Source organism: Equus caballus, chromosome 13 (assembly GCF_041296265.1).
Source record: "Equus caballus isolate H_3958 breed thoroughbred chromosome 13, TB-T2T, whole genome shotgun sequence".
Lineage (NCBI taxonomy): Eukaryota > Metazoa > Chordata > Mammalia > Perissodactyla > Equidae > Equus > Equus caballus.
The window spans coordinates 39345766-39489347 of NC_091696.1; the positions used below are offsets into that span (position 1 = coordinate 39345766).

Consider the following 143582-nt stretch of genomic DNA (forward strand, 5'->3'; position numbering starts at 1 on the left):
TCACCAATCTTCCTCTTATTGTATGTGAGCCTCTGCCACAGCATGGCCACTGACACATGAATGGTATAAGCCTGCATCCAGGAACTGAACTTAACCACTAGGGCACTGGGGCTGGCCCTCCTCATAAAGTTAAGAGGAGTCAAGTGCAACAATATAAACATTTATTGAGTGCCTACTCCAGTCAGGCTCTATGCTAGATGTACGGGAATGAGCAAGGCAGACGAGGATGAAAGCAAATCATGCTTGTGAGGCGTAGAGCACAGCGCCTGCAGAATTATAAGCGCTCAACCTGCACTACATGCCACGTGCTACCAATGAAATATTCTCTCTTACTCAAAACCGTATACCTAGGCTAGATTTTTACACGGAATATATACAAGTATGTACATTACATCTTTCGCTAATGACTTCCACATTCATGTCCTTATTTATTCCCACAAAACAGCCCTGGAGGATAGGCAGGGCAGAGATTTTATGCCAGTTTCACTGACGAAAGGACAGAGGCGCTGGGAGGTTCAAAGGTCGATAAACTGGAGTCTGGCAACAGGAGATGGCTGGGCATTTTAAGAGGAGAACCAGCGGAGGCCAAGGTTCCACGTCAAACCCGTCCCTGGAGAGCCAGCCCCAGCTCTGCAGCCTTGGGGCGGTGAACTGGCACGCGGAGGCCTCCAGGCCCAGGGCGCCCCAGCCACGCAGCCACGCAGGCAGGCGGGCGGACCCGCCCGGGGGCGCACGCTCGCTGGCGCGGAGCTCCGAGCTGGCAGTGGCGCGCACGGCGCCGGCGCGACGCTGGGTGGCGCTGCTGGGCCGCCCCATGCCAGACCTGTTGAGCCCAGGGCGCAACTCGGGCAGGTTTAGGGGGACACGGCGCTCCGCTCTCCCCGCGCGCCCCTGCATCCCGGCTGCAGCGCCTCCCTCGGGGCGCCCCACGCCCCACCGTAACTTAAGGCTCCCATGCCTTTGGCCTCTGCGTTCCGCGCCGCAACAGTTCTAGGCGCGTCCGGTGGGGCGGGAGTAAAGTTTTTCCAAGCTGGTCTGGGAGAGGGCTGGATGGGGAGGACCCTCCCAGCTCCAGACTCCATGGCGGGCTGGACTGTGTCCCCTCGGCGTCAGGGCCGCCCAGGGGGCTCTTCTCTCGGTAGGTGCCAGCCCCGGGGCCGACCGGATGGGCTGACCCGTGCACCGCCCCCTCCCACCCGCTTCCCCATCCCCATCCCCCTCCCCCGCCTCTGGCGCGCACCGGCCCCGGCGTCTCCGGCCCCGCCTGCGCCGGGGTCGCTGCAGTCCCCGCGGCTGCCCCAGGCTCCCTCCCCAGGCGCCCCGGCTTGATTCCAGCCCGGGGAGCGCCTCGGGGGCAGCGCGGGACAGCGAGGGAGGCCGAGGCGGGGGCCCTGGGCGCCCCAGCTCTCCCACCCTGGGAGGCGGCCCCGACTCCGGGAGCCGGAACGCAGGGAAAGGCAAGGACGGGGCGGCCGGCGGAGGGGCGGGCGCCGCTCATCAGCCACGCCAGTCACGTCTGGGGCCACCCGGCTGCCTTCTTCGTTTCCCCCTTTGCTTTCTCCCCTCTCTCTTGTTGGCGAGGGCAAAGTGGCCGTGGCGGCGCCATGCCCGGGCCGGAGTGAGTGCGCGCGGGCGAAAATGGCGTACATCCAGGTAGGGCTGAGGCTGGGGGGCAAGGTCCGCGGGGTGGGTGGGGGTGCGCGGCCCCTCGGACTGGGAGCGCCCCCAAGGGAGGGCACCCGGTTAGGCTCCCACAAACTTGCCTCGAGAAAAAGGATGCCCGAGCGCAGGCAACCTGTGCAGCGGCGAGGCAGCGCCCCAGGAGAAGAGGCTGGGGACCCCCACACCCCGGGATGAAGGACCCCGTGTGGACTCTGCCCGCGCACCCTCGCTTCCTGGGGAGGGAATGGGGGGTGGGGCGGACTTTTCTCCCCACTCCCCCCTCCCTCTCCCTCTTGCACCCCACCCCAGGGGAGGGGCCGCGGGGAGGGCGGCCCGGGGCGCGCCGGCCGCCCGGCCCGCCAGCTGGCGTTGCCGTGGTGACGGCTCCGGCTAATTGGCCGGCTGAGCGAGCCCGAGGCAGCTGTTCCGGCCAGGAGGGACAAGGACATCCTCTCTCCCGGGCACTGGGTGCTGACGGGTGGGGGACGCACCAGAGGCGTGCTGGTCGGCGGTGGCCGCTGATTACTTTAGGCCATTGGATTGGGGTCTGGGAGTTCTGGACCCCTATTACCTTGGGGAAACTCCCCCAAGAATCCTTGGGCTGACATTAGTAACAAGCATCTTTTTGGGAGCGTGGGGGCTGCTTGACTAAGAGAGCTTTCTCCTCAATACGAGGGGGCAAGTGCCTACAGGTCAGTGTCAAGGTCACGCAGTCACACCCGTTGAGCGGCTTGCTTCTGGGGCTGGCTTCTCTGAGCCCGACAGAGAAGCCTACAGGCTCCTACATTCGGGGTGCATCTGGCCTCACTTCTCCTTGGCCACAGCCCGGGGGCTGCTGGTCCCCTGGTTCCCCTCTGGCTCACACATCCCTCATCTTGTCCTTTTCTGGCTGCCAGGAACTCTGTGCTCCGTCGCCTGGTGTAGATTCACTCCATTGGCTTCCTTTCATGAAGTCCCTAGGTCTTCTTTTCAAGTTCAATGAACGTCATAGTTACTGTACACCTACTGTGTGCTGGATGTTGTCAGGGGGACTATTCAGTAGTCACTCGACAAACACTTGGGTGACCACCTACTATATGTGGGCACTGGGGATACAACTGTGAAAACAGTATGGTCCCTGCCCCTCAGAAGACACAATCTAGTGAGAAATGAACAATATTAGAACAGGCTTCTGTGGTTCTTAATGACCACTTTCAGCACAGAGAAATTAAGTATCTTGCCCAAGGTCACACAGCTGCTTAGGGGTCATGGTGAGATCTAAGAGGGAGGGTGGTGGGGAATTTGTTAAACATCTAGTATGAGGATGGCCCAGTGATGTTTGTTGACTTTCCTTCTAGAACAAGGTGTTAAACTTTTTCTGTAAAGGGCCAGATAGTAAATATTCTCTTCTGACATTTGAATTGCATATATTTTATATGAGTCAAGAAGTATTCTTCTTTTGACGTTTTCCCAACCATTTGACAGTGTACTAACCATTCTTAGCTGGAGGGCTGCACAAAAACAGGCTGCCAGCTGGATTTGGCCTGCGTGTCATGGTTTGCCAACCCCTCTTCTAGAATGTCTGGGTTCTCCTTCTTTCTCTTTCTCTTTGGCTTGAATCAATTCTCCATCGGGCCAAACACACAAACCCAGTGGACCCGATGTGAGGAAAGACGACGTGCTTGGGAGCATCAGAGCGTCTTCTCTTTCCTCTTCATCTTCCTTGGCTTCTCTTTGCCTCCTGACACTCATCTTGTACTGGGCCTTGAGAAAGCTGGATGGTTGGTCCTCAGTGGAGGTCCGCAGGTGGTCTTGTCTCTGCTCATCGTGGTCTTATAAATGGTTCTCCAAATCACCAAGTACTCGGGAAATGCCTCCCCAGATGAAAAGAATGGGCATGGATTGTGAATTAGCGTCCCTTTATCCTTGTCCTTTCTCTTAGCACTTGCTCATGGAAGCCCCACGAGGGCATGGCTGTTTGCTGCTCTCTTCACTCCTGTATCAGCCAGGACAGTCCCTGGTGCCTGGTAGGTTCCAACTGGACTTGACAGCCTCCTTGTTCTCATAAGCCACAGAAAGGGTGCAGATATTTTGCAGCTGGTCAGCACACCAGCATTTTCATAGTCAGTGTCCTAGCTTAGCCCTTCCACTAAAGAAAAGAGGTAACCGAGGCTCAGAGTGGCCCCCTGACTTGCTCAAGTTGCACGATTGGCTGCTGGGGAGGCCGGAACTAGCGCCTGCCCGCTCAGCTCTTTGCATGGCCCCCCACACTTTCTTGCTCTGTGTATGGTTTGAGTTTCCGTTTGGAAGAGTTTTGAGATTTCGCTTCCCAAGCTGCAGTCACTCCCTTACGGCTTCAAGGACTTTGACTTTTTCACGAGCTTTGTACCACCTGTACTGTTACTTACTTAATATTTTTTCTGTAAATGGAGTCACTTTTTTTTAACTTTAAGAAATCATATGAAAAGGAAAACTTTATGTCACTACCGTAATAGAAAATTAGGATCACTTGATATAAACAGAAGGCAATTGGAAAAATAAACACAATGAGAATAAATGCCACTTTATTAGATTTTAGCTGGATGGAGCTATCTCCATGGCTCCGAGGGGGGGTCTGCTCTCTGTTTAAAAAGGAAGGAAGGGTAGAGAGATTTGCAAGTGGTAGAAAGATGTTAAATGCAATGGTACCAAATGAAGACTTTCTCCTCCTTGCAAGAGAATCGAAAAAGACCCTAACTTGCTCCCTCTTGATTCAAAGTTCTGAGTTTGAACCCCACCTCCGTTCCTCTCTGGGACATGTCCCAGGCTGGGATGTGGGACCCCCTCCTAACCCACCTGGTTTACTGGGCCCACTTGGAAAGCCTTCGAGACCCTGGCCTGGAAGAGAAGGAGGGAGCCTGTGCCTTGGGATCCTGCGAAAAGACGATGGGGTGGGGGGTGGGGCCGAAGAAGGGAGGAAGCCCCTCCCTCCTCCCCCAGGACCAGTTAAGGCTTCCTTTTCGGCTCCCTCTATTTGTGGGTGATCATATGAAGCTCCCTACCGTCACCATTGGAGCAGAATTGGAAGGTAGGGCCTCCAAGAGGGTGGGGGTGCCGAGTCACATCCCCTCTGTGCCTGCCTGTGTGTTGCTGAGCGTGTCCCTCTGGGTGGGCTTCCTGGCTGTTTCTGTAGAGGAAGGTTTGTCTTCTGAAGTGTGGCTGCGTTGGATAGCTTGACTGTCTATCCACCCGGGCTGATTCATAACAGCATACAGTGCAAAGCAGATCGAAATGCTCAAGTTTCCCATTTATTCGGTGTTGGTTAGCCAGGAGCCTACCAGCAGCCCTGGGAATAGCAACACCTTGCTAGGAAGTCAGCTCCCTTCCCACGATGGTAAGTGGAAAGAGGAGGGCTTTTTTGTCCCTTTTCTTTCTGTTTTCTTTTTTGAGTTGCTGGAATATTGCTAAACTGGTCTTGTCTCTCTCTTTTTTGTGATCCCCCCACCCCCTGCGCCCCTGGCTTCATCGTGGATCTCTAAAAGGGCAGTTGGAACCGTTAAACAAGGTGGGTGAATTCAGTGGTCCGTTTGGTCTGGTTTCAAACCAAGAAATGCTTGCCTTTCGTTTTGGAGTCTTCTGTGGGGCTGTGGGGAGGTGGAATTTTAAACAATCACCAGATGTTGATAACAGCACCGTTGCGAGGTCTTTCTGTGGAAGGGAGATCCCCGTGAAGAGATGCTGGTCCCAGAGATGGGTTTCCTCCCCAGCCCTACTTATTCTGCTTGATTATGTCTGTTTACATTCGTATCCCAGAGATGATGGTTTTAAAAGATTTTTGCTTGGCTTTCAAGAAGACAGAGTCATATCCATTGTGTTTTGAGAACATATTGTCTGGCCCTCACGGTGTTGTAGACAACCCACCCACATGTCAAGAAAGACGTTCCCAGAAACTACAGGAGAAAATACCTGTAAATGTTTTGCTCTCTGTTAGTGGCTCCCACGAGTTGGTGTTTGCCATCCTCATGCCAGCAGTTGGTAAACAGAAATAGAAAACATTTTGCTCTGTGTTCACGGTGGAGACAGAGCCCCTGGATGGCGGGGGGCGTCGGCTCATTATAATTTTGGGTGTTTTTTTCCTCCTCCTCCTCTCTGCCCTCCTTTACCCCCCCACCCCTCTCCCCTGCCCACCTCCCGCCTTGGCCTCAGGGTTTTCTTTCTAGAATCTCCGACGTGCTGCTATGCAGGTGGACTTGCCACCGCTGCTGTCAGAAGTGCTGTGAATCCAGCTGCTGCCAGTCGAGCGAGGATGAAGTGGAAATTTTGGGACCTTTTCCTGCCCAGACGCCTCCGTGGCTGTAAGTAAAACCGCTCTGAACTTTCTGGAAGGCGATCCCAAGACCTTTCTGTGCTCGGTTGCTGGGAGGGGGTCCGGGCCTGTGGGAGGGAGGATTTCGGGTGGGAAAGAGGGAAAGGCCGAGTTTCTGTTGACCCCTCCGCTGCAGGCGGGGCCGTGCTCTGTGCCTCTCATTTTGTTTGGCAGGCTGGCGAGACCAGCTGGCGGCGGGGCTGTAGTTCAGCTATTTCACGTCGGGCCTCCTGAGATGGGAGCTGGGTGATGCTGAGCGTGTGGGCACTTGTGATCACATTGAGTGTCTTTCCAAATGGAAAAAGAGCTCTGTGAGCATCTATATTCTTCAAGGGATGTCCAGCTTCTAAAGGTGTCCGTCCAAGTCCGTGTGACAGATTGTCCTGGCACCTGGTCCAGCGCCTGGTCCTTAGGAGATGCTCGAAAAGTATTTGTTGCATGGATGGGTGGATGGAAAGAACAGACAAGAGCCTCTTTGCTGGTCTGAGCAAGAACCTCAGGAACAGGGAAGCAGAGAAGCACCTCCAGGCTCCATCCTGTCCTCCAACGCTGTTTATGTTCTCTCTGGCATCTTTCATTTTATTTCCAAGTCATTCTCCTCCCGCGCCTGCATGCAACATCTCCATCTGCCAGTCGCTCGGATATTTTGGGAATGCAGTTTTGAAGCTTCTCAGGCACGTGTCTGGTCCACCTCTCTGTGGCTGGGAGGGGAGCGTGGCCAGAGAGTCTGCGTGGAGTCCAGAGGCCGGGGCCTGGGAGTCACCCAGCGTAACTTCCCACGATACGCAGAGGGAAGCCCAGAGAGGGAGGGGACAGTGCAGGGGCTCACAGCTACAGCCTCGGCGGGGACCCCGCACTGTCTCAGCTAAATCCTTGCACTGAGAGTCCATGGGCCTCTGGCACCCCTTCTTTCCCTCCTAGTCGGGGGTCACGCCGCGATCCTTTTCTTAGAAGCAAGTATCAAATATTTCCGTAGCAGAATGGCTCTGGGTCAGGCTACGTGAGCTCACATCTTATTTCTCCTCCTTTTTTCTAGTTCTATGACCTTGGTCAAGTTGCTTGGTCTCTCTGTGCCTTAACTTCCCATCTGTTAACATGGGGACTATAAAAAGAACAGTATTTATCATCGGGTCCTTGTGGTGATTGCAGGAATTCGGATATGGGAAAGCCCTTAGGAATGCTTGACACTTTGTTGGCAGTCATAAATGTAAGGAATTCTTCTTAGGCTGTTTGGTCTCAGTTTTCGCATCTGTAAAGTGGGAACAGTGATAGAACTTATTGTATAGGGTCGTTATTAACGATAATGGGATATGTACATAACATGCTTAGCGCAGTAGTAAATATCCATTTTTATCAATATCAGGTATTGATCGCAATTCATTCAACTGATATAAAGGCAACCCGAAGCAACTCTTCCATCATTCATAGATGGTAGCCTGCATCCCACAGGTGTGCATAGAGTTGAGAGGTTTGGTGAAACCAACTCATTAATCCAGGGGTCATTCCCATTTTTCGGAGCCCGACTTGGGGAGGTTGGCTCAGCCCGTCTGGTATCTTTCAAGCCATGCTCAGAAGGATGCCAGCTCTGTGAGGGCAAGGTTTTATCTGTCTTGTTCACTTTGAAAAATAGTTGTTGGCTGACTGACTGAGCTACAGGCAGAAATTGAATCCTGCAAGCACCAATCGTCTGGCTGGAAAGTTAATCTCAGTTTCTTTAGTCATGTCTCTAGTACACCCTGTGTGCCTGGCACTGTGGGATGCACAAAGCTAGATAGAGTCCCATTACCATGCTCAGGGGATTTTAAATCCAGTATAGAAGGTAGATATGTAAGTCCAGTCACCACCTAGAGTTGTGCATGCATCCCCTTCACACTCATATGACAGTCCTGCATTGAGTCTTGTTACAGAAGAATCCAGGGATGATGGTTTCAGGCATAGCTGGATCCAGGAACTCAAATGATGTCACAGGCATGCATGCTCTCTCTCTCTCTCTCTTTCTCTTTCTTCTGTATTGGCCTCATTCTTAGGCTTGCTTTCTTCTTTGCCTCGCTCTTAACAGCAGCAAAGACACCAGGAAAGGCTCTCATTGCCCTGGCTTGCGTCATGTGCCGGTCATGTGAGCCAGTCACTTTTGCTTGGAGAAAGTGATGCTCGAATGGTGCCTGGGTTGCCTGACCACTCTGGAACCAGGGGAAGGGTCACTCCCCCATAAAACACATGGGCTAAGCTAGGAGACCCGGGGTTGGCAAACTTTCTCTGTAGAGGGCCAGACAGTAAATATTTTAGCCTCGTGAGGCTCTTCTCTGTTGCAACGACTCTCTTCTGTCATCGTGAGAAAGCAGCCATAGACGAGACACAATGAACGGGGGTGGCTGTGCTCCAGGAACACTTCAGTTACAGGGCCAGGAGCGGGGTCGGCCTGTCGTTGGCTGACGTTTGTAAAAGACAGTTTGGGTTCTGTGAGCAGAGAGGGGGGAGTGGACCCAGGCCGGGCAGGCACCACAAATGGACACCACATCTAAGAGGAGTTGGGGGAATGATGGAAAATGGGCCTGCCAGCTTAGGTCCTGTGGGGTCCTCAGTGCCAGGTTAGGGAATATGGGTTTTTTCCTGAACCAGTGGACACCCCCGGATGGACCCTGAAGATCAGTCAGGTCCGTGTTTTCCCCTGGATTCCCAGATGTGGAGTGTTACAGACGCGTGGCCTAGATCCTCACACTGGATTGGAGGACAATTGCACCCTTTGTGCAAACAGCAGACTCTTTCTGGGGACAAGGGGTTGAGACCCAATGGGAAACCACTTCTTTTGGTTTTATCACAAGCAGAGAAATGGGCTGGAACCTTCCCAGCAGGGCCAACACACTGCACAACTCCAGGAGGTGCCATTCCCACAGCCATGATAAATGGTACCACCCAGAGATGTGCAGTCTACAGCCTGAACGGCTGTACATGACCTTTATGCTTCCCAAGATGAACCACGTCTCCCTTAAATCCCGGGCAGTACTTGGCACATTTTTGGCACTCAACATAATGCAAAATGTTACAAGAAATCTGTAAAGGGGTGGCAGATTTAAATCATTCAAAAAGCAAATTTACAGCTTGTGCTTTCCCCAGATTTATTTACCAAGTGGGCAGTTGTATGTTATCAAACAGGCAGGGAGGAGAAATGTCAAGTGTACAGGCTTTGCAGTACTATTCCTACCGTGACATTTGAGCCAAGAACCACAGGGCACACCTCTCTGCAGGGCGGCATGTGGCAGCTGAGCTGGCCCTTTGTGTGTGTGATTTTGGGGGACACGCCATTACTTGTCACACCATGAATTGTCCTTCCTGTGGGTCCCCCGCTTTCCTTGGCTGGGCTGGGCTGGTGAAGGTCAGGAATGCTGTGCAATCCGACTGGCTCCTTTTGTAGCAATGCCGGAAAGACCCTCAGTGAAGAGTGAGTTAAAGTCAGATTATTGGTTTGTTCAGTAAGCACGTGTTGAGTACCTACTGTGTGCAGAGCTCCTACTGGCCTCGCAGGGGATGCCCAGCTCAGTAGGGTGGACCATGCGATCTGGAGTCTGGAATTGCTGGATCCAGTTGGGGTTCTCCCGTTTAACAGTGGTGCAAAGTAATTCCTCATCCTCCCCTCCCCCTGCCCCGGAGCTTCCATTTCCCCATCTGCGAAGCGGGCGGGGCGGTTAATGACAAGTAATTCCTGGATTGTTTTCAGGATGGAATGAGATGTTTCCTACGGAGCATTTAGCGCAGTGCCTGGCACATCGTAGCTGCCTGGCATCTGGTACCTTCAATAATAATAAGTACAGACCCCACCATGATGAAGTGTGCCCTGCTGGGGGTGGGGGGGTGGTGCGGACAAAATGCGCGCTCGGATCCTCGTGACACAAGGCGCATCAGATGTGCACCACAGGAAGGCTTTGTTCATTCACTCATTGGGAACATCAATGTGGAGCACCCCAAACGTGTGAGTGGCCGAGCTGGGGCAAGGTCGGCGGTCGTGAAGGAGACAGACACTGCCCTGCCTGCACGCAGCCCGGCTTAGTGTCGGATGCAGAAGATGAGCAGTGAGACACGACCAAAGATGCGTTGAGTGCAGTGTTGAAAAGGAAATAAGGAGGGTGCAGGGATAAGGGCTGACGGGCTGGGAGATGAAGCCGAGACCTGAATGATGAGAAGGGACCAGACCCGTGAAGGGGACAGAAGAACACGCTGGTCAGAGGGAACAGCGTGCCTCGGCTTGTCGCAAGAGGGGCAGGGCGGTGCGGGGCCTGCAGAGGAGGCCGGGGCGGCTCGGGCATACGTGGTACTGGGCCTGAGAGGACTCAGCCAAGGCTTCCGGAGGCGGTGGCCTTTGAGCTGATGCCCGAAGACCGATGGGGCTTCAGAGGTGGAGGCGGCTGCCGCAGTGAGGTGTGGCAGCCGGGAAACACACAGGTGGACATGGTGCCCCAGTGGCCAGAGCGTTCTGGCCCTGCCTCCCTTGGGAGATGCTGCTGCTTGCATGTAAGGGAGAGAGAGGAATGATTGATACAGTCTGACCCCGTTTCTGTGCCCCCTGCTCCTCCCCCCATCTGCCACATTCACCTCTTTCAGAGCAGGAGCAGGAGCTAAGCCAGGCCTGGGCATGGCCCCCCTGTCTCACATGCTGGGGCTTGTCCTGGCTGTGACCCTGACATCGCTTTGCAAGAACATTAGATCAGTCTCATTTCATGCACGGGATGCATCTGAAGACCTCGTGGGATTCGAAACTTGCGTTTTTCAGGACTAGTTTCCTCGCGGGCTTGAATGTTAAGTTGGGGGATGCAGTCACGCAAGGTATCAGTCTACAGCTGTGACAGCTGACGGGGCCGTGGGCAGCAGCCTCCCTCATGGCCACATCGCCGGCGTCTGTTCCCCCACCCTTCCCCTCCCCCTGGCATCCCTACCTAGCTTTATGAGCATCGGGGCGTCTGGAAGCCACCGTTGTAGTAACAGCATCAGCTAAAATGCATCGTGCGCCTACCTAGACAGAGCAGGCCCTGTTGCGAGCATCTTCTCTGTGTTAACCCATTCAGTGTTCTCAGCAGGCATATAAGGTAGGTACTGTTATTCCCATTTTACAGTCAGCGAGACAGAGGCACAGAGAGAGGAAGGGACTCGCCCAAGGTCACACAGCCAGGGATCAAACCCAGACACCGTGCTCTTAATTACTACCCCACCCCACCCCCACGGTGCTTTCCATGTTGTCAGCGTTTCTCATCCTCACTGGGGGCCACATTGAACCACGGCTGCTGCTAGTTCATAGCTCTTTCTTCACATCGAACTATTGTTCTTAAATCATTGCTTCTCAGGGCGTTTTTGTAGCCATTGCCCTGCCATTCAAAGAACGCTTGAATGACATTGCCGTAGGGTATTTTTTAAAAGATGTAAGTTATAGACACAGCGGCTGTTGAAACAGCAGGACAATTCGCACCAAAAGCCACTTGCAGAAGTCGGGTGCATATAAACAGCCACGTGGTTCCTTCCAGACTCGGCGTTGACAGGTCTCCTCTGTCTTCACCAAGGTGGCGCCCCCGTGTGGCAATATCCTAAATAGGTTTACAGAGTCCTCCCCATGGCCCCAGCTTTGCCCTTAGGCAAATTATTGACAGATTGTTCTGTCTGGGGGAATCTTCATTCATATCCATTCATGTCATTTCATATTTTGTGCAAAATGCAAGCGTTACTGAGAGTTTCAGGCTACCACACTATTTCAGATTTGCGTTGTTTGAATCCAAGTTGTGTAAACTGGGTCTGTCCCCCAAGGGCAGAGATGCCAGTCCCTGGGGATTCTTTGACAATCCTTGAGACATTCTTCCTCCTCTAGGATGGCTAGCCGGAGCAGTGACAAGGACGGGGACTCCGTCCACACAGCCAGCGAAGTCCCTCTGACTCCACGGACCAGCTCCCCCGATCGGAGATGCTCATCCTCGGACACATCTAAGTCCACGCACAGCCTGACCCGGAGGATTTCAAGTGAGTGTCTCTGCCGTGACTGTCTGGGCTGTCCCGGGTCGTTAAAGCTTGGAGGCTTAGCCGCCATTCAGAGTCCGTGGATTAAATCCCATTAGCTGGGTCCCCAGGACAAGGGAAGAGAGCTGGCTTTCCCAGACAGTCAGCGGTGTCCCCAAAGAAAGATGTGAAGGACAGGGCCGTCTCTGGGGAGGAGTCGAAGTGGGGCGACAGTCCAGGAGACAAGAGAACAGAGAGATAATGACAATGTGACAGGAGTGCATCGCACCTGATTGCTGAGTTCACTCAGAAGCAGTCATTTTTGATAGATTTTTGTTTTTACTGATCACACGTTTCCTTGAATTGGCTCAGTTGATTGACATCGGCAGCATGTATCATTTCAGACCCCGAAAGGCGAGTGTCACCACGTTATACAGCAGGGCTTGCAGATTCAAGTGACTTCAGGGGCCAGGTGGATTGTGTCGGTGACTGAGTGCAGAGTGCTGGATAGAGATAAATGTCGCCCTAATGCAGTAATAAATGGCAGCTGACTCTCAGCCTTGAGAGGGTACTAGGGCAGGGTGGGGACTGTGGCCAATTGCAAAGCTAATACCCTGTTAGAAGGGGGCCGCTGCCACTCAGCTCTAGCCATGTGGGATTGTGGGCCCAGTGTTGCCTCATCTTTCTAAAAAGAAACTGGCAATCTGGGCTTTTATAGGAAACTTCCTTACTTTAAACCCAAATAAAATGTATCTATGGGTCGAATTTGGCCCTAGGCCCCCTAGTTTGTCCCCTCTGATGTATAGCGTATGTGTTTGACCCAATGATGTGATTTGGTGGGGAGGAGAAAGTAAAAAGCCTGAAGACTCCCACCCTCCTCTCACTCCCCTAGAGTTTCTTTGCTCCCTCATTCAGCTGATGTCTGAAATTTGCTTAACAGAGGGAAAAAGCTTAAAATTCATGAAACAAATCCACCCAGGTGGAAATTCGGTGTCTGATCTTTCCTGGCAGTAGATGGGGAAGAAAAAGGAAGTAGAGAAAAGCTCAGGGGCTTAAGATAGTGAAACAGAGGGGATGTCGGCCTTCTCCAGGCCCCAGCCTTTCCATTTGTAAGATGAGAGGGCTGGTCTTGACCTGTGCTGCCCGCTACAGCGGCCACCAGCCGCATGTGGCGGCCGAGCATTTACATGGGGCTGGGCCGAATGGAGATGTGCTGTATGTGTCACATACACACTGGATTTTGAAGCCAGTGTGAAAAAAAGATGATTTAAAGTGTCTCACTGAAGTGTTTTTCTATGGATTACATGTTGGAATGAGAATATTTTGGATATATTAGGTTAAAGAAAATATTAAAATTAATTTCACCTGTCATCTTTGCACTCTTAAAAAGTTGTCGCCACTGGAAAATGTCAAGTGACCTCTGTGGCTTGTATTTCTGGCTCGCGTTTTATTTCAGTTGGATAGCGCTGGTCTAGATGGTTCCTGAGTCTCGTGCCCAGTTCTGTACGCAGGTGATTTCTATTTAGCACACAGTGATCAGAGTGGTTACCGTGCACCAGGCGAAGCTCTCATGATTTTAGTCAAGTTATTTGGGCAATTCACAAGAATACCAAGAAGGAATAAATACTACACATCCCACTAATATGAGGAATCTGATAGTCAGACTCATAGGGGCAGAATGTGGTTCCCAGCGGGCAGTAGGAACGGGGTGGGGGGGTGTCGGTTTCAGATATGTGAGATGAATACATTCTAGAGGTCTACTCTGCAGCATCGCGCATAAAGTTAACAATACTGTCTTGTATTCTTAAAAATTTGCGAAGAGTAGATCTTGTGTTCTTATCACACACAAAAAGTTAATTAAATAAAAAAGGCAGGAGGAAACTTTCGAAGGCGTTGGGTAGGTCTATGCAGACTGTGGTGGTGGTTTCATGGGGGCACACTTACCTCCAGCCTCATCAAGTTGTATGTATTAAATATGTACAGCTTTTTGCATATCAATCGTGCTTCAATTAAGTGGTTTAAAAAAAAAAAGAATGCCAAGGGCTCGTTTCTAGAATAGAGGGATGAGCAAAGATTAGAATGATGGGAGCAGTGAGCTCTGCTGGTTGATGGAGGAGAGAGGAACCCCCTAAGTGATGAGGTCTTCATATGATCCTTGAAGAAGTACGAGAGTTCCCATCTAGCGGGTTCTTACCACGTGCGCGCTCTGTGCCGACCCCTCTCCGTGCGTTTGCTCAGTCAATCTTCACCACGGTCTTTGAGGTGGGTGCTCTTATGGACTCCCTTTTACAGATGGGGAAACCGAGTCCCAGAGAGTCTAAAGAATGTGCCCAGAGTCACATGGCTCACCTGTAAGGAGCCGAGATGCAGTTTGACCCAGGCACTCTGGGCCCTGAGTCCACACTCTGAAAGTGGAGGCAATACAGGGTAATGGTTAGAGCCAGGCTCTGGGGCCGGACAGGCTGGGCTCGACTCCTGGCTCCTCCTCTTACTAGTTGTCTGACCTTTAGTGAGTTGCTTACTTAAACTGTCTGTTTCCTCATCTGTAAAATGGGGATACAGTTATTCTCTAACATCTGGTGAAGATTAGATGACTTGATGTACGCCGTGCATTTACAACAGCGCCTGGCGCTTAGCTGCCGTGCTGATGCGGATGGAGCCGAGAATGCCACCCTGCTGCCTCTCAGGATAACTGAGAGGATTTCAGAGTGTGGAGACCAGGTGGTGAAGAGCATTAGGAAGCAGAGTGAACGATGTGAGAATCTGGGAAATGGGGCCTATCTCACAAAGCGGCCCAGGTCTGGTCCCATACGCGGCGGTGTTAATTTCTTATTTCTGGTGGCCGTTTAGGTCTCGAGTCCAGACGACCCAGCTCCCCGCTCATTGATATTAAACCCATCGAGTTTGGCGTTCTCAGCGCCAAGAAGGAGCCCATCCAGCCCTCGGTGCTCAGACGGACCTATACCCCGGACGATTATTTCAGAAAGTTCGAGCCCCGGCTGTACTCCCTTGACTCCAACAGCGACGACGTGGACTTCCTGACCGATGAGGAGATCTTGTCCAAGTACCAGCTGGGCATGCTGCATTTCAGCACCCAGTACGACCTGCTGCACAACCACCTGACGGTGCGGGTCATCGAGGCCAGGGACCTGCCGCCCCCCATCTCCCACGACGGCTCGCGCCAGGACATGGCGCACTCCAACCCCTACGTCAAGATCTGCCTCCTGCCGGACCAGAAGAACTCGAAGCAGACGGGGGTCAAACGCAAGACCCAGAAGCCCGTGTTCGAGGAGCGCTACACCTTCGAGATCCCCTTCCTCGAGGCGCAGCGGCGGACGCTGCTTCTAACCGTGGTAGATTTTGATAAATTCTCACGCCACTGCGTCATCGGGAAGGTGTCTGTGCCTCTGTGCGAGGTGGACCTGGTCAAGGGCGGCCACTGGTGGAAGGCGCTGATCCCTAGTTCTCAGGTAAGGGGTGGGTGGGTGGTGTCTCTGAAGCTTTTGAAAGAAATGATTTTTATTTACTGTTTAAAATTTTTTGCATTTTGAAAACTTTTTTATTTTGAAATAATTTTTGACGCATGAGTTGCAAAAACAGTACGGAGAGTTCCTGTGTATTCTGTATCCATCAACCCCAGTGATGAATCTTACAGGACCAGAGTACATTAGTGGGACCAGGAAATTGACGCTGGCAGCTAGACTACATACTCTTTTCAGTTTTCACTGGTTTTTACATGCACCGCTGTATGTGGGTGTGCACGTGCACTCGTGTGTGTAGTTCTATGAAATTTTATCACATGTATAGATTCATGTACCCACCTCCAACCTGGGAGCTTTTTTGTCATTGATGCCGGGTTATTTAATAAGGACAGTGATTGTCCGGGGTACGAAGCTATCAGTCATTTTGACTTTGGGAAATTGATTTGGGAAAAATAAAATGAGGGCTGAAGAACAGGATGATAGAGGGATGTTTTTCAGGCAAATTGTGAGATTGGCTTCCCTCCCATTTCCAGCCCGGGGACATGCAATTGGCTGCGTGGGAAGCCACCCACGGACGGGCTCTCTCTCCAGTGGGCCGTCCCTCCGTTGGGGATCAGTGGGCTGGAAGATGACAGTGCACCCACTGTGGATGCAAGGATGTGGTGGGAGCCCCAGGGAAGGGAAAGACCCAGCCAGTTGGAGGCTGGTCTAGCCCAACCATGCTGGGGACCACAGTCCTGTGTAATGCAGGTGGGATAATTTTGCATCAAACACACCTAGGTGCTTCTCAGAGCTGAGTTCTACTGGCCTAGGATTTGATGATCCAGTGTCACGTTTGGAAGTTAGGTTTTTAACATGAGGTCTGGAGGGGCTGCTCCACTGTCAGAGAGTGTGTGTGTGTGTGTGTGTATGTCTCTATGTCTATACACACCATCAAAGATAGGAGATTTATCCCTCTCTTAGTTTGGATTCCCCAAGAAGAAGACCCCAAGGCAAGGGAAGGCGTTTATTAGGAAGATGACTTAGAAGAAACACCAGGCCGGAATGCGAAAGTCATGTAAAGGATGGCTTATCAGGCCGGCTACCGCTATGGGTGACTGGAGCTGAAACGTGCTGGGGAAACAGGGAGCCAGCGTCAGACACACGCCTGAGAGTCTTTCCACCCCAAGAGTGAGGGAGCTGGGGCGTTTATACACCAGCTCCTATCAGCCATTGAATGAGCGCAGTTGGGAGATGGGGAGCTTCATCCCCTGGCTTTTCTGGCCTGTTACACTGGCCGATAAAGAGACCTTGGACCTCCACAGATGCAATAAAGTGCATTTGCCGGCATCGGGATGTGGGCCTGTGTGCACTGAAGTGGTCATGGCCAGGAGGTGGTGGGAGAGGTGTTGGCAGCGTCTGCTATAGTTCCCAATCCTGCCTCCCATCACGTGATCGGGTTCTGTTGGATGGTGTCCATGTATCTTCTTTGATATTTGATATCACTGGGTTTTCAACTGTCAAGAAACTTAGAGTCGAAAGAGGGAGACCCACTCGACCAAATAGATTCTCTATGGCCAAGCTCCATTCTTCACGTTGGTGCAAGGCCCTGGACAGACAGACACTCTGGACATCCCCATCCCTGACCTCCTTTAGGTCTTGGTGGAAATGTCACCAGCAAAGCCCTCCTGGCATGTGTGCCGTAGTTTGGTTCTCCTGAAATCTGAGGCTGACGCAAGGACCTGGGTGCAGGTAGTTGATTTAGGGGGTGACCCCAGGAATGAGGCATGAGGGGGTGAGGAGGAGACAGGGAATGAGGGAAGTTCAGCAGTCAACAGTGTTTCTTAAGGTCGCCGTTCCGGCAGTGGGGGAGGGCAGACTGTCATTCTGCTGGAGCGTGGCCTCCACCCTTGCACGCGGGCCAGGTGGGCTCCCACAACCCCACAGAAGGGCTCGGGCAGAAGAAAGAGGCCAGGTGTGCTGCTGCCTGCCTGCGCTGAGACCATGCCGGAGCGGGACCGTGGGAGCATCCGTAGCTGACCCCGGAAGCAGTATCTGCAGCATCATTCTGCTTACATGGCAGCCCCCCCGCTCTGGGCCCCCCATGTCCCCTTCTCCTGCTTTATTGTTCTCCATGGCACTTATCATCATCCCGTAGGCCGTACATTTGACTGTCTGTCTCCCCTGCTAGTATGTAAACCCCATGAGGGCAGAGGTTTTTGTCTATTTTATTTACTTCTGTCTTCCCAGCATCTAGAACAGCACCTGGCGTGTGGTCGTGCTCAGTACTGTTTGTTGAATGAATGAAGGATGGAAGGAAGGAAGGATTCCCCAAAGTGAATTTCCTTCTTCCTTCCCTCCCTTCTTCCTTTCCTTCCTTCCTTCTCACACAAAGAAAGGCTTGTGGAAATTGAGTGAGGGAAGAGTGGCCTCCTGTCTCCCATCTCAGGCTTGCCCTGGAGTTGATGCTCTCGCAGTGGGAAGGCCAGGTGTCTGTGGATGGCTTCCCTGAAGCAGAGCCTGATGCAGGGATTGGGTGTGGGTTAGTTGCCTAAGGCTGTGTGACAGCACCACGCACTGGGTGGCTTGTAACTACAGAAGTGCCTTGTCTCACAGTCTGGAGGTTAGAAGCCAAGATCAGGGTGGGCAAGGCCCCGCTCCCCCTGAAACCCGGAGGGGCTCCTTCTTTCTGGCCTCGCCGGCTTCCAGAGGTTGCCGCCATCCTCGGTGCTCCCTGGCTCGTAGCTGCGTCACTCTGGTCTCTGCCTCTGTCATCACACGGCCTTCTCCATGTGTGTCTGTGTCTTTTCTCTTCTTCTAGGGCACCAGTCATATTGCGTTAGGGGCCCATCCTGCTCCAGTATGACCTCATCTTAAATACTCGCGTCTGCAACAGCCCTATTTCCAAATCAGGTCACGTTCGGAAGTACTGGGGGTTAGGATGTCAGCATATCTTTTTGGGGGGCACAGTTCAACCCTAAAGAGGAGAAAATCCTGAGGGGAGGGAGGGAAGCAGTCTAGATGAGGGGTGACCGCCCGGCGAGGGCGTGGTCCCAATGAGACCTGGCCTCACCTGACCTGTGGTGGGGAGGGGACTCTGGGCCCTGGATCGCCCTGCACCGTGGGATGGTGCAGTGGACAAGGGAGCCCGCTGTGTGTACTCCCACGTCGGTGGGTCGTTGGCTGGGACCAGGCTGGGAAATCTGATTCTCGGCTGGGCGGCCAGGGGCCTTCCTGAAGCTCCTAGACTCTGGAACAATGGTTCTGAACCACAGGCGGTTTTGCCCGCAGGACATTGGGCAGTGCCGGGGGGACGTTTTGGGTTTGGCGGGTGGGAGCTGCTACTGGGATCTAGTGAGTGGAGACCAGGGATGTCGCTAAACATCCTGCAGTGCCCAGGACAGCCCCCACCACAAAGAATGAGCCGGCCCCGAATGTCAGTAGTGCTGAGGGTGAGAAGGCCAGTGTGGAGGAAGGAGAGAGAGGAGGTGGGCGGATGGCGGCAGGGTCTGCCATGCCAGGCGAGACGAGAGCTGGGCTTTCTGTACGGTGAGAAGGTGTTTCAGAGAGAGACAGTCATTGGGGTGGGCAGAGAGCCAAGGATGGAGGCTGAGAGGAACATGGCCAGGGAACTGCTCTGCTGTTCATTCCGTGTGTGGAAAAGGAGCTATTGGTTCCGAACAAAGATCCACATCAAGCAAATTAGGCCTGCACTGGAAACAGAAGAAAAAACCCTCACACGTTGCGCTGAGGCCATTAGAATGGATGTCACTGCTGGTTTGCGTTGGAGGCCCCCGTCTGCCTTCACCAAAGCACCTGGCTGGTCAGTGGAATGGGAGGGGAGCTGCAGCTGTGTCCTGGGGCGGAAGCCAGAGCTCTGCCATTCCTCATTTGCAGCCTGGCTTCATGAAGTCAGAGGAACTCTGAGGGTCTGGTTCTCCGTTCTCTGCCTTGGAGAAGCCACGCGAGCAGGCGGCTGGGAGGGCCAGCATGGGGGCACCCTCTGGCTCGTGGCAGAACGTCCCAGCTGTTTTGTGCCTTTGAACATTGTGCCTTTGATCTTGGCGTTCAGGAGATTAGCGGCTAATGGAGCTACTGTGAATTTTTTGGTCTCATTGATAAGGTTTGGCTAGAAGATACTGGAAATGAGAATGGAGAAATAGGAGGGGTGGGGGAGTGACTGAGTAGGCTTGAAGTTACACCGGCTGCTAAGAGAACTTCTGCTCGTCCCAGTGGGCTGAAGCGAGTTGACGCGTTGGCCATTTAGAGGTGAAATCCATGTCGGCTCAGCTCTTTTTGAAAAAAATTATTAGTAATTGTGACAAAACACACATAACAAAATTTACCATCTGATCTGTTTTTAAGTGTACATTTCAGTGGTCTTAGATACTTTCATATTCTTACCCAACCATCACTGCCATCCATATCCCGAAGTCTTTTCATCTTGCAAAATGAAACTCCATGCCCCTTGAACGATGGCTCCCCATCCCTTGCTGCCCCCAGGCCCTGGCAGTCACCATTCTCTGTGTCTCTGTGAATTTGACTGCTCCGGGTACCTCGTATAAGTGGAATCATATAGTATTGTCTTGTCATGACTGGCTTATTTCACTCAGCGTGATATCCTCAAGGTTCATCCATGTTGTCGCCTGTGTCAGAATTTCCTTCCTTTCTCAGGCTGAGTAATATTCCGTTGTGTGCATGGACCACGTTTTGTCTGTCCATTCATCCATCAATCGATGGACGCTTCCGGTTGCTTCTACCTTTTGGTTATGTGAGTGATGCTGCCGTGAACCTGGGGGCACAGGTACTTCTTCAGTCCCTTTTTGAGCCAGAAAAGTATCCAGGATGAAGGCGGTGCGTGTCCTCTTAGATCGTGTGGCTTTGGGAGGGAAGGGCAGGCGAGGTGGAGAGATTAGCTGCCCGGTGGACATGCCGGAACCTCACGGAGCATTAGGAAGGACCAGAGTGCTGGTTCCAGCCCTTTCTCCAGGTCGGCTGTGACTAGAGTCACGTCACCACGTGGGTCCTGGTTTGCTCATGTGGAACGCAGACACGGTACCCACCGCCTTCCCGCCCCCGCAGCGCAGCTGTACGGGTGTAAACCCATCTCAGGAGAAAGTAGCTTCTGGACGTGAAAGTCCCTCGACTTGAGGAAAATTATGATATATTATACACAGTAAAGAGACAATACAAATATTGTACATACGCGAACTATTCATTTAGTCAGTCAATGAATATTTATTAGCTGCTTACCATGGTCCAGGGCTGCGGCTGCTGCCTTAGCTCTGAGTGAGTGAGTGTCTGTGGCAGCCGAGCCGAGTTCTGAATAATCTCCCTGTGCTAACTTCTTTATCCTCTCAAGGCCCGTTTTACAAAGCGGGGAACTGGGCTGAGAGAAGTTGAGTAACTTGTTCGTGCTTCTAACTGGTAAAACTGAGGCTCTTTGGCTTAAAAAACGGTGTGCCATAACTGAGATGTTGGACTGGGTCTCTCCAGCTCGCAAAACAAAGTCCCCGCCCTCAGGGAGCTGGCATTCTATGAGAGAGAGATGCAGCAGACAGGCGAGTTCACAGATCATGCCGTGTTGGCACTGTCTATGCCAAGAGGAAAAATAACTCAGGAGAGGGGCTGGAGAGGGATGGCTGGGTGGTGAGAGTGGGGACGCTATTTAGATGGGTGAGGAGATGACATTTAAGTAGGGGGCTGGACGGAGTGAGAGCATAAGCCTGGAGGATGTCTGGGGAAGAGCATTCTGAAGAGTGAGTGTGGGATGTGCAAAGGCCCTGGGGCAGGAGCTGGCTTGGCACGTTGATGGCTAGAGTAGAGTGAGTGAGGGCAAGGCCAGCAGGAGGTGTGATCAAATTTATATAAGAGGCCGCATCACATCAGTCTTGTAGGCTGAGGTGAAGACTTGGCTTTTATTCCTAAGTGGGTCGGGCAGCCCTGGAGAGTTTTGAGAAGGATGGGTGACCAGGTCAGACTGCCCTGGAGAGAAGTCACTGGGGGACACTGCCAAGGAACTTATATGCAAAATATATAAGAACTCCAACGACTCGAAAGGAAAAGATTTACTTATTTAACTAAATTTAAATAACGGGCAATTTAAAAATGGGCACCAGTTTTGAGCAGATGCTGGACCAAAGAAGACACATATCAACGGTCCCTAAGCCCGTGGACGCGTGCTCAGCGTCATCAGCCATCAGGGAAATGCAGATGAAAACCACAGTTAGAGGCCAGCACACATCCCCCCACCATGTCCAAAGTGACAAAGACTCACCCACCAAATGTTGGTGAGGATGGGGAGCAACTGGAACTCCCAAGGCTGTGGGGTATATCGTGGCATAGCCACTTAGGAAGAAGTTCTAGCATTTTCTTATAAAATGAAACCTGTGTCTACGCTGTGATCCAGCAGTGCCACTCCTAAGAGAAGTGAAAATGTTAGGTCCACAGAAAAACTTGTACCTGAATATTTACAGCAGCTTTTCGCATAATAGCACCAACTGGAAACAGCCAGGTGTCCGTCAAGAGGAGAGAAGATAGAATAAAAAAAAAAAAAAAAAAAAAGAGGAGAGAAGATAGCAAACTGTGGTATGTTCATATAATGGACCATTATTCAGCGATGAGAAGGATCAAAGTGTGGATTTACACAGCATGGGGGAATGTCACAAACATTATGCTCACACCATTATGCTAAATAGAAGCCGGACCCAAGAGAGCACATCATATATATGATTGCGTTTGTATGAAGTTCGAGAACCGACATAACTAATCTACGGTGAAAAATCGAAACACTGGTTGCAACTGGGGTAGTGAGGATGGGGATTGACTGGAATGGGGCAAGAGGGGAATTTCTGGGCTGCTAATGATGTTCTGCCTCTTGATAGAGCATTGGGATACACGCTGTATGTCTTTGTCAAACTCATTAAGTACTTAAGGTTTGCACATTTCATTGTCTATAAATTTATCCGGAAAAAAAAAAGAGCCATAAACAGATTGAATTCTGGTTGATAATATGCCTGCTGAAGTGTTTCGGGGGAAGTGTTCTGATGTCTGCAGCTTACTTTAAAATGCATCCCCCAAAAAATCGACAGGGTCGGTCTGGTGGCTCAGTGGTTAAGTTTGCATGTTCCACTTCAGTGGCCCGGGGTTTGCCAATTCGGATCCCGGGTGCGGACATGGCACTGCTTGACAAGCCATGCTGTGACAGGCATCCCACATATAACGTAGAGGAAGATGGGCATGGATATTAGCTCAGGGCTAATCTTCCTAAGGAAAAAAAAAATCGATATGCGATAAAGCAAATACAGCATATTTAAAATATATTAATTGTAAATTATTAATATTAATAACTTCATTGTAGAATCTAGGTGATGAATATAAAGGAGTTCGCTGTGCGATTCTTTTCAGTTGTTCTGTATTTGAAGATGTTTGTAATCAAATGTTAGGGAGCAAGAGAGAGACGAGAACAGCTTCCCGTTCGGAGCAGTTTGCAGTGGCCTCCGAGGCGGGAGGTGGTGATGGCCGGGCTCCTGGTGTAAGGGGGCGGTGGACGAGTGGCCCACTCGGGAGGCAGTTTAGAGGCAGTCTCTGATGCCCAGGATCGGTCCTTGGACATTAAACTCCAGCTTCAGGAGCCCTGTACGCAAGGGCCATGAAACAGCCTGGGGGCTGCGATTCCCTTACTTTCACAAGCATGGAATACACCGGGAGCTGTCACGGGGGTGTTCCCAGACCTCAGCCTTGCTCGTTCCAACTCCCTGAGTCTCGGGTGAATCTGCGCTTTAGCGGCTGTGCTGGGACATTCGAATGCAGGTGAACTTGGACCTCGTTCTGGGAAGCGCGGGGTGGATGGTGGAAGGTGCACGGGGCTCGGCTGTTTGAGCTGCACAGATGGGTCGGGGGTGTGGCCCTGCTACTCGCTGGGCCACGGCTGCGACGGTTTGATGATGGCGCGGCTGCCTGACTGCCGGATGGAGGCTGCCTTTAGGAGTATATTTTCTGGAGCCTTCGGGAAGGAGCAGGCTCAGGTTAGAGTGCTCCTCGATGTTCCTGGGAGATAATTCTGAGTCGTGGAGGGTGTCGACTCTTTTATTGCAAAGCCAGATTGCCTGCTGAGGAGGAGTGTTTGATGGGGGCCCAGAAGAAGAAAACCTGTTTAATCAAGGTGATATTTGCACACCTGAATGCTGGGTACCTATGTTTCTGAAAATTGCGTTAACCTGAGATTTGCTCCGTCCAAAGCAACGTGGCCCTGGAGGTGAAGTCTGTGCGGGTTGCCTTCACCAAGTGAGGTTCAGCGATGGTAGCAATAAATGTGTACTGGGTACTCGCCCCGTGCCAGACCCTGGGCTGGGGGCAGTACTTAACGTTACCCTACTAGATGGGTAGTACCGGCTCCCCTGCATCTTCCTGAGGCTCAGAGAGGTTAAGGAACTTGCCCAAGTTTGCACAGCTGGAATGGGGACTTGAACCTGAGACTGACTCCCAGCCCACACTGCTATGAAATAATCACCTCAGGAGAAAGTCCTGGCCAAGGACTGGGTGGATGCACCTGCAGGATGTCACCTGAGCATGATAAGACAGTCTCTCTCCTAAGAATACCCACATCTTGGTATCAGTGCATCTTGCTTCCTTCCACCTTTGGAGCCGTGCCCTCGGAAGGAATTCTGCATCTGCTCTGAACCTGTCTTTTAGGAATGTCTTCAGAGTCTGAGGGTGCTCGTGGCTTTCCTCAAGATCCCCACAGTGATTGCATTTTCTGGAAATGGCCAAAGGGCGTCTGAATTGGTAACCAAGATAGGTGTCGGCGGTGGGAACGGCTGTGTTGTTTGAGCAATAGAAAGAAAAATTGTGTGACTCTGACGTCGAGACTTCCTTTTGTGGGTGGCCCTGTAAATCTCTTTTTCTTGGGAATCTGGGTTCAGAGTGACAGAACCCGTCTCAAACTCACTTTGGCCCAAGAGGCAAGTCTGGGGTCGTGTGGGCTCCTGGCAGCAGTGGGCCTGGGGTCGGGGGAGGTGCCCTGGGAATCTTTCTCAGCCAGAATGTTCCTCAGCTCCGCCTTCCTCCATCGCTTCTCTTCTCAGGAAGCAGAAGTGGCCACAAGTTGCCTCAGCCTTGCCTCCTGTCAGCTGGGCACGCCAGTGGAAAGAGAGGTCCTCGCTTCCGAAAGTTCTGGAAGTCCCAGGGAGGACTCTCAGGGGCCTGGCCTGGTCGTGGGCCGGCACAGCTCTGTCCTCACTCTGGTGGAGGGCTGCCCATCACCACCCCTGGTGGGCTTTAAGCGGGAGGCAGTGTGGATTAAGAGAAGGAAGAGTGAACGCCTTCTTGCATCGCGGCCACACCTCAGTTCTCTCTGTTGTCGTTGTTGTGTCTCTGGCTGACATCCCCACTGAGGAAACTGGCATGTGTTCAAGAGCTGGTCCTGGGGCAGGCGTGTGTCCACTGTTTGGAAGGTTCTGGCAGTGGGCGGGGGCCGTCCTGGCCCTGGGAGTGCATCCCATGGCCTCTTCCTCTTGGGGTCCCTTCACCAGGGAGCAGCCCTGGGGGACGGGCCCCAGTCAGATGGCGCCAACCCAGCCCCCTTCTCTGGGGCTCGCTCCCCCATGGGAAAGTCACCTGTTCTGCATTGGGCTCCCCTAGAAACAGACCCTGAGACCGAAATTTGAGTGCGAGTGTTTCATTTGGGGGGGATGGCAAGGAAAACCAGAAGGGAAGGAGCGAAAGGAGACCAATGAAGGACGTGCTCTCGGGCAAGTTAACACTGTGGCCCTGGATTGTGATCCTTGTGGGCGCTCGGTGGAGCCCGCCGAGGGCTCACGGTGCCACGGTGCTTGTTCACTGGCTGCCGGCAGGCAGGGGTTGAGGGAGCTTCCAGGGGAGCTTGTGCACACGGGGAGAGAGGATGGGTGGAGAGATGCCGGGCTGGCGGGAGGAGCTCAGGGGTCCTGAGGGATGTGGTCAGGGCTGGGCCGCCCCTCCAGCATCCCCACACTTCCTCCGGCCACCTCGAGGGCTCTGAGCACAGGGCCTTCCATGCTGCCCCTTTGTGCTGCTCGCCACCTCCGTCCGTTCTCCTTGCCTCTGGTCAGGAAGGTGCAAGGCAGATGAGCAAGACCCTTGGCTGAGCAGATGGCCGCGGAGAGGAAGGTGCCTGTCTCCTTGAGGAGTCGGCTGGGCTTCGCGAGCGGCTCTCTTGGCAGCCATCTCTGTCGGCTTTTGGGTGGATGAGCGTGGACAGTCCCCAGCCCTCCCAGCTTGGCCAGTGCCTACCCTTCTGCTTATAGAGGTGGGAGATGGGGACAGCGTGAATACCACAGGACCCGGTCTCTGCCCCTAAAAACCTCACAGCGGGGTGCTGGGCCCCAGTTGTTGCTGGCTCTCGGTGCGTCTCCCTTGTCCCCAGCTTCGGGACAGTTCTGGGGTCAACAGGAGAAGTCCCCCCTCCACATCCTGTCAATGCTCAGCTAAAGGCTCGGCCACACCCTGGGGTGGGGTCACCACTCCATGGACATCAGCTTTGGTGGTTATTTATTCTCGGTGTCTTTGGCACTTAGAAGCTCAGGGGATGCTCTTTGAATGGAATGAATATCATCGTCTAAAGAGCATCAGCTCTTGAGTTAGACTGAGCTGGTTGGGGTCCCAGCTTTGCCTGCACCTCTCACTTGGGGGTAATAATGCTTACTGCCTGGGGAGTTGCAGGGGCATTGTGAAGATAACGTAATGATGCTGACTCTGACACAGTACCAGGCCTGAGTCTAAGCACTTCTGTTCTACTAACTATTATCATCATCCCATTCTATAGATGGGGAAACTGAGGCACGTGTTAAATAACACGCCCAAGATCACGCAGCTGGGATTTGAACCCAGCCTGTCCAGCTCCGGAGGCTGTGCTCTTGGCCACTCTGCTCCACTGCATTGCCTCTTGAAAACCCAAGGTCAGCAGGCTAAGCCCCAGGCGTGATATACACTGAATAAGTGGTGTCTGGGTGCTCAGGCCCCGGGAAGGAGGAGAGAGGACGCCAGAAAGAGGAAGGACAGGTTGGAGAGCAGCTGAGATTGAGGCCATGAAGAATTGGCCTTAGAATCTAGTTTGTGTTTCAATATACGGTCGTGGTTGCTTAATGACGGGGATACGTTCTGAGAAATGTGTCAGGCGATTTCGTCATTCTGCAAACATCGTAGAGTGTACTTACACACACCTACGTGGTACAGCCCACCACACACCTAGGCTCTTTGGTACTAATCTTATGGGACCATCTTGTTATGTGTGGTCTGAGGTTGACCAAAACGTTGTTATGCATCACATGACTGTGTGCATAACACACACTTGGATCTTAACCATGCCCCAGGCAGAGAAAAATAGAAGGAACTTAACACCTTTTTTTTTTTTGCTGAGGAAGATTTGCCCTGAGCTAACATCATGCCAGCCTTCCTCTGTTTTGTATGTGGATCACCGCCACAGCATGGCTGCCAACAAGTGGTGTAGGTCTGTGCCGAGCATCTGAACCTGAGCCGCTGAAGCACAGTGCACCAAACTTAAACACTAGGCCATGGGGCAGCCCTTCTTTTTTTTTTTTTTTTTCTTGCTGAGGAAGACTGTCCCTGAGCTAACATCTGTGCCAATCTTCCTCTATTTTATATGTGGGATGCTGCCACAACATGGCTGACGAGTGGTGTAGGTCCATGCCTGGGATCCAAACCTGCAAATCCAGGCTGCCGAAGTGGAATGAACCAAACTTAATCACTATGCAATAGTTGATGATTCAAGGCACTCAGAGTTAAGTGCTGATTGGGCCAAGTGCCTGGGAACTGCCTGGACTGGTACCCAGCCTCTCCTGACTGCCTGCTGTATTTCGAGGTCACTCAGCACCTAATGCTATAACAGGAAGGCCCTTGACCAGGCAGATGTTGGTTTCTGACATGCCCCGAGCTGCTGTCAGCCTTGACCCTCTCAGCAGAATCCTGACCTCTGTGTGTGTTAAAGGCATTTCCTGCCCCGGTCTGGTGAACAGCAGTGTTTTGGCGATACTATGCAACCACGGCTGGGCCCAGGCCAGAGCCTTACAAGGCAGTATTAACTAGAAGTTTCTTTTCATGTGGTCCTTCTGGTTTTCCTCCCCTGACATAGAAATGGAGTTTACATTTCAGAACTCAACACAAGCTTTTGATTCCCAGTTATAATATGAACCAGAAGGGGAACCAGAGATGACTTGGCGCAACTCTGTTTTATAGGTGAGAAAACTGCAGCCCAGAGAGATTGAGTGACTTGTCCGAGGTCACACAGCTTTCAGTGACAGGAATGAAACTAGAGTTAGGTTGCTTGACTTCCAGGCGGGAGGTCTTGCCACTGTGCCACACTGCTGTACCTTACAAGAGAAGGGAGCACAGGCTCTGGAGTCATCCAGACCTGGATTCAAGTCCCAGCTTTGCCACCCTCTTAGAGGTGTGGGCCGGCGAGAGTAACTTACCTCCTCTAAGCCTCAGTTTCTTCATCTGTAAAATGGAGATTGCGTGGTGTGCTGGCTAGCAGTCAGAGGGCTAGTTCATGTGGGACTCAAAGCACAGACCCTGACCTGTGTGCACAGTGGTGCTGTCTGGAGGTCAAGGGCAGGGTTCTGCGGCCCCATAATCCTCAGGCCAGGGTCAGCCCAACCACTTCCAGCTGTGTGACCTTGGGCACCTGCTCCACGTGGCTGATCATAATGGTAATTGCTGACTCTTCCAGACCAGGCACTGTTCTACGGCTTTCCATGTAAGTTTAAAAACACCCAAAGACTATCATTATCCTCATTTTGCAGTTAGAGAAACTGAGGCACAGAAAGTTGGAGTATCTTGCCCACAGCCATGAAGCTAGTGGTGGAGGAGGCTGCCTTCAGATCCCAGCATCTGCTCTTGGTCTGCACCCTGCCTCGCGGAGGCTCAGCTTCCTTCTTTGGAAAATGGCAGGAATAGCCACTCCGACCTCAAGGGTTGTGGTTAGGGTGGCATCTGATAATGCCTGTGGTGTCCACGTGGGCCCCGCACGTAGCAAGGCCTCAGTCAGTGTGCACCAGCTGCTGGTCAGCACTCGGTAAATGTCGCTTTTGGTCATTGCTGTGATGATTGTGTTGAGCTCTTCCTAGCCAAGGGCCGGGGATTCAGTTTGACCAAGGAGATTAAAGCAACATTTGCCAGCCAAGCACTTCATCCACTCCTTCTGGGTCGAGAAGATGAAGCCCCAGCTCGGAGTGGCTGGAGGGTTGGGTGGCCCGTGCATCTGGCTTCAGAATGCTGGGGCTCTGTTCACAGAGGGAGAGGTCCAGAGTTTCCACGGGTCGTCACCATTGATTGAACACATGCGGACGGCAGGATCTGGGCCCACAAACCCGAGAAAGATCCAGTCCTTCCCCTTGAGAGTCTCATCATAACACAACAAATGGCGAGCACTTGTCGACGTTTGCTGTTTCCCAACACCGTGGGAAGCATTCTCCCCGCGTGAGCCTGCTGAATTCTCATACAAGCCTGTGAGGAGCGAGGATCAACCCATTTTACACACAAGGAAACTGAGGCTGGTGCGGGACTTGCCTTGTCAAAATGCTGGTGGAACCAGGACTTGGACATAAGTGACTCGGGAGCTCAGGACTTCCTCATCACCTGGAGTTACGTCTGAAACCATCAGTAACTATGACATGAGGTAGAAATTAGTGGGGCCGTAAGACAAGGGTCTTTCCATTTCAAGCAGCAGGAAAACTGAGTCTGGCCAGCTTAAGGGAAAGGATAAATAAAATGATAATAGGTCCACTCACTAAATGCTGGGCTCTAAGCCCTTCCCATCCGTGACCCCGCTTAACTCCTTCAACAGCTGTGTCTGGTAGGCATTCTTACCATCGCCATTGTACAGATAAGAGAACGGAGGCCAGGGCTCAGGGAACCCGTCCAGGATCACACGGTAAATGGCAGAGGCGGAATTCCTACCAGGCTCTTGGAGAAAAAGAAGGTGGTATGGAAAGGGTAGGGGAGTAGATCATAGAAGCAAAGGAAAACGTGAACCCAGGACGCTCTGGGACCCTCTTGAGCGGATGTCCAGGGACCTGACTGTCCAGCAGAAATGGAACGTGAGCCCGTGGATGTAATTTTAAATTTCCCAGTAGCCACGTTAAAAAACTAAAACAGGCGAAATTTATTCGAGCGTATTTTATTTAATCTAACGTGTCTAAACTGTTAGCATTTTCACATGTAATCAATTTATAAAAAATTATTAGTGTGAAGTGTTACATTCTTCTTTTCATACTAAATCGTGGGATCCGTTGTCTATTTTATGCTTACACTGTGGCTCGATTTGGGGCCGCCTTTCTCTCTTTCTCTCTCCCTCAGATTGACTCTTTCTGTTCTTAGAAGAAACAGCCACCAGCCAGTTCACAGCCTGGCACCCGGCGTTAGTTTTCTTTTGCTGTGTAACAACCACAAAGGTAGCAGCTTAAAACAAGACCCTTTCATTGCCTCCCCCTCTCCAGGGATGGCGGAGCTGGGTCCTCTGCTCAGAATCTCCCCTGGTTAAAATCCAGGTGTTGGCTGGGGCTTTGATCTCATCTGGGGCTCGGGGGTCCTCTTTCCAGCCCACTGTTTATCGGCAGACTTCAGTTTTGTGGGGTTGTAGGACAGAGCCCACAGCTCTTGGAGGCCTCCCGCGGTTCCTGCCCCGTGGCTCTCTCCACACGTGGCAGCTTACTTCCTTGGGGCCAACTGGAACCTGAACTGGAGCGTGTCTGCTGCCGCTCTCTCTCTGACTTCTAAATCTTCTTTGAAAGGGCTTGCCTGATAAGGTCAGGCCCACCCAAGATAATCTCCCTTTTGATGAATTCAGAGTTGGGGGACCTTAATTACCTCTACAAAATCCTCTTACCTCTGTCATATAATTAGTCTAATTGTGAGAATGATGTCCAATCATATTCAGGGGTCCCACCCACACTCAAGGGGAGGGGATTGTACAGGGCGTATATGTACACCAGGGGGCCCAGCCTGGGGGGCCATCTTAGAATTGGACCTCCCACACCCCCACATGGGTGAGGACTCTGATTGGCTGGTTTGGTCACACAGCCATCTCTGAACCAGTCTCCTGGCCAGGGAGAGAAGGGTACTCTAGCCAGGCGGGGACAAATGCCCAGGGTTAGCCCCACCCGGACCCAGCCAAAGAGGTTCTGATACTGGAATAAGGGGGAGGGATGCTGAATAGAGAGACACCTCCTGTAGGGCCTCCCCAAACCCCAGACTGAGAGAAAGTGCAGTTTCTCATAATCCTGACTTGACCACTTACTCCTTCATCCATTCGATAAATATTTACTGAGCATTTAGGCAGGGCACTGGTGTTGTCACAGGGGACTCTCACTGTGTGACCTTGGGAAAGTTACTTGACTTCTCTGAGCCTCACATTTCAGTGGGGATAAAAGCCAAAGAGCATAGTTGTCAAGAGTGCACAATCTGGAGTCAGCTTCCTTAGATACTTACCCTGTAAACTGTTCTGACTCGTAACATTGATGACACCAAATTTATGGGGATTTTTCTCCACACCCACAAGTTCTCCATTTCTCCAGACACCCACTGGGTGTCCTACAGTGCTGTCCAATTCTGACGCTAACTGCCTGGAGTTAGCTGACCCCACAGGTTAACGACTTAGTCCCATGAGACTGCCCCCACTTCACATGCCATCGCAAGCCCCAGGTTGTCACCAGTACTTCTGACCGACCCAGCTATAAATGAGGGGTCCTTGTGACATCCTCCTCAGGTTCCGTAATTTGCTAAAATGGCTCACAGAACTTGGGGAGGCACCTTACTTACTATTATTGGCTTATTATAAAGAATACAACTCAGGAACAGCCAAATCGGGGAGAGGCATAGGGCAGGGTATTCGGGGAGGGGTGTGGAGCTTCCATCCCCTCTCCGGTGCACCACCCTCCCAGCACCTCGATGGGCTGGCTAACTCAGAAGCTCTCCAGACTGTGTTATTTAGGAGTTTTTATAGAAGTTTCATTCCGTAAGCACGATTGGTTAAATCATTGGCCATTGGCAACTGAACTCAGCCCCCAGCCCCTCTCCCATCCCCAGAGGATGGGGATTCGGGCTGAGTGTCTGAACCTTCTAATCGTGCCTTGGTCTTTCTGGCGACCAGCCTCCATCCTGAAGCTTTCTAGGGACCCCCAACCACCAGTCCTCTCATTACCATACAGAAGACACTCATCACTCTGGAGATTGCAAGGGTTTTAGGAGCTATATGCCAGGAACTGGGGACAAAGACCAAATAGATATTTATTGTATTGCACTCTGGCTCTGCTGTCTGGTTGCTGTGTGATGTTAGGCACGTGCCTTAACCCTCCAGGGTCTCAGTTTACTCATTTGTACAATGAGGATAATAATAGTCCCTCTCCCAGAGGGTTGTAGTGAAGATTAAATGGGAAAATAAAGGAAAGCACTTAGAACTCTGTGCCTGGCACATGGTGTGCTCTCAGTAAAGTTGGGTATCATCCTCGTCATCCTCATCAACACCATCAACATCATCATCATCATCATCAACACCATCATCATCATCAACATCAACATCATCATCATCATCATCATCAACACCATCATCATCATCAACATCATCAACATCATCATCATCATCATCAACACCATCATCATCATCAACATCATCATCATCATCATCATCATCATCAACACCATCATCATCATCAACATCATCAACATCATCATCATCATCATCAACACCATCATCATCATCAACATCATCATCATCATCATCATCATCATCAACACCATCATCATCATCAACATCATCAACATCATCATCATCATCATCAACACCATCATCATCATCAACATCATCATCATCATCATCATCATCATCAACACCATCATCATCATCAACATCATCAACATCATCATCATCATCATCAACACCATCATCATCATCAACATCAACATCATCATCAACGTCATCGTCATCGTCATCATCATCATCCTTATCAAAGGGTTCTTTTCAGAATTGAATGAGATAATAGATGCCGCATGCTCAGCCCCATGTGTGGTGCAGAAGTACTCGGTCGATGTTTTCTGCTGTGGTTATTCATTTATTTAGTGAACAGGTTAGGAGGGTTTCCCATGTCTAAGCTCTGGTGTGGGCTCATGATCTAGACAGAAGGTGACAGTTAGAACCCGGAGTCCTAAGTTGTGCCCTATGCTGACACCTCCCTGGGATGGGCTTCCCGGGGAACTCATTCACCGCTCTGTGCCCGTGCTGTGCCACTCCCTGGCTCAGAGTAGAGCTTCTGCTTGTGGGATGCATGACCTGTTGGGAGCACTTCCTCTTAGAGGTAAGTCTGGGACCTGTGAGAACACCTGGAGGGGCACCTGTGCCCACTTGTAGGTGGGGTGGGAGCAGGAGGGAGTTTGGGCAGTCTGGAATGTTCTGTTTGCCTGGCACATAATTTGACCCTATGAAGAATGGTGCAACATAAGATTGAGGGAAACTGAAATTGGGGGATGAAGAACCTCATAGACAGCATTTCTCCCGAGGTGGGCAGGAGCCATTAAAAGATAAAAAACAGGGGGGAACCTGGTCAGGTTTGCATTTTAGCTGCTCCTTCTGGACGCCAGTTCGATTTAGATCAGATGAGTTAGATCTCAGCCTCAGCACTCTTGACATCTTGGGCTGATCATTCTCTTTGGGGAGAGGCTGTCCTGTGCGCTGGAGGATGTTTAGCAGCATCTCTGGGCTCTACCCACTGGATACCGGTAGCAGCCTGTCCCCCAGTTGTGACAACCAAAAATGTCTGCAGACATGGCCAGATGTCCCCAGGGGCACGATCGCCCGGTTTAAAACCACTGGCTGAGAGATGAGTGAGAACAGAGGTGGGTGACCTTTGACTGTGGTGGGCGAGGCCACCGGGTGTGACTGAGGGCAGGGCTGGGCTCGGAGTCAAGGTGGTGTCGTCGTTGGAAGTGACATGAAGGCAGAGGGTGCGGGAGGCATCCAGGATCCTGCTCAGTTGGCTGCGTTGAGGGGCTTGCTGGTTGGCGGTGCTGGATGGTGAGGTGGGAGGGGCGGTGAGCAGGGGGGCGCGGGGTGATGAGGATGACCATGGAGCATCCACGTGGAGACTTGCCCTGCACTCAGCTAAAGCTCTCTGAGTGATCTCTGATCCCTTCGCTGGAAACACCTGTTACCGCTATTTCTGGGGCACTTGTTGAAAGCACGAATTCCCGGTCTCCTCCTCTGAAGAATGTGAGCAATTAGGTTCAGGGCGGGCCCAGTGCTCTGTTTCATGAGCAGCCCCGGGTGGTGCTTCTGCTGAGGGCAGCTTGGGAAACACTGAACTTGACCAGCCTGGGCCTGACCCCTGCCTGGATGGACCCCTCGCTCATAGCACGTTCAAGACTGAACTCTTGATTTCTCTCCAAATTGCTCCTCCACGCCTGCTCCCTGTATCCATTAGTGGTACCACCATTTACCCCCAAACTGAGGAGTCTTATCCTACACCCATCAGCAAATCGCGTCAGCCCTACCAGCCTCTCTCAGTCCCTGCCACTCCCACCACCTGCTCCATGCCACCATCATGTCCCACCTGGATTCTTTTAACTCTCTGTACAGGTCTCCCTGCTGCATCCTTTTGCCCCACTTAATGTATTCTGAACACAGCAGCTAGGGGAATGCAGTAGAATGAGTATCAGCTCCTGTCTGATGTGGTTTCCCATCTCATTCGACAGAAATTCTAAACAGGCCCCAGACCCTGCTTCTTCCTCCAACCTTTTCCCACCTGTTCATGGTCTCCCTCATTCTGTTCCAAACCAGCTTTGCTGGGTTTCTCAAGCATACCAAGCATGGTCCTGCCTCGGGACCTTTGCACTTGCTGTCTCTGCTTGGAATGCTCTCCCTCCAGACAATTTCATGGCTCCCTCCTTCCTCATTCAGGTCTGGCCTCAATATCACCATCTCAGAGAGGCCTTCCCTGGCTGCTTTCTTTAAGAGCAGCCCCATCACTTTCTATCTCCTTAAGCGGCTTGATTTTTTTTCATAGCACTTACTTCTCGCAGACATTACAAACTGATTTCTTTATTATCTGTTTCCTCCACTGCAATGTGAGCTTCAAGAGGATGGGATTGTTTCTGTCTTGCTCACCACTGGCCCCCCAGTGCCTGGTCCATCACAGATGTTCAATAGAGATGTTTCTGGAAGGGAAGAAAGGAAAGGAGAAAGAGAAAACCTATCAGGCTTAGGCAGGACTAGAACTCAAAAGAAATCAGCCTGTTTGGCCCACACAGTAAATGTGATACTTACAACCCTGGGCATCAACCAAATTACTAAGGGACACTGTATAATGTAAAAGAAAGGTGGCCAGGAGTTGAATTCTGGGGAGAACTACATTTAAGGGCAGGGGAGCAGGAATAAGAGCTCTGCAGAAGACCCAGAAACAGAAGGTGGAAGGTTAGCAGAAAACTAGGAGAGACCGCTGTCCAGTGGACCACGAGAAGAACTTCAAGAAGAGCCATTCTCCACTAGAACTTTGTGGGGTGTAATGTCCCCTGTTTTCCCCAGGAGGAAAGAAAATGAGGCTCAGAGTGGTTCAGCCACATGTGCAGGGTCACACAGCCAGTACCTGGTAGAGCTGGCATTGGAATTAAGTCTGTGGCTCAGCCTTTTGGCTTCATCCGCCTCTGTATCAGTTTCCCGGGGCTGCAGAAACAAATGACCACAGGCCAGGTGGCTTTAAAAACAGGAATTTATTCTGTCACAGTTCTGGAGGCTGGAAGTCCAAAATCAAGGTGTTGGCAGGGTCCGTTCCTTCCGGAGGCCCTGAGGGGGATTCTGTTCCAGGCCCGTCTCCCAGCTTCTGGAGGTGGGCCCATCCTTGGCGTTCCTTGGCTTGTAGACGGATCACCTGATCTCTGCCTCTGTCGCCACGTGGCGTCCTCTGCCCTTCTCTGTCCGTGTCTCTCCTCTTCCTCTGAGGACAGCAGTCATATTGGATCCAGGGCCCACTCTCCTCTGCTATGACCTTGTCTCGACTTGATTATACTGCAAAATCCTGATTTCCCAATAAGGTCATGTTCATAGGTACTAGGGGCTTAGCACTTCAACATGTCTTTTTAGGGGACGATGTTTAACCCACACCAACATGCCACCTCCAGTTACTGGGGGAGGAAAGAGAGGTGGGTGAGAACATAAAAGATGTGGTCCCTCCCTGCAGAAATTATACCACGTGAAAAGTAAAAGAGGCTCCTAAAAGAGTTTGTTCCGAGAGGTGCAGGGAAGTGAATGATTATAACACGCGTCAAAGAGGGAGTCAGAAGGAGAGATGGCCAGAACCGTCGGAAGAGGAGGAAGTGTAGCCGGAGAGATCATTTAAAAATGCACGTCTAATTAGGTGACTGTCTGCCTAAAGCCTTCTGTGGCTCCCTATTCCTCAGGATAAGTCGAAACTCCTTACCTGGCAGGAAAGCATGAGCTGACGTATCTTTTTCCCCAGTCTCAGCTCTGCCCCCCTGCCCCGCAGCCGCCCCTCTGCCCCCCTTCTCTTGTCTGTATTGGTCTTTTCAGTTGCCCTGTGTGCCTGCTCCAGGGCCCTCTAACTCCTGTTCCTACTTCTGCAGAGGAGTCTTAGGGAGGTCAGCTCCCACAGCACTCTGTTATTCATCGTAGCACACATCACAGTGCTAGAAAATCATCTCATAATTCATGTTATGCATAATCATGAATTAAGTAATGTTTACTGTCAGGAAGTGCACTTCAGGGACCTTGACCGTCTTGCTCACTGCTGTGCGCTTTGTGACTAGCACAGTCGCCCAGTCATCGGATAACTATTGAGCTCCTATTGTATGCTAGCCCTGTGCCCGACATGTGGTAGATACTCTGTCAATATCTGTTGACTGGATGGTTGAGCTGGATCCGAGGTTGGGTAGGGACAGAGAAGCAGAGGGGGCCTTTCTATGCGGAAATGGAGTGAGCAGCCAGAAGGATCTGGGGGCTGGACCCTGCTGGCTCATCCTGGCTCCTCTCCCTCGCATAATTCTCTCCACTGTTGGTCCTTCGTTCTGCACACGGGGTGGCTGGGGACAAGGCTCCTTGCCTGTCGTTTCAGGTTTGGGTTGATAGCGTTGCGTGTTCCGGAGCAATCTGTGCCAGAACAGCCGTCTCTATTACAAGACGCTCACTGGGAGCCCACTTTAGGATAAAGTTAATACCTCACTCTTTCGAGATGCTTGAGTGGGTCTGAAGTGGGTTGATCTAATTTGGATGGCCATTGAGTCCTAGACATAAACTCTCAGACATCAGGAGATGGAGCGTCTCTCCCATCTTCCCTGGGAGGTTTAGCTTCATACGCAGGATATAAACAAACGTTTCTCTTGGCCAGCATCCACCAAGGGTCTGTTCTGTACCTGGGGACATGGATGGAAGTAATGTAAGATCCCTGTCCTCAGTGAACTCACGGCCTCGTGGGGCAGAAAGACAGGAGAAAAGATGGTCACTACCTCAAAAGAGAAAACGGAGCCTTACCTCCCACCACAGACTGAAACCAAGTCCAGACGGCCCAAGGACTTACATTTGAAAGGCCAAACTTTAAGTTTTAGGAGGAAGAAAAGGAGAATATCTCTTCAACCTTAGCGTAGCAAAGCATTTCTAAAAAAGTCGTAAAGTGTGAACCACAGAGGAAGAAGATGGGTACGTTCTACTGCTCTTAAAATTATGCATTCTGCTCATCAGAAAATATGGTAAAAAAAAAAAATCAAAGAGCAAGCCATAAACTGGGAAGTTTGTTTGCTATATACATGTATTGGTCTGCTAGGAGTGTCGTAACAAAGAACCACAAACAGAGTGGCTTAAACAGCAGAAATTTACTGTCTCATAGTTCTGGAGGCTGGCAGACCCAGATCCGGATGTCGGCAGGCCACGCTCCCTCTGAGGTTCTAGAAGGGATCTGTTCCAGCCTCTCTCTTGGCTTCTGGTAGTTTCTTGGCTTGTGGCAGCGTCACTCCGGTTTTCATGTGACATTCTCCCTGTGGGCACGTCTGTGTCCTAATTTCCCCCTTTTATAAGGACACCCGTTAGATTGGAGTAAAGGCCCACCCTCTTCCAGGATGACCTTGTCTGAACTAATTATATCTGCAATGACCCTGTTTTCAAATAAGGTCACATTCTGAGATACTGAGGATTGGGGCTGGAGCCTATGAATTTTGGGGGGACACAGTTCACACCATAGCAAGATATAACTGGTGAATAATTTAGTATCTATCATATTTACAGACTTTTTTTATAAATGAATCAGAGAAAGACGAATATCCAATAGAAAAAATGAAATGAACAGGGTTTTCAGAGAAGAGAAAGTATAATTGGCTGATGAACATGAAAAGATGCTCAACGTTTTTAGCAGCCGGGGAAATACAAACTAAATCCACAGGAAGATATTCAGTGGATGGGAATAATTAGAAAGCCTGATAGTAACAGATAAATACAATCCAGCACAAAATGCGCATTGTCAGCTAGGCTGTAGGCATATACATAGAGGGAGGGCATTGAACTCACAAAGACAGAAAGGCAGTGTTTCCTTGAAAAAGGGGAAATGCAGTTAAATTGATATATGACTAGATATTCAACCAAAGAAATGCAAACAAAAAATATTTGAGCAACCACGCTGATCCCATGCCCATTTGTCAAAATGTTAATACCCAGTGCTGGTGACGTGGTAGGGACACTCCTGTCCTCACTTGCTGCTGGTGGCTGTGAAGTTAGTTCAGCCCTTTTGGCAAACAGTCTGGCAGTTCATACTGAGCGGCTGAAAAACATCTGGATATTTTTGCTAGATCTTGATATAGTCTCTGAGCCAGTGAGCCCACTCCTGGGTTTTATTAGAAGGGTGTAATCTAAAAGAAGAAAAATGCCAAAGCGCTGGATTTTAGGTCATTAAAAATAACCTGAGTACTTAGCAATAGAAAAATGGTTAAAATAAGTTACAGTATTTCAGTCTAATGGAAGATGCTAGGTAGACATTAAAAATGTTACTTAGGATGTCTAGGCAGTAACATGGAAAATGTGTGTCCATTTATTTCGTTGTCCGGGGTGGGGGGGGGGGGGGAGAAAAGAAAGCAAGTGATGAAACGTGCAAAGTGCTGAGATTGTGGTTGGATTTTGCTTTTGAAAAACTCCATTCCTCTTTTACCATTGTTTGTGCAGTAAATTAAGAGACAGAAGGTTTCTCCCAGCCCCTGAGAACAAAGGCGGGCGCGGAGCAGCTGTGTTTGGGCATTGTTGGAAGTGGTGTACAGGCGTCTGAAGCCCTCTGCTGGGTGAGGGAGAGTGGGAGTCTGTTTAGAAGCACTTCAAAGCATGGCAGGAGGAGCGCCCGGCTGTTGTTTTCCCCAGAAAGTGTCTTTTGTCCCAAACGGTTTTCTTTGATTTCCTTTTTATTGATTCGAACTTCACTGCGTTCACAGGCTGTGGGGATTTTTGTCTGGGTGGAGAGCAAAGCAGCGTTTGCCCAAGCCGGCTGCTGGGAGCTTGCAGGCTGGCTTCTGAATTCATTTGAGTAATTCACGGATGGTCTATTTCAGTTCTCCCAAGCCCACCCCACGTGGTTCAACCAAATTCAGTTCATCAGGCTCTAAAAAAAGGAAAGGAGGCCTGTTTCTTTGTGGCATTGCCTTTTCACAGGAAAGGGTAGCCGTGGCGCCAGTCGCCCAGTGCCTTCTCCCACGTCAGCTTCAGTCTCTTGAGGCTGGATAGGGCAGGTGGCAGCGTTGACTGGATGACCCCTCTCGGACCACGATGGGGCAGCGTCAGCCTCTGTGCTGGGGGCTGCATGGCTTGTTCTCATGGTCGTCTGGATTGAAGTTGTTCCAGGTGCTATGAATGTCGTAGGGGCGAGATGGACACTGTTCTTGCCTTTATGGGGAACAAGAAAATATCAGATAAGGACAAAGTGCCCTGAAAGAAAGAAAACAAGGGGATGGGATTGAAAGCGATGGAGGCAGGGGACAGGTTTCAACTGGGTGGTTGTGGAAAGCTTAGAGGAGGAGGTGACATTTGAGTTGAGAGTCCCAGGTTGAGGGAACAGCTGGTGCCAGCCCTGGGGCAGGAATGGTCTTGAGGTTTCAAGGAAATGGAAAGAAGGCAGATGTGGCTGGTGGATGAGGTCTGAAATGTAGGCAGGGATCAAATGATTTAGATCCGGGCAGACCAGTTGTTCTCAACTGGGTGATTTTGTCCTCAGATGACATTTGACAACGTCTAGAGACATTTTGGGTTGTCACAATTGGGGGAAAAATGCTCCTAGTATCTAGTAGGTAGAGACCAGAGATGCTGTTAAACGTCCTACAATGCACAGGAGAGCCCCCTTGACACAGAATGATCCAGCCCAAAATGACAGTGGGCCAAGGTTGACAAATCCTGTCGTAGACTAGGCAGAGCGCTTTGGATTTCTTTCTAGGAGTGATGGAGGGCGTTCAGCTGAGAAGTGAGAGAATGGCCTGCTTCAGTTTTCTTTTATGAACCTAGAGTATTGGACCAAATTATTCCAGCTCTGACATGCCAGCCTCATCTGATTAAATTTGGGTAGGAGAACGGAGACTTTATCAGTTGTAGATCCTTCCAGAATAAGCAATCCATTCTGCTTGGGTCAGCTGAGCCCCCTTCCTGGGAGTGTTGTATGTGGTGGTTGGGTTTCTGCTTGCAGCGAAGAAGAGAGGCCTGAGGAGGAAGCGGAAGGATGGAAATCGTCGCTCGATCTTTGGTTTGTAGCTGGAGCTTTGGGCTCTGCCGATCTGGAGGAGACCCGAGACTAGCTCAGCTGAGGGTGTGAACGGACCTCCCTCAGATCTACTGGAGAAAAATTGGAAGTCTTCAGTTGCTGTTAACGTTCATTCAGGGTGGAATCGTGTATAAGAGAGAAGGATCTGAACCAGCGCAAAGTTCATAGGTTTCGTCGAGATTTCTCACCATCAGCACTGTTGACATTTTGGGCCGGGTTGTTGTGTGTTGGGTGGGGGGGGGGGGGGGGGTCCTGTACGTTGTAGGCTCTTTAGCAGCATCCCTGGCCTCCACCCACTGGATGTCAGTAGCAACCCCCTTCCCAGTTGGGACAACCAAGAAAGGTCTCCAGACATTGTCAAATGTCCCTGGAGGGGGAGGGGGAGGGCACCATTCCCCAGGTTGATGTAAGGTTAATGTGCCGATAGGTCATGGGTGTCCACAAAGATTGTCATAAATTCTATGATCCTGCAGGGGAGGGACAGGTGGGGGAGCCACTGAGCTAGATGGTCCTGCTTTTTCTGTTCTCATATTCTAAGTTCCTTCCTAGCTGGCTGCTGCTCAGCTTTTCTTTCTTTTTTTTTTTTTTTTTGAGGAAGATTAGCCCTGAGCTAACATCTGCTGCCAATTCTCCTCTTTTTTGCTGAGGAAGACTGGCTCTGAGCTAACCTCCGTGCCCATCTTCCTCTACTTTATATGGGGGACGCCTACCACAACGTGGTTTGCCAAGCGGTGCCATGTCCACACCTGGGATCCGAACTGGTGAACCCCGGGCCGGAACGTGTGCACTTAACTGCTGTGCCACCGGGCCGGCCCACACTGCTCAGCTTTTCAATTTCGCATCACATACCTCTTCTAGGGAAAAGGGCCTAAGAAGACACTGGCTTCAGCAAACCTCCAGGACCATTTTTGCCCTCAGGTCGTTTGGAGCTGCAGCTTTTGATGTCTGTGTGGACCCTCCGCTTTCTCCAGGGCTGGGTTAAGATCCAACCTTGAGGTGCCAAGCCCTGAAAATTAGGGAGCCTTTCCTTATATGTCGCTCAAGATAATAATTCTCAACTATAAGTCCCAGCAGCATTCTAATTTTTCCACAAGGATGACATCACTAGTATTTCTGAAATATCAAATTCTTGCCAAAATATATATTTCTCTCTCTTTTATTTTAAGTGGAGTTTTAGGGGCATCCCCTGCTTCTAGGGGGCCCAGAACACACACCTGTTCCACCTAAGGGGGAAGCCAGCAGTGTCTTTCCCACTTAAAAAACAACCAACCAACCAAGAATACACATGAATGAGGCCAATGTTACTTGAATGGAGAATCCTCACTAATTTATTTTAGAAATCCAAGTTATTAACCATCTTTGGCTACTTTGTTATGAATAGCAAATTACTTGGGACTTTGTGTTATGAAAGCAAGAACTTCAGGACCAGAGCAACAGAGGATAAGGGGGCTGCATCCAAGGGTTCCCTGATTCTGTTCCATCTGCGTGGAATGCTGTTCCCTGCAATGTTTGCTGGACAAAATCCTACTTATCTTTTTTCTAGATTTATTGAGATATAATTGACGTACAACACTGTGTAAGTTAAGACGTACAGTGATTTGATACATGTATATATTTTGAAGTGATTACCATGATAAGGTTAGTTAACGCATCCTACTTATCTTTCAAGGCTTAACTCAAATGCCTCCTCCATGAAGCCTTCCCTGACCACACCACTCCCAAGAATGTGTTATACTTCATTCAGTCTGTCTTACACTAGGTCTGGTTCACATGGCTCATTAACACTTAGGACCTATAACTTGTTACTTGAGGTGAAATTCACATAACATCCATTTAACCTTTTTTTTTTTTTTTTTTGGTGACGAAGACTGGCCCTGAGCTAACATCCATGCCCATCTTCCTCTACTTTATATGTGGGACGCCTGCCACAGCATGGTGTGCCAAGCGGTGTCATGTTGTGATGAGCTGTTGTGAAGAGAGCTGCTGTGAACATCCGTGTGCCAGTTTTTCTGTTCTCTTGGGTGTACACCCAGCAGTGGGATGGCTGTGTCGTATGGTACCTCTCTGTTTAACCTTTTGAGGAACGGCCAGACTGTTTAGGTTGTTTTGTGTATAGCCATCGTAGTGAGTGTGAGGCCCCTGGAATTTTGGTGTGTTTTTATATCTTCCTGCTCTCCCCTGGTAGAGCGAATTGTTGATGCTGGGGATGCTTCCATTTCCAGCACCACGGTGTAAGAGTTAACGCCTGCATCCTGTCCCCATTTAGGATCTTGAGTACCTGTCACTCGCTCCTCTGAGCCTGACTTCTTTCATCTGTCAAATGAGAACCTCTGGGGTGGTTGAGGGGAAGAAGTGAGATCCCGCCTCAGTGTGCAGGCGTCAGTGCCTGGCCCAGGGTGACTTCTCAATAAAGCTTTTCTGTAATTGGCACAATCACGACGTCCCCGATGCCTGGGTCACAGTAACTGTTGAATAAATGTTTGATAAATAAGCAAACCCTTCGATATTGCTCAATTAGCCCTCTTTTTATTTCTACCAACTGTTGCTGGAATTCCAGACAACTGGCTGGCAAATTGATCCTTCCCAAGACGAGGAGGAGAGAGAGAGAGTGGCTAGGTCAATGGCAGCCTTCCCTGGAAAATGCAACATGAAAACCTTGATATGACTGTGTTGGGGGTGGGGTGGACCTGGGGAGGACAGCGAGCTTGTGTCCTCCGAAGGGAAGGAGGGATAAATAAGCTTTGCTTTTCTTGAGATGATAAACATTGTTCTTAGAGAGGGAGTGGCACCAGGAAGCTGCCTGGTTGAAGGTCCATCAGTGGTCCTGGGGGAGGGAAAGAGCAGCTGTCTCCTTTCTAGAAAGGGCTTCAGGGCCCTTAGACCATGAGGGCCCAGGAGCTGCCTTGCGGTCTTCCTTTCCCTTCTTTTGTTGTTGTTTTTTGTTTTGTTTTTGAGGAAGATTAGCCCTGAGCTAACATCCGCCGCCAATCCCCCTCTTTTTGCTGAGGAAGACTGGCTCTGAGCTAACATCCGTGCCCATCTTCCTCTATTTTCTATGTGGGACGCCTGCCACAGCATGGGTTGATAAGTGATGGGTAAGTCTGTGCCTGAGATCCGAACTAGCAAACCCCGGGCCGCCAAAGCAGAGCATGTGAACTTAACCGCTGTACCACCAGGCCGACCCCTCCTTTCAGTTCTTGTAAGGGCCTCAGAGGGTGGGCAGATGCCCTCTAGGTCAGCCACTGAGCGGCTTTCTCTAGCTCCCATGGACCTTTCCAGAATCCACGTCTTACCACATTCTAGCCGCACTGGCCTTCCCTCTGTTCTTTTTTTTTTTTCTCCCCAAATCTCTGCCAGTACATTGTTGTATATTTTAGTTGTGGGTCTTTCCAGCTGTAGCGTGTAGGATGCCGCCTCAGCATGGCCTGATGAGCGGGGTGCCATGTCCGTGCCCAGGATCCGAACCAGCGAAACCCTGGGCCGCTGAAGCAGAGCGCGCAAACTTAACCGTTCAGCTATGGGGCCGGCCCCTTCCCTCTGTTCTTGAACACAGCAGGTTGTTCCTCTCTGCACTTGCTGTTCCCTCTGCCTGGTGCACCCCGCTCTCCACTTCACCCCTTCACTTCCCTCCAGCCTTCTTCCACCCCCACCTCACAGAGAGGCCTAGCCTGACCTCCCTGGCTGACACAGCAGCTCCCACATGTGCCCATCAGTCACCATTCTCTTACCCTTCCTGATTTTTCTTGCTTCCCATTTTAATATGTATTTTACGTTTTTAAATAAAATATTTCTAACCTAAGGGGCCAGCCCAGTGGTGCAGCGGTTAAGTTCGCACGTTCCACTGCTGCGGCCTGGGGTTTGCCAGTTCGGGTCCCAGGTGCAGACATGACACCGCTTGGCAAGCCATGCTGTGGCAGGCGTTCCACATATAAAGTAGAGGAAGATGGGCACGGATGTTAGCTCAGGGCCAGTCTTCCTCAGCAAAAAGAGAAGGATTGGCAGCAGATGTTAGCTCAGGGCTAATCTTCCTAAAAAAATATATATATATATATGTATATTTCTAACATAAAATAATAAAACAAACACCCCTGTACCCCTCTCCCAGATTTGACAAGTATTAGTGTTCTGCCCTATTGCTTACTTCAGATCCCCCCTTTTAATCAACTTTGTTGAGGTAGAATTTACATACAATAAATACATACATTTTTAATATGTAGTTTGTTGATTTTTGGCAAAGGCACCATGTAACCACCACCACAATCAAGATACAGACGATTTCCATCAGCCCGGAGAGGCCCCTCACCTCCCTTACCCTGCCGGATTTTTCTTCCTAGTACTTAGCATTATCTGAAATCGCCTGTTTGTGCCTTTTTTAGTCTGTTTATTGTCTGTCTCTCCCAGTGGAGTGTAAGTCCCACAAAGGCAGGGACTGTATCTTGCTCTCCAGTCCTGGCGCATAGTAGGCCCGCAGTCAGTCCATCAGAGTCCTGATATTGTATTTATTATCCTTATGCGCACATCTTGACACACGTGTGTGAGGACATCTGTGGGGTAAGTTCCTGCAATTATTGGGTCAAAGGACATTTACTTTTTTTGTTCTCATAAAAGAGACATCTACGCCCCCTTCTCTCGTCTATCCAGAGTTCCTCCACCTCAGCATTATTGCCATTTTGGGCTAGGTCATTCTTTGCTTGGGGGTCGGGGGCTGTCCTGCGCATTGCAGGACGTCGAACAGCATCCCTGCCCTCTACCGATGAGATGCCAGTGGCATCCTCCACCCCAGCTGTGACAACCCCAAATGTCTCCAGACATTGGTAAATGTCCCCTGGGGGGCCAAATTGTCCCCAGTTGAGAACCACTGGTCTATATATGTAGGCTCCTTTCTCGCCATACTAGATTGTTCCTCAGCTGGGCCCATCTCTAAATAAACGACCCTCGATGATGCTAGATTTGTAGAATCGGTTGTTTACCCTGTTTATGCGGCTCAGCGGACTGAATTACAAGTCCTGACCCCTGTCTGCATCAGGAGATGAGAAGCTGATTAGCTTTAGAAGCAGGACAGGCATCTCTCTGATTTGTCACCTGGGAGGATCAGAATCCACAAGGAGGGAACGGCTTTTCCCCGGCCTGGGGCTGGGCGCAGCAGAATTCTCAGCATTCCCTGCCTGAGGATAGATAGGTCTGCAGGGTCATGCCCTGAGGATGCTGCCTTTTCCAGGCCTTCGAGAACAAGGAGGAAACCCCTAGCAACCGGGTAAAGGGTTCTGAACTTCTTTGATTACTCAGAACACTGAGTTGGCCGTTCCTGTCAAAAAATCTGGAAGCTTGATGCCCGGGGCAGCACAGCAGGAATGTAAAGGGGTGAAGGAGGACCTGTGGGGACCTAGTGAAATACAGGGGGCAGGTCCCACCATGGGGAGCACTGCACTGTGGCTGGATGAGAGCCCAGCCTTGCCAAACCTTCCCATTTTTTTCAAAAAGGCAAGAAATTCAGATTTTAAAAAAATGTGGAATATCTTGATTCTTGAATTTTGTCATAATTATCCAGTAATTTATCTGTTTAAACATAATCTGGGCCAAACAGAGCGCGTCTACAGGCTGCCAGTTTGCAACCTCTTGAGTTAATGTGCAAGGTTGTTTCTTGTTTGGGGACTAACTCTCTTGGTACAGAAATCTTTTGGTTTGACTGTTTATCCAGTCAACAGATGTTTATTGAGTATCTACTATGTGCCAGGCATTGTTCTAGAGATGCCACGTGGCATTAAGGTGCTGAAATGACTGACACCAAAAGGAATGGAGATTATGGGTGGATGGCTGGAGAATGGATAGGTGATGGATGGAGGAGGGATAGATGATGGATGGATGGATGGAGGAGGGATAGATGATGGATGGATGGATGGAGGAGGGATAGATGATGGATGGATGGATGGATGGAGGAGAGATAGATGATGGATGGATGGATGGAGGAGAGATAGATGATGGATGGAGGAGGGATAGATGATGGGTAGATGGATGGAGGAGGGATAGATGATGGATGGATGGATGGATGGAGGAGAGATAGATGATGGATGGAGGAGGGATAGATGATGGATGGATGGATGGAGGAGGGATAGATGATGGATGGATGGATGGAGGAGAGGTAGATGATGGATGGAGGAGGGATAGATGGATGGATGGATGGAGGAGGGATAGATGATGGATGGATGGATGGAGGAGGGATAGATGATGGATGGATGGATGGAGGAGAGATAGATGATGGATGGATGGATGGAGGAGAGATAGATGATGGATGGAGGAGGGATAGATGATGGGTAGATGGATGGAGGAGGGATAGATGATGGATGGATGGATGGAGGAGAGATAGATGATGGATGGATGGATGGAGGAGGGATAGATGATGGATGGATGGATGGAGGAGAGACAGATGATGGATGGATGGATGGAGGAGAGATAGATGATGGATGGAGGAGGGATAGATGATGGGTAGATGGATGGAGGAGGGATAGATGATGGATGGATGGATGGAGGAGAGGTAGATGATGGATGGAGGAGGGATAGATGATGGGTAGATGGATGGAGGAGGGATAGATGATGGATGGATGGATGGAGGAGGGATAGATGATGGATGGAGGAGGGATAGATGATGGGTAGATGGATGGAGGAGGGATAGATGATGGATGGATGGATGGAGTATGGATAGATGATGGATGGAGGAGGGATAGATGATGGATGGATGGATGGAGGAGAGATAGATGATGGATGGAGGAGGGATAGATGATGGGTAGATGGATGGAGGAGGGATAGATGATGGATGGATGGATGGAGGAGAGATAGATGATGGATGGAGGAGGGATAGATGATGGGTAGATGGATGGAGGAGGGATAGATGATGGATGGATGGATGGAGTATGGATAGATGATGGATGGAGGAGGGATAGATGATGGATGGATGGATGGAGGAGGGATAGATGATGGATGGAGGAGGGATAGATGATGGATGGATGGATGGAGGAGGGATAGATGATGGATGGATGGATGGATGGAGGAGGGATAGATGATGGATGGAGGAGGGATAGATGATGGATGGATGGATGGAGGAGGGATAGATGATGGATGGATGGATGGAGGAGGGATAGATGATGGGTAGATGGATGGAGGAGGGATAGATGATGGATGGATGGATGGATGGAGGATGGATAGATGATGGGTAGATGGATGGAGGAGGGATAGATGATGGGTAGATGGATGGAGGAGGGATAGATGATGGATGGATGGTTGGAGGAGGGATAGATGTTGGATGGATGGATGGTAAATGGATGGATGGGTGGATACATAGACAGATAGATCAAGCTGGTCTTTTAGAGATACATACTAAAATATTACAGATAAAATAATATGATATCTGGGCATTACTTCAGAATAATATGGGGACTTGAATAAGACTATAGGAAAATCAAGAATGGCCATGAGATGATAATTGTTGAAGCTGAATGATGGTGGATTTGGGGAGGTTCCTTCTACTCTTCTGCCTTTTGAATACGATTGGAAATTTCCTGTACTAAAAATGTTTGTTTCAATTTCGTTATCAGTTAGAGATGCCCTCTGAAGGATATCCAGGTAAAATGACATCATGTCTGGGACTTGGTTTAAAATATTCAGCTAAAATTTTTTTACAAGCCAGGGTGTAGATGTGCTCTGGTCTGAATGTTTGTGTGTGTGTGTCTGGTGTCCTGCCACCAAACTCACTTGTTGGAATCTTAACGCCCAATGTGATGGTGTTCTATAGAAGGTGGGGCCTTGGGGAGGTGATCAGGTCATGAAGGAGGGGTCCTCATGAGTGGGATTAGTGCCCTTATAAAAGAGGCCCACAGAGTTCCCTAGCACCTTCCACAAGGAGGACATAAGGGGAAGTCTGTGACCCAGAAGGGGCCCCCCACCCGACCCTGCTGGCACCCTGATCTCGGCCTCCAGAACTGTGAGGAATAAATTTCTGCTGTTTCTTAGCCACCCAGGCTGCAGTATTTTGTTATAGCAGCCGGTCCGGACGAAGACCAGATGAAACATCCTTCAGCAAAATGTTGATAAGTTGTTATGACTGGGCGATAGAGATTCATTGTACTGGTCTGTTTCATTTGTATATGGTTGGAATTTTCTACAATAAAAGAAAGTTTTTAAAAAGGGACAGAGAAGGCGGGGGCTCCTATTTTCTCGGTACTTTTGGAAGTATGGAGTCATGCACTGGGGGCTTAGGTGAATTTCCAACAAGTGTGCCAGTGTTGACGTTAAGGGAATGGGTCCCCTTTAACAAGGGATGTCACAGGCCGAGCATTGCCATGGTGAGGCCGGAAGCGTGGGCTCTGTTGTGGACTGCGGGTGGAGAACACATTTCTCACCCAGAGAGTTGCCCTGCAGGGTAGTCTGCCTCCCAGGGGTCCTGCTGGGAGGCGGACTAGCATGGTGGGCAGAATATCTGGAATCAGCTTCCTTGAGTACACATACCAGCACTACTGATTTCCAGCTGTGTGGCCTTGGACATGCTCCTTAACCCCTCTGAGCCTCAATTTCCTCGTCTATTAAATGAGAGTAATATTAATGTCTCACAGACTCATTCTGAAGGTTGAACTGGTGATTACATGTAAAGTGCTTAACACAGTACTTGACAGGTAGCATTTATTTATTATCGTTACTGATGCTTTTGTTGTTACTGTGTCGTCGCTGCTGTTGAGTGTGCTAAGAGCAGAAAGAACTTTCTGAGATAGATGGAAGAAAATAATTGGGGGCAGAGGCTAAAGGAAGTCCAAGAGAGTGGCACCCACTGTCAACCGATCCACCCACGGAAGCCCGTTCGTGAGCTGCTGGAATCAATTTCCTGCGTGCTGGTTGCAAAAGGGGATATAAGAGGAAAGCAGCTTCCTGACCGCTTCCTTTTTCTGCAGAATGAAGTAGAGCTGGGGGAGCTGCTTCTGTCACTGAATTATCTCCCGAGTGCCGGGAGACTCAATGTTGATGTCATTCGAGCCAAGCAACTTCTTCAGACAGATGTGAGCCAAGGGTCAGGTACAGTGCGTTCCCCTCCTTCCTCTCTTTCTTTAACAAGCAATCTATTTTTGTTTGACACAGGGCCCCAGGTTTCTTTTTCTGCATCCCGGATACTATTAGTAAGACCCTGTGAGGGTAAATAACATCCAGAACTAGGAGGTTAGTTCAAGAGGGAAAATAAACCATCAGATATCTCTTAGGATGAGGCCGGTAAATGATGCCATCTCTGTATCCCCATTCAAAGTGGGGATTTGACCAAGACCAGGAGTGAGAACTACTGAAATCTAGATCCTTGTACACACGCAGCCCCAAGGAGGTTCCTTGCCTTTCCTGATGCTGTGCCTGCAATAGAGACATCACGCTCCAGGGGGCAGTAGTATGCATTGACTGTGCCTTCTAATCACCAAGAGTGATGCACAGACCCCGAGGTTTTTTCCCAGCTCGCTTCAAGTGTAGTATAAATCTTTATAAACCTCAGCTCAGAAAAGAATATTGTATTAAAGTGTCTACTTTATAGCCAACCAATTCAAACATGACTTTTAATGAAGTGGAACAGATTACATTCCATCTGTATGTAGCTTCTCTCATGCCAGCAAAGGATATTACTTTGAAAGCAGCCATGGTCGCTGGGATCTCTTCAGCTCAGTGGTGGAAATGCTGTCCTCTCTAAGTGCGATAGCTAAAATAAATTACTTTCGCTATAAGGTGACAGCTGAATTTGGAAGACAACTTGCATTCTCAAAAACCATATTATAAAAACAGATCGGAAAAGAACCCGTGGAGAGAACAGTATTAAAGCTGCAGCGTTTCAGACTCACCACAAAGGATAGTCGGTATGATAAAATGATTAAGAGTTTCAGCATCAAACTGCCTGGAACCAAATCCTATTTCTACTGCCTGCAAATGCTGTGGCCTTGGAGAAGTTACTTAACCTCTGTAAGCCTCAATTTCTCCATCTGAAAAATTGACATAATAACAGTATTCATCTCATTGGGTTGTTTAACAATATTAAATTAGATCACGTACCTAAATCTCTTTGTAAACTGTAAAGTGAGCTAAGAATGATAGTTATAATTCTGCCATCTCTATTCTCCTGTGTATGGGCTGTGGGCTCACTGACATGATAATGTGTTCTCAGGGACAGAAAGCCAGGACAGGCTCTTGGTCTGGCTTTTCCTCCACTAGCCAGATCTTAAGCAAATCATTTCTCGTCTTGAGTCCTCAGTTTCTTCGTTTGTAAAACGAACACAATGCCTGATGCAAGAGAGGAGCTCAGTAAATATTTGATGGCTGGAGGATGAGAGAAATGATGGGCAGATAAGCAATTGGATGGGAAAAAGGAGAAATGAATAACAGATGGATGGATGTGAAATGGATGAATGAAAGGGGTAGATGCCTGGACTGATGGATGGAAAGAGAGATGGATTAATGGAAAAAGAGATGAAAGGATGCATAGGTGGTTGGGCTGTGAGAGAGATGGGCAGATGGATGGCTAGATAGTTGGATGGGTAGAAGAATGGATGGAAGAGAGGGTGGGTGAAAGGCCGGTGAAATGATGCGTGGATAGGTGAACTGATGGATGGATGGATGGAAGAGTGGATAAGTAAAAGGATGGATGGATGGTTGGGAGGATGAATGGGTGAATGGATGGATGGATTTGGTTTCATGATCTCCAGTATTCTATCACGCTGTGTCCCATTCTCAGACCCCTTTGTGAAAATCCAACTGGTTCATGGACTCAAGCTTGTGAAAACCAAGAAGACATCCTTCTTAAGAGGCACAATTGATCCTTTCTACAACGAGTCCTTCAGCTTCAAAGTTCCCCAAGAAGAACTGGAAAATGCCAGCCTCGTGTTTACAGGTAGGTGGCATTCCAGACCCTGATGAATCCCAGGTGAGGCACGTTCAACTTATTGCCTAGAGATAGAAGACACCCAGAGAGGGTAATGTTTAAGAACTCCATGTCTAGTATTCAGCTACCTGAGTCTGAATCCACTTACCATCTGTGAACGTGGGTAAGACTCTTCGAGCCATATAGCATAATTGTTACAAATGTAAACTTTAGCCAGATTTCCCGGCACTTCCACATAATAACTTGCCCATGAAGCCTTGGGCAAGTTCCGGAGCCCCTCTGAGCCTCAGTTTCTTTATCTATAAAATGGGGGCAATAGTAGTCCTTGCTTCATAAGTTTGTTGTGAAGAAGTACTCACTGTGTTAGCTCTGACGATATGATGATTTGAGTAGCGTATAGTCTGCTGGGGAAACATTTGAAAAATAGGGTCACCTAACTCAGAGAGGAGGATTTTGAAAAGCTTCCCAGAGGATATAGCATTTAGGTAGACACTTCCTGTGCCACTCTGGTTGAACTTAATCTATTGTTTCCAGTGTCTAATTTAATCTATTGTCTCCAGGGTGTCTTAGTTATCTATTGCTGCATAACAAATCACCCCAAAATTTAGTGGCTTAAAACAATGAACGTTTATTGTCTCATAGTTCCTGTGGGTCAGGAGTCCAGGCGTATCTTTGCTTGCTTTCTGGCTAGCTTCTCTGACAAGGCTGCAGTCAAGCTATTGGCCAGGGCTGCAGTGTCATCTGAAGGCTCAGATCTATTTTCAAGCCCACTCACGTAGTTGTTGGCAGGATTCAGGTCATTGCAGGCTGTTGCACTGGGGGCCTCAGTTCTGTCCTGGGGGTTGGCCAGTGACCTTGCTCAACTCCTCACCACGTGGGCTTCTCCCTAGGTCAACTCACAACAGAGCAGATGGCTTCCATCAGAGCCGGCAAGTGAGGGAGCAAGAGACAGTGAGCAAGATGGAAGCCAGAGTCTTTGTAAATCTAATCTCGGAAGTGACATCCTATCACTTGTGTTCATTAGAAGCAACTCACTAGGTCCAACTCACACTCAAGTGTGGAGAGATTACACAAGGACACGAGTACTGGCAGGAAGAGATCATTGGGAGCCATTTTAGAAGCTGCCCACCACAACATGGTTAGAGTTATTAGAAGTAACCGTTATTATTTTCTGGGTCCCATTCACAGCAGGGGCTTCACCTCTATTGTTGCTAATCTTCATCATAACCCACCCTGTCAGGTCAGTATCATCCTCATCAACTTACCGGGCGAGGCACTTAAAACCTAAGCAGCCCACCCAGGGTCTCAAACTGGGGGCATCAGGGCTCGAGCTCTGTTCTCCATAGCTCCAAAGATCACGGGATCTGCATTTCCGCAAGCGGCAAGGCAGTACTGGGATTGGGGATCTGACATCACGCTCTGAGGAGTCCTGGTCCAGAGTAATTGGAAGCTCTCATCTGCTTCCGTCTGGTTTAAAATCCTTAGCTGCCGTAGCTGAAAAGCCTCGCATGCAAGGCTTCCTCCGCTTCGGCTTATTGCTTGTCATCACCGAGACTGCAGATGTTCCGTGCCCCGAGACCCCTCCCAGGTGGGCTGGGCTTTCTCAGGGCCTGTCCCCCGGGGAGTCTGCATGCGATCAGGGGCTGCCTGTCCTAAGCAGATACAATGGTCGTATCTGATCGCTGCAGCCTGTGATGGCTGCTGTCCCCGGGCCTCGCTCTCCCCAAGGTTTCAGGTCAGGACAGAAGACAGAGATTCCACTGAACCGTTGGTTGGTGGAGGGCAGGCAGTGGGAACTATATTGAGCTAAGATCGGATCCGAGTGTGGAACAGTGATTCCCAAGCCCCTGCTGAGAATAAAGGGCTTAATGTCACAAGTTTAGATCAGGAGGGGACTCCAGGGGACATGGAGAGCCCATAGGGAAAGCCCTGACACTTTCATATTTTACGACAAAAGTAGTACTCACTTGTTATAATGAGTGACACAACCAAAAGATGCGTGTTGGGGGGCATCAGGAGAGCAGAGCGGCTAAATGCACGGGCTGTGGAGCTGGGGCCTGGGTCCTGGCTTTGTGGCCTTGGGCTTATGTTTTCTCATCTGTAAAATGGGGACAAGGACACCTCAAAGGATGGTGCTGTGGATTAAATGAGATTTAACACATAGTAGTGCTGAGCACTGTGCCTTGCGCGCGGCCAGCGCTCAGTAAGTGTTAACTGTTATTGAATGGACATCTTACCGTCTCCCTCATCCCCCTTCCACTCCCTTCTCCCTGGAGTCACCACCTTGAGCATCCTGGTGCGTCACTACACAGTTATCCTTGTTCACACAAACTTCATCCACATGTGGAAGAGTCACTTCCTTTCAAAGGTTATTCGCTAATTCAAGAAGTATTTGTGAAGCACCTTCCCTCTACTAGACACTTTCCAAGTGCCGGGAACGTAGCAGTGGACAAGACAGGCTCTTGTGAAAGTTTCTGGACCGCTCTGTGGATGTCACCCTGAACTGTGCTTTCGTTTCATTCATAGTGAATGTGTTTAGCCCTCCGGGTCAATGCAAATGCGAGTGGCTCTAACTCTTTATTTTTAACCGTGTTATATACCATCACGTGGTTTAGGGTGATCAAAGCAGAGGTTATTCTGTCCCGGGGGGCGAGGGGTGTGTGACGGAGCTTCAGAGAATGTGCTAAGAACTCTGGAGGATTCTCCCCACAAAAATACGCAGAAGGACAGAAAATTTTGCATATAGTTCAGAGGTTATTTGAATCCCATATGTGAACCCCATAAGGCAGAAGCCTCAAACTGGAGCGATGCTCCCCACCCCCCGTCCCCATCCGTGTCCCCTTCGACCCCCCGCACTACAGGAGGCAGTGGTCAACTGCACCCGTCAGACAAGGCCTGAGCTTCCATTCAGGGAGGGTCTGCTGCTCTCTTTGAAACATTGGGGTTTGGGGCCCAGTTCAGGGGCTCTTCTCCTCAAGTTAGAAGCCTATTGAAAATATTCAGTACAGAGGATCGAGGCCTCCTTGCCCCCTTAAGTAAGGGGTTCTCAACCTTGCCTGTGCTTTAGAATCAGCTGGGAGCTTTAAAGCGTTACCAGTGGCTAGACCCCACGCCCAGAGACTCTGATTCAGCTGGACCAAGCTGGGGTCCTGGGCGCTCTCTGTATATCTGTATTTTTAAAGCACCCCAGATATTTCTAATGCTCAGTCAGGGTGCAGAACCATGGCTGTGAGTGGAAATCGCAGCTGGGGTGGCATTTGACATAAAGGGCGCTGGCTGGAATAACAAAAGAAGTACGGATTAAGCTGTATGTCTCTAGGCAAAGCTACAATTCTCCTGAATTCAAATCCATAAGGTTCTAACTTGCTTTATTTATCAACTAGGGGAAAGAGCTGTCACCTCCAGGCTCAAGATCTGAAACCCAGCCCATTAGCTTGTTTCCAAACACTTCATAGCAAAAGTAAGGTTGATCTGCAATTTAAGCGTTTGCAGAGAATGCTGGTAAGAGCCTGTAATTAGCTGGTGGGCCCGCTGTCTGAGTGCTTCCATTCCTGTGTGGGATGTTCCTCTGCAGTTTTCAATCAGGTGATTTCTGCAGCTGAAGTTTAAAAGAAAAGAAGGGGGAAAATTGCTTTTCGACTCCTGAGTTAGCAACACGCGGTCCACAGGCCCTCCGGGAAAGCAGGATGGAGTTGACCGCTGGATGACGGGCTGCCATTGGCAGTAGGGGGAAAAAAAAGAAATGCAGCTTGATGATGGCTTTTCAAAAAATTAAAAATAGAATTCCAGTATGACCTGGCAGTTCTACTTCTGGGTATATACCCAAAAGAATTGACAACAGGACTCAAACAGATAACTGTGCACTCATGTTCATAGCAGCGTTAATCACAATAGCTAAAAGATGGAAGCAACCCAGTGTCCGTCAATGGATGGAGGGATGGACAAACAAAATGTGGTCCATCCATACAATGGAGAGTTACTCAGCCTTAAAAGGAGGGAAACTGTGAGACGTGCTCCAACATGGATGAAGCTTGAGGACGTCATCCTTCGTGAAATAAGCCAGATAGGAAAGGACAAATGCTGTGTAATTCCATGTATGTGAGGTACCCGGAGTAGTCAAATTCGTGGGGATAGAAAGAATAGAGGTTATCAGGTTGGGGGGAGGGGAGAATGGGGAGTTATTGTTTAATGGGTACAGAGTTTTAGTTTGGGAAGATGAAAAGATTTTTAGTTTGGGAGATGGATGGTGGTGATGGTTGCACAATAATATGAGTTGCCTTAATTCCACCGAATTGTATGCCTAGAAGTGGTTAAAACGGTAAATATTATGTTGCATGTATTTTACCATAATTTCAAAAAAACAGAGAGAGGAAGGAAATGCAGTTTGAGCTCCACCGAAGCTGAGAAGTCCTGGAGGCTGAGGCGGGACGCTTGCAGACTCTTCTCCCTGAGAAAAGGCCCCGTCCTTTCCTTGCCACTCTGAGGGGTAAGAATGGGGTTGGGGGCCAGACCCTTGAGCCTGATGCCTGGGATCTTGGCCTCTCTTTGCCTCAGCTCCCTCATCTGTAAAATGGGGACACTGGTCCTTACTTCAGTCACTTGTTATCGAGTCCAAAATGGGTGACTGTATGTAAAGCTTTACAATGGCGCTTGGCTCAGAGAAAGTGCTCCGTAAGCCTTAGCTATTATTGTTATTACTTGAAAGACGCCAAATTTATGCAGCCAGATGCCACCATAAAGCTTCCGGAAAAGGGCGAGTAGTTATACATTAATAAATAATATGTTTCTACCCACTTTGTCAACTTAGAGTCAGATTCTGTGGAAAACCCAAAAAGGAAAGGAAAACCATTTTACACACTTACCTGGCTGGGATATTGTCTCAGCTTCCTGTCCCCTCCCCCTCAACGTCAGAGGAAGACCCCTGTCTTCTTGGAGGTGAATTTCAAGGGAAATCACTAGGTTAGAAGGAACCGAATGCTATGTCAGAATCCTCTAGTTCTCTGCCTCCCTCAGTTTCCCCTAAGTGCCCTGGGCTTCCCGGCCTTCTGAGAAGCATTCAAAACTCCTATTCATCCGGCAAACTTAGTCAAGAAACGCTTGGCTTAGGAAAGGTTCCCTCATGCCTGGGGGAAGCAGGAGTCGGGGCCTGCGGCCTCAGGCAGCCTGTGATGACAGGGGCAGGAGCGGGCAGGGCCCAGCCCCCACGTGTCGGTGCCCATGGATTAAATTTTTTTGAGCACCTACCATGTGGGCCTGGCACTGTCTAGATGCTCCGAATTCAACAGGGAACCAGACGTTCATGGCACATGTTCTCATGGAGCTTAATTCTAGCAAGGGGGCAGACAGACATTGATCCAGGGCCACAGCAGTAACCATTTAATTGTGAATTGCTCTAAGGGACATGAAGGAGAGAAGCAGGGTGTGCTGCAGAGTGCCTGACCTCGTCAGGGGAGTGAGAGGAAGTGACATGGGAGCTGGGAGCTGAAGGGTACAGGGAGCGAGGACGGGTCAGGCAGGGCTCCAGCCCAGAAGGGAAATGGAGATCTGGAAGAGAAATCGAGGCCGACTTTACCCTTCACCCCGGGAGCTGACGGGCTGCCAGGGAAGACCCACACTTTGCTGCCCATGTGTCCTGTGAGGGTTTCCCAAGGCAGCTACTGCGGGAGTGACCTGGGCATAAGCTTAAAGGGGGGCATCAGTGATAACCAGTGTGGGACAGCTGTGGAACACCCGAGAAGGAAAACCAGGCAGTGACTGACAGTCCTGGCTTCTTGCCAACTCCTAGTGTCTCTAGCTAGGACTAGAGCACACAGCGCATCAAACTTTAACAAGCGTAGGCATCTCCCAGGGGCGTGTTAACCTGCAGATTCTGACTCAGTCGGTCTGGGGTGGGACCTGGGATCCTGCATTTCTAACGGTGCCGAGGAGATGCAGACGCTCCAGGTCTGCAGACCATGCTTTGGGGAGCAAGTACATCGAAGACCCAGGAAGGGCATCAAGGGGAGTGGCAGCCATTCCACCTGTTAGAAAGACTCGAACCCTCCAGCAGTAATTGTTAGCGCTGCATATCACTAGAACTCCAACTGTAACCATCTGTACGTTAGTATTACGTGGGATCTTTTAAAAATCCTGACGCCCAGGCTCCAGCCCAGAGCAACTGAATCAGCCAGGGCATCTGTATTTGGTGGTGATGGGGGCGGTGTCTGTATTTTTTGAAGCTCTGCAGGCGCTGTGCAGCCTGAGTTGGCAAGCATCTGCCTATGCTCTTCTGCCTCCCCCCACCCCGCTGTCGGCTTGGAGGCCTCCCAGGCCCCTCTGTGAGAGGGAGTTCCAAGGCACCTGGTCTGTTTTCCATAATTGCTTGGCTTTCTGCAGCTGTAGCATCAAATTGGTTAATTGAATCTGCTGGTGAGATGAGATGGGTGGGGACGCGTGGCAGAGAATGAGATGGGAAGTCTGGAGGACACTGCTGCCACCCTCTTGCCTGGGAAGTCCCCAGGGTTGAATGGGCACCAGAGGACGTGCTTTAAAAGTGTTGGGGTTTGGGAAGCAGAATGGTGCAGAAGCCAAGGGTTCCCAGCAGAGAGAGAAGGGGAGGCCAGTCGAGAGGGGCAGAGCCATTCTGCAAGAGCCAGAAACTCGCTTGAGATCAAGACATGTCCCCCAGCATCTGGCCCCAGCCCACCCATGCCACGCCTCGTCTCTGTCTTCTCCCCTCCCAGCCCCACATATTGGGCACGAGGCCCAGCTCTGCCGAGAGAGAAGGTTGCACAGCCATTTAGAGTTTGGGTTGGAGTAAGATAGATTTTTGTTCAAATGTCACCTTTACCACTCGGCAAGTGCGTGTGACCTTGGGCAAGTGATGTCCCTTTTCTGAACCTCAGTTTCCTCCTCTGTTATGACCTTCCAATCTCAATTGTTGTTGTTAGTGCCATCAAGTCAATTCTGACTCCCAGGACCCCGTGGACAGCAGAGCGGAACCCTGCCTGGTCTTTTGCGCCATCCTCCGACCTTCTGGCGCTGTATCGGACAGTGCGCTGCTGCTATTTGTAGGGTTTTCATGACCAGTTTTTTTGGAAGTGGGTGACCAGGTCCTTCTTCCTGGTCTGTCTTAGTCTGGGAGCTCCGCTGAAACCTGTCCACCATGGATGACCCTGCTGGTATTTGAAATACCAGTGGCACGGCTTTCAGCATCACAGCAACATGCAGCCACCAGTGTGACAACTGACAGACGGGTGGTGTGCTTCCCTGACTGGGAAACGAACTTGAGCCAGGGCAGTGAGAGCTGAATCTTACCCACTAGACTTCCTTGTCTGGCTTCCAATCTCAGTACTTGGGAAAGCTTTAGAGAGTGCTTTGTACATAGTTAGTGCTCAATAAATACCAGCTATGATGATGGTGGTGATGGTGGTGATTGATGGACCCTGCCATAGAGGAGCGGACCCCGGAATTACACAGCCTTGGGTTTGAATCTTGACTCCCATGTTAACCAGCTGTGTGACTTCAAGCAAATGACTCCACCTCTCTGAGTCCCACCTTTCTCTTGTGTAAAGTGCTGCAAACCGTTCCTATTATGGGAATTAAAGGCAAATCAGCATGTGGACCCATCCATCCCACAAGAGGCCACTTAGAAAAAAAACCATACCTGCTGTTTTAATAATCAGAGTGGGGGCAAGAGTTGAAACTCTGGCACTTTTGAGGTTAGTAGCTCAGCCCAGCTGCCCGTGGTTGTGTCCCCAGCGTCTCCCTCACCTGATCACCATCACCCCAATGCTGCCGGCTGGTCCAGTGTCCAGGAGCCGGGGACTGACAGGAGAGCTGCGCCAACCCAGCCACAGAAGCAGACCGGTTTGTGCTCCCCACAGTGTACTGGGGTTGGCAGCGTGCAAGAGGAGCTGGCAGCAGTGACTCGGCTCCAGACCCAGAGCCAGTCATGGGAAGTGAGAGGCAGAGCGGGGAGACTAAAGCCTCCACTTTTGAGCCAGGCGACCATGCAAATGGGCCCCTGGGAGCCAGGGTGTCGGGAAGATTGCAGGGAGGAGGCAGTTCCAGAAGGGACCCTGTAAACTTGTGTGTGAACTCCTGGGCTCCTTCCCAAGCTGCACGTGAGTGGATATGACTCTCAACAGTCTATGAGAGACTTTGAGACCTGAACTGCAGGGTAGACTGCCACCCAGGTCCCAAGCTGGCCCCGTGGGGACACACATGAGGGACATATAGGTGGGCCAGCCCAGTGGAGCAGTGGTTAAGTTCATGCACTCTGCTTTGGCAGCCTGGGGTTCGCTGGTTCGATTCCTGGGCGCGGACCTACACGCCACTTATCAAGCCATGCTGTGGCAGGCGTCCCACATATGAAATAGAGGAAGACGGGCAAGGATGTTAGCTCAGGGCCTATCTTCCTCAGCAAAAAGAGGAAGATTGGCAGCAGATGTTAGCTCAGAGCCAATCTTCCTCAAAAAAAAAAAAGATGAACTACAAAGACTAAAAACTGAACTGATATTGGAATAACAACATGCAGAAGGCAGGTTAGGACATGGGGTCTGACCCTACCCTGGTTAATTTCCTGCTACAACTGAAAAATCAACATATTCAATAGGATTTAAACAAGACCTAGAGTCTCATAGCATAATATTCAAAATGTCCAGGATGCAATCCAAAATTATCTGATTTACAAAGAACCAGCAAAATCTAACAAGTTCTTAGAGGACATATAAGTAGCAGATGTCAATCACAAGATGACCCAGATATTGGAATTATCAGACAAAGACAGTAGAGCAGTTATTATAACCATGCTCCAAGAAGTAAGGGTGAACCCTCTGGAAGAGACTGATAAGATGGAGACTATTAGCAGATCAATGGAGAAATAGAAGAGATAAAAAAGAACCAAATGGAAATTTTAGAATAGAAAAATACAGTAACTGACATAAAATATTCGCTGGATGAGCCCAATAGCAGGATGGAGATGAGAGAGGAAAGAGTTAGTGAACTTGAAGACAGATCAAGAAAAATTACGCAGTCGGAGCAACAGAGAGTAAAAAGATTGGGGGAGTTCCTTACCAGGTTGCTGGGCTGCCAATTTAGTAGGGCCACTACTGTCCTTCCCTTCCCAGAAAGCATTAGCAAGTCATGAGGAGGCAGTATTGCACTGTGGTTAAAGTCAGTCAGACCTGGGTTCACACTCTGTGTGACTATGGGCAAATTGCTTTACCTCTCTGAGCCTCAGTTTCCTTGTCTGAACGATGGGGACAGTAGTACTTATATTCATCATGAACCTCTTGTGGGTTCATTATCTCATTTGATCTTTCAGCAAACATATATGGTATGGTCTGTTTTATGGCTACATTTCAGGTGAGGAAACTGAAGCTCAGAGAAGGGAAGTGCAATGAGTTTAGCCAACTGCAAAGTCTGAGAGAACAGTCCCCACAAGACTGGCCTCACTTTAGAAACCGGCCACAGTTCAGGGGTCCCCAGGACCACCCTCACCTCAGACCAGTTCCAATCATCTTCTCCCCGTGGAGTCAGGGACGGCGTTAGCTCCTCCTAGTCGCTAAGTATGACAATACGCCTAGAGTATTGCCCGCTGGGGAAGGTCACTAAGCCTTTGGTGTCCAGAGTTTTTATTGCGGCTCGGTCACATACTGTCCGGTGGCTGACCTTCTGTCTCCAGCGTCTCCTGGAAGTCAGCTCATACCTTAGTCATCAGTTTCTCCAGAGGTCTGGACTGATACTGCATGGCCCTAAAGCTGCCGTCATAAATCGCATTGGTAGACAGTCCCGTGGCCAGAGGCCTCAGGCAAACAGACACGCTCCTGCAGAACATTCCAGGCGCCTGGAGATCACCTCCCAGGAGGCAAGGGCAAAGACCGGCCCTCTCTTTGGGGAAGGTGAACTCTTCACCACACGGGAGCTAACTACTCACTTGTGCAGGCATCCAGCTGGGGAGGGGTTGAGCCGAGCTCCCAACTCAAGCTGTTTGGTTCCAAACCTCCCTCACTCTTAACCGCTGCACTCTGGTGTGCATGTGAATCACCTGACTATCTTGTTAAAATGCAGATTCTGAGACAGTCTGGGATGGAACCTGAGCCCCTGTGTTTCTAATTAGCTCCAGGCAACACTACTGCTGGGCTGAGGACCACACTTTGAATAGCAAGAAGGTCCTTTCTCTGTTCGCCCACGTTACCCCAATATGTTCGGGGCAAGGAGGGCAAGGTGAGTCTGGAGAAGTAGCAGAAGGCAGATCGAGTCGCATCTGTAGGATAAGAAGCTTGTAGTTTTTTTCCAAGTGCACTGAGAAGCCTTTGGAGGGTTTAGACCAAGGAAGTGATATGATCTGGATGATGTTTTTAAATATTGTCCCAGGTGTCGAGTAGAGAATAGGTTATAGGAGAGCAGAAGGGGAACCAGGAGACCATCTGGGAGGCTGTGGTGCTGGTCCAGGTGGATCCGGGAGATGGCGGAAGGGTCTCAGAGAAGGAACTCAGTAGAAGATAATATTGGAGGCAGAGTCAACAGAACGTGCTGGTGGGTTCGATATAAAGGACCGTTCCCTATTTTGACAAGTTACTTAACTCCTTTTTACTTGTTTGTAGATCTCAGTTGCCACCTCTCAGAGCATTGTGAGGACAAAAGGAGATAATGTATGTAACGTGCTTAGCACAGTGCCGGCACATAGTGAGGGCTCAGCGGATCGCGGCATTGAACCTGGATGTGGGCAGAGGCAGAACTCCAGCCAAGAGGCCAGGAGATGGAAGCGGACACCTGTCACCCTGGGGCTCTCCTGGCAGAGCCCAGTGCCCGCAGCGTCACCCCCATCTCAGCCTCTCCTCCAGAGGGCTCCTTGAGGCTGCCCAAGTCCACGCAGGCGGTGGAACTTGGCTGGATCTTAAACATTCGTTTTGGGTTCCAATGGTAGCCTTTGAAGCCTGGGCTGGCTGCCAGGGCTCCTGGGGAGTTTTATTCCATTTGCCTGGCTGTTTAATGATTTTGGTGCTTTTGGATGGAGCCTCGTTCCAGGCAAACCCCCACTGGAGAGAGCATCAGCGGGCTGGGGAATTAGCCAACCATGTGTGTCCCTGCAGCGCCCGAGCTAGCTGGAGTGGGGAAGGGAGCCAGCGAGGTCAGGTCCAGCCTGGCCTTGTGCCTCAGTGCCAGCTAGAAGCAATCAGGCCAAGGCCAGCACCTGGGTGGGTTCGAGATGAAGGCTTGTGCACGGAATAAAATCAGAAACCAAGAATATTCTTCCCAGACATCCCTTCTATCCATCGCCTTGTCCTGACTTCCCCAACCCAGAGCTGCCAGCCAGTGGGAGAAGGCTTAACCTTAAAATGCCAGGCCTGCGGGGTGCAAGCTGTAGTGTCCCCCGTCTTTCTACATTTCCAGGAAACCTTTTGCTCTTGTGAAAATAGCTTTGGCTTAGAAATCAGAAAGCCAGACTCCCAGAGCTTGGTTGCTATATCAGGACCTTTTAATCTCTCTGAGCCTCCCTTCTCCATCTTTCAGACACATAGAACATCTGCCTTGGGGTTTTTCTTTTTTTTAAAAACTGTTTTTTTGTTTAAAAATTTTTTTTCTAGCTTAATTGAGAAATAATCGACATACCTCACTGTGTAAGTTTAAGGTGTACAGCATGATGGTTTGATTTACATATATTGTGAAACGATTACCACAATGGGTTTAGTTAATATCCATCATCTCATATAGATACAAAGAAAAGAAAAATAATTGTTCTGCTTGTGATGAGACCTCTTAGAATCTACTCTCTTAACGACTTTCATATAGATCGTGCATCAGTGTTAACGATAGTCGTCATGTTGTACATTACATCCCTACTCCTTAATTTTATAGCTGGAAGTTTGTACTTTTGACTACCTTCTTCCAATTCCCCCTCCCCCACCCAGTTATTCCATTTTTAACCATAATAGCAAATACATATACAGTCCTGCGTTGCTTAACGACGGGGATACATTCTGAGAAATGTGCCCTTAGGTGATTTTGTCGTTGTGTGAATATCATAGTGTACGTACACACACCTAAATGGCAGAGCCCACTGCGTACCATCTGTGTGGCTGTTTGGTACTAATCCTTATGGGACTACCATCGTATATGTCGTCCATCGTTGGCCAAAATGTCGTTATCCGGTGCATCACTTTCCAGCGCTTCCTGCGTGCCAGGCGCTGCTCCAGCTGTCTCACATGAGTTAAGTCCTTTAATCCTCATAGCAACACTCTGACGTAGGAATCATTATCATTTTATGAATGAGAAAACTGAGGCAGCCCTAGGGTAAGTAGCTTGCCCAAGATCCCGGAGCCAGGATTCAAACTCAGGTCGTCTGGATCCAGAATCTGGGCTCTCAGTCACTGGGTTGCACAGCCTCAAACGTTTATCAAGCCCCTACTTTGTTGAGGTGCTGCACTAGTTGCTGGAGGAATAGCAAAAAGACAGAAATAATTCCTCCTTCCATGATGCTGGCATTCTAGTTGGGGTGAGACAAACAAGAAATAAACACCTAAAGAATAATAGAATAAGGCAACGGAGAGGGCCTGGAGCGTTACTTTAAAGTGGGTAACATATGCTGAGAAAGGGCTGGCTGTGCAAAGATAGGGGAGAGGGACACTAGGCAGAGCAAATAGCAAGTGCAAAAGCCCTGGGGCAAGAATGAGCTTGTTTTGTTCGAAGAAGATGCCAAAGTGGCCAGAGGATAGTTCACGAGGGGAATGAATGAATGATGCAATAAGTCGGGGCCGTGGTCAGCTTAGATGGAGCTGGTAAATATTTATTGGACACCTACTGTGTGCTTAAGCCTGTGAGGCACTGGGGAAACAGAAATGAACAAGACAGAGGTGGTTCCTGCCTTCACGAAGGATGGGTGAGATGACAGGGACACTTAGTACATGGCAGATGCTCAGTGGGTGTAATTTTCTATCTTTCCCTATTCGTAAATTGACATGAAAACTGCTTCCCTGGGTTTTCGCCTAACCCCCACCCCCGCATTAAACAGGATGGAATGTCGTTGGCTTATAACGACAGTCATTTCTAGAGATGGCCTTATGCAAGGGCTTTATTTACCAGGCAAAACAGAGAAACAGGTCAGTGAAAGATAAGCAGAGTGGGCGAAGGGGCTCGACTTGCCCTCTGTCTTCAGGAGCAGGTGCCCCACACTGGCCAGGGGAGGGAGGGTCTTTGGGGCTTTTGTCCACTGGCTTGGTGCCAAAGTCCCCATTATGCGTCTGCTTTCAGATTTTATTTCGCTTCATTTTTATTGGGGCTTGGAAAACAGAAGAGAGGCAGCTTGTGGATGATTCGTGGGTGGGGTCCGGATCCATCCTTGTTCGGGGTCCCCTTGGCTTCTGGGTGGCCTCTTAGGTAAGGAGGGACTGGGACATTTAAGAGATGCCCAGACAACTGTATGATAAAATGAGGGTTCCCCAGCCTCATGCTAAGAAGTATGTCTAAAACCCACTGTGTCTCTAAGGCACTTGAGGACCAGGGCAAATCATTCTTTCCATGTTATTGAGTGCGACTTGGAACAGAAGTCACAAAAGGGATAATGATGAGAAGGGCTTCTAACTTGAGGGGGAAGAATTCAGCGGGAGCCCTTCTTCCCACTAATAACAACAGCCGACCTTTATTAAGACTTCTATGTTGCAGGCACTGTCCCAAGCACTGTCTCAGTTGATCCCAACAACCAAATGAGGTAGGTACTAGCACTGTCCCCATTTTACAGAGGAGGAAACTGAGGGTCAGAGAGCTCAAGTGACTTGCTAAAAGTCACTGTATTAAATAAGGTAACGTTAGCTGCTGTAATCGATCAGCCACCGAGGTTTTGTGGTTTAACACAATAGAAGCTTATTTCTTGGCTTGCACACTGGTCCTTTGTGGTTCCTTTAGAGTCTTCCACGTGGTGTTTCAGCAACCCAGGCCCCTTCCATCTTGTGGCTCTGCTGTCTTCTCCGGCCCTGAAGGGTTTCATCTCCAGCTGGTGGTTGGGAGAGAGAGAGAGTTGAAGATTGCATGGGACATTTTTAATGGGCAGGCCTGGAAGTTATACACATCACTTCCACTCAACTCTATCGGTGACAGCTCCCTGCAGGGGAGGCTGGGAAATGTAGTCCAGCTGTTTGTCCAGGAAGAAAAGGCTTTGTTGACCAAGCAGCCATCTCTGCCACTAGTCCCCAAGCAGGCGAATAAAAGAGCCAGCCTGGGCACTGAACAAGCTTGCTCCACTGCCTCCCTGAGCACCTGTTGCCTCTGAGTTCATGGTCAGCATCAGCATGGGGGACCCCACACCACCAAATTCCAGGCTTGGGGAATTCAGGCTAACAAGAGCAGTCCTTGTGGTAAAGTTACCAAATACCTTTTGGCTGGCGAGCCCGGGCGCTCGCTGGTGTAGAAAAGCAGTAAGACCAGTGTTTCTCATCTGGGGCTGACTTTGTCTCCTAGGAGACAATGGGTAATGTCTAGAGGCATTTTTGGTTGTCACAACTCAGGAATGCTATTGACACCTAGTGGGTAGAGGCCAGGGATGCTGCTAACCATCCTGCGATGCTCAGACAGCCCCTCATGATGGAGAACGTCAGTGGTGCTGAGGTCGAGACACCTGAGCTGGAGCAGTGGATCTGCCGGCCTCCTGGAGTTGGCAGGGTGGGGCGGTGACCTCTGGCAGGAGCTGTGAAGGGCAGGTTGGCGTGGGCTCAAAGCCAGTCAGCTCCTGTTATGTGCCTGTTTGAGGCTCGTTTATTCTTACAGCATTTCAACCTCTCCCCGTCGCTTTGCTTTAGCTGCCTGAGTGTGAAGAATTCACAGGCAGAGCCCGTTAGGGGAATTGGTGCTCAGCTGTGCAGATTTTTCAGATGGCTTCCCTGTTTCCACCCACAGAAACCTGGGCAAACAGAAGCATCTTGCTCTGAAGACCAGGTGGTGTGCACTGGCCAGACGGACGGCAGCCAGGCTCACCGGGAGAGCGGGTGGGAGCCCTCTTGGGAAGAGGAGTGGAATATTTTTAAATCAGGTCTCTACTCTTCCCACACCTTGTGGTTATGGGTGTGTGCCACCTGCATGTGGTGACATGAAGGGGTTACATGGGAAAAGGAGCACTGATGGCTTTTTAATATTGTTATTATAAAAGATATATATATATATATACACCTACATATATGTATGTGTACGTGTGTATGTACACGTACATGTATATGTATATGTATGTGTATATGTATGTATAATACAACCATATAGGAGACGGTAGAATAGAAAATAAAAATCCCTAATTCCCCCTACTTAGACGTAACTATTCTTAATAATTTATTATGGCCTTCTCTCCAGGAATGTATGCATTTATGTATATATGTGTGTTATGTTTGCGCATGTATGTATATATGTGTATATCTCCATTCTCTGTTGTCAGCATCCAAAATAGATATACTTTCTGCAACTTGCTCCTCTCACACCATGTATCTGGGACACTTTTCCATATTAGCATATGTATATATTTGTTCAACAAATGTTCGTTGAATACTTCTAAAGAGCCAGGCAGTATGGCTATATCCATGAACAAATTAGACAAAAACCCCAGTTTCAACAGGCAAACACTTGAATGTGGGGAAACAGGCAGGAAACAAAACGGTAACTGAATTATGCCGTGTAGAGATAATATTCAGTCCTCAGGAAAAAATAGGAGCAGGGAAAGAGGTCAGTGAGGGATGGGGTGTGAGTTGCAATTTTTTAAAAGGTGGCCAAGGAGGACCTCATGGAGAGGGGACGTTTGAGCCAAGACCTGAAGGGGACCAGGGATAGGCCATGTGGGTGTCTGTGGGAGAAGCATCCTAGCCACAGGGCCAGCGGTGCAAAAAGGCCTTTACGCGGGAGAAACAGCCAGGAGCTCAGTGTGGCTGACGTGGAGTGTAGAGCTCCCTAATTATTCCTAATGGCTGCATGATATTCTATTAAGTCAATGAGTTGAAGAACAGTTTATTTAATTAGTGCCCTGTTGGTAACCTTGGGGTCAATTCCAGTTCTTTGCAGTTAGAAATGTTATTGGAGGGAGCACCCACACACGTTTCTCTGCTGATATATCCCAATGTACCGTGAGCTATAGCCCAGCAGTGGGATGGCTTGCTCAAAGCATCTACGTTTGTCCGTTTTGATAGCTATTGTCAAAATGTACAATCCAGAAAAAAAAAGTGGCGCGATTTTTACTCTTTTGTATCTTCTTGGAGTGTGCATTTGAAACAGGTGACTCGGGCAAATGGTTTAACCCTCCATGGCCCAGGGAGGCCCCGACTCCTGGCCGCAACAAGAGGATTCATGCAAGGATGAAATAAGCAAGCTTTCAAAATGATTCAGTGCTGAACAGCTATGAGCTGATATTTTTATCATTCTTTTTTACAAATTTAAAAAAGCCTTTTGATCTTTAATTCTGTATTATGTAATAATTCAAACATATGGAAAAGTACAGAAAAACAATCACAGGCAGCCATGGACCCCCCCAACCCAGATCTGCCTCAGATTCATTTTTCATTTCTTAGTTGGCAGATGCAAGACAGCTGCACATTGATTGCTGGCTTCAAAAACCTGGGGTGTACAATTACTTTATTTTTAAATGAAATGGATGGAAAAGTGACAACTAGACTTCATCAAGATTTAAAAGTTTTGCTTTTTGAAAAGCATAGTTTAGAAAATAAAAGAGCAAGGCACACCCTGAGAGTAATTTTTTGCAAAACATATCCAACAGAGAGCCTGTATTCAGCATATGTAAAGAGCTCTTGTAACTCAATAACAAGACAGACAATCCGTAACTCAATAAAAAGTGAGCAAAAGATTTGAACAGACACACTTCACAAGAAGATACACAGATGGCAAAGAGGCACGTGAAAAGATCCACTGCTTCATCAGTCATTAGAAATGCAAAGTAAAATCACAATAAGATCCACTGCATACCCACTAGTAGTACTAAGTTTAAAAGACCGAAAACACCAAGTGTTGACAAAGATCTGCAGCAACTGGAACTCTTATAAATTTCTCGTGGGAATGTAAGATGTTATAACCACTTTGGAAAATGGTATGCCATTGCCTTATAAAATTAAATTTATATTTACCATACAAACCAGCAATTGTACTCCTAGGTATTTACTCAAGAGAAATGAGAACATACGTCCACAAAAAATCATGTACACGCACATTTCAAGTAGCATTATTTGTAATAACAACAACCTAAATGTCCACCAACTTGTGAATGGGTAAACAAATTGACATCTGCACATTAGAATACCACCCAGCAATTAAAAAGAATGAAATATTGATACACGTACGCATGGGTGAATCTCAAAAACATTATGCTAAGTGAATGCAAATGACTATATACTATACGATTCCATTTTTGTGAAATTCTAGTAAAGGCAAAACTATAGTGACAGCAGCAAATCATGATCACCTGGGACTGCAGCCTGCTTGGGACAGAGAAGGCATGGAGGGAAAAGGGACAAGTGGGAACCTTCTCAGGGAGAGGGAACTATTCTGTATCTTGATTGTGGTGGCAGTTACACATTTGTACACAGCGATCAAAATTCATCCAACTGTATACTTAAAATGGGATGGGTTTTATTCTATCTAAATAATACTTTAGTAAACCAAACCGAGGAAAAATTTTTTCTTAGATTTTACAAATGGATGTGATTTGATTTTATTTTTGAGGAAGATTAGCCCTGAGCTAACATCTGCCGCCAATCCTCCTCTTTTTGCTGAAGAAGACTGGCCCTGAGCTAACATCCGTGCCCATCTTCCTCTACTTTATATGTGGGATGCCTGCCACAGCATGGCTTGCCAAGCAGTGCAGGTCCACACCCGGGATCCAAACTGGCAAACCCTGGGCTGCTGAAGCGAATTTAACCACTGTGCTACCGGGCTGGCCCCTTTATTTTATTTTTAAGATTGGCCCTGAGCTAACATCTGTTGCCAATCTTCTTTTCCTTTTTTTTTTTTCTCCCCAAAGCCCTAGTACATAGTTGTATATCATAGTTATAAGTCCTTCTAGTTCTTCTATGTGGAATGCCACCACAGCATGGCTTGATGAGCGGTATGTAGGTCTGTGCCCAGGATTTGAACTGGCGTACCCCACGCCACTGAAGCAGAGCACTAGAAGCCAACCTCTCGGCCACGGGGCCGGCCCAAAGTGGCTGTGATTTTAATTTGAGTTTCTCTGATGACTCAGGGCAGAGAACATCCTTTTTGTGCTTTTCGTGAGGAAGGAGGAAGGCATGAAGGCAGGGGCATGTTTTGAGCAGAGTCCAGGGTGCTCACCGGTCCAAAGGAGAATATTTTGTTTGATGTTGTGATCAGGCAAAACATCAGTGTTCGAGACCCTTCGGTTCAGGCCCAAGACAATGTTTCTGGCCATATGTGGTCTGGTTGTTGTGGTCGTTGAGATAACCTGGCAGGACCCACTGGGAGCTCCTCGCCATTGCACCAGGTCCTCCTCTCTTGTCTACTCCCGTGTCCCTGATGGTCCAGCACGTTCGCTTCCTGCTCTATGATCCACCAGCCCTGTAACCAGCCTGTGAACTGAATAGTCACACAGACCTGGAATCGATATTTCTTTCTTATAAAGAAGCAAGTAAAGCTATGAAATAGGACATTGAGCTGTGTGTGTGTGTGTTTGTTTGTTTTCAATCCCAACATTTTATTAAGAAACTTTTAGAACCAGCTCTGATGGCCTGGCAGTTAAAGGTCAGTGTGCTCCACTTCGGCAGCCCAGGTCTGGTTCCTGGGCTCAGAGCCACACCACCTGTCTGTCAGTTGCCATGCTGTGGTGGCAGCTCACATAGAAGAACTGGAAGTACTTGCAACTAAAATACACAACTTTGGGGGCTTTGCGAAGAAAAAAAGAGAGAGAGAGGAAGATTGGCAACAGATGTTAGCTCAGAGCGAATCTTTCCCAGAGGAAAAAACAAAAAAACTTTAAAAAAATATTGAAAGAATTGTTCAGTCAACACCCATATTCCCACTGCCTACGTTCTACAATGAACATTTGCTGTTTGCCTTATCACACATCTATCCATCCCTCTGTTTATTCTCTCAACTCATTTTTTTTCATGCATTTCAAGGTCAATTGCAAACTTTAGTCCCATTCGTTTGTTTTTTCAAGTTGACTTTTTGTTGACGTGTAACACTCGTACATACAGAAAATTGTTACGTAGGCGTAATTGATGAAATCATTGGCCATTGGTGATGAAATCAACCTCCTGCCCCTCTCCTCTCTGGAGGTTGTTTTGGGGGATGGGGACAGAAAGTTCCAACCCTCTGATCATGCCTTGGTCTCTCTGGCAACCAGGCCCCATCCTGCCACTATCTGGAGCCACCAGCCAGCAGTCATCTCATTAGCATACAACAAGACGCTCTTATCTTTTCGAAGATTCCAAGGTCTTAGACGCTCTTGTGCCATGAACCAGGGACTAAGACCCAACAGCATAACAAAAGATGCTCCTGTCTTCCCCATCAGCAGGAAATTACGAGAGTTTTAGGAGCTCTGTGTCAGGAAGTGGGGCACAGACCAAATGTGTGTTTCTTCTTACATCTCACACCCTTGGCCCATTTGTTTACATATTGTTTGTGGCTGCTTTCTGCTCCAGTGGCAGAGTAGTGGCGACAGAGACTGTAGGTGGCCCTTGATGGAAAAAGTTTGTCTACCCTTGCCCGAAAGTAACACCTCTGGGCTCTCTTTTATTCATTTTATTATTTTATTTACTCCTCTTTTTTCCTTTATTCACTTCTCCCAGGGAAGAAATGACTTATCTGATTGGGAACATGGTAAGTTTGCATCTAGGGGTCCACAGTCTTCTGCTGGATGGGATTAAGGTGTTAAAGGTCTCCCAGGGGCCGGCCCTGTAGCCTAGTGGTTAAGTTTGGGCCCGGTTCCCTGGGCATGGACCTATACCACTTGTTAGCAGCCATGTTGTGGCAGTGACCCACATACAAAGTAGAGGAAGATTGGCACAGATGTTAGCTCAGGGCAAATCTTCCTCAACAAATAAATAAATATAAAAATGAATAAAAATATAAATATAAAAAAATAAAGGTCTCCCAGGCCGCCTCCTCTCTCTGGGACCTACCTGCCTACAGCGGGCAGCATTCTCTGTAACTCCTTCTGTGAGCCTGCAGGGACAAAGCCTGCATGGGTTTTGGTCAGAGAAGTTTAATTCAAGGAGAGCAAATAGTAGGATCAGGCCCCTTTCTATAATCCAGCTAAGCCGCCAATCCCGCTGGTATTTTGATCTGCATCTCACACAGTGGATCTAACCTGACCAACCGCACACGAGAATCACCTGGGGAGCCTTTGAAGACCCTTGGCATCCAGTCTCCAACCCCTAAACCAATCAACAGAATCTCTTGGGATGAGATCCAAGCACTGGCATTTTTAAAACCCTTCCATTGGGGCCCGCCTGGTGGCACAGTGGTTAAGTGCGCACGTTCTGCTTTGGTGGCCTGGGGTTTGCCGGTTTGGATCCTGGGTGCAGACATGGCACCACTTGGCAAGCCATGCTGTGGTAGGCGTACCACATAGAAAGTACAGGAAGATGGGCACAGATGTTAGCTCAGGGCCAGTCTTCCTCAGCAAAAAAAGGAGGATTGGCAGCAGATGTTACCTCAGGGCTAATCTTCCTCAAAAAAAAAAAAGAAAAAGAAAAAGCCTTCCAGTGATTTGCTTATTTGTGATATTTCTCCTTTCTTTTCATTTTTCCAATCTTTTTTTTTTCTCCTCAAAGCCCCAGTATATAGTTGTATATCCTAGTTGTAGGTCATTCTAATTCTTCTATGTGGGACGCTGCCACAGCATGGCTGTTTGAGCAGGTTCATAGTTCTGGATCCGAACCCGTGAACCCCAGACTGCCAAAGCAGAGTGCGTGAACTTAACCATTCGTCCACGGGGCCGGCCCCCTCCCTTATTTTCTCAATTATTTCTCAATTATTTTAGAAGATTGAGGGGGGAAGATTTGATTAATTATCCCTCTAAAGCTCCAACAGGTGTCTTGTAACTAGCTCTGAAGACAGCTTAGTGAACATTTCCCCCCAGCCATGCCAGCATCTCTGAAACAAATGTACAAAGATGATCCTCACTCGATGTCTAAATTTTGGTTCGTGTAAAAACAAGCTCATTACATTACAGTCACACTTTTAGATGCTTCCTCCTAGACGCTGTCGTTCACACGAAGATCTGAAAGTGACTCTTCAACCCATCTGTCGCCTTCATAAACGCAGGCTCCACGGGGCTCAGTTTCCACACAGGGATGTCAAGAAGTGGTCCAGCTGTGGCCCAAAGGAATTTTAACAGAAATCTCAATCTTGACTTCTCTGTCTTGAGGAAGGAGAAAGAGATCTAATTCGTAAGCCATGGCTGCATTTCTCAGAAGCGCCTTCCCTGACTCCCCAGTTTTCTCTCACCCTGAATTCACTCTGGAATGTCTTCTCCATCAAGCTCCAAAACTCTCTCCAGCTCTGTTGAGGTGACTTGGCTCCCTCCCTCCTCCCCAGGTCTCACGTCTCTTGTCTCTTTCCCTATAGATCCACGTAGCCTCTCAGGTGTCAGTGGCTTTCCTTTGGTGTTGGTGGCAGTGGTGAATTAAGTATTAATGAAGGGAAACCGCAAAACATAACCCTTTTCCCTTAAGGCACCGTTTCTCAACCTCAACACTCATGGACATCTTGGGCCAGATAGTGCTTTGCTGTGGGGCTGCGCTGTGCTCTGTATAATGTTAGCAGCACCCCTGGCCTCCACCCACTAGATGCCAGTAGCAACCCCCCTCCCCCAATTGTGATGACCCAAATGTCTCCTGACATTGGATCAGATTTGGGGGATAACATTGGCCCCAGCTGGAAACCACTGCATTAAAGGAATTCAGCAGTTCACTCTGAGCCAGTATTGCCTGTAAACCTGGGCAAAAGGGGGCCTCTAGCCCGGACCTCGTGCTTTCAATGGGGTGAGGAGTCTGAAGGTAGGGAGTCTAGAGGGTCAAGGAGACCTGCCCACCTGGAGTCTGCATCTTTTTTCTAGATCACCTCCGAGGACTGGGGTCCCAGAATTTCCCACCCAGTGACCCAAGCCTGTTTCTAGGCGTGCTCAGGGCTGTTGCCAGGTCTACCCTCGGGAAGGCAGGCCGTGATGCCAGTGTGACCTCTAGACCCAAGGAGATAATAATAGTATTTACCTTGAAGATAGGGTTGTTGTGTGGCTAAAGTACTGTATCAGAAGTCCATAGAACAGGGGCTGGTACGTGAGAAGCACTATGTAAGTGTTAGGTGCTGCTGTTATATTTTTCACATCATTAGTCCCTAAACGGAAGACAGCTTCCTTGTCTGCGGCCCTCCTGAAGTAGCAGCCATCCCTTTAGACGCCGGAGGCCAAGCCAACCCTGCGGGACCATAGAGAGCTGGTGCGAAGGTCTCTACCGTGACCCCTTCATGAGGGATTGCTGAGGGCCTTTCCGACCCTTGGCACCTCTTGCCTCACATGCCGGCTTGAGGACCTGCCTCCCCTTCAAACACACACATACAGTATATTTCTACTCCTAATCTCGTCCTTGTCATATGTCAGAGTCAGTGGAAGGGGGAATAGGCGAGACTTCTCTTCTTTTTGAGATGGGAGGAGAAAGGATGCTGAGCTTTGGTTTCAATTTCTACCGTGCCGCACGCTGGCTGTGTGACCTCCGGCACTCAACCTCCCAACCCCTCTGAACGTTTAATTCCCCACCTGCAAAATGGGGCGATAAATAGTACCTTCTCGAATAGGATCGTGGTGTGGATTAAGCCAGAAAATGTATATAAAGTACTTTGCTCTGTGCCTAGTGCACAGAACTCCAGATTCGGTATTGCTGATTTTTAATTATTATAGAACTGTTATCTAAATTGTCATTATGACTGTTGGAAGGAAAAACGTGGAGAAAAAAAGTTCTGTCCAAGCAGCTGCTGTGAATGACATAATGAGCCAAGAAAGCTTGAAAAACATCATCCTTAAGTCATGGACGAAACTTCTTAGAACCAAAGAAATGTCAGAGCTGGAGGGGCCCTTAAAACCTACGTATACTGGCCCATTGTATAAATGGGAGGACTGAGGCCCAGGAAAGGGATATGATTTACCTGGTTTTGAAGAGAAACCTGGAACAGCTTCTAGGTTTCAGAGAGAAGCAGCAAAAAGAGGGAGTGCTATAGTTTGAGGAGGTCTTGCAAAAGTTGCAAAGAGGATGGGTACCACCTTTGTTGGGGGGTGTCAGAGCTGGCCTGTGGGGAGGAGCGGGGAAGAAACAGGGATGTATAGACTGGAGCTCCTCCGAGGGCATAGATAACTCAGGAACATCCTGATGAAGTGTGGGGACCCCTCCGGGATGAGGAATTAGGGAGGACCGTGAAACAGCCCAGGATGAGTTTCGCTGGCTTAGGTGCAGCTTTTCAGAAATGGGGGAGCCACTCAACCCAGCATCCCAGAGGTGGATTGTGCGGGACAGGGATGAGGTGGGGTTCTGGCCATGATCTGGGGACAGCCCTGCACTGTGCTGTCAGCCTTGAAGCTGCCTATGGGGCCATCCCCTTGTGAACCAAACATGCAAAATGGGGAGCTGTCGAGTCTGCTCCCGTTGGTAAAGATGGAGATTTTTTTTTCCCTTTGAATTTGCAGTGTTTATCACACCCACGCTCTAAGTATCCAGTTTCCCTTCCAGAACTGTCTGCCTTGGCAAACTAAATTAGCAGCCAAAAGAGTTTAGCTCTTGCGGGGAAGAACAAATTCACTATTACAGAAAATGTCAACATGTGAAAACCTCAGCTTGCCCCTGACACACTCGGGGCGCCTAGATTTTCACTGCAGCCGTGAGTGGTCTCCCTGTACCACTCTGGGTCTCCCCGGCTGTAAAATGGGCCAGTGAGAGCGGCTGCCTTAGAGCAGTGGTTCTCAGTGAAGGGGACGTGGGTCATGCTCCCAGGGGACGTCGGGCGATGTCTGGAGGTACTTCGGGTTGTCACACCTGGGACTGCTAATGGCATCTAGTGGGCAGAGGCCACAGTTCCTGCTGAACATCCTACAGCACTTGGAACGGCCTCCAAAATACAGACTGATGTGGCCCCCAGTGGCAGTGGTGCCACCAATGAGAAACCCCACTCTAGAGGGTTGACGTGAAGATTGAGTGGGTTAATCCACGTGGTGTGCTTAGCCCTGGGCCATACACATGGTGGGTACTTAACGAAGCACCGTCACCCTCTACGCTCCTTCAAAGTCGGGTCCTGGAGCCCTGGGGGATGCCCCTCATCATGCTTTGTTTTCACCAGTTGTGTTTCTCTAACCTGAATTGCCATGGTGACTGGTGCCACAGAAGCAGACAGGTACATTGGTAATTCTTTAGAGATAAGTTGAGTCTAAAATTCCAGATGGGATTATGTAGGGTCTGTCCATGCCCTGTGTGAGGACAGAACTGGGCGTTGGTGACTCGCCTGTCCCCACAGAGGGCCATCCTCTGAGTCTGTGGCCATCAGGTGCTTGAGGGCGAGAGCAGTGTGACAGGTGACAGAGCACATTCCTGGGGACAGTGGCTGCTCCACTCTGTAGTCATTGGGGAAGAGCCACTAAGGGGGTTTTGTGTGTGTGTAGATTTTCCACTTACTGAATGCTTTTCCCTTAAACTTAAACAAAGGCTTTAAATTTTTAACTGTTTTTGATAGAAAACATTTCGCACCTCCTTGGACCCGTTAACTGGAACACTGAGCTTTCTTACTGATTCGAGTCATAATCATAAAAATACAGGATCACATGGTGCATCTCCCTCAGCTCCACGAAGGAGTAACGGGTTGCTGCCCCCTCACCCAGGGGCCCCGTTCTTGGATCTGTCTAGTAGTCACAATGCACTAAATTAATTTAAATCGCTCCTGGTGGGGAAAACAGAGGACCAGGTTTATTTGAATCGCGTCTAAATCCATGAAGAGTAAAGAGGTTCTTAGAGAACATGTGAGGAGCCCTCTTCATGGGTTTTGGGCACAGACGTTGTGACATCTCTTCTGACTGTTCAGGTGCCTTTTTGTCACTCTGGATTGTACAGGTTGTCAGGAGGTTGCCTCCAGACGACTGGGGCGCGTTGGAGTATATCCATTGTCCAGCTGTATACTAGTGACTGCGGTAAACTGGGTCCCCCATGACAGCCAGTGGGGATATTTGGGGGTGCCTGACAACAAAATTTCTAGATATGATCATTTCTAAAGAGGAGGAATGTAGGGATCTGGCTATGAGAATGTGCCTCCTTTACAGGTTATTTGTTGCAAATACTGTGAGTTTTATCACCAGCTGGCTCAGTGACTTGGTATCCTTATCTATAAAGTGGAGGGGGCAGGGTGTCTGGCCTTGTGTCTCTGAGCCCCATTCTGGATTCCCTAAGTATCCAGTCAATTCCCTATTCTCTCCAACAACACACCCCCTAGGAATTTAGTGATGGCAAATCTTGATATTCTCCCAGGCAACTTTTATGATAGAAATTAATTCGTCCTATTCAGCTTCAGCTTATTAAAATTTGCATTAAAACTTTTTGGTTTTTAAAGGACTGATGAGATTGCCTTAACATTACCGAGTGACTTGTAAATACCAGAGCCTGCCAATTAACTCAGATGGCCGTGGCAGCCACTGCTCCCATCAAAAAGGCTGAGTCACTGAGAAGCTCCCGCCTTCCAAGGGCCGGATGACTCAGCAAGCCCAGCTACTTTGCAAATTGGGATAAGGAGCGTAGGATATTAGACTTCCTTTCGTTCTTTTTCCCTTTCTGGTGATTTAGACGTGGATTCTCTAATAGGGGCTTATTTTTTCCTTTGTTTTCTTTCCAAAATAACATGTACTTGTCAGAAGTTCCAACTGTACACACTTATATAATACAGAAAGTGGAAAGTTCTTTCTTGCTTCCCTCCCTAGAGAGAGCCACTCTTTACACTTTAGTGACCATTCTTCCAGAAATTGTTCTCTATTCTATTTATTAACCTTTTCTTACACAAAAAGAGATTGTGTTTACCTATACGGTTTTGCAACTTGATTTTGTGCGATATGTCTTGGAGACTTTTCCATTTCGTGTATGTAGGTCTGTCTCATTTTTATATTTAGGTCTGTCTCATTTTTAGCCGCAACGTTGGTTTCCATGGTATTGTTACATCAGAAATTATTTAATTAGTCCCCTCCAGTCTCAGTCTGTGTGCCTCCCAAAGCTGATCCTACGACAATGACCTAGGTGCATATAGGCTTCTGGGGAGGTGAGCCCAGGAAACACTGATAAGAGAGTGGGGAAGTGAGAGAGGAAGGGCCAATCTGGGACGTTTGATGAGTGGGCAGCTGCAACTCGGGAGGTGCCCAAGACCACCGTCAGTTCAGTGATCCTCTGAAGGACTCACAGAACTCAGAACAGCCCTTATACTCATGGTTACAGTTTATTCCAGCCAAAGGACACAGATTGAAATCAGCAGAGGCACGAGGCATGTAGAGCAGAGTCCGGGAGAACGTGGGCGCCAGCTTCCAGGGGTCCTTTCCCGCTGGAGTCGTATGGAGAGCACTTCATTCTCCCAGTAACGATGTACGGCAGCACGCTCAGAGTATTGCCCACCAGGGAAGCTCACTCAAGCCTTGGTGTCCCGGATATTGATTGAGGGTGAGTCACACAGGCATGGCTGACTGTCCGAGTCGCTGACCCTAGTCTCCAGCCCCTTCAGAGGTCAAGCTGCTATTGAGTGCCCCAAGGCCCCCACCACAAATCACACTGTTAGCATTGACTAGCGTGGCCCAGGCAGGGAGCTGTGGGCGCTCATTGTAGGACACTAGCCACGGAAGCTTCCGGCAGCCTCCAGAGTGGGCTGAGGGGTTGACAGGGCACCAACAGCCTCGACCACACTTCCTCACGGACATTTTTCTTGTTTCCATCTTTCATTCTCACAAGCAATGTTCTAGAACAGGGATATGTCGACTTCTCCGTAAAGGGCCAGATAGTAAATATTTTCAGCTTCGTGGGCCACACGGTCTCTGTCGCAGCTACTCAGCTCTGCTGCTGTAGCTCGAAAGCAGCCATCGGCATTAGGCAAATGAGTGAGTTTGACTGGGTTCCAATAAAATTTTATTTACAAAAAACAGGTGGCAGGCCAGATTTGGCTTAGAAGCTCTAGTTTGCCCACCCCTGCGATGGAGAATATCCTTGTATGCATATCCTTGTCTATTTGCAGAGATAATTCTATGGGATAAATTCCTAGAAGCAGAATAGCTGGATCACGAGTTATGATATTCCTATCTAGAGCAGATACTGTGAATCTCCCCCAAAAGCGGAACCTGCTTCCTCTTTCGCCAACAGTGCATGAGAGCGTTTCGGATTTCTTTTCTTAAAACTCTTTTCCCAACGAAGCAAAACCTCTACTCATTTACCAGGATGTTTCTGCATTTTCAATTCTGAGCTTTGAACACGCAGACGATGATAGAATGTTCTGCCCCCAAGGGGGAAAACCAAATGAGGCCTGAAATGGCATCCTAAATAGCATCATGCTTTAGATTCGAGGCCCACAGAGAAGGGGACTCTGGTAACTATTTGTCATTTGGTGAGATCAACCCTTACGTTGCCTAGCAGGCGTGGTTCAAGAGTCCCAAATGTTACCTCTTCGAAAAAAAATGTTTTTCAAATGCATCAGAGAGATCCTTAGCAATTGCCTTTATTAAGCAAAGATTCCATTCCTAATTTTTCCCTTCTGAAAGGGATTTTCATGGAAACGAGGTCCACCTGTGCATACTGAGCACTTGACCATGTGTACAAAAAACATACACGGTCCAATTTTTGTCCACGGAGCTGACAGGTACGGGACACTCTTGTTTTGTTTTTTTTTTTGAGGAAGATTATCCCTGAGCTAACTACTGCCAGTCTTCCTCTTTTTGCTGAGGAAGCCTGGCCCTGAGCTAACGTCGTGCCCATCTTCCTCTGCTTTCTTTTTTTTTTTTTTTTTTTATTATGATAGATTACAACCTTGTGAGATTTCAGTTGTACATTTTTGTTAGTCATGTTGTGGGTACACCACTTCCCCCTCCGTACCCTCCCCCCACCCCCCCTTTTCCCTGGTAACCACCAATCAGATCTCCTTCTCAATATACTAATTTCCACCTATGAGTGGAGTCATATAGAGTTCGTCTTTCTCTGACTGACTTATTTCGCTTAACATAATACCCTCGAGGTCCATCCACATTGTTGTGAATGGGCCAATTTCGTCTTTTTTTATGGCTGAGTAGTATTCCATTGTGTATATATACCACATCTTCTTTATCCAATCATTAGTTTCTGGGCATGTAGCTTGGTTCCACGTCTTGGCTATTGTAAATAATGCTGCAATGAACATAGGGGTGCAACGGACTCTTGAGATATCTGATATCAGGTTCTTAGGATAGATACCCAGTAATGGGATGGCTGGGTCATAGGGTATTTCTATTTTTAACTTTTTGAGAAATCTCCATACTGTTTTCCATAGTGGCTGTACCAGTTTGCATTCCCACCAACAGTGTATGAGGGTTCCTCTTTCTCCACAACCTCTCCAACATTTGTCGTTCTTGGTTTTGGATGTTTTTGCCAATCTAACGGGGGTAAGGTGATATCTTAGTGTAGTTTTGATTTGCATTTCCCTGATGATTAGCGATGATGAACATCTTTTCATGTGTCTATTGGCCATATTCATATCTTCTTTTGAGAAATGTCTGTTCATGTCCTCTGCCCATTTTTTGATCGGGTTGTTTGTTTTTTTGTTGTTAAGCAGTGTGAGTTCTTTGTATATTATGGAGATTAACCCTTTGTCGGATAAGTGGCTTGTAAATATTTTTTCCCAATTAGTGAGCTGTTTTTTTGTTTCAATCCTGTTTTCCCTTGCCTTGAAGAAGCTCTTTAGTCTGATGAAGTCCCATTTGTTTAGAATCTTCCTCTGCTTTCTATGTGGGACGCCTACCGCAGCATGGCGTGCCAAGCGGTGCCATGTCCGCACCGGGGATCCAAACCGGCAGGATACTCTTGATTGAGACAGCATAGCATTTCACTTAGACTAGTTCACCCACGTCTTTTTGGTTTTTAGACACTTGATGGGCTTTTTGTTTTTCCACTTTTCTTTTTTTTCCCCCATTTGTATCATTTGGAATTCTTGATGTGAACCCCACAGGGGAGAACAGAGGCTCGTTAGCATTCCAGCTCTGTGTTTGGCTGCATAACGTAGCTGCTTTATCTGCTCATCGGTGTCCCTCCTGGGATCCAGCCTGCCTTTGCTCGGCTCACGCTGGGTGAATCTGTGATATTTCCCATTCTGTAGTCCTTCATCTATAACACAGACGCAGCCTGCTTTCCCGTTAGCGAGACGGCATGCCTGGACTACCCCCACGCAGATAAAGAATGAGGCGGAACTCGGCTGGGAAGATAAATCAAGCTAACCATCTCATTAGGCTTGAAAGACACAAATTAAGCTTGCACTGGAATGAACAGAGAAGCCGTCCCCAAAAGACATGCAGTTCAATAAGGGGTTTAAGAAATGGCCACAGCCATGTCTCTCGGGAAACTTGCCTCCGTTGCCTGGAACAGAGGAAACATGAGGTCTCTTTTATAAAAGGTCATCAGTGAGAAATTTATGATCAAAAAAGCAGTCTATTATTGAGGGGCTGCGCTGTGTGCTGACAGAGGTAAAGTACTGTCAAGATTCCTATTGAACCGACAAGGAAACTGAGTCTCAGAGAGGTTCCTTGACTTGTGTCCGGGTCCCAGAACCAGTCAAATGACAGAACTAGGATTAACCTAGGACACCTGGTCTCATGGCCACAGCTTAACCTCGTGGTTCTTATCCAGGATGAATTGGCCCCCCGCCCCAGAGGTTGTTTGGCCATGTCTGGAGACATTTGGGGTTGTGACATCTATGGAAGGGGGTGCCACTGGCATCCAGTGGGTAGAGGCCTGAGATGCTGCTAAGCATCCTGCAATGCACAGGCCAGCCCCACCACAAAGAATGATCCAGCCCCAAATGTCAACAGTGCCATGACTGAAAAACTGGCATAACCACTCAACTGGACTCCAATGATGGCGGACGCTTCCACTAGAACTATCCAGCTGCCGTGCCCTGTGGGCAGTGTGGTCAGGCTACAACACCTAAGTTTTAAGTTGAATATGGCAGAGGGAACAGCTCTCTGGCAGAAGGAACAGCCAGTGCAGAGGCTGGGAGGCCGGAGCATGCCTGGCCATGGTGAGGGACAGCAGGAAACCCAGTGTGACAGGAGCGGGACTCCTGGGAGGGTGAGATGAGGGAACGGGGGAATTCTCACCATTCAGAGAAACAGACAATGACCTAGCAGCGAGGGCCCTGTGTTTGCAGTGGAGGAATGTGTAGACTAACGGCCTCTGTCTTGTCCCCGCCTCCGTCTTGTCCCCGCCTCCCTGTTCTGTACCGCTCCTTCCGCTTGCCTCCTCCCCGCGGCACTCGCCCCTCTGGCTCCCTAGTGTTCGGCCACAACATGAAGAGCAGCAACGACTTCATCGGAAGGATCGTCATCGGCCAGTACTCTTCGGGCCCCTCCGAATCCAACCACTGGCGACGGATGCTTAACACCCACCGCACGGCCGTGGAGCAGTGGCACAGCCTGAGGTCCCGGGCCGAGTGTGACCGCGTGTCTCCCGCCTCACTGGAGGTGACCTGAGGGCTACTGGGAAGGCAATTTTCATTTGTTGAAAAAAAAAGAGAAGAAAATTTAAGACAGAAAAAATGTGTCGTATACCTGTTACATCCACACCTGCATACACACACACAACACACACACACACACATACACACACACACCCCAAATCCTCTCAGAACTAAGAGGAAGCTGACTACTGATCACAAAATGGCCGCCCTCAATGAGTGAGGCCTGAGAACTTTCCAGAAGCCCCATCCGTGTATGTCACGAGCTGAGTGGGCTCTGCTGTGAGACTTACTGACAGAGCTTGCTCTTGTTGATACTCCTGCCCCAAAATGCACTTTGAACTTTCAGGCCAGAGAAAGGGCCTCCCTCAGGGTGCCAACCTCTGTCAAGATGAAATTTTCCAAGAGTTTGGCCAGTTTGCGGAGGCCCGATCCCCGCGCCCCAAACTCACACCCGCTGGGTGTCTTCTGAACGGGCTGCTGTTCCCAGGGGTTCCCCAAAAGTGTAAGTACTTTGTCTTCTCTTTAGTGGACATGATTAATAGATTATACTATTTGGAAAAACCAAATGGCAACAAAAAATATTCCAGTGTGAGAAGCTTCCCTCGCTTAACTGAATTTGTCCTTGTGTTAGCTTATTCCTGGGGACTCCCCGTGAGTACGTATGTGGATGTTCTCGTGCGTGTGCCCTCACAGGTGAACACATGTGTGTGCCGTGTGTCCTCTTGGCGAGCAGGGCGGTGGACCAGAACCTCAGTCCTGAGTGCTCCCTTTTCTCTGCCTCTCCCGTCAGTGAAATTTCACCCAGGTCCTCCTGTCTGTCAAGGCCCCACCTTCAGTAACAGTAGCGCATCTGTATGTCAAATAAATAGAATATCATAATAGAGCAAACGTAACACTTTTTGACCGAATCATGGTGATCGTGACTCACAGAAAACCCGCAAAGGACGGTTATGTGGATTAAAATGGCCACCGCAGCCACCCCACCCCATCCAAGATGCTCTCCTGACTTGTCACACTCTGAGGACCTTTCTGTGTTTGTGTTGTGAACCAAAGTCATTTCTCTCTAAGTGCTAAGGAATTCGTGTAGTTAGAGTAGATCTCTCTGTGTCGGATGCTTCTGTATCTTTTCCCACAGCATATTGTCTGGCATAAGGGAGCGATTTGTTGAAATTAAAGATTATTTATTTGTGCCATGCATTCGCGTTATCTTTTTCTTTATGAACATGGGGCATCGAGGGTACGAGGGTGTCTCGGTCACTGCTGCTGTGTAATGACCATCCCGATGACTCAGCGTGCTGCCATGGCATGAAGGTCAAGGGGGAAAGGCAGGAGGGCTGGGTTGGGTGATGCTTCTCAGGAGAGAAGGAGAGAAGGCATTTTCCCTCTCTGTCACATGGCTCCCTTACCGTGATGGTACAGAAGACGATAAAAGCCTGAGAGAGGGAACAGAATGAGGGAGGATGGGGACCTAACAGGCGTTCAGGACTAGAGATGAGGTCATATCGTGACTGGGCCCATGGGCTTTGGGACCAAAGAAGCCATGGTTCAAATCTCAGGCCCACCACTCCCTGCCTGTCTGCCCTTGCACAAGCCACATACCTTCTCTGAGCCTCAGTTTCCTCATCGTCTTAATTAGGATTCCTCAAAAGCAGACCATAAGGCAGGGGCCTGGGTGCAGATAGTGTAGTTGGGAAATGACCCCGGGGAAGCATGAACGGAAGATTAAGTGAAGGAAAAGAAAAAAGCAGATAAGAGCTGCATTAATTACCTCTGTGGGCAGCTGGGGTTCTGTCGTGCTGGGGACCCAGGCAGAATACACTTGAGAATTATCCTTATGGGGAAGCTGCGGTATTTGACTACTCACCCTTATTCCTCCAGGCCTGAGGGTTGCCCCTGGAGGCACAAAAGGGCACTTTAGGACTGTCCTGCCCGGGCTGAGAGAGCTTCCGTAGCACCGAGAAATCCCCGGGCAGAGAACGAGGTGCGTGTACTCCATCAGGTGCGCAGTCTCCGTGCACGTTCCCGGGGAACTTGACTGCAGCCGCAGGGGAGCTCGGGCGGACTGAGGGCTGCGAGCGAGGTGGGGTACGCCAACCAGCTCACTTAGTCCTCACGCAGCAACCCACACGCGAGAGGTTCTTAGTCGCCATTTACAAATTAGGAGGCCAAGGTTTAATGAGATTAAGTGGCAAGTGAGCAATAGAGCTGGAATGCCAGCCCAGCCCCATCCGACTCCAGAGCCTGTTATGAGCTGAGTTCTGTCTCCCTCAAGATAGATATGCTGGGGTCCTAACCCCCAGGACCTCAGAATGTGACCTTATTTGGAGAAAGGGTCTTTACAGAGGTGATCCAGTTGAAGTGAGGTCCTCAGGGTGGGTCCTAAATTTGCCTGGTGTCCTTATAAAAAGGAGAAATGTGGGCACAGAGACAGACACGCACAGACAGGGTGCAGAGACACGGAGAAGACGGCCACCTCCAAGCTAAGGAGAGAGCCCCGGGACACAGCCTTCCCTCGCAGCCTCAGAAGGAACCAACCTGCCGACCCCTTGATTTCGGACTTCTGGCCTCCAGAACAGGGCGACAATGATGTTCTGCTGTTGGAGCCACCCAGTCTGTGGTGCTTTGTCACGGCAGCCCCAGGAAACTGATACAGAGCTGGGGGGCTAAGCCCCCTGCGGGGCTGTCTCATCTGAAAGGAGGGTGACAGTTCTTACCCCATGGGCTTGAAGCGGGCATTAGTGGCAACAATGCCTGCAAAACCTGAGCTTACCGTCCTCGCTGGCTTTCCACCTAGGCGCACATCAGGCAACGTTTGCTGGCTGACCAGAGGGAACAGTAGGAGGGCAGATGGCAGAGCCGTCCGCGTCTCCAAGGAAAGAGTTTGTCAGGAGAAAAGGGAAATGCGTTGAAAGGTGAAGAATGACTTGGTTTCTATAGAAACCTGGGCCCAAGGTGCCCTATCGTGGGCCACCCATTTGTTTCAAATAGCATCCTCCTCCTCCTCAACTAGGAGGTGGGAAAGGACACGCATGGGCCACCTACATGCCCTCTTTGGGGTGCGGAACCCAAGTTCAAAGGAAGGAGGTGGGGGAGGAGGGGTGGTGCGAAGTTTTAAAGCCATGTCTGTTTTCCCAGGGCTAATCCTTGAGCCCTCTCATCTCTTGAGACTCCAGAACCCCCCCAGGATTCCAGTCTACCCTCTGGGACCTGCCACAAAGTACAGCCTCTGCCCGGCCCTGCTCAGACGTGATGGGTCCCAGGGCGCCATTTGGGGCACTGATGTCTCGCTCCCAGAAAGCAGGGGATCGCTGCCAGGGAGAGGAAGGAAGATTCACTTTCTCTTCTGGGTGGCCTGTCTTCCACTGGCGGTGACCTTTTTCATATTCAAGAATACCGTTTAAAATAACTCAAGAATGATCACCGCTATGTAAAAACTAACAACTTACACCTAGAAAGAAGACCGGAAGGCATCGCCCTGAAGGTTGGCAGGGGGATCCTTCGGGAAGCTGTTTTTCTATTCAGCTTGATGCCTTCCTGTACGGTGTGTTCGAAGGTTCCATGGCGATCCACTGGTAGCTAACATGTCTTGAGTGCTTACCGTGTGTCAGCCGTTGACCTAAGCACTTGTACGAGGGAAGTACTGATCTGTCCCCATTTTGCAGGTGACGAAACTGAGGCTTAGAGGAAATAAATCAGTGCGGTCCCACAGCAGCAGGTGTGGAATTTGAACATGGATGTAGCTGAATTGAAAGCCATGCAATGAACTAGCCTCTACTATCCCTTTTATGATGGTGGTAAGGGGGCAGGGGGCTTTGTTTTATTGGTAAATACATGATATTTTTAAGGAAGGAAGGAAGGAGGGAAGAAGGGAGGGAAAGACAGAGGGAATCGTCACTGAACCCCCAGGCCACCATGAGCACACTGTGTGTGTGAGTGTGTGTATGTGTATTTGGGGGTGCAGGGCAGTAATACCGTCACACAATAAATGCAGCTTTAAGAAGCCAGAAAATACATACTGTGTTACAAAGAGACTTCTACAACCTTCAAATGACAGCAAAGACCATATTTGTCAAGTGAGGAAATTGTCTACTGTCTGGCCAGTCAACTTGAGGTCTAGAACAGGGGTTAAGCAACTGTGGCCCATGGGCCAAATCCGGCCCACTGCTTGTTTTTATAAATAAAGTTTTATTGAAACCCAGCCGGGCCCATTCCTATAGTCTGTGGCAGAGTTGAGTAGTTGTGACAGAGACCAAGTGGCCTGCACAACCTAAAATATTTACTGTGTGGCTCTTTACAGAAAAAGTTTACGTTGTAGTTATGGAGGATAAGTCCAGAGATCTAATGTACAGTATGATGACTGTAGTTAATAACATGGTACTGAATCCTGGAAATTTGGCAAAAGAGTAGATTTCAGGTGTTCTCATCAGCAAAAAAAGGTGACTATGAGAGGAGGTGATCTGTTAATTAGTTTGACTGTAGCGTCATTTCACTGTGTATATGTGTATCAAATCATCATGTTGTCCACCTTAAATATATACAATTTTCATTAAAAAATAGAAGTTTTTAAAAGTTTGCCTACCCCTGTCTAGAGCAATGCTTCATAAACTTTAATGTACCCAAGACCTCCTGAGATTTTCTCAAAACGCAGATTCTGATTCAGTGGATCTGGGGCGGGGCCAGAGATTCTGCATTTTTAACGAGCTCCCAGGAGATGCCGTGCTGCTGGTCCGTGGACCACGCGGGATTGAGCACATAACAAATCCTTTGTGTGTTTTCATCCGGGGATGGCATGAACTGATTGACAAAACCCTTCAGCCATCACATATCAACACAGATCATTAGGGGGTTTATTTGCCAAATCAAAAGATCCTCCACTTTTGAAAGGATTTCCAGTGGCCTGCATCTGACAGCCCCCCTTCTCCCCACCTGGTACGGGCACCCTCAGAGGGTGTCTGATTTCCGTGACAGCAGGGGTCTCCACAGTGCAGAGCACCAGATGATGGGGAGTAGGGAGAAAATATCCAGACTTTCTTCTATATTTATATTTTGCATCAACCTTTTAAAAGCATCAATTTTGGGGGAGAGGTGTTTTATAACAGACATGATATATTAGTCCGGTAAGTAGTACGTGCACTTCACTTATAAATATATAATACATTCATGTGCCGCATAACAACGTTTCAGTTTACGACGGGCTGCACATACGATGGTGGTCCTGTAAGATTAGTACCATATAGCCCAGGCGTGAGGTGGGCTGCATCATCTAGGTCTGTGTAAGTGTCCTCTGTGATGTTCGCTCAATGATGAAATTGCCTAACAACGCATTTCTCGGAACATATCCCCAATGTTAAGCAACACCTGCCTGTAAGTGTATGTCATTGATAAACAAATAATGTGCATACTCTGGAGTGTGCCCCAGCACAAATTTTGGAGGCAGCTGGTAGGCATGAGGCGTGCTGCCGGCTGACGTTGGGCCTGGGCTGTGCTCGTAGCCCGGGTCAGCCTGGGCACGCTTTCATCCCAGGGCCAGCAGGGCAACACACGCTGTGTGGGCATGAGTTAGGGTATTCCTCGAAGTCAGAGCAGCGAGTGTTCCAGAGAAAAAAACGAGTGACCGGGACATGTTCAAGTCCCCCTAGTGAATGCCAGGGGCACTGAGTGTCAGGCACCTGGCTGAGTGCAGGGTGGGGAGTGTGCGAGGGGACGCCAGGAAAAGGCTTGCTCCGGATCCGTGATAATCCCAGCAAAAGTGTCTACCATTTATTCAACTCCTGCTACTTGCTAGCATGGATGGCAGATCATTTCATCTTTGTGAGGTAGGTTCTGTTCTGATGCCCTATTTTATCAAGGAGGAAACAGGCTCAGAGAGGCAAAGAGACTTGCCTGAGGACGCACGAAGTGGACAGAAAAGACTCCGATTTTGAGAGGTTAATTCTCCCTCAATGCAATGAGATCCCAAGGAAACACCAGCGGGTTTTAAAACATTTAAGTGTGAGCAAGCCACGCGCTAGAACTCTGCACAGGGATGACGTTTGCTCCTCTTTGTCGAGCGCTTACTCTGTGTCGAGAACCTTTTACTGGGGCCTCCTCTAACCCCCAAGAGACCCTGAAAGGGGAAAGGAAAGGAGGGGAGGCTGCCCCACAGCGGCCAGGGACCCCGGGGTCCGGAGGCAGACCGGGTGGCCTGGGCGAGCCCGCGCGCAGCCCGCCTGAAGGGGGCGCCCTTTCTCAGCCCCACGCCATAGTTCCCATTGCCCCGCCAACGAGGGCTAAGGCTCATCGGATCTTCAGATTTTCGACAGAAGGCAGAAGTCTGGACTTACCCCTAAAATCTCCTTACCTGCTGGGACCGGCTGGGCTGTGAGCTGCGTTCTCATCCCATCTTACAGAGGGGGAAACTGAGTCTCAGAAGCGCGCGCACGCCCAAGGCCACACGTGGCTCCGAAGCAGGGCTGCAGGGTCTCTGAGCTCTCCGAAGGGGCTGGCCCGGGCCAACGCTTGAGCTGTTTCCAGCGGGACAGAGAGGAGGGAGCAGAGGCGGGAGGGGAGGAGAGGGGAGGGGGAGGAGACTGGGGTCGCCCAGTGTGTCCTGAGGGCTGGAGGCCCCGCCTGCGCCCGGGAGAGCAGTCCTGGACCCCAGCTCCCGCAGAAGGGCCTCTCTCCAGCGCTCAGGCCCGGAGGGGGCTTTCTCCCTGCTCAGGATGCAGAGGTGGGGGCTGTGGGCCGCGGCCGCCCTGACCCTCCTCTCTGCACAGGCCTTTCCGCAAGCGGACATCAGTATCAGCCCAGGTGAGCACAGGGCCCAGGGCCGGGAGCAGGTGGAGAGGAGGGCGCCCCACAGACCCTTGAGGTGCTATCAGTGAGGCCTGGCTGCCGGCGCTGTAGCGTCCCTTTTGGAGGCCTGGGGCTTCAGAGGAGCTCAATTTCTTCCTCTCTTCAGTGGGGAAGCTGGGGTGCTGACTCTGGGGGGCCTCATCTGCGTTGGAAGAGTCCCGAGTCCAGGAAATTCCTCGTGGCTGAGGATCTTGCCTGTCACCTCTGCCATGAGGGTTCTTTCCAAACGTTGTTTAAAAATAAAATAATGGGGCCGCCTGGGTGGCTCAGCCATTAAGTTCGAACATTCCGCTTTGGAGGCACGGGGTTCGCTGGTTCGGATCCTGGGTACAGACACGGCACCATTTGGCAAGCCATGCTGTAGTAGGCGTCCCACATATAAAGTAGAGGAAGATGGGCATGGATGTTAGCTCAGGGCCAGTCTTCCTCAGCAAAAAGAGGAGGATTGGTGGCAGTTAGCTCAGGGCTAATCTTCCTCAAAAAAAAAGAAAAGGAAAGAATAATAATATCAATAACAACTATTAAGATTTACGTAGCCCTGACTTTGTGCCAGGGACTGGGTTAAGCACTTTTCATATGTGGATTTATTTAATCCTCGCAATAACCCTGTGGCAGAGATATTGTTTTTATCCCCACTAGAGTAAAGCTCATCATGAAATCCTGGTAAGATTCCCATCAGGCCATGTCATCGGGCTGGTAGAGTGTTGGGGTGAATTTAAACAGTGGGGTGATAGGGTTGCCAGGTAAATTTGAATTTCAGATAAACTATAAATCATTTTATAGTATGTGTGTCCCAAATATGGCATAGGATGTCCTTATGCTAAAAATTATGTGTTGTTTCTCTGAAATGCAAATTTAACTGGGCATCCTTTTTTTTTCAACCTGGCATCAGTGGTGGGGATGAGTATAGTCTTGGTCCATTTAGGCAAACCTCAGGGCTCCAGTTCTGTCATAAACTCTGAGTGTCTGTCTCAGTCAGCCCGGGCTGCTATAACAGAATACCGCAGCTGGGTGGCTTCAACGGGAATTGATTTCTCGCGGTTCTGGAGGAGGGCGAGTCCGAGATCAAGGTGCTGCCTGAGTCGGTTCCCCCAGCGAGGGCTCTCTTCCTGGCTTGAAGATGGCCCCCTTCTCCCTGGGACCTCACAGGGCAGAGAGTGAGAGAGAGTGTGTGCTCTGGTGTCTTCCTCTTCTCATAAGAGCACCAATCCCATCATGGGGGCCCCACCCTCATGACCTCATCTAACCCTAACCACCTCCCAAAGGCCCCGCCTCCTACCATCACCTGGGGGCTAGGGCTTCGGCATACGAATTTGGGGGGACACAGACATTCAGTCCATGACAGCATCTTTGCATCCTTGCTCTTGTGCCTTGGTTTCCTCATCCATGCAGTGGGTGAGCAGGAGGGAAGCTGGACAAAATATCCTTGAAGGCTGCCTTGGATGTTCCAAAGTCTTGCCTCTCTGCCCGGCGTGTGTAGGAAGGGCCCGAGGCTGAGCTGAGAGGGAGAGAACAAGGGGAATCCTCTCCCTCACTGGCTGGTGCCTGTGGGGACTCTCTCTGAGCTTCAAGTTTCCTCCCCTGGAAAGTGGGGCTAATAAGGGGATAATAAGCCAAACGTTTGAGGATCTTCAGCGAGATCATGCAAGCGAGGCACTGAGCACCTGCTAAGCCCTTGAGAAATGGGAGTTCTTCCTTTTACCACTTCTGCCGCTGTGGTGCTGACGTTGTGATAGAATTGGCGGGGAGACAGCTTTCTCTTGCAACAGAAGACCCCCAAAAAGGCACATCCAGACAGCTAGCCCCCCGCCTTACCCCCCCCTACAGATAAGGGGACTGAGCTGGCTCCAAACCCAGCAACGGTGGAGATCTCAGGGTTGGCGCTGAAGGACGGGCCCTGGAAATCCATTTGGCCCAACCTTTCCAGATAACAGCCGTGGAAACTGAGGCCCACAGAGGCCAAGTGACCTGGCCAAGGTCCTCACCCGTCCAGGCCGTAGTTGTGCTGTCCCCGGGCTCCCAGCCTGGCAGAAAGCCCAGCTGCAGCCCGAGCAGACAGATCCTCTAGGGGGAAATGATTTCAACCCAGGAGAGAACGCGTGAGTGTGTGTGTGTGCGTGCATGTGTTTAAGTGGGCGTGTGTCTGACTGTGGGTGAGTGTGAGTGTGCATGTTGCTATGTCGGGAGGGCTTGTCTTGGTGGGCCTTGCAGACTATGAAGGTGGGTGCACAGCCAGAAGCCCTCCGTATGGAGAGTGGGCCTGGTTTGTCTTCTGGGTACCCCCAGCCTTTAGGTGCGAAGCAAACAGGGCATTGGTCATTCCGTCATCCATCCCACTGCTTCTGGCCTTTAATTACTCACCCCTGAGCATGCAAACATATGCAAATATATGCAAATAGTGCGACTCAGCCACACCCCCAGATCCCTGCATCCCCAGCCACATCCCTTTAGACACCTCAGAGAGACTTGGGAGAATTTAGCCGGACTAGATCCTTTCCCCAAAACCTTCTCTCTGAACCTGGCTTTGATCACATGGTTTAAGTGGATTCACGCAGGAAAGCTGCTTAGAAGAGAGCCTGGCGCCTAGTCAAAGCTGCGTCAACATTTGCTATTATGACTCTTCAACCGTAACCATCAAAAAGTGTTCTTTCCCTGCTCCGGAGCCCCAGAACTCTCCACCCAAAGGAAATTCTAGCCAAGTGTTCTGAGGCTCAGGGTCACTACTGCAGGGCTGCAGGGGTGGGGGGCGGGGAATCGGTCAAGTTCCCTAGCCTCTTCTTCTCCCCTCCGAGAAGCTGGCCTTGCTCTCTCCGCTCTGGGAGGATTCCAGGGCCCAGGCTATTTCTGTTGTAATAATATCTAATGTTTATTAGGATGCCTACTGTGAGGCAGGCACTGGCTTCCCTGTGAAGTAGGCCTATCATCACGCCCATCTTACAGATGAGGAAACTGAGGCACAAACTGCGGAGTTTCCAACTAGGGCCATCTGACTCGAATCCAAGCTCTTAAGCTGGAGCACTGAGACCCAGGGAACTGCACCCCAGCTTCCTACCATCCACCTAGGAGTCTGGATCATAGAGTCGGGTCCTAGAGCGCCCTGTGCACGTTCTGGCCCACTCCCCACCCCTCCTCGATGGTCACAGAGCAGTCGGAGTACTTCTAGGATATCTCCTAGGAGATGAGGACCCATTGCCATGTGTGTTGTGTGTTCCTCCCTCCAGGCTGTGAGCAACTTGAGGGCACAGACCTCAAGCCAAATAGGCACCCAGGAAACATTGAATTGTTTGCTCACTTAACTGTTGGTCCTGGCTGGGGCTGCTGTAACAAGATACCCTAGACTGGGAGGCCGAAACAACAGACATTTATTTCTCACAGTTCTAAAGACCAGGAAGTCCAAGATCAAGGTGTTGGCCAATTCGGTTCCTGGTGAGGACTCTTCCTGGTTGCAAACAGGCACAGAGACAGACAGCCCTGGTCTCGCTTCCTCTTCTCATAAGGGCACTAATCCCATTATGGGGCTCCACCCTCATGACCTCAGCGAACCCTAATCACCTCCCCAAGGCCCACCTCCAATACCATCACGTTGGGGAACAGAGCTTCAGCCTGTGGACGTGAAGGGGGACGCGTGCGGTCCCCAACACTGTTAAAGTTGATGTTTGATGGATCTGTCTTACAAATGAGGAAAACAAGACCAAAAGAAGATGCTTTCCGGGGGCACTGCAGTGCTTAGGAATTTCCGAGTCCGTAGACCTGAGTCTCACGCTGACACCGCCACTTGCCAGCTGTGGGAGCAAGTGAATGGACCTCTCTGAGCCTCAGTTTCCTCGTCTGTAAAATGGGGCTGATACTGATACCCCCCCCCTACCAGGTTGGTCTCAACAGTTACGTACTAACCCCCCGATGAATGGCCACTGTTAGTCGCAATATAAGAAATTACCCAGTGCTGTTTCCTCTGTGTCATGTGGCCACAAAAGCTGCCCAGAGACGGGAGAGCAAAGCTCAGGCGTGAGGCCTGGGACCCCCAGTTCTGCACAGCAGAGCCGGGGCCCACTGGAGGAGGACGCTCTGCGGTGGGATGTGCCCCGGAGAGGCAGCAGCAGTGAAGGCCCTGAGGGCTTCCTGGACCCTGGGAGACCCTTGCCTTCGACCCCCTGAGACATCTAGGGCCCAGTGGTCGGGGTAGGGGGCCAGATGTGGCCCCCGGAGCCTCCCCTTCTCCTCTCCTGGCTGGCTCCCACGGCTGATCTGGGCAGGAGGCAGTAGGGTGGTGGTTTATGGGCAGCTGGATTGGGGCCAGGGAAGCGTGCAGCCAGATTGAGTGGGAGGGTGACAATTTATTCTTTTAGAAAGAGAGAGAAGAAAACGAGCCCCGAGCTCCACTGGTGTGTTCTCTTTCCTTAACAAGCTCAGAGCTCCCAAAGTCTGTGACTCCCACTCCAGCTGGGAGACCTTGGGGGGCCTGCGGTGCTGCTAATTGAGGTAAAAGACCATGGAGTTTGGCCTCCTGGTTTCCAGAGCAACAAGCTCCTTTGAGGCCCTCCTTCCCCTCCCCGCTTCCTCTTTCACCTCCAGCCTCATCTCCGTGCTCCTCCTCTTCTGGAATTCCCGGCCAGGCTGAACCATTTGCAATTCTCCAAATGTTCCCTTCTCTCTCATACCTCCGGGCCTTTGCACATGCTGTGCCCTCCACCTGGAACGCTCTGTCTCTGACTCTTATTCATCCTTCAAGTCTCAGCTGAGACATCACCCCCTCCAGGAAGCCTCCTGGATCTCCAAATCTGGGTTTTTGTGCCACTTTTACGTGCCTCCGTGGCAACATCTTGTACTCTCAATCCATGAAGGGAACTCTGGTGCCCTGACATAGTCACCCGTGGACTCCTTGAGGACAGGGTCAAGGTGGCCACCAGTTCAACTAGGGAGAGCAGAGGGCCAGACAAATAATTAGCTTCCAAAATAATTTGGCGGCTGCTCCCTCAAGTTTTTACCTGCACCACGTATGTTCAAAAATTACATATTAATGACATCTTTATTTCTGTGCTTATTTTTCTTAATGCTGATCTCCATAGACCGTAAGACCGCAAGGTCAGAAGCCACCTCTTTGTCGTTTGCCACAGTATCTCCAACATATCCCAACTACCCGAGACCACGTAGGTGCTCTAATAAAACTTGTTGAATGACTAAGAGAACGAACAAAGGACCAGAACATCAAGACTGAGACGAAAGGAAATGGGCTTAAATGCAGCAGGAATCTCTAAATTAGGTCAGGAGCCAGACAGCCTGGCTTCAAAACCCAGCCCTGCCCCTTAGGAGCTGTGTGATCTTGGGCAAGTTACTCAACCTCTCTGTGCTTTGGTTTCTTCGTGTATCAAGTTGCGTGTATGTAGGGAGTGATTGTGATACCTACCTCAGAGGATGTGTGAAAACTGAGTGGATTGATGTGTACAGAGCACTCGATGCCTGCTCGGGTGAAATCTTCAGTGGGGCTGGCCCTGTTGAGCTATAGAAATCCCTTCACAAGAGACACACATTAGCAAAGGCTGGATTGGGGTTTACGTTGATGAAAGGCCTCTGAGATCCTTCTCTTCCCAGTTTCTAAAATCCCAGAGGTAAAGGAGGCGGAGGGTGAGGTCCATCGTCATCCCAGTGCCAGTCCTTGTCTCCTTTTTGCCTCCCCAGGTCCCCCAATTAAAGGCCTTTGCCTGCCCAGGTGGAAAGGGGAGTAATTGAGCAGTGACCTGTCGCAGCCCCATTTTCTGGTGTGTTTCACCCCAGGCATCCATAACCACCGTTTGCTGGGTGGAGAGAGTCAGAAGGACCAGGAGTGGGGAGGGGGGATGTAGGGAGCTCTGTGGGGTCACACCTCAGGGAGCTTGTTTTCCACACAGGGACTTGCTTGTGAAATATCCACCAGATTTAGGACCCCAGAGACCCCTCGGAGTCTCCCCTCCTCCTCTCCTGTTCCAGCCCCCTTCATTGAATTGGTTGTTAATGTCCCCTTGAGTGAGTGAATGAGCAAGTGATTCTGCAGGCCCCATCCTTTGGTCTGGCTCACTGCTGACTAGCGCTTTCCAGGCTCACTTACACACGAATCACCATCACCGGGGAGTCTTGTTAAAATGCAGATTTGGGTCCAGGGCGGGCCCTGAGATGCTGCATTGCGAATGAGCTCCATGGTGATGCTGATGCTGCTGTCACAGCATCCTTGTGCTATATGATCTGGAAAACCCTGGCCGGTCAGCCTGCCTTCGCCATCCTCGAGTCAGGACACACAGATGGTGCACACGCCCTTCTCACCCACTGTCCCCCAAAGCGGGCAGTTGCTCCAAAGAAGCAGAGTGCGATTCCCTAGCAGGTATTTATTCATTCAGAACTAGCTATTGCACACCTGCCATGTGCCAGACATTGACCGAGACAGGGTTAGACCAGCCCCCAACAAGACTTCACTCGGGCGTGTGAAAGGTGGGGTGTCGGGGCCTCTAGGAGCCGTTAGCAGGGGCTCCTGCCTCGTCTCCACGGAAGAAGTCATCATGCAGCTGAGACTCAAAGAAGAAACAAGAATTGGCCGGAGGCAAGCCGAGGGAAATATCTGCAAGGACCTGAACTGGCATTTGAGAAATGACAAGAGTTTGAACGAATCTGGAGCATATTGTGAGTGACGGGAGATAAGCTTCGGAGGAGCCAGGCGCCCAGTTCACAAGGGCGGTGGGGACTCGGGAGGGCGCCAGTGAGATGAGATCAGGTTGTTGGAAGGATCCCTCTGGGTTTGGAAGGCGAGATAAGGCAGAAAGAACAGCTAAGTGGCAGCTGAGAATGTGGAAGGGAAAAAAGGAACGAAAGAAACGAATTAGAAAGATGCTAGGAGATGAAACAGACAAGTCACGAAAATTGATTGGATTCGAGGAGCAGGAAAAAGAGAGGAAGTAAAGATGATTTTTGGTAAGTATCCAACAATGCTAGACAATTCTGGCCAATTCCAGCCAATTCTGTCTAATCACGAGTGTGTGTGTATGTGTGTGTGTATGCGTGTGTATATGTGTGTGTGTGCACGCACCTCTGTGCATTTTTCTGGGGAAAGAAAGGGACAGTGGCTCAATCAAGAGAGCTATGCTATAGTATTTGATGTCAAATAAAACACATAGATGGAGTAAATGTAATGGGATACTGTGGGCTGGATCTGGGAACAGAAAAAGAAAAAACTGGTGAAATGCGAGTAAAGCTTCTATTTTGGTGAATAGTATTATGCCCATCTTAACTTCCTAATTTTGACAAATGGACCACGGGAATGTTGATGTTAACATTAGGGGAAATGGAATGAAGCAGCTACGGGAACTCTCTATACTATTTTTGCAATTTTTCTGTAAATCTAAATTTATTCCAAAATAAAAAAGTTAATTTTTTGAGGAAAAAAGTGGAAGAAAAGGAAAAGAGATAGAAGACAAAAAGAGTGGAGACTTCCAGATCAGACAAGACAGTAAATTCGAGAACACAAACCTCTCCTCTATAGACGTGCGGAAATGCCAGGTAAACGTTTGCAAACATCCCTTGAAAAATTAAGCTGTGCTTCCAGAAAATGAGGGGGGTGCCCAGGAGCCAGAAACCAGGATGAGAATCAAAGCAGGGCGCACGTCTCTGGGGGGCCCTGGGGGGGGATCAGCCTCCCTCCTGCAGAGGCTTGGGTGTCGCATCCACACGGGAGGGAGATGATGGCAGAGCCATCTGAAGCGAGGAGTTGAGACAGCGACCCTCTCATGGAGCAGAGACCCGTGAAGAGCTCTGCTTACGGGAAAGGTACACCAGGGGGAAGAGAGAGAGCAAAGAGTTTGTCTGCTTCATCCTGAACTCGGGGAGGAAAAGGCAAGACGTCCTTTCTGCAGCATTTTTTGGTGAGGTCTGCACCATTAAATTTAAACACAATGTTCTAGCAACATTGCCAGTGCTTTCAGCGTTGGGTTTATGAGAGTAATACATTTTAAGTCTCAAATTAGAGAAATAACCCAAACTTTACTTCTAATCAGTTGTGTAGCCTGTGGCTTAATTTTTGTTAAAGAAAATACGGATAAGCTGAGAAATGTGGATATTGGCTGCGATGTTTCGTGTTGCTGACCTCTGGGGTTATTTCACATTTGTGGAGTTCTGCCTTCCGTCTCAGGCAGGCTCTCTGTTGACATTTGGGGTTGGAAAGCTCTTGGTTGTGGGGGGCTGTCCCGTTCATTGTAGGATGGTTACCAGCATCGCTGGCCTCTACCCATTGGATCCCAATAGCACTACCATCCCCATTTGTGACCACCAAAAATGTCTTCAGGCATTGTCCACTATCCCCTGGGGGTCAGAATCGCCCTTGATTGAGAACCACTGCTCCAGGGTGACCAAGTGGAGGAGGTCTGGGATGTAGCACTTTCCATTTTAAAACTGGGACAATCCCGGACAAACCGGGATGGTTGGGCCCCCCTACTTTCATCTCTAATATGAATATTTAGGATGCCACGTAATTTTAGGATGGGTGGGAGTGGGGAAAGTGGTTTAGCACCAGAAAATACCATCCTCCTGGCCCATTATTCTGGCCAACTCCGGGACAAGCATGGCCAAGTTCTCAGCGATGAGCGTCCCTGGTTACAAATGATGGGTGGAAAGGAGATGGAAATGATTCGCCGCTTCTCGTCCATGCAAAGGGGGAAGTGCTCCAAAAGTAGACCCCAGGAAGAGGTTCAGGTGACTCTGTCTGTGTAGGAGGCAGTGCTGAAAAGTCCCCACAAAGAGCTCAGCCACACTCTGAGTTACAAGGGGTCCGTCAGCCCTCTCCGCGTGGAGGTATTGTCCTCCTAGACCAATGATCTCAACTGAGAAGGGTAGACACCGAGCTCCGGAGGGGGTCAGGGACAGGCCAGGGGTCCTGAGCCCTCCTAACTCTGCAAGCAGAGCTCTCTCCCTTTGCCATGTAGAGAGGGGTTAAGAGAGCAAATTCTGCATCACTTCGGATAGCAGCGCACGTTGAAAGACAGCTGGCCGGGACTGCCCACGAGGGGTGGGACGAGCCAGGACTGACCTGCTCAGCTGCCTGGCATGGGGAAGGCCTGGTCCTGATGAAATGGGAATGCCCAATGGCTCTGATCAGTGATGGGAAGTGTGGCCTGGAACTGCCTGCTTAGCATAAGTCTCTTGATTAAAGGAACTCTCCCTTTCTTTCCCCAGAAAAATGCACAGAGGTGCATGCACACACGTGCGTGCACACACACACACTTTCAATTCTGCATTTAATTTCAGGGGTTTCGCTGGACCCCTGAAGCCCGTCAACCCCATTTATAAAACCCTGAGCTAATCGTTAATAATCGTACGATTACAAAGCAATCCATATATGCCACGTGCTCTGTGAATTTATTTGGCCCAATCAGTCGGCCAGCAACCTCATGAAGTAGGTGCTAAGGACTATTAACCATTCTCAGCCCTGTTGATCTCCCATGATGAGGCACCAAGAGGACTTTGAGATCAAAGACTTTGGTGTCTGGAGGCCTAAGTTCAAATTCCTGCTCTGCCACTTACTAGCAGGATGACCTTGGGCAAGTCACTTAACCTGTGTGTGCTTGGCGCATCATCAGTGCTCAGTAACTGTTGTCCACTATGTTCTTATCCAAGAGCTCAGCCAGCTATTACAGTGGCTTGAAGGGCAAAGAGGCCACACCCTTGGGTGGCTGCAAAAGGGACCCCCCAGCTCAGCCAGTTTGACAGCCGAGAAGGGAAGCAATGTGCTATCGTCACACAGCATGTCAGGTGCAGAGCTGTCAGCTGGGACCCAGCCTTTCTGATCGCTGTCTAAATAAATTTCACCACTGCCCACTGCCTCCTTCATGGGTGAGCCACCCAACCCAGCTGAAGGTGGGTGTTCAGCACGCCTTCCTCCTCCACCAGTCATCTTGGGTTGTGGTTTCCAGAAAAAGCACCCGCAAGAGGCCTTCAGAGGGGCTGAGGCTGGGAGAAGTTTATTGGCTCAAACACGGGCTTTTTCCTTTGTGCCTTTTCAGAATTAACAAATCCTGGACCCCAGTAGTTTGATGGGCTCAAGATATTAATCGTCTTGGCTGTAGTTTGTCAATAAACACATGGAAAAATGACCTCCCTTGCCAGAGAGCCCAGACCAGCAAATTGCAACAAGAGGCTGTTTTTTGCTTATAAAATTTGCAGATTGCCGTTAAAGTGGTAACGCTCAGCGCTGGCGGGGGCGCTGTGAGCTAGGCCCTCTCGGACATCACCGTGTGAGTGTGCATCACTTTCAGGAGGCACCTGAGCAAATTGTGTCAAAATCTTATAAACCTCTCCTCAGAAAATCATCAGAAATGCTGAAAAGCTTTATGCACAAGGCTGTTCATGGTGCATAATTGTGTGTAATTGTTTTTTAAAAAGGGAAACAATCTAATTATCCATAAATGGGGGATGATTAAATAAACTCTGCGGGGGGGTGCTGCTCAGTGGAGTATTCAAGAGCTGTTTAAAACAATGTTCACAAAAATTTATAACGACGTGGGGGGAAATGCTTATATTCTAATTTCTAGGACTCAGAATACTGACAGGTGTGTAGTGTACAATATAATAACCATTGCGTTTTTAACAAATCACTGTATTCAAGCATGACCAAAACAAGGCACCAAAGGATTAACATTTTCCAAGTGTTCTAGAATGAGCGTGTATTACTTTTATTATTTTGTAAATTTTAGGTGAGCCTGTGTTTTTTGGGACCTCAGGCATAGAAGTGCGTCAATCATAATGGGACATTTTTATTTTCGTTCTGGAAAAGGTGTCATAAGCTACAGAGACAGTGTTCGCACTGCCAGCCTTCCTTTCAGTCCGTTTTCTCTCTGTCCCCAGCCGTGCCAGAGCTGCCCCGGGCTTCCCTGTGCCCACTCTTCTGGATGGAGTTCCAAGGCCACTGCTATAGATTTTTCCCTCTCAATAAGACCTGGGCCGAGGCTGACTTCCACTGTTCTGAGTTCTCCATCGGCAGGAAGTCCGCCAAGCTGGCGTCCATCCACAGGTGAGTGGACTGCTCGTCCGTCCACAGCCCAACCAAGCACCCCCTTGGAAGGCGGAGTGGAGAACGGCATCTCCCACTGGCGTTTCTCTTTGGTAATTGGTGCTAGCTTTTATCCAGCGCACTTTCTCATTGAAGTTGCCCTTTACAGCAGAAGGGAAAGCATTTAGTGGGGGTAGCAAATAGCACACTGGAAGATCCATCTTTATCTGCTCTCATAGTACACATAAAAGAATATAATATAAGGAATAATAACGGACATTTATTTGCTAAGCGTTTGTGTACATCATCATATTAAACTCCCTCAAACCGTATTAGGCAGGAATCTTCATTTTACAAACAGGGAACCTGAGGCTCCGAGAAGGTAAGTAACTGGCTCAAAGTTGCACAGCTATAAAGTGATGGAGCTGGGATTTGAACCTGAGCAGTCAAAGGCCATAGCCCGTCCATCAAGGCTGCCTTCACCATTCCCCCGTGTCTCCTAAGCCCCCGCCACGCTGACCACCTCAAAGTTCTCCAGTCTGGTTCAGCTCTTTTCCTCCTCGATACCTTTACACATTCTGTTCCCTCTGCTGGGAATTCCCATCCCTATCTTCTCTTCCAGGTAGACACCTCCTCAGCCTTCAAGACTCAGCTCTGACAACATCTCTTCACCGAAGTCACCCCTGACTTCCCGGCACCCTCATTGCTCTCCTCACCCGCCTCTCTTAGAGCACGTCCTTCATCACAGTTTAATGACCTGTTTTCACGCCTGACGTCCTTGCTGATTTGTGGGTTCCTTGAAGCCAGGGGTGCTGTGTTCCATTGGCACCCAAACTACAAATTCCCAATCTTGCCTCTGTTCTTCAGGAACCTCAGAGGCTTGAAGTTAGAAAGACAGTTGGTTCCTATGCTTTGGAGTCACTGAATTTTGTTAAGAACAGAGAAGAGATCCTCTATCTTCGTTGCCAAAGGAGTCATGAATCTTCCCATCTATTCATCCAAGAGACACATTGAGCACCCACTGTGTTCTCGGTGGTGCTGAAGAATAGAGTGAGGCAGTCAGGGTCCAACCGGGAAAACAGGAACCGCTACAAATATTTAAAACAGAGAGGCTTTAATGCATACACAAGTGATGGAAGCTAAGAACTTTAAGAGGCGGTAGTGAGGCCATCTATAGATTCGCAAGCAGGAAGCCGATTCTACCCCTCTCTGGAGGGCAGGCCAGTCCTATGGGGGCTGGAGCCACTGAGGCAAGACAGCCCCTGCCAGCGACTCCCAAGGCAGAGAAGCACAGAAACCCCCTGGCTGCTCTCTCCCTCCCACCCTCCATCAGTGCCTCCCGTTACTTGGAGGGCGGCTGACACGACGGGGAAAGCTGGTCTTCGGGGGTCAAATGCACTGTGATACAGAGCACAGCACAGCGCAGGATAGCACTTACAAAGATGGATAAAAGAAGTTCCCAACCATTCCCAGCCTAGAGAGGGAAATGCGATATGTGTAACAAAGAGTAAATTTAGAAGTGATTCCAAATGAGGATTTTCCGTTAGCTAGTTCAGCCTGCCTCCCGGTGCCTGTAAGCTAAACCTTGGTTAACTGGCCATCAGAAAGGATTTGAGGGAAATTCAGGGGGTTTCCGGCAACCCTTGACCCTATTCTTGTCCTTTTTTGCCTCGATTTGCCTTCTTCCTCTCTTCTCAACTCCTGACATCCCTCTTTACCTCGCTCACAATAACCTCCCGCTTCCCTCTCTTAGATAGGTAGCTCTCCACTTTGGATATAATACTTTCCTGAAAAGATGTTGAAAAGTTGAATTTGAACAACACATTCCCCTGTGGTAAATGAGGTTCGGTTCCTATAAAGCTAGACAGTATTACAAAACCCCTAATTATATCTTGTCTTTGAGACACGATCCAATTTTATATTTCTTCATGATTTTTAATTTTGTTCTTTCCCTTCATAATTAAGCACTCAGTCAGCTCATGGCCGTGGAGCATCTGATTGAAGTTTAAGATTGTCATACTTTCAGCTTGCTGAATAATTCCCATCTTTGTTTCGAGAGACAGCTGAATTGAATTAAGTTCATTTGATCTGTGCTCCTTATTACTTGCAGTAGTGCCGTGGGCCTTTCTATTTTCCGGTTATTTTGACTAGATGTGGGGAACATGCAATAAAATATTGAAAGTTTCCCAAGCAGATGCCGTTGAACCAAGATGGCGACAGTGCTAGAATGACTGGGCGGCCACTCTCCCACATGACTGCCCCAAATGCACGTTCAGCAGGTGGTGTAGGAGACCCCCAGTTGTGCACGAGAGGGGCATTTTGGGGTGGCAGTGCTTACTCAGCAGAGTAGGTCCAAGCTCAAAGACCTGTTGGACTGAAACACACTTTGTCCCCAGAAATCATACCATGCTCATGTTAGATGGAACACACACTCGGAACATGACCATTGAGTAGAGCCTGGTGAGGATTTGGGAGAAGATGTCAAAGAGAAATGAAACATGATGTCCATCTGTGTGGTCCTGGCAGCCCATTTTGGGGAGACCAGACGTCAAGGAACAGAGAACAGAACCAACCAGCCCAGCCCTTGGAGGACAGAAACTTTGTGTTGCGGGTGGTCAAGGACTGGAGAGAGGGTGCTCATGAAAGCCTTCCTAGAAGAACTGGTCTTGGATCAGGCTCTTGAAGGATCAGGAAGCTCAGGGAATGGGAGCGGAAGATGTTCTGAATGAAGGACCCCACCAGAGACCTTATGTGCATCAGTGAAGGGCATTAGAGTCAGGCAGTCCTAGAGTGGTCCCAGCTGCACCGCTTCCTACCTGCACCATCTTGACCAAGTCACAGAAACTCTCCGAGCCAAAGAGTCCTCAACTAGGGAACAGCAGTAATCACACTGACCTCTTAACGCTGTGGGGCTTTCGAAGCGCTAATGCATCCAAGTTCTCACACAGCGCTTGGCTAATTCAGTGCCCAACAGTCGCAGCTGTGACTATTTTTGTTAAGTATAATTCTAGTCATCTCAAGGAGGTCAGTTCGTACTTAGTGTTCCCATGTCAGGTTATCTTTCTGAGGGCAAGCAAGCCTTGCCTCGTCTGCCCCCTTTCCTTTCCGTTTCCTCCAATAACATCTGTCTTAGTCTGTTCAGGCTGCTGTAACAAAAATACCATAGACTGGGTGGCTGATCAACGACAGAAACTTATTTCTCACAGTCCTGGAGGCTGGAAGTCCAAGATTAGGGCTCCGGTGTGGTTCAGTTCTTGGGGAGGGCCACTCCCTTCTTTGCAGATGGCCATCTTCATGCTGCAGCCTCCCATGGCGGACAAGGTGAGCCAGCTCTCTGCTATTTCTTTTATCATGGCGCTGATCTCATTCATGAGGGCTGTACCTTCACAAACAAATCACCTCCCAGAGGCCCCGCCTCCTAATACCCTCACGTTGGGGGTTAGGATTTCAACATATGAATTTTGGAGGGCACAAACGTTCAGTCCATCGTAGTTTAGCAACTCTGCATGTGAGTGCCTGGAGCACTGTGTTGAGAAGGATTCTGAGTGCCGGAATTCTGAGTGCTTCTGGAATGGATTAGTCATGTCTTCCACAAACACAAAATTAAGGAGAGTAAATATGTGTGCTTTGATTTGCTCCCAATGCCTCAAGCCAAAAGGTATCTAAGGGTGGGCATTTTAGATGGCGTGGCGGCCTTTAGAAAGTGGCCATTTAGAAGAAGCCAATGGGAGCAGATACTCTTTGTTGCAACATACATGGTACCTCAGCATAGTCCTGTTTTGGAGTGAATTATTGGTTCAGTATTAGGTCTCAGGCTGATTGTTATTACTTTATAACGACATCTTCAACACACTAAAGTTCGTTTCTTAGTGCCAAGTGGAAGCCACAAATGGGAATCTCTTTCCAGTGGGGTTATCCCTCTGGGTTTGTGAACTGCATGAGTGAAGCGTGCCTGTCATTTGTCCTTTTGCTCTCGCATCCTTCGCCCACCCTTCCAGCCTCTGCAAATGACATTTTCCAGGCTCGCTGATACCAGGGCACCGGGTGAGCCATTGTCTTCCTCTGGGGTCTCCCAAGCAGCAGCTCCCAGTTTCACATCCTCACGCAACTACAACCCGAGGAGGAAAGACAGTGGAAGACACTGGGTCTTGCCCTCACAGCTCTGTCCTGTTATTAGGGAGGGGAACATTTCCACCATGCCCCCTGCAAACTTCCCCTTCTGTCTAACTGGCTGAACTGGGTCTTCTGACCAGTGTTAGCTCCAAAGGAGGCTGGGAAACTGAAATCTGGCTTCCCTAAATTCTAACATACGCAACAGGCAAAGGGCTGTAGGGTAGGCAACCAGTTGCGTCTGCCCCGGTGCCTGTCTGATGTGAGGATGACATGACTTCACGCTCAGCACGGTACCTAGCATGAAATCAGAGCTCAGGAAACATTTTAATGGCCTGGTGAAAATCTCTGTCTGTCTCTCCGTCCATCCATCCATCTCTATTTCTTTGTTGTGTTGGGCAACAGACTGCCTCCAGGGTCCTCCGCTGATTTTTTTTGTTGGATGAATTATTTTATAAGCTCTTTGAAAAAGGAGGTGAGAATCCCCCCAGAAGACGCCGATGTCTCCTGCCGTGGTTTGAATGGGGCCCCCATAAATGGGATGAGTGTGCTTATGAAAGAGGCCCCACAGAGCTCCCCAGCCTGCTTCCGCCTTGTGAGGATGCAACGAGAAGTCTATGAGCTGAAAGTGGGCCCTCACCTGACCCTGCTGGCACGTTGATCTTGGACTTCCAGCCTCCATAACTGTGAGGAATAGATTTCGGTTCCTTATGAGCCACCCAGGCTGTGGTGTGTGACGGCAGCCTGAACAGACTAAGACCTTCTAAGGAAAGTGGACTCAACTACAGGGGCTTTGGTTTGGCTGAGTGGGCGATGCAAGTTCAGGCTTAGAGCTGAATTTTCCAGAAAAAAAACAAAAGATTTTGGAAATAGGATGTGAGAAGAGACTAGGAGAGAAGAAGATATGTAAGGAGGGTTTGAGAGAGAACAGAAATGTTGCGTGGAGATTTTCATTGTTATTGGATGTGCGCGATGCGGTGTAAACTCCTTTCTTTGTCTCTCCGTGATATCTTCAACAGCATCCGCCTTGTCGGCTAGTGTTTTTGAGGTGGATTTAAATTTTTAGGGTGAGCAGCAGTGCTGAGACCTGCTCTGAGCTGGTGTCAATCGAATCCAGGGGTGGCCGTGGGAGGACCACCACATCTGGGTGACCTAAATAAAAAAGAGAAAGAAGGGAAAAGCAGGATTGGATCACGTCTTCTGTTTACTTTTGTCCAGGAGGGCTAATGAAGATTGTTTGCAGTTTTCAACTCTATCCTATGAAAAGAGGCAACGAGTAACGTGCTACTGTTTCTTGCCTTCGTAGCTGGGAGGAGAATGTCTTTGTGTACGACCTCGTGAACAGCTGTGTGCCTGGCATCCCAGCCGACATCTGGATAGGGCTCCACGATCACAGGCAGGTGAGGAAGAATGGCTGTTAGGCCTCTCGGAAGCTCCAACCAAGATCCCATTTTGATTTAGCCAACCTTTCACGTGGGGACCTGTGTGCCAGGTCACTGCTGTGTGCTCAGCACGCAGAGAGAAATCAGACATCAGGATGTTCCAGTTAGAATAAGGTCCATGTTGTGAAAGAGGATATGATGGGAGCGTAGAGTGTGGTCAGGGAAGGCCTCTGCTGGGGTTTGGGTTCCCCAAAAAGCAGGCACAAAAACGTGATTAGATGTGCAAGGGGGTTTTGAGGGGAAACATCTGTGAAGGAAAAAAGAGGAGGGGGCGTAAGGAGGCAGGGCAGGCCTTCAGACAACGGTGTGGGTCTGAGACCTGTGAAAGGAGCGGGGGGCGGAGGACGGGGTGGGGAGAGCCTCCGATCACAGCACGGTTCTGAGAAAGTCTAGGCGAGGCCAGTGGGGAGCCACCAGGCAAAGGATGCTCATTAGCCGAATGGGGTCATTCAGGAAAGGATGCCCACTGGTCAGGAATGGACCACCACTAGGACCCCTGACATGCTAAGTCACCGGCTGGCCATAGCCTGGATGGAGGAAGAAATGTCTCACCGGGAACATGGTGGTGGATCCAATGGGGCAGGAGCATGTTCTCGCTACAAATGAGGTGGGGAACCAAAGACGCCAGGATCTGAGGCTGTCAGCCAACTATGGTCCCTTCAGCTGGTCCTCCTGAAGGAGCTCGGAGCAGCGCACTCCCATGGCTGCCTCGACTCCCTGGGTGAGAGACATTTAAGCTGGTGTCTAATGGATAAATAGGAGTCAGCCAGAGGAAGACCATTCCAGGTAGAGGGAACAGCACGAGCAAAGGTCCTGAGGTGGGAAACACCATGGCACATTCAAGGACACTAAAAACCAATGTGTCTGGGATGCAGAGTGTGGCAGGGTGGGTGGAAAATGGTGGAGAATAAGGCTGAAGAGGGTGGGTTGGGCCAGGTCTCATGCTGGCATTGTCACAGCAGCCCCACCTGCACATTTGGTCCCCAGACTTTCCCGGGGTAAGCTGAACGCTGAGTCTCTATTTTGCATGTGTGCCTCTCGCTCTACTCAGAGCACTACAGGGAAGAGGGTTCCAGTTCCAGTTCCTGTGCCTGGTCTGCCACTTACTGGCTGGTAGGCGACTTCGGGGGATTTTTTTTTCCTCTCTGAGCATCAGTTTCCTCAGCTGTAAAATGGGGGTGATGATAATAATAGTGCCTCACGGTAAAAAGTAAATGGGCTAATGCATCTAAAGGGCTTCGTCTCGTGTCCAGCGCGCTGTAAGCGCTCGTGAAGGGTGATGGAAGCTGCCGTCAATGTAGCGGAAATAACAGTAGTGGCCAGACGCAGCACAGATGTATTTTTTAAATCAGTAGACTTCATCTGGGAAGAACCCATACAGAAGTCGCAATGAAAAAAAACCCAAAAATGTCCATTTATAACAGCAACGTAAAAGTTGGGTTATGAATACACTTAATTAGAAGTTAAGGAACTCGTATTACAAGACCTAAGAATAGTAAGAATAAACAATACAGTACAAGAAAAGGGCTTGTTTTTTTCTCTTCCGGACCAGGCACCTTCTACGAGCTCAGTCCCTCTTTGTGCTTTAATTTGTTCAATCCTCACAATAACCCTCTGAGGGACACGTGAGCTCCATTTTATAGATATGGAAACTGAGGCTCAGAGAGGTTAAGTCACTTGCCCAGATTGCAGAGCCAGGAAGTGGGTGGAACTGGAATCTCAAACTCTCTCTCAGAAGTAACATGCCATTTCCAACTTATGACGTGGCCTCCATCATCATCGGTGCTTTGGGAAGACTTTTCTAGAACCTTGAATAAACGGAGAAATGATTTTTGTTCCAGGACGTGGCAGAGATGTGGTTCTTTCCCCCAGTTAATTTGCACGTTTATTGCAAAACCAATCAAATTCCCAACAGGACTCTTCCTGCAATTAGAGTAGTTCCACATTGGGCGAGAAAAATACATACGATTTGGACAAAGAGAAGAGAGATGGAGGGTTCCTCCCATCCACTGGTAAATTTAAAAACAGAAAGTGGAGTAGTCAGGGTCTTGGGTACTGGAGTTGGAGAGACCTGGGTTCAAATCCCGGCACTAATGCCTTATTCGCTATGTGAGTTTGGGTAGACAGCTCTGAGTCTGTTTTCTCATCTGTAAAAGAGCCGTGATGATGCCGGCTGTGCAGGAAGGTGAGGATAATATGAGTGAGGCACCTGTCAGGGCACTAACAAGCCTTCCACTGATACAGCTCGTGAAGGGAGTACTAACAGCAGGATGTCAGATTAAAAGTGAGGACTTCCGCCCTGTGGGACACGGAGGTGTTAGAATGTGATCCCGGGGCCGGAGCTGGCTCAGGTGCCCACTCTTTCTCTCCTCGGTTTGCTTCCTTGCCTCGGGATGGACCCCCCGCTCCAGGAAGGGCAGTTTGAATGGACCGACGGCTCGTCCCATGACTACAGCTACTGGGATGGGAGCCAGCCGGATGACGGCGTCTACGCAGAGCCAGAAGAGGAGGACTGCGTGCAGATATGGTACCGGCCCACCAGCGGTGGGTGCCCCTGAGCCCAGGGCTCTTGCAGGGCGGCTGGGGAGGCCCCACGGATGCGGGAGACGGGGGGGGATTATTCAGCACCTTGGAAAGCGACCAGAGGTCACTGGGGGCATTAGGGGCGGGGCCGTTCTCCATGGTGGATGCGTTTTAAACAGTAGTGAACGGTGCGTTGTTGACATGCAGACTATGATTTGGATGAAAAGATGTTAGAGATGGAAGCGTGGGGGAAAAAAAGATTTGTATAGAGAGCAGTCAAAGGATGGTCCTTCTGTGTCAGCCCACCAGCGCACTAAAGGTGGCTCAGCTCCTGAGTACTAGAACCAAGATAAGCTTGAGGAAGCCCCCTGGTGTCAGCAGTGAGAAGACCTGGGCTCCGTGCCCGGCCCTGTTGCTTTCTAGCTCTGTGGCCTTGCAGGAAATTACTTCTTCTCTCTGAGATTCCGTTTCCTCTCCCGTAAAATGGAGTTAATAATAGCTTCCACCCACAGGGCTGATCTGAGGATTAAAGGAGGTACAGTTGATAGACACGGTGATGAGAACATGGACCCTGGAGCTGGATGCCCTTTTCTGAAACCCAGCGCCACCCCTTATTAATTGCATAGCCGGGAGTAAATGCCTTAACCTCTTGGTGCCTCAGATTCTTCATCTGCAAAATGGGGCTAAGGGACCTTAACTCATAAGGATGCTGTGAAGGGAAAAGAGGGTAATGTGGCTGCAGTGGTTTGTGCGTGGTGTTAGCCATCACCACTATCATCGTTAACGACATCGACATTGCTCACACCAATTTGGAAAAGTAAAACCTATTAATATTGCCATTTTGCAGATGAGGAAACTGAGGCTCAGAGAAGTTAAGTGATTTGGTCGAGGTTACACAGCAAGCAAGTAGTGGAGCTGGGTTTCAAACCTAGATCTATGGAACTCTAGATCCGGTCACTCAACTGCTGTTCCCTCTTTGCTCCTTTTTCTTTTCCTGATTAGGGGAGGGAGGTATGGAACAGCAACTTGCTGTCCTGGGAGCCATCCCGGAGCCCGGTAGCCAGAGCTGGGCCAAGCCGCTGGGTGAGGTTTGTCCTGCCCCTCCACGGTGGCAAGTCCAGACCAGCCTTAGGAGAGAGGAAGGCTGGACAGCAGCCTCCTCAAGCATCAGCAAGAAAGGGTTGCCAGTGTAGACACGAGGCCTGCTGGAGAGAGCTTTCACTCCAGCGGGGTGGCGGGGCTACTTCTACTGTGGGGAGTGGGCCTTCACCCAGACTCTCTGCTTTTTCCCACCGCAGCTCCGCGGTCATGGAACGATAACTCCTGCGGCCGGAAGTTCCCGTTTGTCTGCAAGATCGCCTCGCTGACCATTCTCTGATCCGGTCTTGCCTCCTGGGAGCGAGCCCCACTCCAGCGTCCTCTGGTAGCTGTACCATCACGTTGACACAATAAACGTAAAACACACAAAGGAGAGGAATCGCGCAGACAGAGATTTTAAACCAGCAAATCTTAATGACAGAGTGGTCAGTTGGTCACAAGGGACAGGACACCCAACTCGAACTGGATTAAGAAATAAAAAGGGGTGGTGGATTTATTGGTCCGAGTGAGGAAAGTCCAGGGGTTGTTCCAGGTTCAGAGTTGAGTCTCGGTGGCCTGGCTCAGGCACGTGCCCGTTCCTAAGCAATCACCTTGGCGTGTGCTGGCGGGCCAGACCCTGCTGGGATGTCATCACTGGGGCAGAGGGCGGCGGGAGTCAATGTCATCTGAACCACACGGGCCCCAGGGGAGGCTGGCTCCCGAAGGAAAACAAAAATATCACCAAACTCATACATTGCTGATGGGAGTGTAAAATGGTGACGCCATCCTGGAAAACGGTTTGGTGCTTTCTGAAAAGGTTAAACACAGAATAACCATATGACCTAGCAGTTTCGTTCCTAGGTGTATATCCGAGAGAATTGAAAACAGGTATTCAAACGTGGTGGTCATAGCAGCATGATTCATGGTAACCCAAAATGTGGAAACACCTTTGGGGGCGCCACTCAGACGACCTCGTCCCATGTGTCAGGGTCCCATCCAGGGCCCTGACCGTCGCCTAACACGCTGCCTTGGTTGGGAGCTGAACCGCCTCTGAAGTTCCATCACCGAGTCCCAGGCTGGGTCTGCCCTCCCGCCACAAGAGATGAGAACTTCCCTGTCTGCAACCAAAGAGGCCCTTTGGCTTTCAGTCCTGGAGCAGGTGCTGGTCACTTGTCCTCCGCAGTCTATTATCTTTCTGTAGAGCATCAGAGCCATGTGGCAGTAGCCATCCAATCTCCCCATTATGCTCATGGGGACTGGTGCGTTCCCTTCCCGGTCACCTTCCCCCTTCACCCCATGAAGCTGTGAACAGTCGGACACCACCCTGTGCCAGGGGCCATCTGTGTGCCACCCTCCACCACTGATGGCCAGCCTAGGGGGACGCGATCTGGCACCTGAGCCCCATCTTGTCGCCTGCTTTCTCAGACCGCTCCCGGTGTTGGTGGGTCTACATTAGGCTCTCCGGAAGCAGTTGCTGAGACAGAGGTGGAGTAGAAGATGTGTATTAGGGATCACACCTGTGCAGGGAAGGCAGAGGAAGGGCTGGAACTGAGACTCGGCCTGATGAATTAGCAGCCAACCTGGCAGGCAGATCCTCAGCACATAGTGGCCGGCAGAGTGGACCACACAGGGCCGAGATGGCCAGGCTTGAGACCCGTGCTTCACTTGGTCACTGCTGTGGGCTTCCCTGGAAAGGATGTGACCTCAGTTAAGGCAGCTCTCTGCAGCTGAGGCTGACCTTGAAGGAGCCAACAGCTGGAAGCCCTCTGTCCTCTTCCCTGAATTGGGCAGTGCAGCTCCATGTCACCACATCTGGAATCAAAAAGACATGGGTTCAAATCCCACCACTGCCATTTTTACTGTGTGACCTCATGGAAGTGGCTTAGCGTCTCTGAGTCTCAGTTTTCTCCTTTGTAAAATGGAGATACAGTCCCTTCCAGCTCTGACTGTGATTTATCAGACAGCTTTGGGAAATGAGGAGTTCTGCATAGGTGATTTTCCCAGAAAACGAAAACTCGTTCTTCAAGCATCACAACTCTCTCTATTTTTTCCACTTTGGATGGCAGTCTTTCTAAACGGTGTTATACATTTCCCCGCTTCCTTCAACAGATGATTTGCAAGAGGATTAGTCTTTTCGTGACGATTCAGGGTCACGTGGGCTGCATCCACCTCTGGTATTTTTGTCTCCTGTCATCATATCTGGGTGTCACTGTGCCAGTCTCCGACAGCCCACAGAATCTCCCATCTTTTCTAGATCATTGCTGCTGAGATGCTGTGGGCGGGGCAGCCAGGCAACAAACCTGGGAATAATCTGAGAGAGAGAGAGAATGAGAATAGATGATAGCTGATAGATCAGTGATAAATGATGAGCACAGGGCTGCATGGATGCTTCGATGCGTAGGTGAATGGATGGATGCATGCATGGAGGAGTGGATGGAGACAAAACAGAGATTTTTTTAGAGAGATGTAGAGGACAGATAGATGGGTGGATGGAGAGATACATAGACAGACAGATAAGCAGGCTGGTGCTCATGACAATAAATACATACCACCCATACAATTGTCGCAAATGAAGCGTAGGAGCCCACTGTGCAGATGGATGAAACGTATTTAACCATTCTTCTACTGTTAGTCTTTTAGATTGCATCTAATTTTTCACTCTTACAAATAACACAGTGATGAGCATCTCTGTGCACAGTTATTTTCTTGGGATTATATTCCTAGAAGGGAAATTGCTAGTTCACAGGGTATGCACATTTTAAAAGTGGAGTTTCTTTTCATTATAAACATACGCATGTGGACTACAAAAACAGAGAGAGAGAAAAGTGTGTGTGTGTCTCCCATAATCCCACCAGGCAGAGTTAACTACTACTGACCTTCTAAGAGTGGATTCCGGGCATGTAGACTGTGATGGCCACAAGAATGCACCTCGAGGACCTGCTCCCACCAGGGACGTAATTGACTGCGGGTTTTTGTGGTTGGAATCCTTCTCTGAGTTTGCTCGGAGGCCTTACATCCCATAGGCTGCTCCCAGGCGATGACTGGGTGGGGCAGGGTCCGGAGGCAGCCCTGTTCCTGGGAGACGCAGGAGTCCCTGGCTGGTGGACTTTTTGGCCCAGGGGCGTCCCAATGGCCTTGCTGAACCTGCCCTGGACTGCGGGCACTCTAGGACCCTCCGCCCTCTCTCCTTCACTGGGGGTTGGACTTGCGTCACAGACTGCCGCCTCCACCAGCCTTCCCTGGACCCCCTCCCCATTTTCTTTCCCACAGACATTTCCTCTAATAAAATCCTTGCACACTTAATTCATCTTGGCACCTGCTTCTCAGGGACCCAGATGAACACATACAGAGTATTCAGACGGCCCTGCCAAAGTCTGTGCTCATTTACCCTCCTACGTGCAGTGTAGGAGAGCCCCTCTTCACCTGCGCTTTGCCAACACATTGGTCCCCACTTTCAAATTGAGCCTCCAAAGAACAGGTGGACACTCCTTCCACTCCCTTGGCAGCCCTCAGGGGAATTCTGGAGGCAAATGCATCACTGAGACTGTTTTGATTGCTGGGGACAGAAAACCCAAACCAAACTGCCTTGAACACAAAATAAGTTTTATTTACTCATAGATCTGAAAAGTCCAGAGGTATTCTAGCTTCAGGTTCAGCTTGATCCAGGAGCTTAAATGATGTTACCAAAGACATTTGTCTCCTGCTCTGCCTCCATGGTGTTGGCTTGATCCTGAAGCTTCAGTCTGTCCTCTTAGGGAAGAAAAATGACCAGTGTGATTCTAGATCTTACCCCCTTCAAGAGGAAGGGTGTCTCTTTCCCAGAAGCCCTAGCAATCAACTCCTCTAGTCTCACTGGCTGTAGGGCATTTCTTGGCCAACCCTTAACGAATCACTGTGGCCAGGAGGATGGAAGAGCCTGATTGCTCTCAGGGCTGAGAGCTGGGGAGAGATGGCTTCCCAAGAGGAATGGAGGTGCCATCTTATCAAAAGAGAGCTAATGGCAGCCATGTTGAAGACACAACAAAATATCTCTGTTACGAGAAGGCAACGAGGAACCAAAGCTAAATTTCAAACTGGGGAGAGGGTGGAAAACGTGGAGGGCCAGCCACAGCCTGGGGGCAGTCTTCCCAGAGAAGGGCAAGACCACAAGTCCTCGGAGGGAGTATTTTTCTCCGGCTCCAGCTCTTAAGTCGGATGCTCTCCATAAAGCTGCAAAGAGAATCAGGAGATGTATCAAGTGTCAAAATAAACACGTGGGGCATAGCTAAGGGGTCTGCTCAATTTGAAGGATAATAATAATAGGTTTTTAAAAAACAGAGAAGTCAGAACTCTGCTATTTTGAAGCAAATTTCCCAGCCAACAGCCCAGCATCCATCTGGGGAGTTCTCTCACGGGAGCCGTGCCTTCCTCTCCCAATTCTTATAAACGCACTATGTTGGAAGATTCCAGGGCTTTCTCTTGCTACCCAGGTTTGCCCGCACAGCCCTTCTACCTGACACCTACTGAGCGTCAGGGACTTTAGCCGTGGAAGCTCACTCCTTCCTCTCAACAACCCCACAACAGAGGCTCTGCTGAGCCTGGGGGTGAGGAGTGTGGGCTCGGGGTCAGAGTGACGGCTCAAAGCCCAGCCAGGCCACATACAAGCTGTGACCTTGGTGAGCTACTTCACCTCTCCAGGCTTCCGTTTGGGACTGCTAATGGGAGCAGCAAAAGGACGGAGTGTGATGCTCCTCAGAAAGTGCTCTACGGTGGCCGGCACGGAGTGGACGCTCAATGAACGTGGGCTCTCGTTATTACGGTAATTGTGTGTCCTGCTCTATCAGCTGGGACAAGGAGCGGACTCTGTCCATTTAGTATTCAAATTGGGTGACGTTGCCCCCCACCCTGAGTGCTCTCAAATGTCCTTGTTGCCACAGATCCTTCCTTCCTTCTGTAATACTCTGTGATCCCTGGGGGATGTTCATTCCAGTTTATTATCTCCTCAAAGAAAGAAACCTGTCGACCCGCATGCGCAGCCCGGGTCCTCTGGCTCTTGTGGATATCACTGATGCCACACAGGTGGTCCTGAGCTGCCCAGCCCACTGTGGGGACCAGGCACGCACCTCTGCTGAAACCTGGCATCGAGGCAGCTGCCTGCTCCCCCAGGACAGAGCTCCAGTGCAGGCGTCTTCCGCAATGGGTGAGGCCTGGGCACTCTGCCCACGTGGGACCTGCTTAGTCGGCTCTTGTCTCCTTGGACCCCAACTCCCAGCGGCACAGACTGCGCTCCCCGTTGCGGCTTGGCACACGTGCTAGGGTGGGTTGAGTCCTGAGAAGTTCCTCAGTAGCGGCCACGCCCTGTGCCTGGAGCACACCCTCTCCTCTCTCTCGCTTGGCAGACCCCTAAGCAGAAATCCCTCCTCACTCTTTCCTTCCCCAGACTCACTCTCACAGACTTCCACGAGCTAGGATGGACCACATGGAAAACTGTTTTCCTACACAGAGGGGCCTGGAGTCCCAAACCAGAATGGCCAAGTGGCTATTAGGTCAGGAAGCATTCAATTTCATGGTGGGAGGAGAGGTTTTTCCTCCTCTCCCATGAAATGGAACTAAGGAAGCGTATGGCCAGCCCTGGGCATCTAGTGATTACGACTTGGCGCTCTCACCACCCTAGCCCAGGTTTGTTTCCCCATCAAGGAACCACACCACCCATCTGTCGATTGTCATACTGCAGACACTGTGTGTTGCTGTGTTGCTGGAAGCTATGCCACTGGTATTTCAAATACCAGCAGGGTCCCCCATGGTGGACAGGTTTCAGCAGAGCTTCCAGACTAGACAGACTAGGAAGAAGGAACTGGCCATCCACTTCTGCAAAAATTGGCCATAAAAACCATATGAATGGCAGCAAAGCACTGTCTGACAGGCGCCAGAAGATGAGAGGATGGCACAAAAAGACCGGGCAGGCTTCTGCAAGATGTTTAGTAGTAATAATATTTAAACTGGAAGGTCTGACAGTGATTTACTCATTTTTTTTAAGACTGAGCTCAAGATTACCCCAATAATAGCAACAGCTCCTCTTCACTTATATTCCAATATGCATTGCCAAGAGGGAAGGGTAGGGACAGAATGAGGACAGAGGGTCCCAAGCCATTGCATCTAACTTTGCACCTCTAAGCAATGTGTTCCAAATGTGAACATCTTCCATTGTCAATGGCATGGGGAGATGGGGGTAAACCAGGTTGAGAACCATTGCCCTCTAATAAACGGCCAGGTAAATAAACTAGGGTGCATTTGCTCATTGGAACGCTATGCAGCCTTTATGTACAGATTCGAAACGTGGCTGAGGCATAATGTTGAGCGCTAAAAGCAAGTTGCAGAAAAATGCAAAAATTATTCTATCGTTTATATAATCCAAAATCTCCCCCACAGAATTATACTTTATATTTCTATAGACACATATATCTGTAAATACGGAATAAAGGGTCTGGAAAGATACAGAAAACTGACAAAATTGAGGATCTCAGAGGTGGAGTGGTGGTCCCAAGGGGGGGATTTTCGTTTTATCTGTAATGTTTGATTTTTTTCTAATGATTATATGTCCAAGTATCACTTGTGTAGTTAAAAATATATAGCTACTTTTTAAATATAATAAATTTCACCCCATTCTCTCTCATAACCTCTAAGGCTGGGTTTGACTTGGTGAAGGATGCAGGACCAGCGACAGTGATCGGAACAAAACGCTGATATGTTTAATATATTTATTGTCAAAATGCTTTCAAGACGGTGATACCAGTTTCCACCCTGATCTATGCGAAGATGACAAAAGCAATAACATTCGTCGCTGGTACTGGATTTAATTAGTGTTTCTTTGATTCCTGCTGAGGATGAGCGTTTTTTCACAGTGCTCTTGGCCATTTCGAATTGCAGGGAGGGGCGCCAGTTTTTATATTCCCCTCTGGGCTGGGAATGCCCACCTCCCACAGCCTGGGGACTATTTAATGAACACCTGCGCCCCACGAAACCAAACAACCACTGGCATCCAGCCAGCTTTCCCTCGGCGGGAGCCCACCCTTTTCTCCACGCCCACTGGAGTCATTGCTTTCTGCTTCACAGTGGAAAGACTCCAACAGTCACATCGGCCTGTCAGAGCCAAGCCTTCTGGGGAGCACCGGCCCGGATTAATGATACCGTGTGTCCACAGGGCGAGTCCCCCGCTGCGCTGTAGGCACGGATGCAGGGGAGAGATGGGAGAAGCCCTGCAGGAGCCCTCAGAGGCTCCACACGCCCCCATCTCCTCCACGTGCGCCCCGGCACCTTGACCTTCACTGATGCCTCCTTGCTAAGCCCCGCTGTGCATCAGCCACGACCAGCATCATTAACTCATTACCTTTCATCCATGCAGGCCAGCCCTCTGCCAGCCCCAACCCTGGCCTCACGGAGGAGGAGGTTGTGGCAGAAAAGGCCTCATAGTAATAATAGAGTGGCAGAGAAAAATTACAGGCGTCGGAATTCCTCCTAGGGACAGACCTGTCTTTATTTAGGAAAGCGTCTTGACAGCTCTCTGTGGAGGGGAGGGGAGCCAAGCTAACAAAAGAGATGGCCAAACTACTCCACGTGCAAAATGAATTGGAAAAATATGATGAACGTGTGTCAAAGGTGTGTTTAATTCATTCACAAAGGAGCTAGAGGGATGGCAAAACTGGTTAAGAGTAGGACAAACCAACATACGCACACCACCATATAAACACCCACATCCACACCCACACGCGTTCCGTGGAAAAAAAGAAGGCGGGAATAAATTTCCAAGCTAAATGCAAAACTAGTTAATGATCTACAGGGCAATCAACACTTTAGGCCAAGAATTGGCAAATTATGACCCGGAGATCGAGTCAGACCTACCACCTGCTTTTGCACCCCCAGGAGCAAAGAATGTTTTTCACATTTTTAAACAGCTGGAAAAAGACAGAATAATATTTCATAACACGTGAAAATGATCTGAAATTCAAATTTCAATGCCCGTAAATAAAGTTTTATTGGAACACAGCCATGCAGCCTGTGGTTGCTTTCACAGTTGAGTAGTTGTGACAGAGACCAAACGGCCCATAAAGGCCAAAATGTTTATCATCTGACCCTTTACAGAAAAAGTTTGCTGACCTCTGCTATCGGATAATAACATGCTAATACTTTGAGATTATCTTCTCTACTGGACACAAATCATTTGCATCTCCACAGGGCAAAAATCATTTGCACCTTATCGATTTTCTACAAGTTAACATGTGACTTTATAGAATGTGGGCTTAACTAGTAACAAAGTCGAACCAAGTTACATCCCCAAGAGAATCAGATAACCTTTCATCAGATAGTGTTTTAATTTGATTTTGAAAGGTCATGCAGCCATCTTTTTACTTTATTTCAAACTTTCGGATAATTGTTCTTAACACTTGAAACCATAAGATCATCAGGTCATGCAGACTCGGGGTCTATAATGAACCACAATTCATGGTCTAGAGGCTCGCCGCCTCCTTGGTTCTCACCGGCTTGCTGGTCTACCTTGAAGGGTCATGCATGATATTTCTGCTTCTTCCAGCTCCCACCCCCAGCCGTGCTCTAAGATTCATTTCTGAGATGAAGGGCAGTGGGATGGAGTCACCATTTGGTTCCAGAACACTCCGCCTTTTGTTTCCATTCTCTCCTGTATCTCATCAGTATAGAAATATCTGAAGGGCATGGAGATGTCTGGGATTTAGGAAATAGGCATGTTGGAATTTGGCACTTAGGAAACAAATGCCTGTTCACGGAGGGCTGGGTAAGAGTTGTTATCATCCACGATCTACTCAGGACCCCCTTCCAGCACCTAGGAGGTACAATTTCCAGGTTTCGGGAATTCCTGCTCTCTCAGGTCACATTCCTAGAAGCAGGGCCTAAGACAAGGATGCACGAGCAAGTGACTTATTGAGGGGGTGCTCCCAGGAGAACTTGTAAGCGAGGACGAGAAGCAGGATAGGGCTGGGGAAGAAAGTAAGAGTTTATTCTGCTTCGTGGCCAGGGAAATGGGCTTCCACAGCCCCACACCAGTCAGCCGGAGGCTACGGCCACATGGTGAGGGAGATCCTAGCTCCTAGGCACCTCCGAGGGGCCAAGGCAGCTCCAGTTACCGGGAGCAACCTGTGGAGAGGGTTTTCCATGTGAGCCATGAGCAGCCGCACCTGCAGCAGCTGGAAGATGAGTCTACAGAACAGGTGAACAGGATCCCAGGGGTGGGGCACCAACAGCATCTGCTTACTGCGCCAACACTGCTGGTTTTCTAATTATCCCTACACATACACACAGACACACACACACACACACAGCTCCTAAGGGTGCTGAATACAGAAGAAACAATAGCAAAGTGGGAATCAAGATGCCATTGATTACTGGCTGGACCAATACCAGTGGAGCTCCAGGCTGGGAGCCTTGCATCCGTCCCTAAGTCCGGAGTCGGCCTCCTCAGTTCTTCCTATCACTATCGCTGCATAACGCACCACTCCAGACTTAATGCTTCAAAGCAACAGTCGGTTATTTTGCTCATAAATGGACTATTCGGGCGAGGTGGGCATAGTCGGTCTCTGCTCCACGTGACATCCCCCGGGCTGGCTTGACTGGGGGCTGGAGGATCCTTCAAGATGGCCCCCTCACCTGGCTGGAAAGTTGGTGCCGGCTCTTGGCTGGGTCCTCAGCCAGGGCTGTGGGCCGGAGGTTCAGTTCCTCTCTGCCGGAGGGTCTCCACAGACTGCATGGACTCCCTCACAGCTTGAGGCTGGATTCCACCGGCAAGCCTCCTCAGAGACAGGAAGCAAAAGCTGTGATTTCTGGAGGCCTGGACCTGGAAACTGGCGGGGTCATTTCCGCCATGTGCTTTGAGTCAGGCAATCACAGAGCCCAGATCCAAGAGAGGGGGATACAGACCCCGTCTCCTGATGGAGGAGCGCCAAACAATTTTGGGGTCATGTTTTAAAACTGCCACATGAGATAAGCATGGACAGAGAGAGACGGTTGGGCCCTAAGAGAAGCCCTGACTCAGTTCACCAGTCCCACACGGACTAGAGAGAAAACAGATGGGCATGACCTTTAGTGATGGTTAATTTTGTGTGTCCACTTGACACCCAGATACTCGGTCACATGTGTCTGGATGTTGCTGTGAAGGCCTTTTTTACATGAGATTGACCTTCCAATCAGCAGACTTAGAATAAAGCAGATTAGCCCGTGTAATGGTTCACTTTGTGTGTCAACTTGACAGCGCTGGGGGGGGGGGGGGGTACCTGGATATCTGGTCAAACATTAGTCTAAGTGCGTCTGTGAGGATGTTTCTGGGTGGGATTAGCATTCGAATCGGTAAACTGAGTAAAGCAGATTGTCCTCCATAATGTAGGTGGGCCTCATCCGATCAGTTGAAGGCCTGAATAGAACAAAAAGGCTGACCCTCCCCAGCGTAAGAGAGAATTCTTTCTGCCTGACCAACTTTGAACTGGGACATCAGCTTTTTTCCTACCTTCAGGCTCAAACGGAATCATCCGCTCCTCCTGGGTCTCAAGGCTGCTGGGCTTCAGACTGGAAGGACATCATCGGCTCTCCTGGGTCTCTAGCCTGTGATTCATGCTGCAAATATGGGGAATTGTCAGCCTCCATAATCACATGAACCAACTCCTTATAATAAATCTCTTGATTGATAGATAGATAGATGATAGATAGATTGATGATAGAGAGATCTCCTGCTGGTTCTGTTTCTCTGCAGAACCCTGACTAGCACACCCTCCTTCTGTGGCTGGGCCTCATCCAATTGCTTGGAGACTTACCCCGAAGACAAGGCAATTCTGCCAATAGGTTGCCTTTGGACTCCAACTGCAGCGTCAAACTCTTTTCCTTGTGTCCCCAGCCTGCTGGCTTTACCCTGTAGATTTAGGACTTGCCAGCTGCCACGATCAGATAAGCCAATTCCTAAAACAACAACAACAAAAACTGCTCGTTCCTTCCTTCCTTCATTTCACAGATGTCCCGTTGGCTCTGTTGCTCAGGAGAAAGAACCCTGACCAACACAGCTTTCAATGAACGGTGACTCTGGCCACCAGCAATCGATGTCTTGTCATCTGGTGGGGCAGAGCAGCAGTTCCTTTCTGAGAAGTAGAATTAGGAAGGAGGTGAGCAAAGAGTCAGGTGAGGGGGCTAGATGTCTAGCCCCGCTAAAGGAGAGGTCTCTGGCGGGTCAAAGGCAGCGTGGTCAGGCACTTCGGGCAGTCCTTCCGACCCTCCAGCAGTCAGCAGGGCTGACGGTCACTCACTCATGGATCTTTCTCTATTTTGTTCTCCCAGGATGAGCGCCTTTAGGCCATTGCAGAATAGGACACAGAAACGCAGGATTGGGTTTCCTTCGCTTCATCTTTGAGGCCAGTGACCTGTCAAGATGAGAGAAAGCCCCAGATCTTACAGAAGGAGGGCTGGGCTGGGAATCAGACGGCCGGGTTCTCGCCGGGGGGCCATCACTTACTAGTTCTGTAGACTGAGCCTGTCGCTCAAGCCTCTATCCATCCTTCAATAAAATAGGGACAGCAACATCTTCCCCACCTACCTCTGGACTCCAGTGTCAACGTTAAATGAGGTAACCGAGGTCTGAGAATCCATGTATCAGTCAGGGCTTCATCGGAGAGGTGAAACCGCCAGAGATGTCCATCACAAGGGATGTACACGGGGATCCAACCCTACCCAATGGCAGAGCCAGTACACAGTCTACTGAGGCCAGCGTTTCTTTCTGTGTCTTCTGCTGGAATCTGACATCCATGGAGCGGGCAGGCGGGAAAGGAGATGACCGTGAAGTGGAGGAGAGCAAGTGCGAACAGAAGGAAACCTGCGAGACTGAGCTGGAACCACGAGGGCAGACCGGACCCCACCAGCTCTCTCATGGCCCCCCAGCCTCCAGCCTCAAGGACGGGCGCGTCCTGCAGGAGCGGCTGCCGCTCTTCCTCATGCAGTTTAACACACATCAGAGCCAGGAGGAGAACTGGAAAAGGATCCAGGGCCTGCAGGCCTGGCTGCTGCACCACGCCGACCAGGTGTACCTGCAGATAAGCGACAACTGCGTGAGCTTCCACAGCGCTGCAGGCTCCGACCGCCCCTGCACAGAAAGCAAGGTGGCTGCTGCCCCCCTCCGCCTCCACATCTTGCACAAATGTCTCCGCGCCTCGTGCCGACTGGGAAGTCTGCAAGGAACGGAGTTCTGAGGAAGGTAGTTGCATTTCAGCTAAGTTGACAGAACACTCATCCATCACAGTTTGTCAGCTCCAAGTTACCAGCCCAACGAAGGTGGGGATGAACCCAAATAACTTCTTTCCAGCAGAGCTAACTAACCCGGAAGCATCTTAGGACCATGAAACAGCTTGGTTAGGGACAGTTCTTTGCACCGTGGAAGTGATAATACCATCATGAAAACTATACACAGGTGACTTTTTTTTTTTTTTTTTGGTGAGGAAGATTGTCCCTGAGTTAACATCTCTACCAGCCTTCCTCTATCTTGTGTGTGGGATACTTCCACAGTGTGGCTTGACAAGTGCTGTGTAGGTCTGCACCCAGGATCCAAACCTTCGGAACCCGGGTCCCTGAATCAGAGTACACCAACTTAACCACTACGCCATCAGGCTGGCCCCCACAAGTGACTTTTATTTTTCCCTTTGCAGTTGTTAAGCACTTTGAAAAACCCAGGACCTACTCCTTCCTTCCTTCATTTCTTTTATGAGAAATAATTGAGAATGTTCTTCAGCCATAAAGAGGAATGAAGTTCTACTACGAGCTACGGCATGGGTGAACCTTGAAAAGGTTACTCTCGCTCTACGTTACACGCCATGAGGAAAAATGCAAATTACAAAACAATGGGATACCACTACACAACCGTTAGCACGGCCAAAATCCGAACACTGACACCACCAAATGCTGGTGAGGACGTGGAGCAACAGGAACTCCCGTTCATCGCTGGTGGGGAATGCAAAATAGCCTCGCCACCTTGGAAGCCAGTTCGGCATTTTCCTACAAAACTAAGCAGACTCTTGCCATCTGATCCAGCAATCGCACTGCTTGATATTCACCCAACGGAGCTGAAAAATTGTGTCCACACAAAAACCTGCACACAGATGTTCATAGCTTTATTCATCGTTGCCAAAACCTGGAAGCAACTGAGAGGTTGAGTAACTTGCCCAGGGTCTCACAGCCCATAAATAGGAGAACTGGGATGTGGATCCATCTCCATCTGATTCCAGGACCTACACACAGAACCACTAAGCCTGGCTTAGTGTGACCAAGTTAGACTGTGACCTCAGGGAGAACCACATTTGACATAGTGACCCAGCACACACCCACACACACACACAAAATAAACACAAGATTTCACAAAACTTACCCTAACTACATAGGATGCTCTTTGATGTTTTCTGTCTTCTTCTAATTATTTTTTTTAAACAGTTACAACCCACTACCTGTATTTCCCCACCCAGTGACAGGTCGCCACCTGCAGTTTGAAAAATCACCGCCCTGGGCTAAGCTAAGTCTTCAGCACTTAAACACTTCCTGAGCATCTGCTCCGAGCCAGGTGCTAAAGTGGACTAGAGATCCCAAGAGAAATGGCCCCTATCTTCAGAGATTTCACATTCTAGGACAGACGGGACAGAGAAGGAAATGATTCATAATATTTGAGCATCTGTAATCTACCAAGCTCTTTGCCAGGCACGTCGACACCCCTTGTCATCGATTTTCAGAACAAGTCTGCGAATTAGGCCGGTGCTTCCCAGCCTCGAAGGTGCGTTGAGTCACCTGGGGATCTCGTTACAACGGACATCCTGCTGCCGTAGGTCTCGAGTGGGGCCTGAGATTCTGCGTTTCCTTCCAGCTCCCAGATGATGCCTATGCTGCCGGTCCAGAGACTCTGCTTTGAGCAGCACAGAGTCATTTTGATACGGGCTCAACACAAGGTTGACATAAGGGAAGCCATATTGTAGAAAAGAAACCATATTGTAACTTTAAAGGATCTCTGACTAACTAGCCCAGGCAAACTCTGTAGATTTTGTGGCCTCTCCCAGCTGCTTTAGGATGATAACTTTGTTCTTTTGAGTTCCTTAGGAATGTGATGACCCCCAGGCAGAGAGCCTATGCTGATGACCATCATCAATGACAACTGAAAGATCAGGGTATAGGGGCAGCTGCTCCATTCTCTGATGCATATCCCGTAAAACAAAAGACTGTCAGGAGCTGGGACCAGATGTCTGCCCCCACACAGAGACCAGCCACTGCCCCCACCTGGAGACCAGCCCCCTATATAACTGGCCTGTGGTCTTTGCTTGGGGAGGTGGTTCTTTGGGACATGAGTCAGCCATCTTCCCTCTTGCCAGCAAGCTGTAATACAGTCCTTTCCTACCACCTTGTCTCCTGACTATTGGCATGTCTTGCAGTGAGCAGGTGACCCCCCCTTGGGTGGTAACAATTTATTTTTAAACTCTCTATTGAGTAATTCTTACACACCAGACACCAAGCTCAGCATGCAGGCTGTGTTGGTGAGGCCACCACTTGAATGCAGGGCTCTCTGATTGCAAACTTCATGCTCATAGCCAAGAAGTGGGAGCAGTCATGCTGCAGATGCAGGAAAAGAAACAACAGAAGACGAGGCTAGGAGGGAGGGAGGGGGCCAGGCCAGGGCCAGTCTCCAGAGCCAAGCTGAGGGACCTGTGGGTAATTTTATGGGCGGTTTGGCTGTCATAGAGCGCATAGTTTGGTGCAGACTGGCTTATGGTCAGGGTAGGCTTATGCGGGTCCCTCTGGATTCCTTGCAGCCAAGAAACCTCTGACTCACACAGCAGGTCACATCCAACACACGGCCCTGGAGACAGCACTTCCTGCAGTAGCCTTGGACTCCTCGCTCTGTAGCTTCCAGATGAGTCTTTGGGGACAGACTTGCCAAATAGCACAGTGGGTCCAGCCCACGAAGGGCTCCACAGCCTGTGAGCTGTCAATCAAGATACTCGCCCCTCTGCAAGACACTCATCTTAGCAATCAAAGCCACGTGGCTCTGAAATGCTCAAATATTTATTCCACTCACTCTCTGCGATTTGTTTTGTGTGATTTCTAGAGCTGTAGGGTTTCCAAGCCCAGGGAACAGCTGAGTGAGACCAGTGCCGACTGCACACAGATTCAGTGCCCTTCAACAGACACACATGAACGACAGCCTTGTCCCACGCCCTGTGGCGGGCATTGGAAGCACAGAGACTTGAAAACACGAAAAAGAGGTCTCAGTGTGTCATCCGAGCTGTGTGCCCCCTCACTGCTCAAAAGTGTCTCAGAGAGGGGCCCACCCGGTGGCATAGTGGTTCAGTTCAAGTGTTCCACTTCGGCAGCCTGCGGTTTGTGGGTTCAGATCCCCAGCGTAGACCTACACACTGCTCATCAAGCCATGCTGTGGCAGCATCCCACATACAAAATAAATAGAGGAAGACTAGCACAGATGTTAGCTCAGCAACAATCTTCCTCAAGCAAAAAGAGGAAGATTGGCAACAGATATTAGCTCGGGGCCAATCTTCCTCACCAAAAATAAATAAATAAAAGTGCCTCAGAGAAAACCACATGGCAAATAGCCATATGAAATGATGCTCAGACTCCATAATAAAGTAAAGGGAACCAAAACATCAGCAAAATGCCATGTTTTGTCCTTCAGCTAGACAAAAGGGTAAAAGATAGAAAAGATTCGGTGTTGGAGATGTTATGATGAAATGGACACCTTCAGACACTGTAATTGGATAGGTTAATTTGTGACGCATTTGTGGAGGCAATTTGGCAGTTTCTTTCACGAGTTGGGATGGGTTCAATGGCCTTTGACCCAGCCATTTCCTTTCAAGAGCCCATCGCTAAAGAAAGAGGCAAAGGGAGGAATTGCCATAAAAATTGAGAGGTCTTTGTTCTGAGCACGTGTGCCTTGGGACTCCCATTACAAGTATCGTGACAGAGTTGATGGCCCAGATGTTGTATAGGAGAGGATGGGACAGATGTAAAGAAGTGCTGTTTGCTAACTGTTTTGCCACCTTCCTTTTGTGCCTGGCAGGCTGATATGCCTCTAACAACACCAGATTACCTCCAGCCTCCACCCTTGAGGGGCTTACAATCCAGTATGGAAGGAAGGTGTTTACACAAAAAGAAGAGACTTGAAGTTGAGAACAATGGGTGCTGCAATGGAGCGATGGTACCAGGAGCCAGTGCTTATAGCGAGCCCATTGAGTGCCAGGCGCTTCATTGGCATTATCCCAGCTAAGCCTCCCAATAACTCAGTGGGTTAAGTGATAATATTCCCATTTTATATTATTTTATTTTTTTCTCCCCAAAGCCCCAGTACATAGTTGTATATCCTAGCTGTAGGTCATTCTCATTCTTCTATGTGGGACACCGCCTTAGCATGGCTTGATGAGCAGTGTGTAGGTCTGTGCCCAGGATTCGAACTGGCGAACCCCGGCCACCAAAGTGGAGCACACGAACTTAACCACTTGGCCATGGGGCCAGCCTTATCCCCATTTTATAAACATGAAAACTGAGCTATGGAGAACTTAAGTCACTTGCCCAAAGTGTCATGATGAGTAACTGGCAGAGTCAAGATTCTGGCTCCAGGTTGGCTGACTCCAAAAACCCCTACCCCGCAGTGTGACATCGCTGCCCTCCAGGCTTTTTCACCCAGATGCCCAAATTCTGATAACTCCCTGAGAGCAGCCATGAGAAGCCACTGCCCCGGAGGCAGGGTCTTCTCTATTTTATAGGTTTAACAAGCCCCTCTAATTGGATTCCTGACTTAATCTGTACATCACTCAAAATGCAAAGGCACCCTAAGAGGAGCAAGCCTTGTATGTAGAGAGAGCACACAAGGAATGGTCTATTTATTCATTCGTCTCTTCAGAATGATGAAAAGAGAGATGACACAGTGGTTAAGGCTGTAGGTCCTGGAGCCAGACTGCCAGGGTTTGAATCTGAGCTCTCCCATTTAGTAGCTGGGCAACCGTGGACAATTACATAACCTCTCTGTGCCTCAGTTACCTACAAAGAGGGTGTTTTGGTGAAATAAATGTGTTAATATTTCTGAAGAACTTAGCACAGTGTTTGCCATAGAGGAAGTGCTATTTGTTGAAGTCTCAGTGGCTGGTTGGAAAATTTATCTTTATTTTCCTATATTTATATAGGAAATACATTTATTTGGATAAAATTTAACTATATTTATTTAGACAAAACACAGTGGCGTTTTGGGATGAGACCACACTGTACCCTTCCCCCAAAGGACACGCTCAAATAACAAAACGTGCCCCCCTAGGTGCCTTCGAAAGTGAGGGGTCTTATCCCCCAGGAGCCTCAGTTTGTTTAGCATCATCGTGGATTTGGGTGGAGAAGCTCACTTTCTCCTCATACTAAAGGGATGAAGAATTTGAATGGAAATCCAAGCGAGAGCAGAGACTAAGTTTGGGAGCTGGACATGGAGAGTGGAGAGAAAGCGCATGCTCAGAGGTTTCCAGCTGAAGAACTTGAGAGAACAGAGACGCCCACTATGGACATCTAGGGGAACTGGTGTGGCCAGCTTACTGTGAGCCCTCTTCCCTGTGACCCCACAACTCCTCAGTGAAGTCGATCACTTTCTCCGTCTTCTTGGTGGGATCAGATCTCTATGGAGATGGGTGGATGGCGTGGGTTCCGACTCAGGGCCTGGAGGGAGGGAGCATGGTGAGGCCGCGGGAAGCTGAGGTCAGGGTCTTAGCCAGGCGAGGTGCTCATTGTGTCGTGCCATGTGGAAAGGCTGCAGAGGGAGGGAGGCGACGTGGCCTCTACACCCGGATAGCTCACAGTCCTGCCGGGGCGGCTGTGGTGTCCCCATCTTCCTGGCCACTGGGGCTGGTTCGAAGGAAGGCACGTGAGCTCCCTGGCTAATCAATGGCTCTCTGAGACTCTCCAGGAGAGGGGAGCTCTGTCTTGCCTCTGGAAACCAAGCCGAGATGACGGCAGCCTGGCTTGACCTATGGCCCCTTGCCGCACTGAGGCCAAAGCACAGAGAGAAACTGAGGCACGAGACAGAGAGATTTTTGACACTGTTGTGTGAGACCCTGGGCCCCACCACTGAGTTTCCTAATTATCTGAACCAATAAACCCCAGTTGTGGCTAGTTTGCTGTGGGTTTCCTTCACTTGCAATAGAAAAAATCCCAATGTCAACAAATGCAAACACAGCAGGCCGTGTGAACACGTGTCTCTCCCTAGCATTATAGATGCCCTTTGTTGATGCCTCCTACCCTGCCCTGAGCTCCGTCACTCCTCCCAACAAACGGGCAGCCCCCACCAACCCCATTCTGCAGATGAGGAGACAGTCGGAGAGGGTGGGAACATTCTCCAACCCCATCCAACTAGAAGGTGCCTGAGCCAGGATTTGAACCCACACCTGCCTCACGCCGAAGCCCGTGACTTAGCCGCCGTCCTGTACTGTGGACCCTTCTACCTGGGAGAGCAGTGATTTCGTCTGGTGGTTCTTTGGGGTCTGAGTTTTCCTTGGGGTTTCCTATGGGGCTGGGAACATTGTAGGCATTTGGCAATTAAGGCCATGACTGATTTTCACAACACTGAAGCTCAAACCGTAGAGTCAGGCCACTCAGTTCTGTCACTTTCTAGCTGCGTGATGTTGGGCAAGGCCTGTGGTCTCTCTAACCTCAGCTTCCTCATTGTAAAATGGTAATAATGGCAGGGCCCACCACAGAGGGCTGATGTAAAGATGGAAGGAAATGCATGTAAATTCTCGTTATATAGATAGCCTTCAATCAATGTCAGCTCTTATCATTATTATTGCTGACAAATGTCTGAATTCCAGGAGGATTCTAGAAATTATGAAGCAAAGACAGCAGCATTGGGAAAAACGTGCAGTTGGGCATGGCACTACTAGGAGAACATCACACAGTTGACGCGGGCGTGGCTGTGACCAAGGCAGATGTGCTCACCAGCCGATGATGTGGTGGTGATGTGGTGGCCTCTTGGCCAATGGGATGGGGCGCCTCCTCTCTGTTTCTGCTGTCGCAGAGGCAGCCCCTCACTAGAGGAGCTCATTGGGCTGGGTAAGGAACTTAAACTAACTGGGCAGAAACCGGAAGTGGGTGTTCCTTTCGCTTCCGGCAGGTTGCGGAAGGGAGCAGGGAGCAGAAAGACAGGATTGGGAGGAGGGAAAAGAGACATCTACTCTCTATAAGCTGAGCTGCTGTCACAAAGAGGTCCTGAAACAAAGTGGTTTCCCTTTTTTTTTTTTTTTTTTTGAGGAAGCTCAGCCCTGAGCTAACATCTGCCAATCCTCCTCTATTTCCCGCCCCGCCCCCCGCTGAGGAAAACTGGCCCTGAGCTAACATTCATGCCCATCTTCCTCTACTTTACATGTGGGACGCCTGCCACAGCATGGCCTGATGAGCAGTGCCATGTCCGTGCCCGGGATCCACACCAGCGGAGCCCAGGCTGCCAAAGCAGAACGTGCACACTTAACCACTGCACCACCAGGCTTGCCCCTCCATTTTTTTAAAAAAGCTTATTTCTCACTTTTATAAGAGTTCAGAGATGCGGGGTCCAGGCTGGCGGGGCAGCTGTGATCCACACAGTCATTCAGGGATGAAATTTCCTTTCATTTTGTTTCACGAAACGAGCGTTGCCCTCCCCCTCTCCCCCACCACCACCATTGGCCCATGGGAAAGGGAAAGAGAAAAGATACATGGCAAGAAATTTCCTCTTAAGCATGTGATGCAAGAGTTTGCCCACGTTACTTCTGCTCACATCCCATTGGCGAGAACTTAGTCACGTGGTCACATCTCACTTGGGAGATAGAATCTCAAGCTGGGTAACTCTGTGCCCATCAGACTCCATTATTATGGAGAAAGTAGAGAATGGGTATTAGGGGACATTAATGGTTCAGTGTTCTTAGAGACCAGCCAGTGTTACCTCTCCACGTAAAATATGAGAAACTGAGACCCAGAGAGGGACGACACTTGTTCAAAAGTGCACAGCTTGATAGAGGAAGAGCTGGATTAGAACCAGGCTTGCTGACTCCTTGCCCCTCGCAGCCCACAGCTTGGAGAGCTTGGACCTCAAAGACCAAGACAGGAACCAGATGGGGTGGCTGGAGCCATGTTCAATGGCTTCTTGGTGGACCGGCCCACCCTTGCTCTTCCCTCTTTGTGTCTCCCACCAGACTGTGAGCCCCATGAGGGCGGGATCGTCCTTGTTCATGTCTCCACCGCCCCGTGCCCATAGTCAGTGCTCAGTGAGTGTTTGATGATAAATAGAGAGCGCTCAGCACAGCGCCGGTCACATAATGTGCATTCAAAAATACTAGCTATTAACGTGGAGGCTGGTTTTGTTTGGGGTGGAGGAGTCTTGGTGAGCCGTTCTGGCGGGAAAGGATGCTTGGGTTGTGGGAAGCTGCAAAGGATATGGGAGGCTGATGGTGACCATTGGGGAACAAAAGAAGCATGAAGAGCCCAGTGACAGTTAGAAGGTCAACAGCAAGGACATAAACATTTTCTCATATTAAAAATGGAGCTGGGACTAGGTCGTGAGTTCCACACTAGTGTCTTCTTTATCGTTACACTGGGTAACAAGGATGCAGACATTGGTTCTAGGCTGATTTTTCTCCTACATGCAGCCCTGCCTGAACTTCAGTGTCAGGATTAGGTTCGGTTGCATAAAACACAAATCCAATTAGTGATGGCTTATAAAGATAAAGCGTTGTCTCCCACGTGAAAAAAAAATCTGGAGGCAGGTGTCCTGGGTTGGAATGACAGCTTGGCGGTCAGCAGAGATCCAGCTTCCTCTGGCTTTCTGCCCCACCATCATTAGCACGTGTCTTTCATCTCCTTTTAATGCCCCCAGCAACCCAGCCAGTGTGTCCACCTGAAAATACCGAGGTTCGCATGTGCCAGAAGTAGAATCTGAATTCAGATCCACTTGTCTTTTCCGGTTGCGCTCCAAACTGCTGCTGTCTTCTGTCTGTGGGGGAAAGAAATGAAACTACCACTAGTATGTGGCAGAGATGACTAGCGCCCCCCAACATCTACCCTCCCCTTCTTCTGTAGTGTATGTCTCAACCAGGTTCAATTTTGTCTCCAAGGGGATGTTAGGCAATGTCTGCAGATATTTTGTTTGTCACAACTTGGAGAAGGGATGCTACTGGCATCCAAAGGGCAGAGGCCAGGGACATTGCTAACCACCCTATAATGTACAGGACAGCCCTCACAATACAGAATTATCTGGCCCCAAATGTCAATGGTGCTGAGGTTGAGAAACCCAGTTCTATAGGAAGAGAGCCCTGATTTTCAGCTGAGCACAGGGTTGCCTAGAATAATGACCACAAGTGACTAAGTTCTGGCCAATGGGATCTGAGCAACTTCTGTTCTGTGCCCTTCAAGGAAGAAGTGTGCCCTCCAGTTCCTCTTCTCTCCCATCCTGATGTCTGGAATTCCAATGTGGTGGTGGCCATCTTGGAACCTGCAGATGGGGGCAGAACCCCAAGGACGGCAGACCAACAAGATGGGAGGACCCTGCACCCCTGATGACTCCACAGAATGAGCCACCACACTAGCTGGGACTTTTGCCTGAGAGAGTGACAAACTTTTATCCTGTTAAAGCCATAATTATTGTGAGTCTTGGTTATAGCCATCAACCCCTTGTGTGAACCAACACGATGTAATGGCTCCCTCTTTCTCCCATGTTCAGAGAACTTCTGGTCTCTGGAGAATACCCTCTGAAGAGCCTGAGTGTCTGCTTTGTCTTGGTAGCAGACTCTGAAGGACGGGAAAGCACTTCTCTTATGCTCTTTTTTTTGGTGAGGAAGACTGGCCCTGAGCTAGCATCTGTTCTCAATCTTCCTCTTCTTTTTCTCTCCCCAAAGCCCCAGCACATAGTTGTATATCCTAGTTGTAGCTCCTTCTAGTTCTTCTATGTGGGATGCCACCCCAGCATGGCTTGATGAGCAGTGTAGAGGTCCAGGCCCAGTATCAAAACCAGCGAACCCTGGGCCACTAGAGCAGAGTGCGTGAACTTAACCACTGTGTCACCAGGCCAGCCCTAGGAAAGCACTTCTAAAATGCAATGTCATTACAACCCGGCAGCATCTGCTCTGTTGATGTGCGCCCGCGAGTCATTGCCATCTGAGAATGTTCTGTCATCAAATTCCCAGACTTTGACTCAGCTCCATCAGTCTCTGCTTCCAGGGCCTCCAGTGGTCTTTTTATGCACAAAAACAATCTCCCGAATACAGAACAGGTGCACATTTCTGGAATGGTAATCTGTCATCCCGGGGAGAATGGAATGAAGGAGTAGCTGGCCAGCCTCTGCTGGTGGCCTTGCTGCCCTGGCCGGGCACCTCGCAATTCCTCTGTTCTCACACCAGGCCATGGTTCATCCCCCAGATGTCACTATACTCGCCACTGAGTCATGTCATCCACACTGTTTCTTGCAGGCCAGGCGACACATGGCATGGGTTTGGGACACAGCTGAACACTTTCAAAGGTGTGGTGGAAGAAACACCAGCCTGGATATTAAGATATCTGGTTTCTTAGTCCCGAACCTGCCTGTAATTAGTTGTATGATTCTTTTTTGTTTGCAACTGATGATACTTAAACTAGCTTCAGCGAAAGAGCAGGGAATCTGTTGCCTCGTGGAAATGACAAAGTCCAAAATCAGAGTATGGCTGGATCCGGGGACGGTATTCACCTCGTTCCGGTATCCTGTAAACTTGATGCTTTAACACCTGCCCCGCGTCCATATGCTGGACCCACCTTGCTCTAGACGGCCTGGTAACATGCCTGTGTCCTGAGTCACCTTTTGGCCTCCTGCCTCTTTTGTCACCTTCCCTCCTGGGGTGGTGTCCTCCTCTTGGGAGATGCTTTACAAATACAAACCAACCAATGCGGAGTCTACACACCTAACCACCCGTTTATCAGACTCTCACACCCTGGGCCACCGTACACCTGCCCTAATCCCGCCCGAGTCCACTGAAATTCAAAACAGCCAATCCTAACCCTGCTTAGCATGTCTCGTCCGTTCCTTCCTGCAGAAATCACAGTGAAGACCCCTGCCCACTGTTCTCCTTGCTCCCTCTGCCACGTGACTGACACTGGTGCTTCCCCACGGGGCCCCTCACGGTGTGCTGTGTGCTCCCTCTTTTGGGATCTAGGAGCGTATATAATAAACTATCTTTTCAATGGTGGCTGTCTCCTGATCGGTTGGCCTTGCCATATCTAAATAACAATAAAACCTATTAAACAGGGACTCAGACAGTGTCATCAGGAAGCAGTCTCCAGCTCTAAGCCCTGCGGTTGCCAGTGCTGGCTTCACTTCTGGCCAAGCCTGCCCTGTGAGGTGCACAGGTCTGCTGGCAGTCCCCTGCCCATCTTCGTGGAGTTTAGAAACCTCCATGGAAGGATGGCTTCTCTTCCCAATGGTAATCTCACACTCCCTCTCTATCGCTCTGGCTTGAGGGACACACTAAGATTCTGCACCCAATTCCAGTTCTGGTCACCAACTGCAATTCTGGTCAGTTCTGACACAATCTATCTGGAGATGGGGTCAGATCCCACAGGGTAAGGGCTCAGTCCTACAAAACTGTCTCCCCCGCAACTTCAGACACCCATCGTAAATCCAGATTGTTACCCATCCTTCTGACCAACCAGCTGTAGTGTGGAGGTTCCCACGGTCCCTCTGTGGGTTGAATTAATTTGCCAGAGGGGCTCACAGAACTCCAGAAACCCGTTTACTCACTAGATTACCGGTTTATCACAAAGGATATTAAAGGATACGAATCAGCAGCCAGAGGAAGAGATACATAGGGTGAGGTCCCAGACAAAGGAGCCTCGGTCCCCATGGAGTTTGGGGCCTGGCATGGCAGTACATCACGTGTTCTGGTTCCCAACCTGGAATCTCCGACCCTCATCCTTTTGGGGTTTTTATGGGGCTTCATTACAAAGGCACGACTGATTAACTTATTGGCCATTGGCGATTAATTCAACCTCCAGCCCCTCTGCCTTCCCTGGAGGTTGGGGGGTGGGGCTGAAAGTCCCAGCCTTTTAATCACATGGTTGGCTCCTCCACAATCAGCCATCTTCCTTAGGTACTTTCCAAAAGTCACCTCATTAACATAACAAAAGACAGCTTTACTGGTCTGGTCACAGGAGCTTCCAAGAGTTTTAGGAGCTCTGTGCCAGGAACCATGAATGAAGACCGAATATGTATTTCTTATTATAAATCACACATGCCCATCCTCCAGTCACCATGGTCAGAAAGATGGGGTGCTCTGATTGGCTGACATAGGAGACTTCCAACCCCTGGAGCCCGGCAGTGGGATCCACCCTACCCAAGCCACATGGAGTGAGATTGTAGGATGGCTGCCTTCTGGAAGAAAATGGAGATGCTGGGCAGGAGAAAACCATAGATGGTCATGACCTTAGTTTGCATTCCCTAGAAGCAGACCCAGGAGATGAGGATTTGGTGCAAGCAGTGTATTTGGGAAGTGATGCCTGGAAGCCCCAGCGGGAAATGAGGAAGGGAAAGAGGGAAGGAAGCCAATCCTGGGTGTAGTCTTGAGCAGGTTACAGCTTAGGGTAATGGGGACCCCAACCAGCTGGGGACTTCCCGGAGGCTGTATAGAACTTGTCTAAGGGGTGAGGGAGTTGGGACATTTATCCACCAACTCTCATCTGTCACCAGTTGAGGCTGCTTCAAAGACATAAATATTCAAGCATTTCCAGACTACCCTGAGGGCTCATAGAGCGGTTCCCGGGGCCAGAGAGCACCCCAGGCAGAAAACCACAGGTGCTTTGCAGTACGAAGCTGTGGGTCTGTGCAGAAGGGTGAGACCCCAGGGGATATGAGCCTGGGGCCCCACCAGCATCTGTTACAGTCAGAGCAAGACGTTCCCCGATTCTGCACCCGCTAAGATGTTCTCATGTGTGACATCAGACAATTAGACTCGAGGCTCTCTCATCTCCCCCTTGTGGATGAAAATAATCCATAACCAATCTATAAATGGAAATTTGGGTGAGTCTATTCTGAGCTAAAATGTGAGGACCATGGCCCGGGGTCTTTCCTCCAAAGGAAGAAAGGGCAGCAAAGAAGTGGGGTGTACAGAGTGGTTATATACTCCCAAAGAGGATGTTTCACATATGATTGAAAGGTCCCTTTTACAATAGTCACGAGACTGCTCTGTTGGCACAGTGATTGATGGACACAGCAGGTAGGTCTGCTGTCTGGGTGGACACAGCAGGGTAGCAGGTCTGCTGTCTCGAGCTGGGTGGTCACAGGTGAGCTGGGTGGTCACAGGGTAAGCACAGCAATCAGTTCCTAGCCTGAGGAAAGATGCTTATCCTTAAGGAAACGCCAATGTGGGGGGGAAGTGGCACGTTTATCTTAAGGCCATTTGTTCTTGCCACAGGAAATGTTTAAAGCAGATATGCAATGCATGCTCAATGGCCATGTCAGGCCCTTTCGGAAAAACAAAGTCAGGCCGAATTGGGTTTACACCAAATGGCTTCCTCATATACTCCAATATCTCCTATTGCTTGCCATTTCTATTTGTCACCCTCCAAGGGAGATCCTCTAGCTTCCTGTCTGGCTTGAGGCAATGTCAGGCGGTGGCTGAGTGTTCAGGCTCGGAGGTTGGACGATTTGGTGTCTCAGTCAGGGGCCCAGCAGAAAACATATGGCACGTGCTAGAAGGTTTCTTTAAAGAGAATTCAATGATGGGGTGGTCTACAAAGCTTTAGGAATCAAAACAGCATGGTTCTGGCAGAAAAACAGACACACAGATCCATGGAACAGAACGGAGAGCCCAGAAATAAACCCACACATTTACGGACAGCTAATTTTTGACAAAGGAGCCAAGAGCATACAATGGAGAAAGGAAAGCCTCTTCAATAAATGGTGCTGGGAAAACTGGACATCCACATGCAAAAGAATGAAAGTAGACCATTATCTTACCCCAAGCACAGAAATGAACTCAAAGGGGATCAAAGACTTGAATGTAAGACCTGAAACCATAAAACTTCTAGAAGAAAATATAGACAGTACACTCTTTGACATTGGTCTTAGCACCATCTCAGCATCTTTTTGAATATGTCTCCTCAGGCAAGGGAAACAAAAGAAAAAATAAACAAATGGGACTACATTAAACTAACAAATTTCTGCACAGCAAAGGAAACCAACAAAATAAAAAGACAACACACCAACTGGGAGAAAATATCTGCAAATCATATACCCGATAAGGATTAATATTCAAAATGTATAAAGAACTCATGCAACTCAACAACAAAGAAACAATCTGATTAAAAAATGGGCAGAGGATCTGAATAGACATTTTTCCAAAGAAAATATACAGACGGCCAAGAGGCACATGAAAAGATGTTCAGCATCACTAATCATCAAGGAAATGCAAATCAAAACCACCATGAGATATCGCCTCACACCCCTCACAAAGGCTCTTATTAAAAAGACAAGAAATAACAAGTATTGGAGAGGATGTGGAGAAAAGGGAGCCCTCGAACACTGCTGGTGGGAATGTAAATTGGTGCAGCCACTAAGGAAAACAGTATGGAGATTCCTCAAAAAATTAAAAATAGAAATACCATACGATCCAGCGATCCCACTACTGGATATTTATCTAAAGAACATAAAAACACTAATTAAAAAAAGATATATGTACCTCTACGGTTCATGGCAGCGTTATTCACAATAGCCAAGATGTGGAAGCAATCTAGGCGCCGATCAATGGATGAATGGATAAAGAAGATGTGGCGTATATACACAATGGAATAAATAACATATATACTGTGGTATATATATATGTGTGGTATATATATATACAATGGAATAATTAAAAAAGATGAAATCGTGCCATTTGCAACAACATGGATGGACCTTGAGGGCATTATGCTGAGTGAAATAAGTCAGAGGGAGAAAGCCAAGCTCCAAACGATTTCACTCATATGTGGAAGATAAAAACAACGCGACAACAAAGACGTTGATACAGAGAACAGATTGGTGGTTGCCAGAGGGGGTGGGAGGTGGGGGGAGGGTGAAAGGGGCAAAGGGGCGCATGCGGACGGTGATGGATGTCAGCTAGACTTTTGGTGGGGAGCACAACGTAGTCTATACAGAAGTTGAAATATAATGACGTACACCGGAAATTTACAAAGCGTTATAAACCACTGTGGCCTCAATAAATAAAGAAAGAAACAAAGATGGGGTGGGGCGGCAGGGGGGACTAGCAGAAGCAGGGAGGCCTAGGGCTGAATGGGACAAGGGGCAGGCGTGTGTCACCAGAGCCCTGGAGAGTCAGGATGGTAGAAGAGGGTCCCTTGGCAGAGCCTTGGCTGTGAAGGAACACAGTCTCTGCCAGAGCTGCAGCCCAGGAGGGCGGGGAGGGGCAAGACACAGCCCAACCCCCTCCTGCCCCCCAAACCCTGCCACTGGCACAACCCCACCGGAACCCAGAGGACAAGGAGATCAGGGCACGGAGGCCAGCCTCCTGGACCACAGAGCAGAGCAGAGAAGGGCAGCAACTGGGTCAATGGGGACAAATGGGGAAAAATCGCCTGCCTGGATTCAACTCCGGGTTCCTCTACTCACCAGCTGTGCAACTCTGGGCCAGTTGCTTAACCTGTCCGTGCCTCAGTTTCCCATCTGTAAATTGACAAAGATTAAATAAGTTAACACACCTAAAAACACTTAAAACAGTGCCAGGCATTTTGTAAATGATCAACAAACATCAGCCATTATTAATAGTACCATAAGATTACATTAGTTATCATAAATATTATCCTCTCATTTATTACCCTACGACAGCCCTGTGCTGAGTGCTAAATTGCTGTGAAAACATGCTAAGATGTGTTGAAGGGATTTAAAAATTTGGGTGGACTCTCAGATGCTAAAGAGCACTATTATTATTTGGCCTCAGAAGATTCAGTGAAGAAAGGGGCTGCAGAGAGAGAGAGAGAGAGAGAGAGAGACTGACAGGGGTGGGTGGGGAGAGACCTGATTTTCTTTCTCAGGGACACTCCTTCCACCTCTTGCCAAAAACCATTTCTCGCCTACACTGCACCAAGAGCCAATTTTTTAGGAGTATGTGTGCTCTTTATTGTGGATAAGTCAAGATAGATCTTTTCAGATGAAGAGACAGTTATTTCTGGGAAGAGGCTGCGAGAGGAGCCTGGCTCTCGTGGCTTCAGCCAGAAGCTTTTAAGACCTCAGAATCTCCTCCACATTACTACGGAGGCTGCGCCATGCTCGGCAAGCAAACCAGACTTCAGGGGGCAGCGAGATCGGAGCCCCTTCCTCAAGTGCTGGCTAAGGGCCAGGCACTGTGCTGAGTGCCTGTGAGCATCATCACCTTCATCCTTCCTGCAAGGTGTTGCTAGTCCCCATTCTACAGATGAGGAAACTGAGGCTCAGAGGGTTCCAGGAATTTCCCCAGATCATGCAGCTACTGAGCGGCTGGAGCCACTGTCGTCCTACCTCCAAAGCTCATTATCTTTCTGGGACCCCTGGACCCAGTTCCAGCCCAACCATTCATGTCCTCTGTAATCTGGGGGACACCACTGCCCGTCCCTGGACACAGCAGAATGATGGGGCCAGCCTAGGCGTCTCCTTCAAGCTCCATGCTCAGGGTAGGGATTCCTACACTGAGGCTCCTACGCAAGAATAAGCAAACCATAATAGGAACGTCACATGCCAGAATTTCTCATAGTCAGCCTGGTTTATATTGGTTATGTTAAAAATAAAGTTCGTGGGGCTGGCCTGGTGGCATGGTGGTTAGGTTCACGTGCTCTACTTCAGCAGCCCAGGGTTCACAGGTTCAGATCCCGGGCACAGACCTACACAACCACGCATCATGCCATGCTGAGGTGGCGTCCCACATGAAAAGTGGAGGAAGATTGGTACAGATGTTAGCTCAGGACCAATCTTCTTCAAGTAAAAAAATGAGGAAGATTGGCAACAGATGTTAGCTCAGGGCCAATCTTCCTCACCAAAAAAAAAAAATATATATATATATATATATGCGCAAAGCAAATTAAAAGCGTCAGCTAGAACTGAGAACAATGCAAACGTCTGTGAACTGTTGAATGGATAAATAATTGTTTTCAGAGTCACACGATGGAATATGATACAGCAGTGCTTCCAAACTGTCATGAAGGAACAGGTTTGTTTCCCTCAACCTGTCACAGGCCAAAAGAGTGTCCTCTTGCACAGGACTAGTCCTCAGCTTGTGGCCATGCGGGGAGTTCAACCGACACTCAGGCAGTCTAAACCCTGACCCACAGGACTGAAGTGTCGTGGAACGTCAAATTGTCGAAGAACTGTTAAAACGCTGACTCTTGATTTCTGTACTAACTTTGGCCTCTACCACAAACAGTCTGTAGACCAGCGTGAGTCAGCTGACCACGTCTTAAGTGGCTCTGCCATACAGCAACGGTCCAAAAACATTGCGTGTAAAGGGCCAGATAACAAGTAGTTTAGGCTTTGCAGGCCATATGGTCTCTGTTGCAACTGCTCAACTCTGCCGTTATAGCGACAGCAGCCACAGACAGCATGGAAATGAATAGGCAAGGCTGTGTTCTTTTTTTGTCCATTTTGCTGAGGAAGATTCGCCCTGAGCTAACATCCACTGCCAATCCTCCTCTTTTTTTTTTTCATGTGAGCTGCTGCCACTGCATGGCCACTAACAGACAAGTTGTGTGGTTCCTCCTCGGAGAACCCAACCCAGGCCACTGAAGCAGAGCACACTGAACTTTAACCACTAGGCCATCAGGCCTGGCCCAAGGCTGTGTTCTAATAAAACTTTATTTATAAAAGTAGGCAGCAGGGGGGCTGGCCCGGTGGCCGAGTGGTTAAGTTCGCACACTCCACTGCAGGCGGCCCAGTGTTTCGTTGGTTCGACTCCTGGTTGCGGACATGGCACTGCTCATCAGACCACGCTGAGGCAGCATCCCACATGCCACAACTAGAAGGACCCACAACGAAGAATATACAACTATGTACTGGGGGGCTTTGGGGAGAAAAAGGAGAAAAATAAAATCTTTAAAAAAAAAAAAAAATAGGCAGCAGGGGCCAGCCCTGTGGCCTAGTGGTTAAGTTCAGCGCACTCTTCTTTGGGACCCTGGGTTTGCAGGTTCGGATCCTGGGCACAGACCTATACCACTCATCAGCCATGCTGGGGCAGCAACCCACACACAAAATAGAGGAAGATGGGCACAGATGTTACTTCAGAGAGAATCTTCCTCAAGCAAAAAGAGGAAGATTGGCAATGGATATTAGCTCAGAGCCAATCTTCCTCAGCAAAAAAAAAAAAAAAAAAAAGGTAGCAGGCCAGATTTGGCCCATCAGCTGTCTATAGTTTGCTAGCTCCTGCCTTATAGCAATAAGAAGAACAAACTGAAACTATACTCCACAAAACATGGACTCATCTCACGAACTCGAGGTTGAATGAGAAGAGCCAGATACAGAAGACACACTGTGTGGTTCCATTTGCATTAAGTTCAAAACCAGGCGTGATCTAGGGCAGCAGAGGACAGGATGGTGGTACCCTTGGTGGGTGAGTGACTGGAAAGGTCATCAGGGGCACTTCTGGGTGCAGATAAAACTCTGCCCTTTGATCTGGGTGCTCGGTTACAAAAGGGTGTTCACTTGGGTTTGTGAAAAGCCCTCGGGCCACACCTGTGTGGTGTGTGTGCTTTTCTTAGGTAAGTTATGCTTCAGTGGTCAGTGACATTTACGTTGCAAACGTAAAAGGTGTGGGCTGGACTCCTCGCAGGGGTGCCGGGAAGGTCGTTTGGTGTTGAGTTGTCCAGCTCCAGGCCAAAGTCCTGGGTATGATGCTCCAGGCCCCACGACAGTCAGTTACAAAGCTCTGGGGGCAGACTCCCAGCTTGGTGCCGGACCCGGGCTCATCGGGTGCAGCGCAGCCTCTGGAGGGAGCTGCCTGTCATCTGAGCAGCCCTTGCCCGCTGGGACAAAGGGCACGTCAGGGAGCCCGAGCTTTGCTTTTTCCTTGTGTTTGCTTTCACTACGGTGCTAAGAAAATAAAGACTTGTTACTTTCAGTTTGTCTTGTTGTCCTAATTGATCACCTTGACATCTGGCAGCTCCACCCACCTGCATGCGTTCCAGAACAGTGGGGAAGCCCGAATCCCCATCCGCCTCCTCAGGAGCTGCACTGTGCTACAGGGAGTGGCTTCCTATAGCACCCAGAACAAGACGAAACGTCAGATCTAGCCCCTGCCTAACTCCTCCCGCCTGTCACCCCCTCACTCACCTGTACTGAGTGAGCCACCCCAGTCACCTTTCATTTCCGCCAAGGCACCAAGCCTTTTCTGCCCCCAGGGTCTTCTCATATGCTGTTCCCTCCTCTCATATGCTGTTCCTGCTCTTCCCATTGCTGGCTCCTTTGCAAACTTCAGGGTTCAACTTAAATGTCGTTTCTTCAAGGAGGTCTTCCTTGACCGCCCGCCTCATCTAAAGCTCATCCACTCTGTTGTTCCCTCCCCTAGTACCTTCTTCTTTTTCTTTGTAGTGCTTGTCACAATTTGTACTTATCTATCTGTTTGTTTATTTGCTAGTTTACACACTAGAGTGTAAGTTCCATGAGGGCAAGGCCCACGGTTTATTTTACTCACCACCATGTCCACACGACCATGACAGTGCCTGGCACATGGCAGACATTTCATATACACTTGTTGAATAAATGAGTGCACACTAACATGTTGAAGGCTCTGAGAAGTCCTGCAATAAGGAACCTTGTTAAACTTCAATTAACCTGCTCTTTCCCAAATCTATTTGACCCTGGACCTCTTTCGTGTGTTGTGATGAGCATAATCTCTACGAATATTCTAAGAATATATTCTCTGAAAAATGCCTTCTATAGATGTCCATTTACATACTAGCAAGAACTGTGTTCCCCACAAGTCAGTTTTTGGCGGATCTTTCATGGATGGCTACCTGGAAATACAAGCACTCAGGCAACACGTTTTTTAAGGATTTCAAATGCCTTTCCTGGAAAAACCGCTGGCTTTGTAGCATAGTGAAAAACAACATTAAGACGAGTATTTCTCAAGGGTGCCTGCCCATCGGAATCACAGGGAGCTTTTCAAAACCCAGGGCTACACCTGGACTGTGTGAATCAGAATCCTCAGGGTGAGGCTCAGGCGTCAGTGTTTTTTAAACTCCTAAGGGGTTCTTTGTGCAACCAGGGTTGATAACCTTAAAAGGCAATCCAGAGAAACTAGAACCCCAGGAGGTTAGCCACTTCGTGCGTCTGTGGCTGCAGACCAGATTCCCCTTCCGCCTTCGTCTTCTTCCTGCTCCTCTCAAGATCCAAGCGATGGTGAATTTCTTCTGCTCCAGGTCATCCATTAATACAAACTATTTTATTATAACGCTCTTACTATTACCATTATTATTTCAGATAGGACTATTTTAGGGCTGAAAAGGCTTTAAAATATCATTTACTCCATTGCCTGCCTCAAGATTGCCATCTAGCACACGGGTCTGTAAACTACCATCCACGTGTCAAATCTGGCCCACCACTTGTTCTTGCGAATAAAGTTTTATTGGCACACATTTGTTTAAGCGTCGTCTAAGGCTGCCTTCCCATGACAACGTCCCAATCGAGTAGTTGTGACTGAGATCGTCTGCCCCGCAAAGCCTAAAATATTTACTATCTGGACTTTGACAGAGAAAATTTGGCAGCTAACAGTTGCTCTAGTGTAACCTGGAAGAAAGTCATCACGCTCTTCCTCTAAATCTCAAGAGAAGGCTGCTCAAGCTTCCCGTGCCAACCGTTTGGGGGAATTCAGACAGGCAATGAGTTTGGTAAATAGGTTACTTCATTGCATGGAGCCTCAGGATCCCCATCTGAAAAATGGGTATAGAGGGCTGCTGCGGAGCGCGGAGATTATAATATTGCACAGAAAGCACCCAGGGAAGGAGCTGGCCCTTAGCAGAGACCTGCTGGCTGGTGGGTCAGAACGTGAGCCCGTTGGTGTTTCCACAGGATTCAGTTCCAGCTTGTTTCACTGATTCTCAGGCATTTTTGGTTTGTGTAGAAGCCGCCTTGGGCCCGACCCTGGGGAGGGAAATCCCTGCTTCTCGTTCCAGCATTTTCTCAACTGCCCTGGATTTAGTCTAAGGAGATGGTGCCATGTTCATCTCCGAGATGGGTGGCCGGAGGCTCCCCACCCTCCACCTGGGGGTCTCCTCCCTCTGAATGCGGGGACAGCCCTTAGCCCCATCCACACCCCGACTTTCTTCATGGATCCTCTCAGCCACCACATCCAAGTCCAGTTGAACTCACCTAGAAGGTTCTGAGGTCCTAAGACTCGGGTCTCGCCACACCGCAGACTTACTACGTGTGATCTTAGACAAGGACCTTCACTGCTCTCGAGCTCTTTATTCTAAAAGGAGCGTAAGGTTGCTTACCTCACTGAGGGAGGGGCTGAGTGGATTAAAGTGAAATTGTGTAGACAGAAAAATCTCCGGTAACAGAAATGGATTAGTTAAGAGTTTGGGGCTTTAAGCAACAGAAACAAACAATGGCTACTTCAAACAAAGAAGCAGAAATTTATAGAAAGCATGTAGTAGATCTCACAGGAAGAGGGAAAATGGAAGAGCCAGGACTTGAAAAGGACAAAGGCGGGCTGAGAGTCGTAGGCAGAGTTCTAAGAATGACCCCCGATGATCCTTGTCCCAGTACAATGTCCTCACGGTGAATGTGAGCAGAATCTGTGAATATGATGACCTGCCACATGGATGATTATGTTATGTTATGTGGCAAAATGGACTTTGCAGATGTGATTAAGGTTACTAATCGGTCAACTTTGAGTTCATCAAAAGGGAGACTAGCCAGGAGGGCCTAATCTAATCACAAGAGCTTTTTTTTTTTTTTTTAAGATTTTATTTTTTTCCTTTTTCTCCCAAAGCCGCCTGGTACATAGTTGTGTATTTTTTTTTAGCCGTGGGTCCTTCTAGTTGTGGCATGTGGGATGCCACCTCAGCATGGCTTGATGAGCAGTGGCTTGTCCGCGCCCAGGGTTCGAACCAGTGAAACCCTGGGCCGCCGAAGCAGAGCACGCAAACTTAAGCACTCGGCCACGGGGCTAGCCCCTGCAAGAGATTTTTTTTTTTTTCTTTGAGGAAGATTAGCCCTGAGCTAACATCTGCCACCAATCCTCCTCTTTTTGCTGAGGAAGACTGGCCCTGAGCTAACATCCGTGTCCATCTTCCTCTACTTTACATGTGGGATGCCTACCACAGCATGGCTTGACAAGCGGTGCCGTGTCTGCATCCGGGATCCGACCCGGCAAACCCCGGGCCACCAAAGTGGAATGTGCGCACTTAACCGCTGCGCCACCAGGCTGGCCCCTGCAAGAGTTTTTTTAAAAGCAGAGAGTTTTCTCCAGCTGGTAGCAGAGCGGAGAATCAGAGAGACTCCAAGTGTGAGAAATATTCAGTGCACCATTGCTGGCTTGGAAGGAGGGGATGTTAGGAGGTCAGAGTGGCTCCTGGCTCACGGCCAGCAGGAGACTGGAATCTCAGTCCTGCAACCACAGGAAGCTAAATTAGGCCGCCATCCTGACTGAGCTGGGCAGAGGAGTCTTCTCCAGGGCCTCCAGAAGGAAATTCAGCCCGGTCGGCATCTTGATTTCAACCTTGCAAGACCCTGAATAATGAACACAGCCAAGCCTGCCCAGACTTCTCAGACCTGCAGAAATGTGACAAGAAATAGGTGCTGTTTTACTTTGTTTTCGTTTTTGTTCATA

The 143582-nt window shown here is 49.5% G+C and overlaps 1 protein-coding gene across 19 annotated transcripts; it reads left to right on the plus strand.

Moving 5' to 3' along the window:
- The first annotated feature begins 828 nt into the window (after positions 1 to 828).
- On the plus strand, positions 829 to 109141 carry SYT17 (synaptotagmin 17). Of its 19 annotated transcripts, none has more exons than XM_070230929.1 (11): positions 831 to 1138; positions 5163 to 5185; positions 5827 to 5975; positions 11835 to 11983; positions 14810 to 15429; positions 49133 to 49253; positions 50941 to 51096; positions 99451 to 99616; positions 105012 to 105105; positions 107559 to 107691; positions 108969 to 109141. In XM_070230929.1, the coding sequence occupies exons 1-11, from the start codon at positions 955 to 957 to the stop codon at positions 109046 to 109048; spliced, it is 1875 nt and encodes a 624-aa protein (XP_070087030.1). In that variant the 5' UTR covers positions 831 to 954; the 3' UTR covers positions 109049 to 109141. The 19 variants fall into 19 exon arrangements, with proteins under 19 accessions (XP_070087045.1, XP_070087030.1, XP_070087031.1 ...); XM_070230930.1 differs by having other exon boundaries at positions 107559 to 107674; XM_070230938.1 differs by having other exon boundaries at positions 835 to 1138; positions 5168 to 5185.
- Positions 109142 to 143582: the final 34441 nt, after the last annotated feature.

Excerpts from the sequence above, each read along its gene's own strand:
- SYT17 (XM_070230929.1), top strand. The coding sequence starts at position 955 with ATGCCTTTGGCCTCTGCGTTCCGCGCCGCAACAGTTCTAGGCGCGTCC. Across the intron at positions 11,984-14,809 it reads CCTGACCCGGAGGATTTCAA|GTCTCGAGTCCAGACGACCC; the intron begins GTGAGTGTCTCT and ends GTGGCCGTTTAG. Across the intron at positions 107,692-108,968 it reads ATGGTACCGGCCCACCAGCG|CTCCGCGGTCATGGAACGAT; the intron begins GTGGGTGCCCCT and ends TTCCCACCGCAG.